The sequence below is a fragment of the Podarcis muralis genome, chromosome 12, assembly GCF_964188315.1.
Source record: "Podarcis muralis chromosome 12, rPodMur119.hap1.1, whole genome shotgun sequence".
NCBI lineage: Eukaryota > Metazoa > Chordata > Lepidosauria > Squamata > Lacertidae > Podarcis > Podarcis muralis.
Genome location: NC_135666.1, coordinates 46,562,545 through 46,685,499, shown reverse-complemented (window position 1 = coordinate 46,685,499; position 122,955 = coordinate 46,562,545). Strand labels below are relative to the sequence as shown.

General features: G+C 44.2%; 1 protein-coding gene across 3 annotated transcripts; it reads left to right on the top strand.

The window, feature by feature from the left end:
- The first annotated feature begins 57,822 nt into the window (after positions 1 to 57,822).
- Positions 57,823 to 115,910, top strand: ZNRF2 (zinc and ring finger 2). Of its 3 annotated transcripts, none has more exons than XM_028749973.2 (5): positions 57,840 to 58,770; positions 93,645 to 93,740; positions 110,657 to 110,762; positions 111,389 to 111,471; positions 114,509 to 115,910. In XM_028749973.2, exons 1-4 carry the CDS (start codon positions 58,314 to 58,316, stop codon positions 111,444 to 111,446), a joined length of 717 nt encoding a protein of 238 aa, XP_028605806.2. In that variant the 5' UTR covers positions 57,840 to 58,313; the 3' UTR covers positions 111,447 to 111,471; positions 114,509 to 115,910. The 3 variants fall into 3 exon arrangements, with proteins under 3 accessions (XP_077772490.1, XP_028605806.2, XP_028605805.2); XM_028749972.2 differs by having other exon boundaries at positions 57,841 to 58,770; positions 111,389 to 111,467; XM_077916364.1 differs by lacking the exons at positions 110,657 to 110,762; positions 111,389 to 111,471; positions 114,509 to 115,910 and adding an exon at positions 106,208 to 106,269 and having other exon boundaries at positions 57,823 to 58,770.
- The last annotated feature ends 7,045 nt before the right edge of the window (positions 115,911 to 122,955 follow it).

Sequence of the window (122,955 nt, the reverse complement as noted above, 5' to 3'; positions counted from 1 at the left end):
TGTGCTAACCATGGTTTGGCGTTAAACCAGGGTTACAGGCTGGCTTGCCAACCCTGGTTAAAATTTACCCTGGTTGCCATTCATCATGGCTAGTTCTTATCCAGGCAGATGGATGCACCATGGTTAAAACTACCACAGGAAGGGAGAAGAGAATTTGTGAATGACTACCACTCTTATCTTCTAGCCATAAATACAAGATTGGGAATGTTACATCTGCACTGGGCTTGAGACTCTTAAGTGCTTAGCCTCAGCTCAATCACATCTCTAAATTTGTGCTGTTTTAGCCGTGATAAATGCAGAAGAACCCCTAAAGTTTGAACAAAGGTAATTGGATTAGGTGGAAATTCCTTGCAAAACACATCAGTATTGATCTAATAGTAACAATTCAACAATAATAGGTTTCCTAAGTGCCTGAAGCGCTTTATTTACAGATGTTGGTCAGAATAGAGATTTATATTAAGGCTTTCAGATATTATGGTCATGAATTTTATTATCAGCAGATACTGAGCCAAATACTGCTTTAACAAAAAAATAATATAAATTAAAAATACATATTGGACATGTTGGCACAAATCCACATTTATCAGTACAATAAATCAGCAATGAGAGGAATTCCCTAATCATTTGCCTGCACAGGAAATGGTTAGTCAGATAACTAGTATCCCCTAAATTCTTAAAAAAAATACCTTCTCCTTCATAAATACCTAATTTCTCCTTCACTCTTTTTAATCAAATAAGCAACGATTAACAGCCAAAGTTAATTGGAAGTCACAGGAGATAGAAACAGCATCTGCACATTTCTACCGTTTCTTTCCATTATGTGCAAAATGATTGTGGCATGCTGTCTATTCAGAACAGTGGTTCATTACACTCAGTTAAGTTCACACTTGGAAGTTCTTCACTTGATAACTGCATTTATCACTTCGGTGGAAGTGTATAGCCATCAGTCTGTAAGATGATTGGCCACCGCAGATCATTGTATCTAATTGCCATAGGCAATTGATCACCAACGGGAGCCAGGCTGTGAGATAACAAACCCATCACTGAATGAGTTTTGCTTAGAACAGCTTATTTGTTTTTGGAGACACTCTTGTTTTCCAGGCAGTGGTCTGGGGACCATGCCGCACAACCTTATCCTTTCACATGTGACCAGGCTGCAAAATAGCGAGCAACAAAGGCTTCGCAATTAAGATGCACAAATGCTGTCTTGGGCTGCTTTCACACAGCAGTTTATTCCATCTCCCTGTTCATTTCCAAATTATATTTGAGCTTTCACACAATGCAAAAGCCACTTTCAGAAAACTTAACGGAATGCAGTCCATGCTTCACACACATTTCTGCGTTCCTTGATTCCAGAGAAAAATCCCTTGCAGCCCCCTTGACCTGAAAAGTGATGAAATTTGGGGCTGTTTGGAATCAGGGAAACTAATGCACTATTCCCCATGCCTGAATGCTCCTCCATAATATGGAACAGATGTCTGAGAGTTGTGTGGTCAGTTCGCCAGTTGGGCTGGAATTGCAGGGCCGGGGTTATCTTTCATTCGACGAAAGTGCTTTGACATCATCATCATCATCATCATTATTTATTAAATTTGTATACCACCCTATACACATAGATCTTGGGGTGGTTTACAACCTAACAAAACCTCCCAACTAAACCAAATCCTTTTACGCATTCCAGGTTCCAACCCCTTTCTGACAAGTGACAAGCTCTTAAAAGCAGCCTGAAGCTTCTTCTTCATTTCTTATTCAGTGGCCTCTCATTCACTCCCAACTTGTGCCCCACCTGGTATAAAAAGGGGGTTGGTTTTTCAGGGGACTTGTATCTCAAGAGACGATGCATCTGGAGGTCCCAGTTCAGGGTACTGTGGTGCAAGAGTTCCCCTCTGCATGGCAATCACGCAGTAACGTTGGGGAGGTATCCCAGAACAACTAATAAAACATAATTATGTGTGAGCAATCCAGTCTAAATCAACCACTAATGCCCTGTTATTACATCATGGCATGCCGCAGAATACACCCTTTAAAAAATGGCCTGGAGATGCCTTTCACCTAATTCCCTTCATGGTGTCACCCAAAGTGGGTCACTTCCTCCTGCTATATGGCAGAGCTGAGCTCATATACATAGAACAGGCATGGCCAAACTTGGCCCTCCAGCTGTTTTGGGACTACAACTCCCATCCTCCCTAGCTAACAGGACCAGTGGTCAGGGGTGATGGGAATTGTAGTCCCAAAACAGCTGGAGGTCCAGGTTTGGCCATGCCTGACATAGAAGAATAAAGTTGGGAAGTGGGGATGTATAGACTTCTACTTCAACTCCATATTTGGTGCAAAGATGACTGCCCATTATCTCCTCCAGCAAGGGAGAGCCTAGCCTTCTCTTGTCTTGGATTACTACACATTGGATGATTGAACTCCTGGATAGCTGCCCCCATTGGAAAGCATCCGTTTCATTTCAGCCGACGCTGTTCACACATGCAAGTCATATGGAGTCTGCAGGGACATGGGTGGCGCTGTGGTCTAAACCAGTGTTTCCCAACCTTTTTTGGGCAAAGGCACACTTGTTTCATGAAAAAAATCTCGAGGCACACCACCATTACAGCCCCGTGACGTCAGCGCGCAGCGTCACGCCGGGAGGGACGCACGAAAGTGTAAGTTTCAATTTTTTCCCCTCCCCCTTGCCTTCCTTCTGTGCCAACCGCCAAAAAGCCAAGAAAAAAGCCAAGACTTTAGGGCAGCAGGTCGACACGGAAGAAGCTCCTACCTAAGGACAGGTGCGACGGCCGTGTCCTCTTCTGCCACACTTGGCAGCCCTGCCTCACGGTCGTGACTCCCACCCTGATTTCTCCCCGCAGGTCGAGCGGCACAGGCAGCCCAATGTGTCCAGCCCAGACACAAGCTCCGCTTCCCCACTCTAGATCCTGAATGCGACCAAGTGCTCTGGACTCCCGAGCAGGGTGGGAAAGAGGACTCACATCTGGTAGCCTCCGGACTCCTCGCCTGCTCGAGGGATGGCATTGCAGGCAAGCTGCCGGCCGTCGCCATCGCCGCCCCCTCATGCAAGTGGACCTGCCCGGAGTGGTGGGCCGGGGGAGGCTCGCTCTCTGTGGGGATGTGGCCCGCACGCGCGGCCCCGCTTCCTCCTGCCCAGGGCTGAGCTCCTTACCCGCGATCTTGGTCTCGCGCACGCGGATCCCACTTATTCTGAAGCTCGCGCCACTAGCCGGGGCTCTCACACCGTGCCAGGGCGAGGCGGCGCGGCCCACTGACGTCATCGCGGCTCGCCGCCGCCCTCGACTTCCCTGTTCCCTCCCCTCCCTCGGGTCGCCGTGGTTACCGAGGACTGCAAGCTGCTCGGGCGAGCGTGGGGCATTAAGTGGGAGAAGGAAAATTAAAATTAAAACTCGCCTGAAGGCCGCCTCTCCGGATATCTTTCGAATTTTTTAATTTTTCCCGCGGTACACCAGGCAACGTCTCGCGGCACACTAGTGTGCCGCGGAACACCGGTTGGGAAACACTGGTCTAAACCACTGAGTCTCTTGGGCTTGCTGATCGGAAGGTTGGCGGTTCAAGTCCCCACGATGGAGTGTGCTCCCGTTGCTCTGTCAGTTGGTAAGCGCACCAGTGCAAGTAGATAAATAGGTACCGCTGTGATGGGAAGGTAAATGGCGTTTCCATGCGCTCTGGTTTCCGTCACGGTGTCCCATTTTGCCAGAAGCAGTTTAGTCATGCTGGCCACATGACCCAGAAAGCTGTCTGTGGACAAACACCAGCTCCCTTGGCCTGAAAACGAGATGAGTGCTGCAACCCCAGAGTCGCCTTTGACTGGACTTAACTGTCCAGGGGTCCTTTACCTTTACCTTTACCATATGGAGTCACCAAGTAACGGTTGAGGAGGTGAGAAAGGGCCCCGAATGAGGGGCTTTCTGTACCCAGATAGGACTACTTGTGTCTAGGAGCAAATAATTTTTTTGTTGTTTTTTGTTTTTTAAAAAATCTTTATTGTCATTGCCCCCTCTCGGGGACAACAAAATTACTTGACTGCTCCATAAAAACACTAATTAAAACAATACGGTATAGTACAGCAAGGAAGATTAGATGACTTTCAAAGTCCAGGCTTCCCATTCAGGGCCGAGATCGCTCTGGAGAAGAAGCTGTTCTTAAGACGGCTCGTTCTTGTCTTCATTGTCCTGTATCTCCGTCCCGACGGCAGAAGCTCGAAGAGACAGTGACCAGGATGCGATGGATCTTTTACTATGTCCAGTGCCTTCCTATGGCACCTTGTGGCAGAAATCTGCTCTAAGGTGGAGAGTGGGCAGCCAACAATGCTCTCTGCTGCCTTGACAACTCTGCACAATCCCATCCTGTCCTGGGTAGTACAGCTTCCGTACCACACACATAAGCCATTTTGCAAATTCGCCCTCAGAAACAGATGGTTCCTAATCACCCATGGCTTGCAGAGCAGAGCCCATCCTTAATAAAAACATTTTTTAAAAAAATAGCAAAACCAACTGCCCTGAAATTGATCAGATAGTTTTATTGATGCAAAACATATGTCACAGGTGCCTGCTGCTGCAGACTCCAGATGCTGTTCTTGGGAGTCAGTTGGGCTGCACTGACTCCATCAGCCATCCTATGGTCTGCAAAGATAGCATGCCTAATCTCATCTGCAAGGGTCCCCAAAGAGCATTCAGGTTGCCAGCAGCAGCCAGAAATTTAATTCTGGTGACTCGCACAGAAAGCTGCCGGCATACGCAGGAGTGACAAAAGTTTTTAAACCATTGGCGACACACAGAGGTGGAGCTGATCTCTTTCAAATGGTGTTAGGGGATGGGAAGAGGCTGCCATAAACACACCCCTACTCAGGGCCGGTCCTATCATTAGGCAACATGAGGTACCTGGGAACCATGCAGCCTGCCCAGCATCTCCTAAATGAGTTTGCTGCCTTCTGGATTGAATTAAGAGTTAATTGCCAGTTCACTCACCGTTAAAAGGGGGCTGGCACCTCTTGCCCTTTGCCTCAAGAAGTATTTTATTAGAAGAATTTCATTTATAAAAGAACGAGAAAAAAGAAAAATGTGAATGAGCAAGATTAAAAGAAAATAACTGTTACATGACCATATATTAATAAAGTACAGTGTTATACCTTGGTTTCCGAACGTAATCAATTCCGGAAGACAGTTCGACTTACGAAACGTTTGAAAACCGAAGAATTGACTTCCAGAAGCATTTACTTAAGGAAAAATCAATACGGAAGCTGCGTAGCACGTTCAACTTCCAAAAAGCGTTTGAAAACTGAAGCAGTTACTTCTGGGTTTTCGGCGTTTGAAAACTGAAACATTCGACTTCCAAGATGTTCGAAAAATGAGGTACCACTCTATACAGAAGTGTGTATTCTTTTTGTCAATAACCTAATATATTCTGGGTAACTCATAATAAAAATTAATAATTAATAATAATATACCCCGCCCATCTGGCTGGGTTTCCCCAGCCACTCTGGGTGGCCCCCAACAGAATATTAAAAATACGATAAAACATCAGACATTAAAAACTTCCCTAAAGAGGGCTGCCTTCAGAAGCAAAATGTCCTGCATCGGCCTGCCCCTACGCACTGCTTCAAGTAATAATAATAATAATAATAATAATAATAATAATAATAATAATAATTTATTATTTATACCCTGCCCATCTGGCTGGGCCTCCCCAACCACTGGGCGGCTTCCATAGAAACCAAAAATACACTAAAATATCTCACGTTAAAAACTTCCCTGAACAAGGCTGCCTTAAGATGTCTTCTGAATGTCAGGTAGTTGTTTATCGCTTTGCCATCTGAAGGGAGGGCATTCCACAGGGCGGGCACCAGTACCGAGAAGGCCCTCTGTCTGGTTCCCTGTAGCCTCACTTCTCGCAATGAGGGAACCGCCAGAAGGCCCTCGGCGCTGGATCTCAGTGTCCGGGCTGAACGATGGGGGTGGAGACGCTCCTTCAGGTATACAGGACCGAGGCCGTTTAGGGCTTTAAAGGTCAGCACCAACACTTTGAATCGTGCTCGGAAACGTACTGGGAGCCAATGCAGATCTCTCAGAACCGGTGTTATGTGGTCCCGGAGGCCACTCCCAGTCACCAGTCTAGCTGCCGCATTCTGGATTAATTGCAGTTTCTGGGTCACCTTCAAAGGTAGCCCCACGTAGAGCGTGTTGCAGTAGTCCAAGCGTGAGATAACCAGAGCATGCACCACTCTGGCGAGACAGTTCACGGGCAGGTAGGGTCTTAGCCTGCGTACCAGGTGGAGCTGGTAGACAGCTGCCCTGGACACAGAGTTAACCTGCACCTCCATGGACAGCTGTGAGTCCAAAATGACTCCCAGGCTGCGCACCTGGTCCTTCAGGGGCACAATTACCCCATTCAAGACCAGGGAATCCCCCACACCAACCCGCTCCCTGTCCCCCAAAAACAGTACTTCTGTCTTGTCAGGATTCAACCTCAATCTGTTAGCCGCCATCCATCCTCCAACCGCCTCCAGGCACTCACACAGGACCTTCACCGCCTTCACTGGTTCTGATTTAAAGGAGAGGTAGAGCTGGGTGTCATCTGCATACTGATGAACACCCAGTCCAACCCCCCTGATGATCTCTCCCAGCGGCTTCAGGTATACGGCTTCTGACGAGGCGGAGCCACAACCCTAGGCACCTGGAAGCGTCATCAATGATTTTCAGGAGGGACAAGGCCAGGGCTGCACAGGAAATCAGTCTGGCGCTGCTGGTACAATCGCACAGCCCCACCTCGTCTTTCACCCTCCTGGCAGGCTATTCCTGCAGCTCCACCCCACCGGGCAAACCATTCCTGGCCCATACAACTCCGCAAGTACAAAAAGGTATGTAATTACAGTGGTACCTCGGGTTACAGAGGCTTCAGGTTACAGACGCTTCAGGTTACAGGCTCCGCTAACCCAGAAATAGTACCTCGTGTTAAGAACTTTGCTTCAAGATGAGAACAGAAATTGTGTGGCGGCAGTGGGAGGCCCCATTAGCTAAAGTGGTGCTTCAGGTTAAGAACAGTTTCAGTTTAAGAACAGACCTCCAGAACGAATTAAGTTCTTAACCCAAGGTACCACTGTCCTTGGCATCTGCAGCATGGAAAGCTGGAAATGGTAGCTACTAGCAGAAACAGCCGGCCGGCCTTTGCCATCCTTTGCCAATGCCCAGCTTAAGCCTGGATAGCCTTCTCACCGGCCAAAGCCCAGGGGCTAAGCAGAACGAAACAGTCTGCTATATCCCCCAGACGGTGGTGCTTAAAAGCAGCCCCACCAGACGGTGCTAGCCCAATCGGTTGCCTGTAGTCTCTGGTGAAACAGAGACCAGTACCTTGCCAGTTTGAAACAACTGGGACGAGGGCCAAAGGAGAGACGGCGTACAGTAACTCCATCAATAAATGGCCAGGCCAAAGTGTTAGAAGCACCGTGTGGTGTGTTTTTCAGCAAGCCAGCGTGCATTTAAGTGGCCATCTGTTCTCAGCCAGTGGATCTTATGGAAGACATTTGTCCGTCCGTCTGTGTGTGAAAAATGGCTTGATGTGTGCATCGCACCAAACGGAAGGTGGCAGAAGTGCCATATAAAATTATCGGCTGGAGTTTCCCGAAATTCCCTTTGTGTGTTGTGACGGGACGATGATGTGAAGACACCACTGCCTGTCAAAGGTCTTTCACTCCACGGCTCTGCAATTAGGCCATAAAAGTCTCATTTTAAAAAAATCCAAAAGATTTCATATTTAACTTGGTTAATGCAGACATTGATCCAAGCACCATGGCATGCGAAAACGGCACCAGCACCTCTCTTGCTAGGAGAGAGAACCATTTGCCACGCTGAAAGTAGGGCATCTGTTGGTGCTTGTGTTTCCTTCTTCAAAGTCGCGTTTCTTTTGGGGACTATAAATCTGAAAGATTGCCTCCCCAGAATGGTAACTTGAATAAAAGATGTGCCCTTTTGATTGATGCATTCATACCCATTATTGCCTTCTCCCTGCTGCCTGGCCATCAAATCTAAAAAAGTAGCTCAATATCAAAAACTTGCCATCAAAGTGCTTGTCACATTCTCCATGCTACAGCAACCCTCTCCACCTCCGACAATTCAAAGCCATCTCTGTGCATTGCACTTTTTCCTATGCAGTGATAACCTCTGCATAGGAAACACTTTCGGCAGACATGCCAAAGCATGCTTCATTTTTATTTTTTTAGTGGCGCTAAATGGCCAAGGTTCAAGTTGGGAGGGATAAGCTCTTGAGACCAACATCAACAGTGTTTTTCCCCACGTACAAATTTATACAGTTTGAGAAACGTCCTACCTATAGTTACTGTTATACAGAGGCACTGAGTTCGGCATAGCATTCAGGCGGCTCATTGAATGTGTGTGACATCACACGTGTGATGTCACACATGTCAGAAGGAGGTCACAAGGCCCAACAAGGCTCTCTGCCACAGTGGGGAGGCCAGCAAGGCCCTCCGCTATTGTGGGGAAACCCAGCAGGCCCCACTGTCATAGCCACTACCACGGGGAGGCCCAGCAGGCCCCTCAACTAGTGTGGGGAGCCTCAGTGGGGCGTGCTGCTGTGGGGAGGCCTGGTAGGGCCGGTCCCTCAAGATTGGGGACTTCTAAAGAATCATGGCAAGAAAAATTGATGGACTGTTCTATGCAGAACTGGCAAAACTGACATATAAGCTACAGGACAAGGATAACTGTGACTTTAAGGATGAATGGGAACCCTTTACAAAGTATTTGAAGACGCAACAAAGCGAACTGGACTCCTTGGCAGGTTTTGAATAAACATTCACAAACTTTTGATTGATAATAACCAGTTAAATAGTTTGAGGATCTATACAACTTTGTAACATGCAGAAAACAGCAGTCTCAGAGAAACCAAAGAAGGGAACTGAGGGAAGTTGGGGGGCGGGGATGGGTGGGTTTTGTGTAAGAGGGTGGGGTGGGGGGAGAGGGAAAATGGGGGGGACACAAGGATGATATGTTTTTGGATAATACGTTTTGTTTTAATTATGAATAAAAAAAAAGATTGGGGACCTCAGCCCTATCCCCGCATGCTTTGTGGGGGCTGAGCTGTCCTCAGCCCCATACAGTTGCCGTGTAAATTTTCTTTTCTTTTCTTTTAATTTTTTTATTTTTGATGCATAATCATAACAAAAATTACAAACATTGAATCCAAAATAATACTATACAAACAAAAAAGAACGGAACATACCAAAAAAAAAAAAACCACACCAGAAAAAAGCAAAAAAAAAGCAGCAAAGGAAACAAAACAACACTAAACAAAAACGAAAAAGCACACATCTACAGAAAAAAACCATATCATTATGTACATATACACATATTGACTTCCTTCCTTTGTTCTAAGACCTCAGAAATTTTACTCTTACTATATTGTTGTGTCTGGTTAGATTACATCCATCGTTGTACTTTTTTTTTTAACACCATTCCCCCCCCCCCTTTAACCCTGTAAAGTTGCCGTGTAAATTTTCATGGACTGGGCAGAGGAGGAATGGTGGAGATCGTCTCCCAAGCTTGACCCTTCCTGGGAGGAGAAAGACAATTGCAACAGGGGGTTGAAGGAGGTCACAGCTCAGAGGCAGATGAGAAAGTTGAGAAAGAAGAGGAGGAGTGTCAGGTGTGCATGCAGGAGCCAGGCCCTGTGACCATTAGGACTTTGCAGGACTGGGGCCTTCCTAAGTTTGTTCTGAAGAGGCAAGGCGCGGCCACACAGGTGAGGCCGATTGGTAACTCATAGCACCTGGTGGCAAGAGCAGGGAAGGGATATAAGGTCAGCATTTCCCTTCAGCTCTTTGCCACAGCAACACGCTTCCTGTCCTGCTGTGTTTGACTCCTTGCTTCCTGACCCTCGGGCCCTTGGCTTCTTGACTCCCGGCTCTCTGACCCTCGGACTCTTGGCTTCCTGGCTTCTGGACCCCCGTTCCTGCTCCCACCCCGCCATCTTGCCCCTGGTCCTGACATCCCCTGCCAGGACTTCGATCGCCCATGAAATGGACCGTGACAACGAGGAAGCACTGGGGGAGGGTGCGACAGCTGATGGACACAGTGCCTTTAGAAAGCTTTCTGGACCCCACCTCTCCCAGAACCTGGTGAGCCTTGAAAGTAGGAGAGCAAAGAGCTCAAAGACAGAGGGCACTTAGCAGCACCCGTAGAAGTGACAAGGAAGTGGGAGAGACAGGGGTGGTGGAGATTCACCAGGGTAGACCAGCAGTGGGGAACCGCCAGCCCATGGCACAAATAGATCTGCCAGGCTTCCTCATTTGGCCAACGAGGCCATTTTCCCCAAGCTGCACCCATCATACAGCAAGCAGGGAGGGGCTGGCCCAAAAGGCGCTTCAGCAGCACTCGTAAAGTGATGTGCACAGATTGCCGGTGCTTGCAGAGATTGAAGCCTCGATGACCAGCTCATTGTCAAAGCTTCAAAAGACCCCGCAGGGAACCTCACCAAAATGCTGGAGAGGGTGCACCTCCACAGTCACATACCTCCACATGTGGTGGGAGTGCCCCAAAATCCAACTATTCTGGACAACAGTCATACGAGAAATATGTAAAATAACTAAGCAAGTATTAGACATCACCCCAGAATTGGCCCTACTAAACATCTTCCAAGACAACAATGCCCATTTACACCACAAAGAACTCATAATCCATCTACTTTCAGCAGCCAGAAACACCATAACCAGACACTGGAGAGACCTGTCAGGAGTAAGCATGGACCAATGGTACCAAATAGTATGGGAAACAGCCCTACTAGAAAAATTACTGTATTTTTTGCTCTATAAGACTCACTTTTTCCCTCCTAAAAACTAAGGGGAAATGTGTGTGCGTCTTATGAAGCGAATGCAGGCTGCGCAGCTATCCCAGAAGCCAGAACAGCAAGAGGGATTGCTGCTTTCACTGAGCAGCGATCTCTCTTGCTGTTCTGGCTTCTGAGATTCAGAATTTTTTTTTTCTTGTTTTCCTCCTCCAAAAACTAGGTGCGTCTTGTGGTCTGGTGCTTCTTATAGAGCGAAAAATACGGTAACCAATAAACTGAAACTGACACAGGGACAAACAGAAGAAGACGCCTTTACCCCGGTATGGCTCCCCTTTATCACATACACAGCCCAACAAGACAATGACAATAATCCACCAACAGCATACAAATCAATATGGCTAACCTGATCCAAAACACCCACCCACCCCACTCACACACAAAAACAAAGATCACCACAGCCAATCACAAACAAACAATCACACCCTAGGCCAACCCCAACCTCTCTCACCAAAGAAACACAACTGAACAGCAGAGAACCTGCACGAGCAACGCTGACACCAAACCCTACATACATTAAGCAAAATAGAAACATCGCCATCTGACACCCCCCCATCTTCCCGCCCTCCACCCCCCCCCAATGTCTCAACAAATGAAACTGATTTGTAAAAATGTTACATGGGAAAAATACGAGAAACATTACACATACTTCTGTAAAACAAGAAAATCTTTAATAAAACAACAGCAGCGACACCCCGCAGGGTTCCTTCTCAAACTGGGAGGGGGAAAGTAGGTCACCTGGTGGCATTGTGATGTCAGGTGACTGACAGGTGGGCGGCCCCCACTCATCTATCCAATTTGGCCAACAGGGATGCGGGGAGATAAGGATCCGGCCCGCTGGCAGGATCCCGTTCTCTAAGCATGGTGTAGACAAGGCTGGGCTTATAGGACCAATTAGTGTTCCCAAATTTGGGTCTCCAGCTGTTTTTGGACTACAGCTCCCATCAGCCCTGACCACTGGTCCTGCTAGCTAGGGATGATGTGGGAGTTGTAGTCCAAAAACAGCTGGAGACCCAAAGTTGGGAAACCTAGAACGCAATACGAATGAACCCTCTCCTGTTTCTGCACTGAATATATCATACATGGAGGTCTGTAATCAAGAGGCCACAGAGCCAGGAGATTCAACAGGGTGACGGATGCATTTCCAAACCTTATTTCATAATAAGGCAGCCGGTTTGTACGGTCACTGCTGTTTCTGCAGCAACTGAATAGAATAGAATAGAATAGAATAGAATAGAATAGAATAGAATCATAGAGTTGGAATAGACCACAAGGGCCATCGAGTCCAACCCCCTGCCAAGTAGGAAACACCATCAGAGCACTCCTGACATATGGTTGTCAAGCCTCTGCTTAAAGACCTCCAAAGAAGGAGACTCCACCACACTCCTTGGCAGCAAATTCCACTGTCGAACAGCTCTTACTGTCAGGAAGTTCTTCCTAATGTTTAGGTGGAATCTTCTTTCTTGTAGTTTGGATCCATTGCTCCGTGTCCGCTTCTCTGGAGCATCAGAAAACAACCTTTCTCCCTCCTCTATATGACATCCTTTTATATATTTGAACATGGCTATCATATCACCCCTTAACCTCCTCTTCTCCAGGCTAAACATGCCCAGCTCCCTTAGCCGTTCCTCATAAGGCATCATTTCCAGGCCTTTGACCATTTTGGTTGCCCTCCTCTGGACACGTTCCAGTTTCTCAGTGTCCTTCTGGAACTGTGGTGCCCAGAACTGGACTCAGTACTCCAGGTGAGGTCTGACCAGAGCAGAATACAGTGGCACTATTACTTCCCTTGATCTAGATGCTATACTCCTATTGATGCAGCCCAGAATTGCATTGGCTTTTTTAGCTGCCGCGTCACACTGTTGGCTCATGTCAAGTTTGTGGTCAACCAAGACTCCTAGATCCTTTTCACATGTACTGCTCTCAACTGAACAGAGACCTCCACCAGACTGGCATTTACGGAAATGTTGTGTGCCAACATTTCTTGCCGACCTCTAGAGGTCAGTATAAGCTATGTTTTCGGCGGCTTACTCCATGGAAGTGCATTGAATTTTCGCCCCAGCTATCTGACGCCACAATATTCTTTGTTAACCAGGGTCACTGTCTGTTGCAATTCACATCAAGCTTCCTAGGCCTCCCTGTGCTTGTTTTCCCTTGGCATGGGCCACATTCAACCCCAGGGGAATCAATGCCAGTCGCTTGGCGACTGATCGAGCACTGGATTTTACCTGGCCGAGGGGTAACAACTGCCCGACGCATTTTCGCCACTGGATTCAGGCACTATTGTTGCAGTATTGAAGAAAGCATGAAAGACAGAAGGTTTGCAGTGGAGGAACCAAATCACAGCAGTAGTTGGAAGGGACCCAAAGGTCATCTAGCCAAACCCCCTGCAACGCAGGAATCTTTTGCCCAATGTGGGGCTCGAACCCACAACCCCAAGATTAAGAGTCTCATGTGCTACCAACTAATCTGTGAGGGAGCCTAAGAGCACACCAAAGGAAGCCATCGTAAGCCATAATAATAATAATAATAATAATAATAATAATAATAATAATAATATCTTTATTGTCATTACCCCCTCTCGGGGACAACGAAATTACTTGACTGCTCCATAAAAACACTAATTAAAACAATACAGTATAGTACAGCAAGGAAGATTAGATGACTTTCAAAGTCCAGGCTTCCCATTCAGGGCCGAGATCGCTCTGGAGAAGAAGCTGTTCTTAAGACGGCTCGTTCTTGTCTTCATCGTCCTGTATCTCCGTCCCGACGGCAGGAGTTCGAAGAGATAGTGACCAGGATGCGATGGATCTTTTACTATGTCCAGTGCCTTCCTATGGCACCTTGTGGCATAAATCTGTTCTAAGGTGGAGAGTGGGCAGCCAACAATGCTTTCTGCTGCCTTGACAACTCTGCACAACCCCATCCTGTCCTGGGTAGTACAGCTTCCGTACCACACACATAAGGCATAAGTGAGCACGCTCTCAATGGCACAGTGATAGAAGGCAAGCAGCAGTTTCTGCGGAAGATGGTTTTTCCTTAGAATTCTCAAAAAGTACAGTCTCTGCTGCGCCTTCTTCACAAGCCCCCTTGTGTTGACACTCCAGGAATGAAGCAGTACAAATGAAATGTATTTTTTGCTCTATAAGACTCACTTTTTCCCTCCTAAAAAGTAAGGGAAAATGTGTGTGCGTCTTATGGAGCGAATGCAAGCTGCGCAGCTATCCCAGAAGCCAGAACAGCAAGAGGGGTTGCTGCTTTCGCTGCGCAGCGATCCCTCTTGCTGTTCTGGCTTCTGGGATTCAGAATATTTTTTTTCTTGTTTTCCTCCTCCAAAAACTAGGTGCGTCTTGTGGTCTGGTGCATCTTATAGAGCGAAAAATACGGTATATGTCAACAGCATTGAAAATAAGTTCAATAAATTTGGGCAGGGGACACACAAGAGCTTGTCAATCATTTATTTATTTGCCAGACCGAGTGCTAAAAGGTAGGAGCAGTGAGGCGCAGTGGTTAAAGTGCTGGACTAGAATCAAGGTCTCTGGTTAGACAAGGAAAATATTCTGATCATTCTGTCTCAGACAGCGGCAGCACCAGAATAATAATAAAAATTATGGGAGGGGAGGCACAGAAGGAGCAAAGTATATTTCTCTGTGGTTGAGAAAGAAAAATAACAGCATACGTTAATGACAGTTCAGAAAGTGGGGGGCAAGTGGGGCCAGCTGCTTATTTTGGGGGGATGCTTGCCTCTCCTTCCCACCCCTGTGATCTCATTTTTCTGGGGAGCAAAAGCGAAGATAAACCCAAAGAATTTCCAATTAGCGGTGCCTGAAGCTTCCAGCTCAGCCCAAATCAAGACGCTGGCTCTTCTTCGCGTTTCAGAAACAATACAGGACCTGACAGTCCAATGACAGGGTACTTGAGTTCCTGTTCCCCAGGGCTGGGTCTCTGACAAGGAGGGCAAACGCAGGGTCCCTGGGAGAGCCGATCAAAATGGATGATAGGAGGCAAGGGAAGAGGAGAAACGCATGGCAGGAGGGCGAAGGAAGTGGCACTTGCTAAGCCCTCTCCCTGCAATATCTGTCTCTTCCTACACAGGACATATCCACGGGTAAAGGTAAAGGTAAAGGGACCCCTGACCATTAGGTCCAGTCGTGGCCGACTCTGGGGTTGCGGCGCTCATCTCGCTTTATTGGCCGAGGGAGCTGGCGTACAGCTTCCGGGTCATGTGGCCAGCATGACTAAGCCACTTCTGGCAAACCAGAGCCTTAACGCCTGTCAATTATACCACTCAGGAGGGCTGCAGACTTTGTTTCCCAGCAGCCTGAGATGATAGCCTTCAGGACTGCTGTTCAGTAATATATAATCCTTCCCCCAGATGCACCTACTGCTGCTGCCCCACTTTCTTTGTATAGAGAGGGGGAAAACATTTTTTTTTAAAGATCACAGAATCATAGAATCATAGAATCGGAATAGACCACAAGGGCCATCGAGTCCAACCCCCTGCCAAGCAGGAATCATAGAATTGTAACCAACCAAGCTTGGGACCCCCTAATCTCTCTATCTCTATCTCTATCTCTATCTCTATCTCTATCTCTATCTCTATCTCTATCTCTATCTCTATCTCTATCTCTATCTCTATCTCTATCTCTCTCTCTCTCTCTCTCTCTCTCTCTCTCTCTCTCTCTATCTCTATCTCTATCTCTATCTCTCTATCTCTCTATCTCTCTATCTCTATCTCTCTACACACACACACACACACAGGACATATCCACGGGTAAAGGTAAAGGTAAAGGGACCCCTGACCATTAGGTCCAGTCGTGGCCGACTCTGGGGTTGCGGCGCTCATCTCGCTTTATTGGCCGAGGGAGCTGGCGTACAGCTTCCGGGTCATGTGGCCAGCATGACTAAGCCACTTCTGGCAAACCAGAGCAGCACATAGAAACGCCGTTTACCTTCCTGCTGGAGCGGTACCTATTTATCTACTTGCACTTTGACGTGCTTTCGAACTGCTAGGTTGGCAGAAGCAGGGACTGAGCGACGGGAGCTCACCCCGTTGTGGGGATTCAAACCGCCAACCTTCTGATCGGCAAGTCCTAGGCTCTGTGGTTTAACCTACAATAACACTAGGCAACAGAATGAAAGAACAATACCCTCATCTCTCTCCCCTCTCTCTTTCCCCCCAACTGCAAGTTGTCTATGACAAAACTGTTTCTCACTAAATGTAAATAAACTGCGAAAAAGAATTGAAAGTGGAGACGATAAATACCTTTCCCTGTTTATCTGTTTGTTTCATAACACAAAAGATCTTTAACAAAAACTAATTAAAAAAAAAGAATCATAGAACTGTAGCACTGGAAGGGGCCCAATGGAAGCTCCTGCAGCCAATCAGAAGCCCCGGAACCCACGTCGGATGTTCGGGTTCCAAAGAACGTTCACAAACCGAAACACTTCTGGGTTTGCAGCATTCGGGAGCCAAAACGTTTGAGTCGCAAGGCGTTCATCAACCAAGGTACAACTGTAAGGTCTACACTAAAGAAAAAGAAGGTACCTTTTATCATATGTGGTGGTCATGTAAGGTAATAAAGGCTTTCTGGGAAATGATATATAATGAAATGAAAAAAATGTTTAAAATAATTTTTGTACAAAAAACAAAACCAGAAGCCCTTTTATTAGCAATTATAGGTACCGATGTCCCAAAGGAACAGAAAAGACTTTTCATGTATGTGACAACAGCAGCAAGGATGCTACTTGACCAGAGATGAAAAGAAGAAAGAGTTCCTACCAGAGAGGAATGGCAAACCAAGCTGTTAGACTACGCCGAAATGGCAAAACTGACCAGAAAACTCAGGGACAAGAAGACAAGAAATCCAAGAAAGAATGAGGAAAGTTTATAATTTATTTAGGAGACCATTGTAAGCAGATTAAAACATTAGCAGGATTTTAATCTCACTTGTAATGTAACAAATACTATGGACAATATAGATAGATATAAAATATAGATTACTAAATAATATGCAGTTGAAAATGTCACGAAGAGTCGGACACGACTAAACGACTAAACAACAACAACAACATTTATAGATAAGTCACAGAATGGAAAAGTGGGGGAAATATTGTTGTGCGCACCCCAATCTCTGCACAGCACAATATTCCTGGGATTCCAGGTGCTTACCCAGGGTTCATGTTTCCTTTTGGGAACGAGGCACAGTGAAGACTGTAGTGTCCTTATGATATATGGTTTATTCATATACATATATACAACCTGAACCTATGATGGAGGGGTTCACAGCATTAACACCCCCAAAGGGTCTTAATTCTCCCACAGCCTTGAATTCAAACATTGTGCTCTGCCTCTCCAGCTTCCTAGCTTGCTGCTTTACTTCTGGGTCTCATACCTGCTCTAAAAACTCTGTCTTTCAAACTATCTAGGAGTTGAAGAAGGGGCTCCACACATTTCACATCTGGCACACAGACCCCTTTCCTTTGTTCTCTTAATGGCCCACTCCCCAGACCTCAACAGGAACCTTGCTGGCTTATATTTTAACACTTGCTGCATCCAGGGATTCAGAAAGCTAGCCTGACTTGATTACCTTTTATCACTTGCTGGATTTGGGGGTTAAAAGAGGTCCGGCACCCACAAACTCATAACAACATTTTCCATACTCTGTTTCCTTTTATGCAAAATCAGATGTTGTACAAAATAATAGTAAGAGCAACATAAGCCCTTTCAATAAATAAATTTGTAACGCCGATAAGTACGGTAACTTCATAAAGTACCAGAAGGGGAAAAAGCTATGTTGTATATGAAACCCAGCAGTAATTCCATCAAACCCTCATTATTCAAACCCCCCACTGCCAGCTTTTATCCTCCTTTAGGGACTTTTGAGAGCAATCTTGGCTTTCTGATATTTTTTTTTAATTGGCTCTTTTTTTTCAGATGTCCAAATTGCCCAAGGGTCTTCTGCTTGATATTAGCTACCGAATACATGCCAACCCCTCTTCCATTATTCTTAATTCCCAATTACGATCAGATCATATTAAAAGCATTTTGCTCATTGAGCCAGGCGGAGGTCAAGCATCAAAGCGGAATGGCTCTGGCGTTTGAAGTGTCTTCAATTACACTCGCAGGACGACTTAGCATAAGGAAGCAGCAGAGGCTGTGCCAAAGACGCCTCGCTTCAGCAAAAGCAACGCAGCAGTACATTTGTCCAAGGTGTGTGCCGCTGTGGTTTGAATGATGGTGTGTGTGGCAGTCCTTGGAGGATACTTTGTTGTTGTTGTTGTTTAGTTGTTTAGTCGTGTCCGACTCTTCGTGACCCCATGGACCAGAGCACGCCAGGCACTCCTGTCTTCCACTGCCTCCCGCAGTTTGGTCAAACTCATGCTGGTAGCTTCGAGAACACTGTCTAACCATCTCTGTCCTCCCCTTCTCCTTGTGCCCTCCATCTTTCCCAACATCAGTGTCTTTTCCAGGGAGTCTTCTCTTCTCATGAGGTGGCCAAAGTATTGGAGCCTCAGCTTCATAGTCGGTCCTATTAATCCTACATTCCAGATCTCAAGCTAGGAGCATAATTTCACTCATGAGATGGAAATACACAGTATGAAGATATTTAAGATTCATCAGTTAAAAGATTTCTAAAGGACAAACTGGTGTAGACCATTCATTGGGGTGCATGTAACAAAAGTCAAAGCTCCCCCCCCCCCGGAATATATTGCAGCAGTCCCTCTTAATATATCACTTGTAGTATATGCAGTTAATATGTTGTGAATATCTGACAGCTGATATGCAGCAGGAGTTAGTAACTGCTCCAACAAAATAGGCTGGATTGTAAGTATTTGTGGATATTGGTATATCCATTGCATTGTGCAGGGATGAAATCATGCAGGATTACTTTGTAATTTGCTCATAACGTGAACAGTGAGAAAGGAATAAAGGTAAAGGGACCCCTGACTATTAGGTCCAGTCGTGACCGACTCTGGGGTTGCGGCGCTCATCTCGCTTTATTGGCTGAGGGAGCCGGCGTACAGCTTCTGGGTCATGTGGCCAGCATGACTAAGCCGCTTCTGGTGAACCAGAGCAGGGGTTGTGGGGTGGCAGTGGCTTCCAGCAAGATCTCGACAGAAGCTGTTGCAGCTCAACCCCTGCTAAGCGAGGCAGGGGGTGGCAGTGGGGGAATGCAGCACCTTCCTGTCTTGCCTCAGGCAGCAAACTGGGATGGGCCAGCCCTGCATGCAGGGATTTTACATCCATGAGCCTACTCCTCCACTGCTCTGGTAAGCCGCTTCTGACAAACCAGAGCAGTGCATGGAAACGCCATTTACCTTCCTGCTGGAGCAGTACCTATTTATCTACTTGCACTTTGACATGCTTTCGAACTGCTAGGTTAGCAGGAGCTGGGACCGAGCAACAGGAGCTCACCCCGTCGCAGGGATTCAAACCACCGACCTTCTGATCAGCAAGTCCTAGGCTCTGTGGTTTAACCCACAGCGCCACCCGCATCCCCAAGAAAGGAATAGATCCCCACAATTAGTCACTGGATTCAACATGAAATTCGAAACCTTTTCAAAACTGCAGAAATGTGGTGTTGTTGCTGCTGCTATTTACATTTATTTTATAAATGTTAAATACTTTTAGATTGGGTCTTAAGAATAAGCTTGTGAATGTGGGGTATAGAAAAGAAAGCATAGCTCAGCCCCAAATGGCTGTCACAGCACACACCCTGCTAGTGAAACCCATATGTTGCAAGAGAATTAATTTCCTTCATTCCCCCCCCCTTGACAAACCCTTGTCAACACAGCGATGTGTTATGCTTGCTGATATTCATCTCCATGCCTCTTGGTTCCAATGCACCATCTTTAACTCAAGTGGAGATTGACTCAAGTTGACATCCACGCTTTCGTTGACTGAAAGCAAGAGAGACACATCGGGGGATGAAAGCAATCAGACAGGGAATGCGACCAAAAGTGCAGAATACAACGGCAGAAACCCATTTTAAAACCCACATTCCAAAACACGCAGTTCAGCAACACCTTCATGTCATAAGGACCAACCAAAATGTCCACAAAATGTTAAGGAGGCTATTTTTGATCATTTCCTTAAATGATCATTTTCTTAAAACTGCTGACTTGATTTCTCCTGCTCCGGAGGCTAGGACCTGAAGCAATGGATTCAAGTTAGAGGAAAGGAGATTCTGACTGTTACGTACTGAGTTGAATAGGATCCAAAATGCAGCAGTCTGATTGGTCCTAGAACAATAGGATCCAAGATGCGGCAGTCTGATTGGTCCTAGAACAATGCAGCAGTATGATTGGTCCACAGGAGCCACCCAATCCAGCTCCAGGTAGAAGTGAATCCACAACCTGATTGGCCTACAGGAGAATCCCCAAATTAGCCAATCACGTGGGGCCCATTGTGTAAATAATGTATATAAAGCAGATATTGTAGGGGAACTTCCATTCCTCCTCACCACTATGAGCTGAATAAAGAGCATAAAATCCACTCTTGACTCCGAGTATATTTCACTGACAAAACATCAAGGAAGAATTTTCTGACAGCAAGAGCTGATCAGCAGTGGAACAGACTCCCTCGGGAGGTGATGGACTTCCGTTCCTTGGAAGTTTTTAAGCAGAGGTTGGGTGGCCATCTGGTATGTATGATCTGGTTGAAGTTCCAGTACTGCAGGGAGTTGGACTAGATGGTGTCCCTTCCAATGCTACAATTCTACGATGTTCCATATGAAAAAGTGTCTCTCAATTTTGAGTTACTTACAAAGCAGAATAGTCCTCCTAGTGACAAAGCGGCCGGCTCTGAGCTCTCCTTTAAGATTAGCAGGCCTTCCAGTAACATAGCTAGATCTGCAACTGATGTTGCTATGTGAGTCGGTTGTCAGAACACATCTCGCCTGGGAGGGATGATGTAGATGTCACAAGTTGCGAGGGCAACAGACTGACCCATACGTGTGCAGATTAGAGCTGAAACTCATTTGCCAAAAGTATTCTCCTCAAACCACTACTCCACGTACGCTGATGAATGTTGATGGGAAATGTTCTCTGGGTACCCAAAGATGAACTGATAGTATTCATTGAAGATGCGATTCAGCATCCACATTTGACTTGCAAAGATCTGGAACTTTTGACAATATCTTAACAGCTGGCATGCCGTAGCAATTCACTACCTGGAAGAATCTGACAACAGCATCCTAGCTCAATAGCATATTTTGTCTTTGGGCAAATTTACCCATTGACCGAAAGACATTCTTTGCTCGTGTCAGCAGATTATCTAAAAGTGCGTGCAATTTTAGCTTTAATTTTGCAAAGGCTTCTTTCTATATACAGTGGTGCCCCGCAAGACGAATGCCTCGCAAGACGAAAAACTCGCTAGACGAAAGGGTTTTCCGTTTTTTGAGTCGTTCCGCAAGACGAATTTCCCTATGGGCTTGCTTCGCAAGACGAAACGTCTTGCGAGTTCTTGCGAGTTTGTTTCCTTTTCCTTAAAGCCGCTAAGCCGTTAATAGCCGCTAAGCCGCTAAGCCGCTAAGCCGCTAATAGCCGCTAGGCCGCTAATAGCTGCTAAGCCGCTAATAGCCGTGCTTCGCAAGACGAGAAAACCACAAGACAAAGAGACTCGCGGAACGGATTAATTTCGTCTTGCAAGGCACCACTGTAATACATTGTTGAGCAAGTATGCTCCTGCTAACGATTACGGGACAAAGTGCCAATGGTGGTGTATTTAACAAAAGTCATTGCCAACCTTGAAATATTTCACAGCAGACCCTTTTGATATCTCACATGTTGCATATAGAATCATAGGTGGTTGGAAGGGACCCTGAGGATCATCTAGTCCAACCCCTTGCAATGCAGGAATATGCAGCTGTCCCTTGCGCGGATCGAACCTGCAACCTTGACCTTATCAGCACCACTCTCTGGCAAACGGTGATATGTTGTGAGTATTTGATACCTGATATGCAGTAGGAGTCACTAACTGACATCTTAACATGCAGCAGCCAAGACATGACAGTATCTGAGCTCCAACATGTAATAAAATAACAGTATCTATTAGAGGTCTTCACATAAAACTTAGAACATTGTCTATTAAATTTATTTATGCATTTAACCAACCCCAACAGCTTAATTTCAAACTGGTACAGTCATTGCTGTTGTTGTTTAGTCGTTTAGTTGTGTCCAATTCTTCGTGACCCCATGGACCAGAGCACGCCAGACACTCCTGTCTTCCACTGCCTCCCGCAGTTTGGTCAAACTCATGCTGGTAGCTTCAAGAACACTGTCCAACCATCTCATCCTCTGTCGTCCCCTTCTCCTTGTGCCCTCCATCTTTCCCAACATCAGGGTCTTTTCCAGGGAGTCTTCTCTTCTCATAAGGTGGCCAAAGTATTGGAGTCTCAGCTTCAGGATCTGTCCTTCCAGTGAGCACTCAGGGCTGATTTCCTTCAGAATGGAGAGGTTTGATCTTCTTGCAGTCCATGGGTGCTGACCATAATTCAAAAGCATCAATTCTTTGGTGATCAGCCTTCTTTATGGTCCAGCTCTTACTTCCATACATCACTACTGGGAAAATCGTAGCTTTAACTATAGGGACCTTTGTTGGCAAGGTGAGGTCTCTGCTTTTTAAGATGCTGTCTAGGTTTGTCATTGCTTTTCTCCCAAGAAGCAGGCATCTTTGAATTTCGTGGCTGCTGTCACCATCTGCAGTGATCATGGAGCCCAAGAAAGTAAAATCTCTCACTGCCTCCATTTCTTCATACCTCGGGTTGAAGTAGCTTCAGGTTGAGCGTTTTCAGGTTACGGAATGCGTTACTTCCAGGTTTCGCCTCTTGCACATGTGCAGATGCTCAAAATGACGTCACACGCATGTGCGGAAGCGGCGAATCGCGATCCGCGCAGACGTGAGTTGCATTCACTTCAGGATGCGAATGGGGCTCCGGAACGGATCCCCTTCGCATCCAGAGGTACCACTGTATGTCAAATCCTTATTCTAAAATTTCAAAACCTGGATTAAAAGGCCAAACATTGACATCAAAATCTGAATTTAAAACTTTTAAAAGTTGTTCGATGTCGAGACTTATTCCGGCTCTCAGGTAGAGTTAAAATAACCAGTCACTCCACGGCAACGAGAGACAAATAGCAGCAAACTGCTACTGGAGCAAAGAAACAAAGCTGTCTGCTAGTATTGACTCTACAAATACTGCCAGTTTGAATAATATTAATATACAGAGCCCAGCGGCTGCTTCCAAATGCATCACTTTCTTGGTGATTTTACAACCGATTACTACTACCCTGTAGAAATGACTCTGCCAGCCATGTATAGTTTTCAGAGTATATTGTTGTCTCCCAATCTATTGGCATTTAACAGCAAAGGAAATACAGTAGGTGTGGTTAGTGACCTGTGAAAGTGAATGTCATCAGTCTGAGGAAAGCTGAGCTTTCAGACTGACAGTGATTTTTCCCAGAGATGGACAGGGAGGGTGGGGGCCAAATTGCCAGTGAAATAAACCAGAAATGTATACAAATAGGGAATCAGCATTCCGTCTCGGAGATTCCATCCCAATAAATTGAAAGGAACTCCCATCATTTCCAGCGAGAAGTTGTTCATCCAAATAGTGGCAGATTTCCTTCCCTCTCTGTACCTGGAAATTGATCTACTATAAGTTTCTGTAGTCCGATTCCGCACATTCTATTTTCCAGAATGCTTGACTGATAGGGAACAATAGCAATGGGGGAGGAGAGGGTGGGGGGAAGAAGCTATGAGAATGTTGGGAATAAAGATGTGATTGTTACTACACATGTTTGGGAGAGCCAGTGTGGTGTAGTGGTTAAGAACGGTGGACTCGTAATCTGGTGAACCGGGTTCGCTTCCCCACTCCTCCACATACAGCTGCTGGGTGATCTTGGGCCAGTCACACTTATTTGAAGTCTCTCAGCCCCACTCACCTCACAGAGTGTTTGTTGTGGGGGAGGAAGGGAAAGGAGAATGTTAGCCACTTTGAGACTCCTTCGGGTAGTGATAAAGCGGGATATCAAATCCAAACTCCTCCTCTTCCTCCTCCTCCTCCTCCTCCTCCTCTTCTTCTTCTTCATTCACACATTTGTGCCCAACACACCTTTGGTCCACCTTGGAGATGGCCAATGTGATTTGCTCATTGACTACCCTTGGGATGGAGTCTTTCGATGGTTACTCTCTGGCCGTATGCAGTTACCAGATTCAGAGCCAGTGTGCCTCCCCTGATGAGGGCCAAACCTCCCATGGCATGGAACAAAATGCTGAACTAGATGGATTATCAGGCTTTGGGGGATCAGCTTTCTCCTCCATGGCAGTAAACAAAGAATCAAACGAAACGAACGTCTTGCATTCGTTAGAATCTTTAATAATCACAGTGAGAGAACAAAAGACTCGTCTCCTAGAATGGCGATGTTCCCAATTAAGGACCCTCCCCCACCCCTCCATCCCTATTAATCTCCGTCACTCCTACGTCTTCTAATCTGAGCTTGTACCCTCTGCGCTTTCTGTTCTGAGACTTTCTGAACACTTCTCGACCTTGGGGAGAGCGGAGGAATTCTGTCCAATGACTGTGAATCTGTTAACTCTCTCTCTTCCAGTGTTTATTCTCCTAGTTGTTCCCCATCCGGTATTTCCCAGCTTCTGCCTTCTGAACTGTGCCCCTCTGCAAACCACTATTCCAAATCTATACTGTCCTCCTGATCCTGGGAAAATTCAGGAGTAGGAGCAGGCGGAGGGGGTGGCTCCCACCATTCCTCCTCAGTGCAGTCCTCCTCAGCCTGGTCCCTGACATGGACTGTTGGTTTGAGCCAACAGAATTTCAAGGTAGAGGTAAAGGTAAAGGGACCCCTGACCATTAGGTCCAGTCGTGACCGACTCAGGGGTTGCAGTGCTCATCTTGCTTTCCTGGCCAAGGGAGCCGGCGTAGAGCTTCCGGGTCATGTGGCCAGCATGACTAAGCCACTTCTGGCGAACCAGAGCAGTGCACGGAAACGCATTTACCTTCCCGCCAGAGCGGTACCTATTTATCTACTTGCACTTTGACGTGCTTTTGAACTGCTAGGTTGGCAGGAGCAGGGACCGAGCAACGGGAGCTCACCCCATCACGGGGATTCGAACCACTGACCTTCTGATCAGCAAGCCCTAGGCTCTGTGGTTTAACCCACAGCTCCACCCACGTCCCTCAACAGAATGTAACAACCCGTTAAAAACATTAGCATCCATCCGCAAATGAAAAAAGAGCTGAAGTGAAAGGGCCAAAATGTAAATGATCTGACCTCGTCACTGCTTCCCAGTCATAGCTTTGGGCTGGTGTCCAGTTAGTAAACAGCTTGGCTAAATGGGCAGGCAGACTCAAAGCGCTCAGAACGCTATGCACCATTGTGATCAATGTGGCCGATGTCATGAAGCCTGGAAATCCCTCCCCCCACCTGATCTCATTGGTTGCATTCTCCTTTTGCCTCATTACATTACTGCAGAGACAAATCTATTAATGTGATCGTTTGCTCCATCTCGCTACATTAGCATGCCATGTGTAGAATGGCTCCTGTAGCAGAACACATTCTCCTAATCAGGTTATTTCTCTTGGGGAAGGACAAATTCTATTTATAATTGCGCTCATCTTGATAGGTATGTCTGCTTTCTTCCAAACAGGTTGTGGGTTTTTTTTGGTACAAAGTTTGCGTTCAAATGATTTGGCTTTAGGAAGCACTGATCTATCATACATTGACCTTGTTTGTTGGGTTTTTTAATATACCACATTGGAATTAATTGTTCAGCATTGACCATGCAGCAGGGTGGAACAGGAGTACTAAATGATGACAGATCATAATCATCAATCAAGATGTTTATTATTGCCAAAAGAATTGGAGAAATCTGGCTTTGCTGCCAGGATTAGAATAATGCACTGGAGATTTCAACAGGATGAATGGACTATGGGCAATAATTTATTGAGCAAAGCTTAAATGGTTTGATCAGTAACAATCAATGCGCGGAAGTCAACAAACAGTCTATGGTACACAGACTGAAGCTTTCATTAATGTAATAGTCCCTGTTACGGAAGGAAATGAGAATTACCTGCGACACTCCTGCTGATTCTAATCAGGTTTTAGACAAAGCTTTCGGAAAGGCTTATGCATGCTGCCAAAGAACACCATGCTTCCTCCTTCACACAATGTACAAATGGAAAATTACATGAACACACCTATAGCCAACTAACATTGTAAGTGTTTACATGAGAACAAAGTTTCTTGAAAGCTTATTAAAGGTAAAGGGACCCCTGACCATTAGGTCCAGTCGTGACCGACTCTGGGGTTGCGGCGCTCATCTCGCTTTACTGGCCAAGGGAGCTGGCGTACAGCTTCCGGGTCATGTGGCCAGCATGACTAAGCTGCTTCTGGCGAACCAGAGCAGCACACGGAAACGCCGTTTACCTTCCCACCAGAGCGATACCTATTTATCTACTTGCACTTTGACGTGCTTTCAAACTGCTAGGTTGGCAGGAGCAGGGACCGAGCAATGGGAGCTCACCCCATCGCAGGGATTCGAACCGCTGGCCTTCTGATCGGCAAGTCCTAGGCTCTGTGGTTTAACCCACAGCGCCACCCACGTCCCTTTTGAAAGCTTATTAGGGCTTCTTTAATCAAAAGGACAGTAATGGAGGAGAAGCTTCCCTTTGTGTGTTTGATGGACACATTAATAGTCCATCCTTCAATAAAGGGCAACTTGCGTTAATAGATTATAAAAACAAGTTTAAAAATACAACATAGAATGAAAGCAGTAGCCACTATAGATTCACGAAAGCAGCATGAAATCAATTGGCAGAGATGAAAGCTGATGTAGGCTGAAACCCTATTGACCTCCTTGGGGTTTACTTGTGACAAGGGACGCTGGTGGCGCTGTGGTCTAAACCACTGAACCTCTTGGGCTTGCCAATCGGAAGGTCAGCAGTTCGAATCCGCATGATGGGGTGAGTTCCTGTTGCTCTGTCCCTGCTCCTGCCAACCTAGCAGTTTGAAAGCACGCCAGTGCAAGTAGATAAACAGGTACGACTGTGGCGGGAAAGTAAACAGCGTTTCTGTGTGCTCTGGCTTCCGTCATGGTGTCCCGTTGCGCCATAAACAGTTTAGTCATGCTGGCCACATGACCCGGAAAGCTGTTTGCAGACAAACGCTGGCTCCCTCGGCCTGAAAGCGAGATGAGCATCACACCCCAAAGTTGCCTTTGACTGGACTTAATCATCCAGGGGTCCTTTACCTTTTTACCTTTACTTGTGAGTAGATATGTCTAGGATTAGGTTGTTAGAAGCTAAATTAGAGAAAGGCCTGGGAAAATAAAAGTACAGTGGTACCTTAGGTTAAGTACTTAATTCATTCCGAAGGTCCGTTCTTAACCTGAAACTGTTCTTAACCTGAAGCACCACTTTAGCTAATGGGGCCTCCTGCTGGCGCTGCGCTGCCGCTGCACAATTTCTGTTCTCATCCTGAAACAAAGTTCTTAACCTGAGGTACTATATCTGGGTTAGCGGAGTCTGTAACCTGAAGCGTATGTAACCTGAAGCGTATGTAACCCGAGGTACCACTGTACACTTATAGCACAAGTCCTGCCTTAATGACAGTTAATCATCACTACTGATCTTTCCCTTCAACAGGCCGTGCTTAATTTCACTTGCTTTTTATACTAATTTGGTTTGTAAATCATGTTTAGCCAAACCATGGCTTAGTGCAAATAAGCAGATTCTGGGAGGAGATTTCAGCTGCTTTGCTCCTTTTGGTATTTTTTTCTGCTGCTCTGCAGTCAGTTCAGCTAAGGTTTGACTCTCGGCATGTCAACCTAACCTGGGCTCATAGTTTAGCTGTTTAGCTTTCTCCAGACTAACCATGAGCTGCAACCAAGGTTTGCCCTATGGTTTATAGCTCGTGCTTTCTTTAGGATAGGCAAAACAGATAACACACTACACCAAACCATGGCTTATCTTCCTGGTCATAGGAGAATGATGGGGAAAAAGCAAAACAGCTGTAGTTTCCTCTCCAGAAGTCCACATGCTCACACATTCATGCTAAGCCATGGTTTGCCTTAGCGTGATGTGCAAATCAGTCCACTGACCATGATCTAACTAACGTGCCATAGAAATGGTGTATGTGCCCTATAGCATGCCCTCAAGCCCAGGCATAGGCAAACTCGGCCCTCCAGATGTTTTGGGACTACAACTCCCATCATCACCCTAGCTAACAGGATCAGTGGTCAGGGATGATGGGAGTTGTAGTCCTAAAGCATCTGGAGGACTGCATCTGCCTATGCCTGCCCCAAGCCTTTGCAAGTGGGAGATGCACAGGACTTCCTTAGCATACAATATGGAAGGGGGTCTCAAAACCACTCTTAGGTAAAGGGACCTCTGACCATTAGGTCCAGTCGTGGCTGACTCTGGGGTTGTGGCGCTCATCTCGCTTTATTGGCCGAGGGAGCCGGCGTACAGCTTCCGGGTCATGTGGCCAGCATGACTAAGCAGCTTCTGGCGAACCAGAGCAGCGCACGGAAACGCCGTTTACCTTCCCGCCAGAGCGGTACCTATTTATCTACTTGCACTTTGAGGTGTTTTCGAACTGCTAGGTTGGCAGGAGCAGGGACCGAGCAACAGGAGCTCACCCCATCGCGGGGATTCGAACTGCCGACCTTCTGATCAGCAAGTCCTAGGCTCTGTGGTTTAACCCACATCGCCACCCACCTCCCTTAAAACCACTCTTAGTAGCATTCTATTTCCGTATCTCCGCGTGGCATGGTGATCATCCATTGAAAGACAAATAACTTTATCCATGGAATACCTTTGTGCTGGAAGCAGGAAGCCAGGTTTGCAGAGCACACAGCTTGCAAAAGTAAGAAATTGGTCCTTGCACTAATTTGTAGGGAACAATTCAAATGAATGAAGATACAGTAAAAGTAATGTTTCCTAGTCTTCTTATTTGTGATTATAATGTTCCATAACTTCAACCTGATACTGATAGATGATTTTCCTTATGGTTCCCCAGCTGTTCCACCATAGTTCTCTGACTGTTGCTGAAACAATATTCCAGGTTTTCTGTGTTTTAGGTCCAGCTGGGTAGCCTTTTATCTGCCATCAGCTCCAACATAGTGCTGTCCGGTGCTCTGATGCTGGACTGAAACTGTTGTGTTGCTCTCTTTGCTATTATCTGTCTGCCAAACTCAGCAACTCATCTTTGGTGAGGAGTGTGCTGTTCCACAGCCTCACTACTTCCCTGGGCACAGTGCCTTCTCTGCGCATCCAGGAATTATTAACAGGAGAAATGGAGCAGCTTGCAAGGGGAGGGGACTGAAACTGTTGTTTTTCTGCATGCCTGCATGCTCCCCCATGCTTAACTTGCACATTGGAGGGGTGAGGCCCCCAAAGAACAGCCACATGATGGAAGTAAGCAATCTGTTCAAATGTAATACTTGCACAGTGCCAGGTAACTAAATACCACAGATCTTCTTTTTTCCTAACCGTTTCTCATCCAGCCTGGAGCAAGTAATATGCGCAAGCATGCTTGGATATCAGAGGCCTCCTTTCCACGGAGAAATTATGCCCTGTTGTCATAGAAACGGCGATGGGAGGATCCAAGAATGTGCTATGAATGTTACACAAAGAAGGCATGAACGTTAATGTATTCCCGGGGAAAGTCGGTTCGCCTCTGTCCCGCTTAACAATTGCCTGGGGGAATCTCTCAAATGCTATCTGGCACCAAATAGTATGGGAAACAGCCTTATTAGAAAAACAACAACCAATAAACTGAAACGGACACAGGGACAAATAGAAGAAGATGCCTTCACCCCGGTGTGGTTCCCCTTTGTCACATACACAGCCCCATAAGACAACGACAAGAATCATCCAAACACACAAACACCGCACTCACACCCCAAAACAAATCTCACTATGGCCAACCAAAGGCAACCCCCAACCTCTCTCACCACCAAGGAAAGATAGCAAGCAAATAGTAAGAGAACCCACACAACGGACGCTGACACAAAACCCCACACATACCACTAAGAAGAAGAATAGAAGCATTGCGACCCTACCCCACTCACCATTCCCCTTTCCCCCTCTTTTCTTCCTAACCTAACTGAAATATACTCGGAGTCGAGTGTGGATTTCATGCTCTTTATTCAGCTCATAGTAGTGAGGTATGAAAGTTCCCCTAAAATATCTGCTTTATATACATTATTTACACAATGGGCCGCACGTGATTGGGTAATTCTGGGATTCTCCTGTAGGCCAATCAGGTTGCGGATTCGCTTCCACCTGGAGCTGGATTGGGTGGCTCCTGCGGACCAATCATACTGCAGCATTGTTCTAGGACAAATCAGACTGCTGCATTCTGGACCCTATTGTTCTAGGACCAATCAGACTGCTGCATTCTGGACCCTATTGTTCTAGGACCAATCAGACTGCTGCATTCTGAATCCTATTGTTCTAGGACCAATCAGACTGCTGCACTCTGAATCCTATTCAACTCAGTACATAACACTAACACTGTATGTAACACTAATGTCTCACAAGAAATGAAACCGATCTGTAGAAAATGCAACTTGAAAATTATGTGTGTGTGTGTGTGTGTGAGAGAGAGAGAGAGAGAGAGAGAGAGAGAGAGAGAGAGAGAGAGAGAGAAATCTGGCACCTTTAAGTGCTGAATTCAAAACAGAGGGCTCTAGGTTTTAAAACAGGGATCAGCAAACTTACTGCGCCTCGGGCTGGTGTCTCCAGCGCCATTTGTGTGGCAGGCCGGAGGCCGGGGGAGCACACGCCCATACGCATGCACACACGCTATTCCCGGTGCACTTCCGGGTCGGAGGAGCACCGGAATAGCTTGTGCGCATGTGCACGGGTCTCCTCCGACCCGGATGTGCACTGGAAATAATGCTTGCGCATGCGCACAAGCTATTTCCGGTGCTCCTCCAACCCAGAAGTGGGCAGCCGCACTGCGCCAGTAAGAGCGGGCGGCGGGCGTTGCTGCGGGCTGGATAAATGAGTCCCTTGGGCCTTATCCAGCCCGCGGCCATTAGTTTGGGGATGCCTGTTTTAAAACAAGTGTTGTTTTAACAGAGCTGGGTGCAGAGGCACACGATGGTGGACCACAGCCTCTGCAGCCAATGAGAAGAAGAGGAAGAGTTTGGATTTGATATCCCGCTTTATCACTACCCGAAGGAGTCCCAAAGCGGCTAACATTCTCCTTTCCCTTCCTTCCCCACAACAAACACTCTGTGAGGTGAGTGGGGCTGAGAGACTTCAAAGAAGTGTGACTGGCCCAAGGTCACCCAGCAGCTGCGGGTGGAGGAGCGGAGACGCGAACCCGGTTCCCCAGATTACGAGACTACCGCTCTTAACCACTACACCACACTGGCTCTCATGGGCAACACTGCCCCCCTCCACCGAACAATATTTATTAGGGAGATGGCCAGGGAGACCCTGGAATGCAGGACACGTTTAATTTCAAAATGGGCACATGCAAATTCAACAGATGGTTTTCCGACTGGTATGCCAGACAGTTCACAGGAGAGCTTTTCTGTCGCAAGAATTAGTAGTTGGCCTTCTTAGTCGGTCAGGATGATTGCTTTATGGCTGCAGTTCCAAAGAGCGCCAAGTGACAGCTAATGTTTAATGCCATCCTGAGAATTAAACGGGCAGAATAAAGGCAGGAATAAATATGCAAATAAATCGTGATGGCAGCTCTGCATGCATGAATACTTGGGTGGCGTATGAGTAACTCAACTTGCTGTCTCCGCGCTGTACTTCTTCACAATCCAGAATGTGGCCGTCATTCCTCACATGGGAGGAGAGCAGGGGCCGTGTTTCTAGCTGAGGAGAAAGATGAAATACTGCCCAGAACCAGCCACAGAGGAACTAGTTCCCTCCCTCAGCATGAAAAGGCATGTACAGGCAAGGGGACGGAATGTAATTTACAAAACAGAAACTTTTTGTCGCAGGAGAGAGCCCTTTTATTCAGCAAGCTAACCTATCCAGGGCTTCACTTGGAAAGAACTGAATAATCAACCCCAAAGTATATATACAAGGTGCACTGTGAATTTTTAAATGTCACCAAGACTTGAAAAAATACCCATCTGTGTTCCCCTTCTGCTGCCAGACTACCTTCCCTAGGCAAGGTAGCCATGCTTCCCAAAGCAGTGTTAGAAACTGAGATATGAAAGCTAGGAGATAAATGGTACCTTAAGCCTAGGTTAGGGACGCGGGTGGCGCTGTGGGTTAAACCACAGAGCCTAGGACTTGCCGATCAGAAGGTTGGCGGTTTGAATCCCCGCGACGGGGTGAGCTCCCGTTGCTCGGTCCCTGCTCCTGCCAACTTAGCAGTTCGAAAGCACGTCAAAGTGCAAGTAGATAAATAGGTACCGCTCTGGCAGGAAGGTAAACAGCGTTTCCGTGCGCTGCTCTGGTTCGCCAGAAATGGCTTAGTCATGCTGGCCAATAAAGCGAGATGAGCGCCGCAACCCCAGAGTCGGCCACGACTGGGCCTAATGGTCAGGGGTCCCTTTACCTTTACTTTCAAGCCTAGGTTATGGGTGCAACAACAGAATGTCTAGGCGTGCTTTTTTTAATAACAAGAATGCAAAGCTGCAGCTTCAAATAAATGAATGGAAAATCAGTTATTTCCTTGTAACTAACAGGCATTTCTGTTTTTTTCATTAGGGTATGATCCACAGGTCTGTTTGTTTGTGTAGCGATGTATTATAAGGGGGAAATGACGCACGGGTCAATTATTGTCATGTAGCTAAGTACCGCAGAGTAGGCGTGTACACCTGCCTGCCTATTTCTTTGCATGCGTGTTCCTTATCTGTTTGTACCTGTCTGGTGAATGCCCTCTGGCTCTGTATTGTTGCCACTTCCAGTTCTTACATCTCTTTACAGTGCATCATCTGTTTATGGGCTTCAAGGATTCACAAAGTGCTCTGGGGAATATGTGCTCTGTTCCCACATTCATCACTCTTTCCCTCTTCAGATTAACAACGGAGGATGAGCCTGAACAAAAAAGCACACGGCCCTGAGATGCCGCAAAACGGGGGAGATGACAGTCCCACGGTTGAGCTTTGCTGGCAGGAACTCTTCAGACATCGTGTTTCTCCATCGCTGTCTATTCATCAGTGATTTTGTTGTGGGGAAAGGTGGAGTAACACCCTCTGAAGGGGAGAAAATAATTTTAAATACAGTGGTACCTCGGGTTACATAAGCTTCACGTTACAGACTCCGCTAACCCAGAAATAGTACCTCGGGTAAAGAACTTTGCTTCAGGATGAGAACAGAAATCATGTGGCGGCGGCATGACAGCAGCAGGAGGCCCTATTAGCTAAAGTGGTGCTTCAGGTTAAGAACAGTTTCAGGTTAAGAACGGACCTCCAGACCGACGATGGAAGAATGGAGAATGAAATTAATGGACTATGCAGAACTTGATAAATTAACAGGAAAGATCCGAAATCTATGGGATCATAGGTTCACCGAGGACTGGAGTAAATTTGTGGGTTTGCAAGAAGCTCTGTGAAGGATAACATTAGAAATATTGTAAAAAAGGGAGTGGGGGGGGGAAAGGTTTTCTAAAAGGCAATATTAAATTAGGAAATGCGTAAGAAAATAATTAAAACGGAGGATTCGCAGAAGAGCTGAGGGAAGTCCAAAAGAATGTACTGGTATTTGTGAAAAATTTTGTTATGTGTTTTTATAATTTTGTATTGTTTTATATATATATATATATATATATATATATATATATATATATATATATAGGACCTCCAGAACGAATTAAGTACTTAACCCGAGGTACCACTGTAGTGAAGATGAAGTTTATGATGGCAGGAGATTTAAGATTGTTTTTGACAGATGGGAGAGAGACTTGTGTTAATACCTTGCAGTAATGTCGTACCCACCAAGTAAACTTGCCACTAATGCAGCCACCTTCCAAATGGCCATTTGTCCAAATTGGAAGCAGTGCTGGAATGATGCACTTTGAAAGGTTCAATAACTGGGATTGCATCCAATTTAATTCTCAATCTATTGCCTTTTCTTCAAGGAACTCAAGGGAATTGAGCCCCCCCCCTTTTTTTCTCACAACAACTATCAGAGGTAGGTTAGGCTGAGCATTCATGACTAGTCCCAACCCAGTAAGCTTCCTGGCTGAGTGAAGATTTGAACCTGGGTCTCCCCAGTCCAGGTCCAATTCAGTGGTACCTTGGGTTACAGACGTTTCAGGTTACAGATGTTTCAGGTTACAGACTCCGCTAACCCAGAAATAGTACCTCGGGTTAAGAACTTTGCTTCAGGATGAGAAAAGAAATTATGTGGCGGCGATGCAGCAGCAGCGGGAAACCCCATTAGCTAAAGTGGTGGTTGTTGTTGTTTAGTCGTTTAGTCGTGTCCCCATGGACCAGAGCACGCCAGGCACTCCTATCTTCCACTGCCTCCCGCAGTTTGGTCAGACTCATGCTGGTAGCTTCGAGAACACTATCCAACCATCTCATCCTCTGTCGTCCCCTTCTCCTTGTGCCCTCCATCTTTCCCAACATCAGGGTCTTTTCCAGGGAGTCTTCTCTTCTCATGAGGTGGCCAAAGTACTGGAGCCTCAGCTTCAGGATCTGTCCTTCCAGTGAGCACTCAGGGCTGATTTCCTTCAGAATGGATCGGTTTGATCTTCTTGCAGTCCATGGGACTCTCAAGAGTCTCCTCCAGCACCATAATTCAAAAGCATCAATTCTTCGGCGATCAGCCTTCTTTATGGTCCAGCTCTCACTTCCATACATCAGCTAAAGTGGTACCTCAGGTTAAGAACAGTTTCAGGTTAAGAACAGACTTCCAGATCAAATTAAGTTCTTAACCCGAGGTACCACTGTACTCTAACCACACCACCACACGGGGTCTCTCATTTCTACAGCTCCTGGCAGCAAACTAGGAAAGGATTCCTTCAGGCTTTCACAAGACTGTTGCAGAAATAGCTCTTTAGATGGGAAATTGATTCTCAGGGGGGAAATCAGCCTTTGGGGGTCTCCTTCACCACCGCACCATCTCTCAAACTCTCTGCAGTTCATTTCCACTGAGAATTTCAGCCACAGCTGCATTTATGTCTGGCCACATCTATTTGTTGACAACTAGTCAATACATAGGGTTCCTAATAATAGCATCGCTTTCCCCATCCATGTTAGCAATTAGATCTTCAAGAGGTTGGCAAGGCTCCCGGATCTCAAAAGACAAGTCAGGTGGGGAAAGAAGCTCCATGCAACTTTCTGAAAAGCTCTTCGGATTGACTTATCTTCTGGAGAACTGCCAAACGACACCTTCATGAGGAGACAAAACCCTTCTTGGGGATACAGTGGTGCCTCGCAAGACAAAATTAATTCGTTCCGCGAGTTTTGTCGTCTTGCGAAGCACGGTGTTGGAAAAGTTTTGGAAAAGCTTCAAAAATCACCAAAGTCTTCAAAAACCTCAAAAAAGGCTACCACACCACGTGCTATGAGTTGCTCCTCGAAGTCAAGTCACAACTGTATTAACGGTGTTAAGAAAAAGGAAACAAACTTGCAAGACGTTTCCGTCTTGCGAAGCAAGCCCATAGGGAAAATCGTCTTGCGAAGCAGCTCAAAAAACAAAAAACCCTTTCGTCTAGCGAGTTCTTTGTCTTGCGAGGCATTCGTCTTGCGAGGTACCACTGTATCTGTCTCACATAAACGAAGGGAGATATCATTTTAAACCATTACGTTGTAACACACTTTTTAAAAACAACAACCTGTAACTGTGAACAAGACAAAGCCCTCAGTGCCATTTTCCCTTTCGCCACCATTCAGGGTGCCAATTATAAGCAGGTTGGTTGTGCTCTATTGACTTTATTGTATTATGTTTTTGTACGCTGTGACCCACCCTGCAACCTTATGTAGAAAGGTGGGCAAGAAATACAACAAATAATAACAGCAATAACAGTAATGCATCTTGTTGTTAGGCCTGGTCCACTCCAGTGGCGTGTGGTCAGTGGATTAGGGCAGGGGTCAGCAAGCTTTCCCCAGCAGGGTGGCCATTTGGAAAATAATAATAATAATAATAATAATAATAATAATAATAATAATAATAATAATTTATTATTTGTACCCCGCCCATCTGGCTGGGTTTCCCCAGCCACTCTGGGCGGCTTCCATAGAAACCAAAAAACACTAAAATATCATACATTAAAAACTTCCCTGAACAGGGCTGCCTTAAGATGTCTTCTGAATGTCAGGTAGTTGTTTATCGTTTTGACATCTGATGGGAGGGCGTTCCACAGGGCGGGCGCCACTACTGAAAAGGCCCTCTGCCTGGTTCCCTGTAGCTTTGCTTCTCGCAATGAGGGAACCGCCAGAAGGCCCTTGGCGCTGGACCTCAGCGTCCGGGCAGAACGATGGGGGTGGAGATGCTCCTTCAGGTATACTGGGCCGAGGCCGTTTAGGGCTTTAAAGGTCAACACCAACACTTTGAATTGTGCTCGGAAACATACTGGGAGCCAATGTAGGTCTTTCAAGACCGGTGTTATGTGGTCTCGGCGGCCACCCCCAGTCACCAGTCTAGCTGCCGCATTCTGGATTAGCTGTAGTTTCCGAGTCACCTTCAAAGGTAGCCCCACGTAGAGCGCATTGCAGTAGTTCAAGCGGGAGATAACTAGAGCATGCACCACTCTGGCGAGACAATCCGCGGGCAGGTAGGGTCTCAGCCTGCATACCAGGTGGAGTTGGTAGACAGCTGCCCTGGATACAGAATTGACCTGTGCCTCCATGGACAGCTGTGAGTTCAAAATGACTCCCAGGCTACGCACCTGGTCCTTCAGGGGCACAGTTACCCTATTCAGGACCAGGGAGTCCTCCACACCAGCCCGCCCCCTGTCCCCCAAAAACAGTACTTCTGTCTTGTCAGGATTCAACTTCAATCCATTAGCCGCCATCCATCCTCCAACCGCCTCCAGGCACATGATCACACAGGACCTTCACCGCCTTCACTGGTTCTGATTTGAAAGAGAGGTAGAGCTGGGTATCATCTGCATATTGATGGACACCCAGTCCAAACCCCCTGATGATCTCCCCCAGCAGCTTCATATAGATGTTAAAAAGCATGGGGGAGAGGACGGAACCCCACAAGTGAGGGCCCAAGGGTCTGAACACTCATCCCCCACCACCACTTTCTGAACACGGCCCAGGAGGAAGGAGCGAAACCACTGTATAACAGTGCCCCCAGCTCCCAACCCCTCTAGATGGTCCAGAAGGGGGCAGGGCTCCTGTAGTAGTTGTGTAGAAAAGGGGTTTCTGTTGGTGTATCTGTAAATGAAGCAGATATGATACAGGCATTCTAAGTCCCTAGTGCTCTTTCATCCAAAGAAACTAAACTTTATACTGCTGTCCCGGAACTTCTCATTGCTCAGGGAAACTAGGAGCAAACACAGGGCATGTAAACTTTGCAGGAATTATTCGTTGTCTCACTGGGCCCTACCTCATGCGGAATGGACCCAGTAAGAAAGGACAGAGTTGCTTCTGGTTGGAAAGTGAAAGCGAATTCTAAGAAGTTGGATTGTCCCGCTATCAGCTCGCATCATTCTCAAACAACCTGCTGGAGTGGGAGAACATTAAGTGTTCAAGGATGGGGAAGCGGTCCTTCATCTAGGCCCAAGGAGGTAGACGACTTCAGTTTCAGATCAAGAATAACTCCTGGCTTGTCAGCTCTCTGATTTCCCTGTAATATGAGCTTCAAGTTGATTTGGTAAAAGATAGCAGCTAATGATTTATAGTGTGTTTTGATGGCGTTACTGATTTGCAGAAATACTGGAGCAACTAATCCCTGTTCTAATTAGGTTTGCCGGTTTACACCTGGGGGAGAGCTTTGTGGTTCAACACCACTGAAGCATGGAATGTGATTTTAACAATGACGGGACAAGATACTACATGTACCCACCCCAGCTGAAGCACTTTCACACTGTCAAGTCTTGAAAGCAGGCTTAAATTCTTGTGCTATTGTAGGGTATGGTTGAGATACAGCAAAAGCATAGACTGTAAAGTTACTTTTAAAGAATGCTACAATATACAATCTTGCTTTACTGCACAGGCGGGCAAGCAAGTTAGCAAATGTGACCTGACTGATCCGCACAGGTGCCAATTCCCTGTGGCCCTGGGTGCCCAGCACCCACAAAACTCCCCATGAAGGGGCCAGGCACCCACAAATTTTGGTGCCAGGGCCATGCACGCTGCATGGCACCCACAGCCCTGGGCGTCCATGGTCGTGGGGCCAAGCTGGTACTCCTGCTCATCCTTAATAGTTCTGGCTCCATTTACAGATCCAGGAAAACAGTAATCACATTACAGAGCCAGGCTACATTCATTTACAGACTTGCTGCTTCTAGGACTTAAAAAAAATAAAATACAAAGAGGAATTACAAGCTATCGTTATACTGTACCGTTTGAATCTGTGTAAAATAAGTGTGTATGGAGAAAGGGGATTGTTATGTACTAAGCTTGGATCCTAAGCTTGGATCCTAAGCTGTCAACCTTCCCTTTTTTTGCGGGAAATTCCCTTATTCCAGCGCCGTTTCCCGCTGCTTCCCACTGCTATCCCGGATTGTTAGATATCCCGTAGACTGTTCCCGGGACAGGTGAGGCTGCTGATCCCTTATTTTCGAGGCTGCTGATCCCTTATTTTCAAATCTGAAAGTTGACAGCTATGTCCTAGAATGCAACAACTGATTGGCCTGCAGGAAAAGACCAATCAGGCTCCAGGAGGGAAGCGGAATCAGCCAATCAGACGCGACTCAACTACAGGACTCTGAGTATATTTCAGGGATTGCGCCTGCTGGTCCTCTCTCCAGCTTCCATACACGTGTGTGTGCATCTGCATAGAGGAGAAAATCACAGGGACAGAGCCTTTGCATATATTTGCAATTCGTACTCATGGAGGCTTTAGCTTATGTAGAAGAACTAATCAATGTATGGAGGTCTGAGCCCACCGCAATCCCAGTTCTCCTTTCATGCATGAATTGCACGTGGATTTCAGTCATCTGAACGGGGCATTTGCAGGGCTGCAAACAAAGGAAATGCGACTTGGCTTTCATTCAGAGGCTTCCAAACTGCCTGCTCTCTTGGAGCCTGTCAAGTGGTGTCGTATTAAAATCCTAGAAGATCTCAGCTTGTGAAGCAAAGCCTATACATAGCACCAGGGCTTCTGTTCTGCAAACGCGTCATTTCACAGAGTTTGAAAAAGGGCAAGGGGGATAGTCTACTTTTAGAAACAGACACCCACCATTTTAACCTCTGGGGCTACAGTCAATTGCGTACTCTTAGATGGAATTTGTTAAGTTGTGGGTGAACATATCAGACGACACAGCGATTCTTCAAACAGCTCTTGGTTATTCACAGGCCAGAACAAAACTGAACTGAAGGGTTCAGCCAGCCTGCTTATATAGAGCTCCACTACATCGCAACAGTAACCACTTTCTGTAACTATCCAATCACTGAACGTCACTTTCAATCCCTTATTTGCATATGTGGACCTGAGTGAAAACTATCTACAGTATCCCCCTGCTGTCCCAGGGTGAAAACTTCAGTACATAACAGAATCAGCACTGGAATTAACGGAACTGAACCCATTCACACAACTGAGTGTGAGGTGACTAATTTTCCACTTGGACTCACAGCCCGTCTGAAAGCTAGTCTAGAGGAGCCTTAGGTTTATGTGCTTCCTCTCCTCTCTTTTCCTCTCGTGCAGCTCCAAGGAGATCGCTTTGCCTAGCATTGTCTGCAGCAGGACAATTGGTGGCTAATTTAAACTATGGTTTGTTTGAACAAGGGACGCGAGTGGCACTGTGGGTTAAACCACAGAGCCTGGGACTTGCCGATCAGAAGGTCAGCGGTTTGAATCCCCGTGACGGGGTGAGCTCCCGTTGCTTGGTCCCTGCTCCTGCCAACCTAGCAGTTCGAAAGCACGTCAAAGTGCAAGTAGATAAATAGGTACCGCTCCAGCGGGAAGGTAAACGGCGTTTCCACCCGCTGCTCTGGTTCGCCAGAAGCGGCTTAGGCATGCTGGCCACGTGACCCGGAAGCTGTACGCCGGCTTCCTTGGCCAATAAAGCGAGATGAGCAACGCAACCCCAGAGTCGGCCACGACTGGACCTAATGGTCAGGGGTCCCTTTACCTTGTTCAAACAAGCCAAGAACAAGCCACGGCTTAAAATCCTAGCTTGTTTGAACAAACCGTGCTTTAACATATAAACAAACCACTGTTTCCTGTGCAGAAAATGAAGAAGAAACTGGAGTTACAGTAGTTTAAAATGGAAGCAGGTGCTTCTGCTGTCCCCCTCACAACTGCACGAGGGAAGAGGGTATGGAGGAGTAGGCTCATGGATGTAAAATCCCTGCATGCAGGGCTGGCCCGTCCCAGTTTGCTGCCTGAGGTGAGACAGGAAGGTGCTGCATTCCCCCATCGCCACCCCCTGCCTCGCTTACCGGGGTTCTGTCGAGATCCAGTACATTTCGGAGCACAATTCAAAGTGTTGGTGCTGACCTTTAAAGCCCTAAACAGCCTCGATCCAGTATATCTGAAGGAGCGTCTCTACCCCCATCGTTCTGCCCGGACGCTGAGGTCCAGCACCGAGGGCCTTCTGGCGGTTCCCTCACTGTGAGAGGCCAAGTTACAGGGAACCAGGCAGAGGGCCTTCTCGGTAGTGGCGCCCGCCCTGTGGAACGCCCTCCCATCAGATGTCAAAGAGATAAACAACTACCTGACATTTTAATGTATTTTTAATCTTTGTTGGAAGCTGCCCAGAGAGGCTGGGGAGACCCAGCCAGATGGGCGAGGTACAAATAATAAATTATTATTATTATTATTATTATTATTATTATTATTATTATTATTATTATTATTATTATTATATCTTGCTGGAAGCCACTGCCACCCCGCAGCCCCAGTGTATAGAATGGGACAAATTAGTCACAATTAAGTTACATCTAGTTACGTTCAATGAGACAGCTAAAGCATGACTAACTTCCTCTAGATCCACATACCCTCCAACATTTCTCTGATGAAAATAGGGACATTGTTATTGTTATTATTTATTATATCCCACCCATCTGACTGGTTGCCCCAACCACTCTGGTCAGCTTCCAACATATCATAAAACATCATAAAACATTTAACATTCCCTATACAGGACCACCTTCAGATGGCTTGGTGGTCTTATAACTCCATACCGTCCAACATTTCTCCAATGAAAATAGGGACGTCCTAAGGAAAAGCAGGACACTCTGGGATCAAATCAGAAACCGGGATGGCTTCTGTAAATCCAGGACTGTCCCTGGAAAATAGAGGCACTTGGAGGGTCTGGATCTAGCCCAGTGTATTATCCTCCCCAAGCTACATTTTTATGCACTTTACCTGTGAGTGACCCTGTCTTAGTGAGCTTAACCTATGTTATATGAAACTGGGACTAAAATAGCAGGTTGGCTTTCTCTTTCTCGTATGGTTGAGCTTGAGCTCAAGCTCACAGAATTCTGGTTGTATTTCTGAACAGCATAAAGGTAAAGGTACCCCTGCCCAAAGGCCAGTCGTGACCGACTCTAGGGTTGCGTGCTCATCTCGCTCAAGAGGCCGGGAGCCGGCGCTGTCCAAAGACACTTCCAGGTCACGTGGCCAGCGTGACGAAGCTGTGTCTGGCGAGCCAGCACCAGCGCCGCACATGGAACGCCGTTACCTTCCCGCTATAAAGCGGTCCCTATTTATCTACTTGCACTTAGGGGTGCTTTCGAACTGCTAGGTTGGCAGGAGCCGGGACCGAACGACGGGAGCTCACCCCGCCACGGGGATTCGAACCGCCGACCTTACGATCGGCAAGTTTTACCCACAGCGCCACCCGCGTCCCTTCTGAACAGCATAGCATACAGTTAAACAGAAAGATGCTGCTGTAGCATTCCCTTCCTGTTTTGCTTCCACAAAATATATGTAGAATATATGGTTATTGTGGCCAGAAAAACATATTCAAAGAATCGGCTCATAAACAAGGTTCCTACCATAAAATAATGGGAAACAAACTATTGGATTAGGCTATTATGTCTAAATTGAAAAGCTATGCGAGACAGAAAGGAGGAACAAAGAGGAGGCAAATGTAGAAAACTGGTTACCTCTTAATTAATTGTTAGAGGACCAGAGGACTAATTTCAGTGGATGTTACACAGTAAGTCAATGTACTATGATTTATTTTGCAATTCTGCATACGGTCACAAATATTGTAATATTAAATCTTGTATATGCGAGTACAGTACTATATATAATAAAAATCCAATTTTAAAAAGAAGGGATACAGGAACAATAACTCAGTGGCTCTGCTTTCCCCACCTTCCCTCTATGTCGATGAGTAAATGAGAACACAGATGAATTAACCCAGCTATTGCCTTTCTCGCCAGTGGTGGCTGGGAAGGCAATTTACCAGCTATTCTTTCTCAAATCCGAATGTGTCAGTCGCCAAAACTATTATCACTAGGTGTCAGTGTGGAGTAATTTATTGCTCCCCTTTCTCAAGGGGAAAAAACAATTTTCTGTATTTGTTAGAGAACACTAGACTGGTCTAGGTGGTCTGCAGAAATATCTCTATCTCTCTCTCCCCCCCCCCCAATTATCCTCTATTTACTATACTAGTTACCCACATACCTAATCCATTCTAAACACTTTTCTCTCCTAGGACATCACAACCCACATTGGAGAGAATAATATGCATGTATTAATGAAAGTTTCCTCAAACACACATTACAGACTTTCACAATTGGAAATTGAAATATACTCGGAGTCGAGAGTGGATTTCATGCTCTTTATTCAGCTCATAGTGGTGAGGAGGAATGGAAGTTCCCCCAGAATGTCTGCTTTATATACATTATTTACACAATGGGCCCCACGTGATTGGCTAATTCCGGGGTTCTCCTGTATGCCAATCAGGCTGTGGATTCACTTCCACCTGGAGCTGGATTGGGTGGCTCCTGTGGACCAATCATACCGCTGCATTGTTCTAGGACCAATCAGACTGCTGCATTTGGATCCCATTCAACTTGGTACATAACACATTCCTTTCTCTCCTAGGACATCACAACCCACGTTAGAGGGAATAATACACATGTATTAATGAAAATTTCTTCAAACACACATTACAGACTTTCACAATTGGAAATAAAAATAATATAAATCCTAAATGGATCCCTTTTTCATATACCTTAAGGGGGGGGCTTAGATTTCTGCTGACCCCTCCCAATTCATCTGCAGCACTCTGCAATATACCTCACATTTCCCAAGGACCCCCAACCTCTAGGAAGAGATTGGGCAGGAAAGCCCCATTCTGTGAACCTCCATAGTCCCTAAAATGACTGGTGTCTGCATAAAGATGTTATGGGAAAGAAGAGTTTGAAGAAGAAGAAGAGTTTGGATTTGATATCCCGCTTTATCACTACCCTAAGGAATCTCAAAGTGGCTAACATTCTCCTTTCCCTTCCTCCCCCACAACAAACACTCTGTGAGGTGAGTGGGGCTGAGAGACTTCAGAGAAGTGTGACTAGCCCAAGGTCACCCAGCAGCTGCATGTGGAGGAGCGGAGACGCGAACCCGGTTCCCCAGATTACAAGTCCACCGCTCTTAACCACTACACCACACTGGCTCTTACATTGTTACATTGATTTAAAAGGAATTAATATTCAGACAAGTGTGCTTAGCCTTAGGATCATGACTTGCAGAGCAATCCTAACCCTGGTGGGGCACGATGAACTGGCATAGTCACTGCCGGATACACAGCTCTGGCCAGCACGGAAGGCAAGCAAACCCCAGTCTGTGCTGCACCAGTATTGAGCTGGGGCAGTGATCAGGCCTGATCCTGTCAAGTAACAGCACTGGGGCTGGCGCTGGTTCCAGCAGATATCAGGCAGGTTTTGCCCCTCCTTGCCCCATTTTGTAGCTTTCCATGGCAAAAGATTCCTGCACTGGAGAGGGTTGGATTAGACAGCCCTCGTGGTCCGTTTCATTTTTTTTTTTTTTATAAAATTTTTATTAGGGTTTTACATTACAAAATAGACAAAGAAAAAGAAAAAATACAAAATAAAAATAGTTAAAAGCAATCAATCTTTTCATCACATTTTTTTCATTAACTTGTTTCCCGGACCTCCTCATACCTCACTTTCTTGTATTCCAGTTCAGTTTATTAACTTAGCAGTTTCTTTCCCTCTTTATTCTACCCAGATCTTTAATCTTAAGTTATTATATCATTAAATTTTTACTTATTAAAAAAAAACATTTTTTCATGTTCTTTTATACCATTACAGCTAGAAACCACTTAATTTCAATCCAACATCATTCTAACATTCATTAATTTTACAATATCTCTGTAAATAGTCTTTAAATTTCTTCCAGTCTTCTTCCACCGACTCTTCTCCCTGATCTCGGATTCTGCCAGTCATTTCCGCCAATTCCATGTAATCCATCACCTTCGTCTGCCATTCTTCCAAAGTGGGTAAATCTTGTGTCTTCCAATACTTTGCAATAAGTATTCTTGCTGCTGTTGTAGCGTACATAAAGAAAGTTCTATCCTTCTTTAACACCGATTGGCCGACTATGCCCAGGAGAAAGGCCTCTGGTTTCTTCAAGAAGGTATACCTTTTTCAATTCATTATATATCGTCTCCCAGAAAGCCTTAATCCTCGTGGTCCATTTCAACTCTACGATTCTATGACTCTCACTGGCAATACTTCTGCTCCTGTGGGGCAGATCAGGGGTCTGCATTGAGCCTTAAAGGTTCTGCTATAACAAGTCAATATGCTCAGATTGTGAATGAACTATCCTGAGATGCTGCTTTGCAGAGAATTCCGTTTAACCACAAAGCTCATCTACTGGTTCAGTTTCTCTGTTGCTTGGGAGTTGATTTTAGTTTCATTTTTTGAAAAAAGTGACTAAGAATTGTAATGTTGTATAATACCTACATAAGTACAGTGGTACCTTGGGTTACATATGCTTCAGGTTACAGACTCCGCTAACCCAGAAATATTACCTCAGGTTAAGAACTTTGCTTCAGGATGAGAACAGAAATTGTGCGGCGGCAGCGGGAGGCCCCATTAGCTAAAGTGGTACCTCAGGTTAAGAACAGTTTCAGGTTAAGAACGGACCTCCAGAACGAATTAAGTACTTAACCAGAGGTACCACTGTAAATAGCAAAAAGCAGTGCAGTCAAATAGCTCCCTTCCCTTATTTTTTGTCTCTCAAGCAGTGTCTTAAGCATACCTGTCAACTTTTCTTGCGAGGAATCCTATTCGGAATAAGGGAATTTCCCTTTAAAAAATGGAAAAGTTGACAGCCATGGTCTTAAGAGTGATATTTGGCCTCATAGCTCGCCTGAAAGTTTTGGCTATGTCAGTGCTGACAACTAGAAAGCTCACCAGATGGCCTGGGGCAAATTATTAACATAACCCACCTCACCGGATTGCTGTAAAAACAAATAAGATAAGCTTGCATTGTAAACCCACCTTGATCCCTTGGGCATGGGAGCAGGGAAGGGAGGGTACATGTTTTGCTCACATTCCTTTCTTGCTTTTACTCTTTCATTCTCCGTATTTTGGAGGGGGGTTGTTGTTGCAGGAAGTAAATAGAAAAGGCACAACTGTTTTGTCCCTGGAAGCTGGAAATAGTGCTCAATGTTCCTTTTATCAAACAAGACATTTCTAAAACCTTACTCAGCAGTGGTGAAGGTTAGGCATTTTACACAACCAAACAGATTCTCAGGAAGGTACATTGCTGTGCCCTGTGCTGAATTAATCGTCATAGTCCCCCCCCCCCCTTTTATTTCTCTTTTCCTGGAACCTGCCCCGAAAAGGTCTGTCTGAGGTCACTGCACTTTTTATAGAAGGGGAACTAATCCAGAATGCGCCAGTTAGACTGGTGACTGGGAGCAGCCGCAGGGACCATATAACACCGGTCCTAAAGGATCTGCACTGGCTCTCAGTACGTTTCCGAGCACACTTCAAAGTGTTGGCGCCGACCTTTAAAGCCTTGAACGGCTTCGGCCCAGTAGACCTGAAGGAGCGTCTCCACGTCCATAAATCAGCCCAGACACTGAGGTCCAGCTTGGAAGGCCTTCTGGCGGTTCCCTCGCTGCGAGAAGCAAAGTTACAGGGAACCAAGCAGAGGGTCTTCTTGGTAGTGGCGCCCGCCCTGTGGAACGCCCTCCCATCAGGTGTCAAGGACTATACAACTTTTAGAAGACATCTGAAGGCAGTTTTTAATATTTGATGTTTTTATATGTTGGGCGGGGTATAAATAATAACATTACAGTGGTACCTCTGGTTACATATGCTTCAGGTTACATACGCTTCAGGTTACAGACTCCGCTAACCCAGAAATAGTACATCGGGTTAAGAAATTTGCTTCAGGATGAGAACAGAAATCGTGCTCCAGCGGCGCGGCAGCAGCAGGAGGCCCCATTAGCTAAAGTGGTGCTTCAGGTTAAGAACAGTTTCAGGTTAAGAACGGACCTCCGGAACGAATTAAGTACTTAACCCGAGGAGCACGATTTCTGTTCTCATCCTGAAGCAAAGTTCTTAACCCGATGTACTATTTCTGGGTTAGCAGAGTCTGTAACCTGAAGAGTATGTAACCTGAAGAGTATGTAACCCGAGGTACCACTGTATTATTATTACAGTGGTACCTCAGGTTAAGTACTTAAGTTGGGAGTGTGGCCTTGTCAGTTTTCAGGGCACAACACTTAATGCTGATTGTATTAAGAGCCCTTCTTGCAGTTTTGATCTATTATTTTACTTGTCAGACTGCTATTACCCAATAATTGCATTGCTGTTTTTTACACAAAAATGTAATATTCCACAAGCTGCTATGCTCAAAGAGCTACATGGACAGCATTCTACAGCTCTTAATGATATGGTTGCAGAAAAGCTTGTCAACGGCAGGGACATGAACAAATTGGCTAAACATATGTTCAAAACTCTTGGAACAAGGACCCTTCCTTTGGATTCTGATACGGGGTAGAATAACATTTGACAATAATGCTTTGTATTTTTCAATAAGCAACTAGTTATATTTATTAAATCTGAAGGAGCGTCTCCACCCCCAGCGTTCAGCCCGGACACTGAGGTCCAGCTCCGAGGGCCTTCTGGCGGTTCCTTCACTGCGAGAAGTGAGGTTACAGGGAACCAGGCAGAGGGCCTTCTCGGTAGTGGCGCCTTCCCTGTGGAACACCCTCCCACCAGATGTCAAAGAGAACAACTACCAGGCTTTTAGAAGACATCTGAAGGCAGCCCTGTTTAGGGAAGCTTTTAATGTTTGATTTATTACAGTATTTTAATATTTTTTTTGGAAGCTGCCCAGAGTGGCTGGGGAAACCCAGCCAGATGGGTGGGGTATAAATTATTATTATTATTATTATTATTACTACTACTACTACAGTGGTACCTCAGGTTAAGTACTTAATTCGTTCCGGAGGTCCGTTCTTAACCTGAAACTGCTCTTAACCTGAAGCACCACTTTAGCTAATGGGGCCTCCTGCTCCTGCTGCGCCGCCGGATCCCGATTTCTGTTCTTATCCTGAAGCAAAGTTCTTAACCTGAAGCACTAATTCTGGGTTAGCAGTGTCTGTAACCTGAAGCGTATGTAACCTGAAGCATATGTAACCCGAGGTACCACTGTATTATTATTATTATTATTATTATTATTATTATTATTATTATTATTATTATATAACAAATTATATATTTATGGTTCCTTTAAATTACTTCATTTAATTTTCGAACTTTTAAAACAGCCTTTGGTACTGGAATCTACAATGCACTCACACTGCAGTAGCAGTTAATGCATACCCTCCAAGTGTCCCTATTTTCCAGGGACAGTCCCAGGTTTAAAGAAGCCATCCCAGTTTCGGATTTGCTCCCGGAATGTCCCGCTTTTCCTTAGGACATCCCTATTTCCATTGGAGAAATGTTGGAGGGTATGGAGTTATGTGACCCCTCCCCCCAAACCATAATTTAAGATTTCTTAGTTTACAAAAATATGTGCGTTGTCTCCTTTTTCCAGTTGTGTTTTCTACAGATCAGTTTCATTCGTTGTGAGACATTAGTGTTACATACAGTGTTAGGTTAGGAAGGAAAGAGGGGGAAAGGGGAATGGCGAGTGGGGTGGCAATGCTTCAGTCCTTCTACTGAGTGTATGTGTGGGGTTTTGTGTCAGTGTCACTTGTGTGGGTTCTCTTACTATTCGCTTGTTATATTTCCTTGGTGGTGAGAGAGGTTGGGGGTGGCCTAGAGTAAAATTAGCAAAGATATATCATAACTGTGACAATCTATGTTGGAAATGTAAAGAAAAGGAAGGAACCTTTTATCATATGTGGTGGACCTGTCCCAAGGTGAAAGACTTCTGGGAAAAGATTTACAACAAGTTGAAAAAAAAAAGTTTAAATATACATTTATAAAGCTGCACTTTAATTTTTTGGTCGGAATTTGGCGGGGGGGAGTGAGGCTTATATTCTGGCCAAAACGGTACTTCGTTCTGTTGTGATGACATGGCTGGGGTGGTAACTGATGAGGGGTGGTAGTTATTTTTGAGTTTTTTTGCATCTCATTAAAGTGCATGGGAAGAACCTTTTCTAATGCCAGATCTGAGTCTGGTGTAAGGTAAAGGTAAAGGGACCCCTGACCATTAGGTCCAGTCGTTGCCAACTCTGGGATTGCGGTGCTCATGTCGTTTTATTGGCCTAGGGAGTCAGCGTACAGCTTCCGGGTCATGTGGCCAGCATGACTAAGCTGCTTCTGGCGAACCAGAGCAGCACACGGAAACACCGTTTACCTTCCCACCACAGTGGTACCTATTTATCTACTTGCACTTTGATGTGCTTTCGAACTGCTAGGTTGGCAGGAGCAGGGACCGAGCAACGAGAGCTCACCCCGTCGTGGGGATTTGAACCTCCGACCTTCTGATCAGCAAGTCCTAGGCTCTGTGGTTTAACCCACAGCGCCACCCGCGGTTGAAAGGGAATTGGATCTGTCATGTGTGTCTCTGCTCTTTGCCACCCATGTCCTGCCCATGACTCTGCCATGTCTCCCCCTCTCCATCACAGTATCTTCACCAGTTAAACCACTCTGCCAGCGGACTAATTCTGCAGTCACATCTGGGGTGTGGTGAGGCTTCCACTGATTCCCACGGCACCCCAGCTGGTGGATCCTTAGAATGGGATCGGGCCTTAATGATCAAGTAAACGTCTTCTTTTCTAGCATGTCATAAATTCAATTGGAGTTAAAGCAGCTTAGTCCTACCCATTTAGTCCTACCCATTTTATTGAGAATGAAGCGCTTTAAGAACACACAGGTGGATTTGTGGATTATTGTGATGATTCAAGATAAAGCGTCATGTTCTGTTGCCTTTCGTTGTGACAGAATATAATTGCCTCCTTCCCCAGGAAATTAGGAGAGTCAAAGAATAAAATTTTTTTTCCAAAGAACTGTTAATTTTACAAGTAAATCATGAATACACGCTCAAGGAAGAAGAAAGAAGTAGTGAGTGGAAAATGGCTTACACCTACATTTTAGAAGAATTTGTGACTTTAGCTTAATAAAAATAGTTCTAATTGTGACAAAGCAGTAACCTGGCTCATAGCTTGGGCCTTCTACCAGTGGCGTAGCGTGGGTTGTCAGCACCCGGGGCAAGGCAAGTAATTTGCGCCCCCTAACCCGTGGATTTGCGCCCCCTAACCTGTGGATTTGCGCCCCCTAACCCGTGGATTTGCCCTAACCCCAGATGTTGCGCCCGGTGCGGCCGGCCCCCCCTGCACCCCCCACGCTACGCCACTGCCTTCTACTTTGTACCAGAAGATACTAAAGGGCACGGCAAGTAATTTATTTATTTATTTATTTAAAATTTATTTGCAACATAATCCACAACGCTCATACACACAAAGAAACACCACCATTGAAAATAAAACCATCAAAATTAAAAACCTATCCCCTCACACAAAGAAAACACAACACAAAAATAAAAGACTTCCTTTATCCTGTAAATGGCCTCCTTATTTACTTCTTGTATACTGTTTCTTTTATATGTGATTATTACAATTTCCCCCAGTTATGACTTTAAAAACCCGCAAAGTTTCCTGTAGAAATTAACCGAAACAAGTCTGGGTATACCGTATTTTTCGCCCTATAGGATGCACTTTTCCCCCTCCAAAAATGAAGGGGAAATCTGGGTGCGTCCTATGGGGCGAATTCAGGCTTTCGCTGAAGCTTGGAGAGCGAGAGGGGTCGGTGTGCACCGACCCCTCTCGCTCTCCAGGCTTCAGGAAGACATCCGCAGCCTAGGCAGCCCTGCAGGAGGTCCCGCAGGGCTGTCTAGGCTGCAGATAGCAGCCTGCTTCCCGGAGAGTCAGGCGCCCTGAAAGCAGAGCGCCCGGCCCTTCGGGAACACATCTGCAACCTAGGCAGCCCTGCAGGAGTTCCCCACAGGGCTCCCCACGCTGCGGATAGCAGCCTGCCGCCCGGTGGGCGGGGTGCCCTGAAGCAGAGTGCCCCTCGCGCCGGGCAGACATCGGCCAGCCACACAAGCTGGGGGGACAGCAGGGAGGCTGTTCCTTGACCTGGTTCGGTTTCCCCGACCTGCTTTTGGGGGGGAAATAAAGGGAAAAAATTTTCCCTTTATTTCCCCCCAAAAAAACTAGGTGCGTCCTATGGGACGGAGCGTCCTATGGGACAAAAAATACGGTATATTTTGAGGCACTGTTTGGTAAAGTATTCTCTGCATTTCCCCCATTCTTTTTGAAATTATTGTCTGGGTTGTCCCCTAATTGCCTCTGTTAATCTGGCCAGTTCAGTATAATCGAATAATTTATCCTGCCATTCCCTTTTTGTTGGCACAAATTCTTTTTTCCAATTTCTGGCAATTAAGGTCCTTGGGGCGGGGCAAGTAATGGATTTAGTGTTGCAGATGGCAAACTCAAAGGAACATTGCAGGCAAGTTGGTACCTCTTTCATGAAATGGAAACCAAAATCAGAGACATTACTATAACCAAGGACCATATATGCAAAATGCAATGGCTGTTCTTTCTTTTGCGATGGGACATATTTTCCGAAATACAGTTTGTTCACATTGCCATAGGAATATAGATAATAACTTACTCAATTACTGTGTCTCAGAGGTCTCCGATAAAGTTTTTATATTCGTCTAAACGCTGCAGGATAAAGCATGAAAGATGCTCAATTTCTTTGAAAACCAGACTTGTGTAAAAAGGCAGCACTACCTCCTTCAACTTGCTGAAGTTTCCATTTCAGGGGATGTAATTTGGGTTTTGCTATACAGCTAGCTAATATGAAAGTGCAGCCTTTAATTTTTAATTAACTTATGCAATAACTTCCACCATGACTCAAACACCCATTATCAAGCTTTAAAACTGAAATGTCATTCTCCCACTAGGATAATTTTGCAGATCATTTCTTTGCTATGCTTTTCAGACGTCTCACTCAAAGACAAATTTTGTGCAGTGTCGTTCAGCATATATACAGTACTGTACAAAAATGTAAGCAAAAGAAGCTACAAAAGAGTTGCAACAGCTGAAGCCAGGATTTCCTAGCGAATGAACAAAATCTGAACCCACAAACAGTGCAATCCTATAGATATTAGCTTAGGTTCACTGGGTTTCCTGTTCCCAGGTAAGCACGCATAGGATGGGAGTCTTGCTAGCGCAAAACTTCTTGCTTATACCCCAGGGATAGATCCTAGATAGTTTTTGGGATTCAGTACACTGGAAAGTCTTTCAGTTTCTCTTAAACTAATTCTCTTAAATTAACACCGCCATCCCATTGCAAGTAAGGCCAGTTTGTGCTAATGGTGCACAATTTTGGCTGCATGCTGTATTCAGTGTGCTTGGTCTTTTACAGCCACCAGCAGACCTGGTGAGGCTGTTGGGAAGTGACAATGCCCAGTGAGTTTAGGGAGACACGGCCAAGTTGTTGTGGTTTCCTCCTCATCCTCTTCTCTTGCAAAGGCACTGTGGACACTTAAGCATGACAGTTGCACAGATACTTAAAGGACCCTGACCATTAGGTCCAGTCGTGACCGACTCTGGGGTTGCAGCTCTCATCTCGCTTTATTGGCCGAGGGAGCTGGCGTTTGTCCGCAGACAGCTTCCGGGTCGTGTGGCCAGCATGACTAAGCCGCTTCTAGCAAACCAGAGCAACGCACAGAAACGCCGTTTACCTTCCCGCCGGAGCAGTACCTATTTATCTACTTGCACTTTGAGGTGCTTTCGAACTGCTAGGCTTGCAGGAGCAGGGACCGAGCAACGGGAGCTCACCCCATCGCAGGGATTCGAACTGCCGACCTTCTGATCGGCAAGTCCTAGGCTCTGTGGTTTAAACCACAGCACCACCCGCGTCCCTTGCATAGATACAGTGGTGCCCCGCAAGACGAATGCCTCGCAAGACGGAAAACCCGCTAGACGAAAGGGTTTTCCGTTTTTGAGTTGCTTCGCAAGACGATTTTCCCTATGGGCTTGCTTCGCAAGACGAAACGTCTTGCTAGTCTTGCGATTTTTTTTCCGCTCCCCCCCCCCTTTTTCTAAGCCGCTAAGCCGCTAATAGCCTTTTAGCAGCTAAGCCGCTAAGCCTTTAATAGCCGCTAAACCGCTAATAGCGCTAAGCCGCTAATAGGGTTGCTTCGCAAGACGAAAAAACCACTAGACGAAGAGAATCGCGGAACGGATTCTTTTCGTCTTGCGAGGCACCACTGTACTTAGCACCCATCAAAACTGAGATGCATCTTAGTTCAGAATTGCTTACATGTTGGGGAAAAAGTTGTGTGGCCTTCAACCATTCAAAAGTTGTGTGGCTATCTCTCTAGCCTCCTCCTTTGCAAAGAAAGTGAAGACTTGAACAGTTTTATTAATACTTAATAACTAACCCGTTATTGGTGCATCTTAGTTTGGTTCAGACAGTGTCCCTGTTGTCACAATTTCCAGTGTAGTTTCATGCCACAACTGTACATTACTCAGAGGAAAGAACCACTGAATTCCCTGGGGATCACTCCCAGGTACAGTCGTACCTTGGTTGTCGAACGCCTTGGTAATCAGACGTTTTGGCTCCCGAATGCCGCAAACCTGGAAGTGAGTCTTCCAGTTTGCAAATGTTTTTTGGAAGCCAAATGTCCGACGCAGCTTCTGATTGAGTGCAGGAAGCTCCTGCAGCCAATCAGAAGCAGCGCCTTAGTTTTCGAACCGTTCCTGGAGTCGAATGGACTCCCAGAATGGATTAAGTTTGACAACCAAGGTTTGATTGTAAGTCATGATTAGGAATTAGGAGCGTCAGAAATAAATGGCATGAGCATGCACAGAGTGCACTTGTCTGACCAAATATGTTTGACGATTCCAGAACATCAATTGCTGGCCAAAAAGAAATGCGTTTCCCAGGATGCCTTTGAGGAAGCAGCTGGGAATCGTGCGTGGGGTACTGCTATTGTACTCATGCCCTGCTTGTGGAATTCCTCATAGGTACCTGGTTGTCCACTGTGAGATGAGACATAGACCTGATAGACATAGACCTGATGGACACAGTCTGATCCAAAAGGGCTCTTCTTATGTTTCTATGTTCAGAAACCTAATTAGGGCATAGCTCTCAAGTGCCCCTTATTTGGAGGGACAGTCCCTTATCCCAGCGCCATGTCCTTCTGCTGTCCCTTATTGATGGATGTCCCTTAAATTTCCCGGGTTTCAAAGGAAGCAGCTCCTCTCCCTCCCTTCCTGCTGGCAAGCGAGGAGGAAGGCTCCAACTGTGTTGCTTGGCTGCCCGGCCTGCCCCCCCTCCAGCCTCCTCTCACCAGCCTCGGGCCCCCGGGAGCCCCTCCCCGCCGGGACTGGCGGGAACCTCGGGCCCTTCTGCCACCATCCTCCTTGCGGCCACCGAACTGAGCGTCTCTGCCTGGGGCCTCCCCTCTGCCCGTCACCGCCGCTCCCACTCTTGCTAGGCCGTACTGCGGCTATGCTGCCAAAGGACCCAAATGAGATGGGCAGCCTGGCATGGTCTATGAATTGATGAGGAGGAGAGCGAGGGCAACCATAGAGAAAGCAGTTCAGAGGGAGGAGGAGGCGGAGGCGCGGGCAGGTGTTCCAAGGGCTAACCATAGAGGGGGAAAGCGGAGGAAGGACCGCAAGCGCTTCTCCCATAGATTTGTAGTGGTAGACTAGCATAGATGGTCTGATCTGTGGGTTTACTTCGGGCGCTATTCCCCGCCCCTTCCTCCCGCCCCGCCTGATGGAACTGAGAGCTGCAGATGGAGCACGAGAGAAAAGATACAGAACTGCAGCAGCATCTTCGTAGCTTGGACTTTGTTTTGCGCGAAAAGTGGTTGCTGCTTGTCGTTATTTACCGTATTTTTCGCACCATAGGACGCACTTTTTCCCTCCTAAAAAGCAAGGGAAAATGTGTGTGCGTCCTATGGAGCGAATGCAGGCTTTCGCTGAAGCCTGGAGAGTGAGAGGGGTCGGTGCGCACCGACCCCTCTCGCTCTCCAGGCTTCAGGAAGCTATCCGCTAGCAGTGGGAGACCCAGCTCTCCCACCGCTAGCGGAGCGCTGCATTAATCCCGAAGCTTGGGGCGTGCGGAGCTCAGCGCGCCCCAAGCTTCTGGGTGCCGGCAAGGTCTCCGCTAGCCCTGGGAGAGCCCCGCGACGTCGCGCGGCTCTCCCAGGGCTAGCGGACCACTGCGCTAATCCAGCAGCTTGGGGCGTGCGGAGTTCAGCGCGCCCCAAGCTTCTGGGTGCCGGCAAGGTCTCTGCTAGCCCTGGGAGAGCCCCGCGACGTCGCGCGGCTCTCCCAGGGCTAGCGGACCACTGCGCTAATCCAGCAGCTTGGGGCGTGCGGAGTTCAGCGCGCCCCAAGCTTCTGGGTGCCGGCAAGGTCTCCGCTAGCCCTGGGAGAGCCCCGCGACGTCGCGCGGCTCTCCCAGGGCTAGCGGACCACTGCGCTAATCCAGCAGCTTGGGGCGTGCGGAGTTCAGCGCGCCCCAAGCTTCTGGGTGCCGGCAAGGTCTCCGCTAGCCCTGGGAGAGCCCCGCGACGTCGCGCGGCTCTCCCAGGGCTAGCGGACCACTGCGCTAATCCCGAAGCTTGGGGCGTGCGGAGCTCAGCGCGCCCCAAGCTTCTGGGCGCCGGCAAGGTCTCCGCCGGCAAGGTCTCCTTGCAGCAGTTCCCCGCAAGGCTCCCCAAGCTGCGGATAGCAGCCTGCTTCCCGGAGCGTCAGGCGCCCTGAAAGCAGAGCACCCGGCGCTTCGGGAACACATCCGCTGCGTGGAGAGCCTTGCAGGAGTTCCCCGCAAGGCTCCCCACGCTGCGGATAGCAGCCTGCTTCCCGGAGCGTCGGGCGCCCTGAAAGCAGAGCTCCCAGTGCTTCGGGAACACATCCGCAGCGTGGGGACCCTTGCAGGAGTTCCCCGCAAGGCTCCCCACGCTGCAGATAGCAGCCTGCCGCCCGGCGGGTGGGGCGCCCTGAAGCAGAGCGCCCCTCGCGCCAGGCATACACCCGCAGCTTGGGGAGCCCTGCAGCAGTTCCCCGCAAGGCTCCCCAAGCTGCGGATAGCAGCCTGCTTCCCGGAGCGTCAGGCGCCCTGAAAGCAGAGCGCCCGGCGCTTCGGGAACACATCCGCTGCGTGGAGAGCCTTGCAGGAGTTCCCCGCAAGGCTCCCCACACTGCGGATAGCAGCCTGCCGCCCGGCGGGTGGGGCACCCTGAAGCAGAGCGCCTCTCACGCCAGGCATACATCCGCAGCGTGGGGAGCCCTGCAGCAGTTCCCCGCAAGGCTCCCCAAGCTGCGGATAGCAGCCTGCCGCCCGGCGGGTGGGGCGCCCTGAAGCAGAGCGCCCCGCGCGCTAGGCAGACATCAGCCAGCCCCACAAGCTCGGGGGACAGCAGGGAGGCGCAGCACCACTATCCCGCTGTTCCTCGACCTGGTTCGGTTTCCCTGACCTGCTTTTGGGGGGGAAATAAAGGGAAATTTTTTTTCCTTTATTTCCCCCCCCAAAAAACTAGGTGCGTCCTATGGTCCGGTGCGTCCAATCGTGCGAAAAATACGGTAATTGCAGTGTTTCATTGGCTGGTGTCTTGAGCAGCAACCTCTGGAAACGAAGGGCTAAAAACCGGCGCTGCTCTCCAAAATTATCTGGTCCCTTTTAACTGGTTGACTAAAATCCCTTATTTTCAAGGGTGCTGGTCCCTTATTTTCAAATCTGTAAGCTGACAGCTATGAATTAGTGTTTCCAGAGCGAGACTCCAAGGAGGCTTGAACTGCAGCCCTCTTCACTTTGAGAAATGCAGCAGCGGTGTGTACCTATCACACCCGGCAACGGTTTGTCACATGCTCAGCCCACCCTTCACCCAACAGCTCAAACCTGTTCAGTGGTTTTGGCGAAGATACAGCAAACCAGCCCAAGGTCACCCTGCGGGCCAACCCAAGCTCTGCAATGTAACCACAACCCCTCCCCTCCCTCATACCAGTAAATACTTAATTACCACTACGTAAACCTGCTGTTTAAGAGTTGTCGCCTTCTCCCCCACCCCACCCCACTTTCTCTACCTTTAACAGTTGCCTGAAAGACAGATACTTTGGCTGTGAGCCCTGAAAGATCTGCTCTCTGCCTTATGGGCTTTTTCCCCACCTGGCCTGGGAGGGCAGGGCCCTGACTGACTCCAGCCACAAAAAAGAAGGCTGCTGAACAGACTCTAGGCCTGTCGTTATGGTTGCTATTGATACTGATCTTTTGTAACTTTATTTCAGCTCTTATTATAAATGATGTGGAAATTGTTCAGTTTGGCTGTGCACTTTTTGATGTGTTTCAATTTGGTTGTGTGCTTTTTGATGTTTCCTTTATTGCTGCGAGATGAGCACTGCAACCCCAGAGTCGTCCGTGACTGGACCTACCGGTAATGGTCAGGGGTGTTATGTACTGAAGTTCTCACACTGGGCCAGCACCGGGATACTGTAGATAGTTTTCACTCAGGTCCACGTATGCAAATAAGGGATTGAAAGTGACGTTCAGTGATTGGATAGTTACAGAAGGTGGTTACTGTTGCATTGTAGTGGAGCTCTATATAAGCAGGCTGGCTGAATCCTTCAGTTCAGTTCTGTTCTGGCCTGTGAGTAAACAAGAGCTGTTTGTGTCGTCTGATATGTTCACCCACAACTTAACAAGGGGTCCCTTTACCTTTACTTTACTTTTGGTTATGTTTGTATTTACTTTTGGTTATGTTTCTATCTGGGTTAGCGGAGTGTGTAACCTGAAGCGTCTGTAACCTGAAGCGTATGTAACCTGAGGTACCACTGTATATTCCAGGGGTGCCAACTTGAACCAAATATTTGGGGGGGGGCAGGTAAGCCCCGCCCTGCATAATTGATCACATGACAGGGGACACACCCACAATTTGAATGACAATGTCCATCAACTTGTTGGGGCAGCCCCCTCAAATTGGGAGCGGGGAGCAAAGGGACCCTAGGAATTGGCTCCTAGGTAGATATGCTAAGCTTCTCTCTCGCGCCCCCCATTTTATTGGGAGTTACTGAGTGGTTTTTGTTTTTATTTCGATTGTGTGTTTTGTGTCTTTGTGTCGAGATTTCATCCTGTTAACCAGTGGGTGTAGGGCGGTATAATAATAATAATAATAATAATAATAATAATAATAATAATAATGATGATGATGATGATGATGAATTTGAGCACACGTCTGTGGCGGGAAAACCCACGTCGGGAAGAGGACGCCCTCCTCAGCTCCGACAGGCCAACCAGCGGGCCCAGCCGCCCTGGCGGCCCCTCAGAAGCGGGCGGCGCCTGTCACCTCCCGGCGCTGAACGGAGACAGGAGGCGGAGCGGGAGGCGGCGGCGGCCCTCGAGCCTCCCTCCCGCCCCCTTCCCATGATGGCGGCGCGGCGGCGGCGGCGGCCGGGCCAGCGAGCGAGGGAGGCGCGGCTGCGCAGAGGTGCCGCCCCCCTCGCCTCACACTTGAGCGAGCGCGCGAGCGGCCTCTGAGGCGGGCGACGGGCCGCCGCTGCTACTGCCGCCGCCTCTTTCCTCACACGACGACCACCGCGGCAGCAGCGACGATGGCCGGAGCGGCGGGGCCGAGGGCTTGGGCAGCGGCTGCGTTCCCCGGCAGAGCGGTACTGGCTTCCCCGTCGTCCTCTCCCTCGCCCGTCGTCGTTCTTCTGAGGGACTCTCCGCGGCGGAGGCAGCGCCGCCTCAGCGCCGGGCCCGCCCGCTGAAAGCCGCGGCGGCTCTTCTCCCTCAGCTGCCGGGTCCGGGGAAAGGAGCGAGGGCGGCGCGCTTTCGCCTACCCCGCCCCGCGCAGGGAAGCAGCCGAGCCTGAGAGGAACCGCAGCCAGACGGCGAGGAAAGGCGGGCCATGGGCGCCAAGCAGAGCGGCCCGGCCGCCGCCAATGGCCGGACCCGGGCTTACTCCGGGGGGGACTTGCCTTCCAGTAGCGGCGGCGGCGGCGGCGCGAACGGGCGGCCGGCAGGCGGCGCGGCGAGGTACACGCACCTGGCCCCGGGAGGGCAGCACCACGCGGGGCCCGGCGGCTCGGCCAGCGGAGCGTCGGCGGCGGCGCCCCGGAGCAGGTCTCTAGGCGGGCCGGGCGCGTCCGGGGCTCGCGCGGCTCATTCTGCCTTCAACATCCCCAACAGCAGCGGCCTCTACGGCTCGCAGGACTCGGTCAGCAGCACCCCCGAGGAAGGGGGCAGGGAACGGGCCGCGGCCGGAGGAGGTGGAGGCGGCGGTGCTGGAGGAGGACACGGCAGCGGCGGGCCCCGGCTCGTCATCGGCTCGCTGCCCGCCCACCTCTCGCCTCACCTGTTCGGAGGTAAAGAGAACGCGGAGGAACGGCGCACGTGTGGATGGGTGGATGCGTGAAAGAGAGGAGCGAAAAGGGGAGCCGCGGCGGCGGCGGCCGGGGGTCGGTAGAGCGCGAGGCTCTGAAGGAGATCAGGGTCGTGGGTTCGAGCACATAGATGTTTGCATTGCAAAGGGGGTTGGGCTGGATGACCCCCGAGGTCCCTTCCGACTCTTACAAAGTGAGAGTTCACAGGATCGTAGAGTTGGACTGGACCCTGAGGATCAACTAGTCCAGTGCAGGAATATGCAGCTGCCCCTTACCGGATCGAACCTGCAACCATGGATGTAGCCAGGATTTTTGTTGGGGAGGGCAGACCTTTGTTAGGAGTGCCAGATCTTCAGTTAGTTAAGGATTTTTTCTTTATTTGGGGGAGTAGCTGCAACCTTGGCTTCTCAGCACCAGCACTTGTGGTTCCCAACCTTTTTTTGGCCATGCCGCACCTAAGCACCTCTAAAATCCTGATGCCCCCCATATAATTCTTATTATTCAAAAAGTGAACTCCTATTCACGTGGAGGAAGCCTAAAAGGCCATTCACTATTAATAACTCATTCTCAAATTGCCCCCCTTAAAAATCAAATTGCCACCCTGTGGGACGTGTGCCCCATGTTGGGAACCAAGATTCTAGAGCTACATTTCTCACCCACCCATGCCCAAATGTGCTTGATTTTTGAGGGTGGGGGACTGCTAGTTTGGTGACTATTAGTTAGGGCTTCCTGTGACTTTGTGCTTGCTGTTTTGACTGTATATCTCTCTAAACGCCACTGGTGGTAGAGCCACCCTACCCACATGTGTGTTGTAGTGGATAAAGTGCTGAACCATGGACACCCAGGTTGAAATCCTTTTTCAGCCATGAAGCTCACTGGGTGACTCACCACCTGACCTACCACGCAGGGTTGTTGTGAGGAGGAAATGGAGAGGGGGAGAACCCCCTTGAGCTCTTGGGAGGAAAGGAGGGATATAAATGTAGCTGTCATAGGATTGTAGAGTTAGAAGGATCATCTAGTCCAACCACCTGCAATGCAGGAATCTCAACCGAAGCATCCATGGCAGATGGTCACCCAGCCTCTGCTTAGAAACTTCCAAGGAAAGAGAGTTCACCACCTCCTGAGGGAGTCTGTCCCACTGTTGAACAGCTCTTACTGTCAGAAAGGTCTTCCTCGTGTTTAGTCGTAATCTCCTTTCTTCTAAAGTGAATCCGTTGGTTGGAGTTCCCAGCCTCCTAAGCAGAATAAAACAAGCTTACTCCCATCTTCCATGTGACAGCCCTTTAGATACTGGAAGGTGGTCTCTGTCTCCTCCTTATCATGTAAATATATACAGAGGAGTTGCAAGTCCACTTCACAAGCAGTAGCAAGGTTTCTATTGTGGGGGATAAGGCTGCTGCTGGTTCCATATATGGTTTGGAATAAAACCCACAGAAGTCAGTAGGGCTTGCTTCCTGTTAAGTTTGGCCAGGTTTGCAGACTTAACAGCAGCACAGCTCTATGCATGTCTGCTTTGAAGTTTCACTGAGTTGAGAGAGACTCGCCCCCCCAAGTAGGTGTGCCTAGGATTGCAGTTTAAGACAGTAATCCTACGCATACATAGTAGGGAGCAAGGTCCATGGAATTTACTTCTCAGCAGATGTGTGGAGGGTTGTTTGTGTTCTCACCTAATGGCAAGGTGCTTTGCATGGATTTTGCTTGCTAACTTCATCTGAAGAATGCTGCAAAGTTTCACTGTTTCATCGACTGATGTTCTCCTTTTTGTGCTTCACATATAACACAACGTTACAAGGTGGGCAGGGGTGTATCTCACAGATTTTTGCTGCTTCCCGCTTCTTTGAAGTAACTACTGAGAAGTTTTCTCTTAAATTCAGCAGATTAGGAAAATTCTTTTGCTCTCTGATCAGTGTGTTCTTCTGCTTTGTTGGTTTGGATTTTAAAATGCCCTTGAAACAGGAACAGGAAAAACTAACTTTCAGCACTATACAATACCGCAAGTATTTATTTGGCCCACAACTTCAATAGCTGTTAGTAGTTCTATAAATTTTCCTGCCAACCATTTATATAATTAAGACTTAATTGGATAATGTATTTGCACATCCATGCAGTGTATTTAAATCTGACCAAAGTCTCTATTTAGATGCTGATGCAAGAATAGAAGCAGTTTGTTTCTAATTTTATGTTAATGAATTCGGAGGGTGTTTACAATTTTTTATTTTAAAAGGTTTTATTGGAGTTGCAGCAGATTTGAAACAAAGTTTCTGTTCATAGGCAAAAACATTCAGGTGGGGTAAGAGCAGTTCTAGTAACAAAAGTTGTACACATCTAATTCTGTAGTGTAATTATATAGAAGTGTAAACTATTGAAAAGAGGGTAAAACTGAAGATAGTGAAAGATAAAAACTAATTGTGCCATTTTACAACAAAATCTTATGTGCATATATACTTGGAATGAAATCCAATTGAGTTCAATAGGAATTCAGCTTAAAAAGAATATTGGTTTTCAAAATCTACAAGGTAGCTTGTTATAATTAATATGACATTAATAAGAATAGGGCAAATTTTGGTTCCGAATTCATGCAGAAATACTACATTTTCTTGCAGCCCTGTCTTTATAACAGTTCACCTCGCCTGGGGATGGGTAACATGTTGAACCATTGAATCTCTATTTGGTTGTGTCTCTCGCTTTTAATGGTGCTGACCTGTGTGAGGTCTCTAAAACCATAATTGTGTGTTGAGGAGTCTGTGAGAAGCCTGTATGATAGCAGTCTTGTGTAGGTTTGCATAGGAGAAGCAGCAAGGTGCTTGTTTCATCTTGTGAGCAAATAGGATGATGTAAAATTCATGAGACATCCTTTTCAAAACTGGGGGGTTCCTAGGATAACTGATGGTAGGTGCAACTGGCTGGGTCAGTGTTGCAGCTATGTTTTAGGAAATACCCCTGATCAACATCCTGATGTCCAGAATGCTTTCTCTTTTTTTAGAAAGAGAAAATATAGAACCAGAAAATTAATAATATAATATAATATAATACTTAACCCACCGAAATTGGGCAATCTGTATAGGTAGGCAGTCTTGCTCTGTGCAGTGAGCTGCTTTGTATTGTAATGCTTTGAGTTTCAAGGTTTCCCTTCTAATAAAACTTTGGAATGTAATTCTGTACATGTATATGCAGAAGTGCCATTTAATTCAATAGGACTTACTCTCAGGTAAGAGGTATAGGACTGCAGACCGTGGGTTGCTTATTTTAATGTAGTATATCCTGTGCTTTCCCTGTATGCATAAAATAAATGATCAAAATGTAAGAGTTTCAGTCAGCAGCTTTTATGCTTCTTAGCTATAATATAACTGTTTTCTTGTAGCTTTTGGGTGAATTGAACTGCTTTAATGATGTGTAAATAACTGCTTCTTAGGATATCTTGTTACTGGAGATATCCTTATTTTAAAGCTTTTGATAAGTGGAATAGGATTGTTGAAAAGTAGATCGGATGAAAAGGCTTTTCAACATCTGCTGACCACATACATGTGACATAGTTATTCAATACATAGATTCTAACGTTGGCTGCCTGGCTGTATGAAGACAAGCAGTTTAGAATTCCACTTGCGACTGTGGTGGTACATGAAGGCTCCAATCTGATACTTAGGAATAGAATTCAAAGTAGAAGTCTCATTGAACTCAATGGGGCTTCTGAAGCAACGTGTTTAGGATCTTACTGTAAGCCTATGTTTGAAGGAGCAGTTTTATACAAACCCTTCTACAATAAAGTGATAAGTGTGTAACTCGTATTAGAGTGTTTCTGTCAGATTATTATTTTCTGCATTGAGTAAAAGTTCTATAATTTTCCTCAATGTGTGTGGAGCAGCTTTGCCATGGAGGATTCCCCATTTTGAGGGATGAGTGTATGGATGTTTGTTTTTAAATTTGAGCTGGGAATGGAAGGGGCAGGGGGCACTACTTCTGACTACTTCGAATGAGCAGTATCTTGTATCGAGGGAAGTTGTAGTGCTTTCCTACATATTCACAGGAATTGTGATTACTGTATGAGTATAATTGTGCAAGTACCACAAGCAAATGCTCATGCTTTTTATGGAACTTCACATCTTGCAATTTAGATGTTACTGCACCCATGTGAGCAGTCTGAAAAGCACTTCCCTTTTGTGGAAACAGTAGCATTTTAATGAAACTGGTGCCCTAGTACTAACATTTGTACAATAGCATAGCAGTGCCTATCCCCTGCAAGGGAGTAAGAATGAAATAGGCCTTTAAGCCTTCCCTAAAGAGAGCAAATAATTGAAGTTATGCAGGACTTTTGGAAGAAATAGAATTGGAAAATTTTCTAACGCCCCAAGGAATGATCTAATTTAGCATGCTTATTTTACTTGTATTTTATCAACGAAAGCTACAAAGTTTGAAACTGCTAAGCTTTCCTAAAATTTATTTGCAGTTGGCATCTATTCATTGTTGCTATTGAATATAAGAATCAGAAAATTTTCCACAGAAAAGTAAAGGACTGGAAAAAGTTTTCACTCCACGTCACAGAAAAAATGTATTCAGACAAGATAAAACTGCAAGTTCCCCCCCCCAAAATTTTAATTGAGCTCTTCTCATTCTAAATAATAGTAGGATTTTAACTTTTTATTCTAATTAAACAGTACCTTTTGTACCCTTGTGTAAAGGAGATGTGAAAGAATCCTAATGGGAATAATGCATTTTACACTTGTTCTGAATGGGAGTATTAACCTATGTAATAATTTTCATCAATGTGTAAAATAAATCAGCACCTTATATCTCTTATTCTTTGGGACCAATATGATAAAAACAGTTTGTACTTTCAGTAAGTCAGAGGGCACAAGAGTGCTCTTTTAGTTAAGGTTCTGTCATCATAAGCCTCAAAATTCTATTGCTCATAAAAATGACATCTTGATGTAATAACTTGAAACTTGACATATAGGGAATACCTGGTGAAGTGTACAAATGTGCCAAGGTTAAAACAGATCCAATAAAAAATTCCAGAGGTACAGCAAGTTTAAAGGTGCTGCAAACTGACAACTTACTGTTTACTCCAATTTTCAAACAGGCATATCATTTCTTTCCAATTTTGGTGAAAACTGCTGACATTCAGGGCACCGAGGGAAGCACACTATTTCATTGGTTTGGTCAGGTTATTAAGCTTTTCCTGCTCCATTAAACCTATGGCAGCAACTGCTGGCAAAGTTACAGTGCATGCTGAGATTAATTCTGAAGTGATTCCCCCCACCAGACTTCAGTGTTTGCAAACGGAGTCGTCTAGTGGATGCTATGTGCAATGCCTATTCTTTTATTTGTGGAGTGTGGCAATGTGGTGCAGTGGTTAGACTGTAGTACACAAGGGAGAGACTTCCTGGCTTGCTGGAGCTGCTGGACATGCTCATGATTCTTTCTCGGTTTTTAGCATATACAGTGGTACCTCGGGTTAAGTACTTAATTCGTTCCAGAGGTCCGTTCTTAACTTGAAACTGTTCTTAACATGAAGCACCTCTTTAGCGAATGAGGCCTCCTGCTGCTGCCGCGCCGCCAGAGCACGATTTCTGTTCTCATCCTGAAGCAAATTTCTTAACCCGAGGTACTGTTTCTGGGATAGCGGAGTCTGTAACCTGAAGCGTATGTAACCTGAGGTACCATTGTAACTGCAGGGATGGTGACTATGGCACTGTATCTCTCTGAGATGCATGCCATGCCATTCATTCTGGGTTAAACCACAGAGCCTAGGGCTTGCCGATCGGAAGGTGGGCGGTTCAAATCCCCACAACGGGGTGAGCTCCTGTTGCTCGGTCCCTGCTCCTGCCCACCCAGCAGTTCGAAAGCACATCAAAGCGCAAGTAGATAAATAGGTACCGCTCCAGCGGGAAGGTAAATGGTGTTTCCGTGCGCTGCTCTGGTTTGCCAGAAGCGGCTTAGTCATGCTGGCCACATGACCTGGAAGCTGTACGCCAGCTCCCTTGGCCAGTAAAGCGAGATGAGCGCCGCAACCCTAGAGGCGTCTGCGACTGGACCTAATGGTCAGGGGTCTCTTTACCTTTAGAGCAGAATGAAGGCAGAAAGGGCAGCACAAAGTTTTAGGTCTCCAGGTTTGCTTTCCAGCTGGTGGGAAAAGGAAGTGGAGGGATCATTGCCTTACACTGCCTTTCTGCAATGTAAGGGCTCTCATTCCCACACCCTATGTTTATGTTGGGGTAGGACAAGAAAGTATAGATTGGGGGCCTCATGCTGCCTTTCTGAAGGCATAAATGCAGTAAGTGGGCCCTGTTCACTGTTTCCTTCCACTGTGGTGGGGAAAACATGTGAAGGTCTTACACTTGGGCCCTACCCTGTCAAGCTCTGATGCTCCATAAGGTGATACAGGACGAGGACAATGTGGAGCATCTTTGCTGGTCTCAGGTACTTGTACCTTCCCCCTTTGGATTTCGGCCAGAAAGACCAAGAAGTGGTTTGTGCATGGAGACTAAGTTGTAAGCAAGCAAGCACAGTTCTTGACATCGCCCATCATCATTGATGATGATGGAGCAAGTCGGTTAAAGCATTGGCCTTATCTTCCAATTTACCAGCTTTTTGGGGCTCGGCCAGTGTCAGATACACTTAACTCTGGGTTTAAACTGACATATTTTTGAATGACATTAGGGCTTGTATCCTATTCTGTTCAGAAGAGCTTCACCTTTCTCTCGACTTGTCTATACCACTCTGTGACCCCCCCCCCCCCAGATTTTTGTGAGGGTGAAGTCTTGCTGAGCAAGCAGATGTCACAACATTGTACGTTGGATTCTACCCTGCATCTTTTGCTTTAATAATTGCTTTGGGTTTGTGCTACAGGGTACCAAACAGTAATGTGCTATTCAGCAGGGGACTGCAGCTTTAGAAATTTCATTTCCTTTAAAATGGAAATGGCACTTGACAATTCAGACTTGAGTTTTTCTTATTTTTGTGTCATTCCCTACATTACCTTTGCACTACAATGTAAATATGCAGTGTTGTAATTTTACTCACAGGATTTTATTGTACTTCGTGTTTTTACCACTTGAGCTTGCAGTAGTTCATATGGTAATAAAATTTGTCTTGGTGGTGAGTGAGTTGGAGGGCTGCTTTTAACTCACCCAAGCTTGACTAGGTGGGGCTCCCAGCAGTTGCCTTGCACACTGTGAACATACTTCTGGTACATATTGTTTTTGCAAGCTGGAGTCTTAAATTAAGTGTTCTTATTTTTAAAAAAGGCGTTATGAGACTTGGACTTTGATTCGCATTGCAGCATTAAGTAAAAGGTTTGCTAATTAGACAGTTAACTTAAGTTGCTTATAGGGGTTGGTGCTGAATTAATTGTTCCTGCAGTTAATGTTGAGTTTGACTGCAGTTAATTTGTGGTTTACTTTCTGTAATTACTGTATAAGAAAAAGATTTAAAAACCAATATTTAAGCCTATATGTAATTGAAACTATGATTTGAGTAGCTACTTCTGTCATGAGAGTTAATCTACAATTATTTTCATGATATATAGGGTTTTTAAAAAATATAAACCATACAATTATTCTTGTAACTTTATTTTATTTCTGCCTTGTCATGTTCTAAGACTTTAGGAGGATAACTACAACACTATTTTAAAATGTGACTCTTTAAGTCTCCAAATGATTTGAGTTTTAAGTTTATGAGAAGATATGGATGGAAGACCTGGAGGAATCAAGCAAGATAGTATTCAAATTGTAGCAGTGATCCAAAGCATTGCGGGAAGTGTGTTGCATCCCCCCCCCTTTTAAATTAAATTTAAAAAGGCAAAATAGACATGCTTGCACTAAGGGAGGAATTATTCTTGTTGACTTGGGGGAGGGTGTGATGTCTTCTTCACCTCCTCCTTGTTCATATAAAGGGCAGCATGGCAACAGTGGCTAGATTCCCACTCAGCCCTAAAACTTGCTGAATGACCCTGGATAATGCTGAACTAGTCCACTATCTTTCAGCTTAATATACCTTTCAGAGCTGTTGGATAAAATAGGGGGCAATATATATGCTTCCCAGAGCTCCTTGGAGGAAAGGAAGGATATAAATTTAATAAGTTTTTTTAAAAAACAAAATGAGTTAATGTTTTTCTTGTATTAAAATAGAGTCTTGATTTCATACATTGAGAGTGCTACTGTAGAAAGAGCTCCAGATGGATTTTGTCATATTGACTATCCTGGCTCTTATTCTAAGTGGCTTTGGCAGACTATTATGTGTTAAAAGATATGTTAAGGTAACACTTTTCTCCTTTCACCAAATTTCCTGTTCTCTCTCTCTTTTTTTTTTTTTAAATATATTTTTATTAAGGTTTTTCAATACAAAAGCATATTTGATAAAACAACATTGGTTATTTAACATCTTTTCATTACTACTTTGGACTCCCTCACACCTCCCGCACCCACTTGCATCATTATAAAGTTATTTCCAAGCAAATTATCATTTTGTTCATAGTCTTAGATTCAGTCATTAAAGTATAGTTGAACTTAACTCTAGTTTAGTGATAGACGATTATTTCTGCTCTGGCATCCCTGTCAACATTCAGCCAAATTACAGTACTTTTGTAAATAAGTCTTAAATTTCTTCCAGTCTTCTTCAACCCTCTCTTCTCCCAGGTCTCGGATTCTGCCGGTCATCTCAGCTAGTTGCATATAGTCCATCAGCTGCATCTGCCATTCTTCCAGAGTAGGTAAATCTTGAGTTTTCCAATTCTTGGCGATCAGTATCCTTGCTGCCGTTGTTGCATACATGAAAAATGTTCTGTCCTTCTTTAACACATTCTGGCCGACAATGCCCAAGAGGAAGGCCTCTGGTTTCTTGGTAAAGGTATACTTAAACACCTTTTTCAGCTCATTGTATATCATCTCCCAGAAGGCCTTCACTCTAGGGCAAGTCCACCAGAGGTGAAAGAATGTTCCTTCATTTTCCTTACATTTCCAACATTTATTATCAGACGAATGGTATATTTTGGCCAATTTAACTGGGGTCATGTACCATCTATATATCATTTTCATTACATTTTCCTTCAGAGCATTACATGCAGTGAAGTTCAGCCCAGTGGTCCACAACCTTTCCCAGTCTTCAAACATAATATTATGCCCAATATCCTGTGCCCACTTTATCATAACCGATTTAACCATTTCGTCTTGTGTGTTCCATTTCAGCAGCAAATTATACATTTTTGAAAGTACTTTAGTCTTAGGTTCTAACAGTTCTGTTTCCAACTTCGATTTCTCCACCTGGAATCCTAACTTTTTGTCATTCTTAAACACTTCTTTAATCTGAGCGTAGTGTAACCAGTCTCGCACTTTATCTTTCATTTTCTCTAAACTCTGCAATTTCCAATTGTCTCCATCTCTTTCTAATATCTCCCAATACTTTGGCCAGTTGGCCTCCATATTGGCTCTTTTTCGGGCCTTAGCCTCCAAGGGTGACAGCCACCTCGGGGTTTTATTCTCCAATAAGTCTTTGTATCTTGTCCAGACATTAAATACTGCTTTCCTGACAATATGGTTCTTAAAGGCCTTATTAATCTTAACCTTATCATACCATAAGTATGCATGCCATCCAAATGCATTGTTAAAACCTTCCAGATCCAGTACATCAGTGTCCTCAAGAAGTAGCCAGTCTTTTAGCCAGCAGAAAGCTGCGGCTTCATAGTACAACTTTAAGTCTGGCAGGGCAAAGCCCCCTCTTTCTTTCGCATCCGTTAATATCTTAAACTTAATTCTGGGCTTTTTGCCCTGCCAGACAAATTTAGAAATGTCTTTCTGCCACTTCCGGAAGCACTCCGTTTTGTCTACAATCTGCAATGTCTGAAACAAAAATAACATTTTTGGCAATACATTCATCTTAATGGCAGCTATTCGGCCTAACAAATTTCCTGTTCTCTCTTCCCCCTTAAAAAAATATCCATGTCTGCTAAAACTGCTTATTTCAAAAACTAAAAATCCCAGGAGGTGGAGACAGAAGCACTCCTAAAATATTTTTTAATTTTATCTAATGGGATTTGAGTTACTTGGCAGTGCAGATATTTCGAGAAGTTGGAAGTGAACTACTTTCATCCCAATCAGATGAAATACAGGTGCCTATCTATGAGTGTGGGAAAAGTCATGGAGATGTTAGATTCTTCCCCAGTGGTTGCTATACAGGTGGTTGGGTTCATGTATGTGGAGATACTACCTTCTGTGTTGGCCTAGAGTCTAAATTAGAGAAGAGTTATAATAGAGTGGCAGCTTTGGGGAAATGCAAAAACCTCATAAGCTTGCCCTAGAGCATACAAAGCACGTTTTCAGTTGTGGTGGCCTCTCTGTGGAATCAACCGTGCTCCGCCCTTGTATTAAGGCAAGCAATAACACTGAAATCACTTCTGTCCTTGCCAAAAACTCACTTATTTTTTCAAGCCTTTGCTGGCCATTTAATACCAGTTTGTTAATGTCATGTCTGCCCTGGCCAATTGGCTGCTTTTTTGGTATTGTTTTTTTTTAACTGTTCACTGCCTTGTGGTTTCAAATGAAAGGTTGTATATAGAATACACGAACACAAACGGATGTTGACACTATGAGTTTGTTTGTTCCCTGTGAGCGATGAACGAAGGTCCTTATTGGAGAAAGGAGTGCCACTTCCTTTATACTCAAATTTTAGGCTTACTTTCTACTCCTTTGGGGGAAGTGGAGACCTTGTGATAAGCAGTTAGTTTATCTAAGAATTCCCTGCCTGCTTTTCACCTCACCCATCTTGCAAATTAAGTGTTTGAATGAAAGTCATCCTAGTGGGCTGTGGCTGGACTGGCTATCTTGTGTCTTCTCTCTGCCTGACCATTATCTCAAGGGCCCCCATTTGCAAAACAAGAAATATCCTTCAACAAATAAGAACTTTCCATGTGCATACACAGTCTTAAGTTTGGAAATAAGTTGTGTGAGGAAGAGGTTTTGTACGCCTCCTTGCGAGTTTTCACACCAGTGTACTTGCCTATGTAGGAGACACTAATTCTCAGTTAGACGTTCAGGAAAAATCCTGCAATCTTTTAAAGTTGAAATGTTCCAGGATATTGTTCTGAGAACTCAGGATAGACCAATGAAGAAAAGGAGTGGAGCTGAAATTAAATTATTTAAATAGATAAGCAGATGTGTTAGGAATTCAAATAGATAAGACTATGTGTGGTAGAAAGGAAAGAGACAGGACCTTAGTTTTTAACTATGTAAGAACGTTATTTTGGCAATTGACCTGACTGTTTAAAGGCACAATTACATAAATCCTAATGTGAATTTATATTTTGTGAATATGTTATGCTTTAAAAAACATTATTTATAGGGTGGAGTGGGACTGGAAACATGAAGGCCATGAAACCATTGTTCATTTTTGACATCTGGAATTCTTGATAAATTCTTTAAAAATATTAGGCTTTTTCCCTATTTAATGTTACTCCTTAAGACATGGTTGAAGACCCAAGCTAAATTCCTTTCAAATACATTTTTTTTAATCTCACTTGACATAAATTAGAATCATTCCCACAAAATTGTAGTTCATAGAAGAGCATTTATCCTAATTTATGTCCAAAATGCTTCATGTTTTGCCTGTCGCTGCTTTCAGCATATGCTCAATATGCTGTGCAGTTCTGAGTCACTATTTTTACAATACTGTATTTAAAGTTATTTTTTTTCCTTCTATGGAAGCTTCTGTTGGAGACAATTAATTGAGTTGCTTTGGGGAACTGTACTCCCAAATCATCAAATAGTAGATTATTGTCTTTGCACAAGAAAAATCTGTTTCTAGTAAAAAATGATGTAATGAAAATATTAATATGGGCATGCTTAGGTTTCTGTGGACTCCTAAAACCTGTAAGACCTCACACTGGTTTCTCAGAAGCTTTCCTTCAATTAGTAAACGTTTGTGCCATTTACTTAAGCACATTTTTGTATGTTTGAGAGAAGCTAAAGTAAACCTGATTTGTAACCTAAATTGAAACACTGTTGCTGAAACCAGTATTTCTGGAAAAGACAGGAAATGTACTGGAAAATACTCTGGGGTGTGGGAGCTTTGATCCTGGGTTCCTCTTGTGTCAGATAGAAACTATTGCACCATATTTGAGTGCTTCATCTCTCCTGTCATCTTAGAAATGGACTTGCTTGGGAGTGGTTCTCTTCTTTCTTCCATATGCAGCCCAGATACCTATTAAGTCTTGAATAGTTCAGTGTAAATAGGCTTTGGAGGGGTAGGAGCCGAACTTCCTTAAGGCCTTATGCGCATGTTGTTTTATAGGGTCCTCAAAACAGTAGTTATTATGATTATAACTGTCGTTAACATCAGCCTCTCTGAAGTTTCCATTAATTTCTCTAAGCTTTAAGATGCTTTTGCAGGGACCACTTTTATCCTTCACTGAGTTGTTAAACTCTTGTGTTTTAATATTGATCCTTCTGGGCTTTTGTTCTTACACCGGTAAAGAAGTATCAATTAAAAGAACTGTTCTCATACAACTTTCTGTCCTGGTGTGCACTCTTCTTAGACTAGTAAGAAAGAAGGATAGGTGTAGTTTAGGAGCCAAGAACTAATGTACCCATCTTTCTTTGTCAGCTGCTGTGGCTGATAGATTGCCAATGCCCATTTGTGTTTCTGCTTCTTTCATATCTACTTTCTCCATACATACTGATCCCCATGCTGGAAAAGGGCAATAAGGCAGACTATCTATCCTACTGGGTTGTAGCAAAACTCCATGGATGCTGGAGACAGGGTGAGAGAGTTGGCTTTGGTCTCTTACTATCAGCAGTGTTGCTTGCTGTCACTCTGTAGTAAGAAGAAGTTTCTAATTTCAGAACCCAACATTTTTGCTATGTCCTGGCCGAAGGGAATCCTGCACACAGATCCTTCTCTCCCATTCTGGTATCTGCCTTCATCGGGAACTGAAGTAAATATCATAAATAGTGTGTTATAGTGCTATATTTCAAACTGTTTGAATTCCTCCATGTGGATAAGGCAGAACATCATGTGCATACATGTTACAACCTCTTTAACTGGTTCTTCATAGTACAGTAGGTCCGCAACTTATGCTTCTTTTTTTTACGTAATCGCAGCTTTAGATGAATCACAAATAAATAAATAGAAAAGGGGAGAGAGACCTTAGCTTATCGGGCTCTGGAGGCTCTCGCAAGATATTGTGGGCCCATCTGAAGGGTTTTCATTCACGGAAACAGCTTTTTAAGCCATGCGCCTTGCCTATGGGGCTCTAAAGTGGTTGTACAAGGCCCTTGTGGGGTTGTCCAAGACGTTGTGAGAGCTCAAATGGCCGGTGCGGTTCCTAGGTTCATTCTGACTTTGCATGCTTTTGCCTTTGTGGACTCCCGGACATAACCCCAGTGCTCTCCAGGTGTTGTTAGATTGAAGCTCCTGTCAGCTCCATCCAGCATGGTCCAGTGGGTTAAGGATGGTGGGAGATACATAGTCCAACAACATCTGGGTCCCACCACAATGGGGTGGTTGGTCTGCAGATTCAACTTGCAAGTCTTCTAAGCACCCTTGCAGCTATATTACGAGGAAGTCACTGTGGGCACTTCCTGGCTGTATGTTTATGCATGGAATGTGGCAGAGGATAAGGATTGTGGAACACATTCTGCATCTTGGGTTACCAGAGACCTAATGGTAATGAAACAAACTGGATGACAAGTAGAGTGCAGGATGTAGAAGATGTGCTGCAAAACTGACTGAACATGAGTGAGAACACAGACCCGTGCCTACTGCATAACAGTGAAGATGGTGAAGAACACCCACTTTTCTGCCTCCTTTGCATCCTCAGTGGAATTTTGTTTTGTTTTTGTTTTTTGTATTCTTTGGGGTCTGCTTACTTCTGATCTAGTGGAATTCTAGATCCTGTGGGATCCTGCTGTTAGTTGTTTGCAAGACAATTTGAGGACTGCCCTTGAGGCTGACCCAGAAGCTGCAGTTATTGCAAAATGTGATGGCTCGACTGCTCACTGGAGTGGAATATCACCATCATATTACGCTACTGCTGAAAGAATTGCACTGGCTGTCATTTAGCTACCAGGCTATTCAAGGTGGCAACATTGGTGTACAAAGCCCTGTACAGCCTGGTACCAGAATATCTAAGAGATTATTTCATCCCCTACATAATCAACCTATCACTGTGTTCTGCAGGAGAGGGCATCCTTCAGATATCATCCTTATCAAGAGGTCCATTCTGCACAATGTCTAAATCAGGCTTTTGGTGTGGGCACACCTACCTTCCCATTGTATATCAGACAGGTGATATGTCTCTTTGGTGCCTGCTAAATACATTCCTCTTTCAGGAAAGCTTAAAAAACACCCCAGTTGGCATCTCTCTTGGATTTGAATTGATTTTATGTATATGCTATTTCTAGTTCAATCTGTTTTGAATATGTTACACTGCCCTGCAAATTGCTGCTGAATGCCTCATGGAAAATGAGTAAAAAAAATGAAATAATAAGGATTTGGCTCTATGACATTGTCAATGTGGTTTCTGTTAGTTCCCTTTATGCCTGGATAATGTGTAAAATGATCCATTATAAGACAACTTTTTTAAAAAAGCCAAACACAACAAAATAAGAATGTGACATGTGCAAGAGAGTAAAGGATTAAGATGTGTGCTCTGATACAAGGGTTTGTCAGCATTAAGAGAAGAACTGCTTATTAAAATCTGCTGAAGGGCAGTACCACAGAAGTACTGAAGTAATTGCTTCTGCTAATGACTAAAATGAAAAGGAGAATAAATTTCTTCCTTTAGGATGTTTCATTTTGGGGGAGTGTTAAATATTTTTCCTACTGTGAACAAGAGCAGACATAACTTCTTTGCAACCTTCAGCCCACCCTTATCTCCAGTTCCACAAAGCATTTCATTCCTCTACCATTTGCTTTGGTTGTGTCAGTCAAGGTCCTGAACACCCAAGATTTGTGTTAGGGCTTCTGTGCTATCTATTTCATGACAACCACAATACCAGCTAGATTATTAAAAGTTCTGATTACCGATATCATTAGCCTTTTCTTTTGAATTGTTCAACTGGTGCTGTGTTCTCATCACATCGAAACTAAGGGAGCTGTATAACAAAACTGCCTTATTTCAAGAAAATGCCGTGAAACATCTGAGCCCAGTTCCAGTCAACAGTAGAAGGGTGCATTGTAATTTTCCAGAATACTTAAGTCCATAGAGCCAAATCAAAAGAAAACTGAAAGTTTTAATTTGTGCAGCTAGGAAAGTAAGGGAGGAAGCTGAAGCATTGGAAGTTGGTGCATGCAAGCTATTGACATATATTTCTATCTGTCATGGCAGGAAGAATGAAAGCTGTCAAATAGAGTGGTATCACATACAGCAGTGGTGTCCAAAATTTTTTCAAAGAGGGCCAGATTTGATGAAGTGAAGGGCCGTGAGGGCCGACCAAGGGGCCAACCTTTTTTAAGGATTGAAGTTGTTGAGGGTTTTTAAAGGATTTTACCCCAGGAGAAAAATTGCAACAGGGGCCGGATTAAACCGACCGGCACACCAGATTATGCCTCCAAAACGGACTTTGGACATGCCTGACATACAGGGACTGTATCTCCAGATGGCATAGAATCCTAGCCATGAAACAATGGTGCTGGACTGCTGTTTACATCTTATGAAGCTAGGAGTGAATCGCTTATTCGGATTGCCCTAGAAAGCATCCCAAATGCATTTGAAAGCATGGCAATTGGCGCAGATGGTCAGATGCAATCTAAAAAAAGTCACCACTTTTTTTAGCATAAGACGGAATAGCAAAGCAGAATAGTTGACTACGGTACGTGGAAGTTCCTTGTCTTTACACCTACAGAGACTACAATAAAGCTGAAGCGTATATAATGCTAACCTCGGTTTGCTTCTGTTTATGGAGGAAGCTGTGTAACCTTGCTAAGTTTCTTATTCTACACTTTAAAAACCTGGAGATGATCTCCATTCATGTTCTGTTTTCCAAGCTTCATGAGTAAAATCCTCCCTAATTAAAATTACTGCTTTTGAAGGCTGACTTGGCATGATTCAGAATGGTGAGGTTTGTCCCTGTGCAATCCCTGCCTATTTAAAGCACTCTCAATCTTCTCTATACAAAACCTTACAGGGAAAAATGCAGACGTAATTTAAAAAATAAAATTATTATACTGCATTTATATTGCTGCCCCTTAACAGTTTTGCTCTTCATTAGTTTGTTCCTTTTTGTAGGTCTTGTACTGAATACATTTTCTTATTGTGTACTCTGGGGGGCGGGGGGGGGGATCATCTTGTTGTTAAAACACATATACCCGAATGGTATGGAGAAATTGCACGTATGCAACGTTCTGGCCTGTCATTTTTTTGATTGAGGGGCATTGTTTTTCAAAATCGTTTTTCTGCAGAAGCCCTATTCTAATCCTACAAGTGCCCTACCCTTTTCATTTCATGCCTCCGCATGTTGACAAGGGAGTAACAAATAGTTTATACCACTGAAATTACATTTGGCTAAGATTTCTTTTAGGCAAAAATTTTGCAGCACAAAATATTTCTCATGCAAAATGCAGCACTGGAAGAAAAAGTGAGCCCTGACACAACTCAAGGGACAAGTGCTGACTCACTCTTTCTCTTCTTTCTCTCTCACCACTGAAGTTCATGCGTTCAAAGTCCAGTGGGGTTTACTGATCCATAGAGCATAAACAGAAGGTGGAAAGCAGTCAATAAAGCACATCCTTAACTTTGTTTCGCAAGGAGTGCACCATTTTTTTACACTACTGGCCTCAGTACGTATTTGCATTGGTGCTTTTCCAATAATACAGGTTCCACCTATGTTTATAAATAGCTACTGTAGGGAATGACTAGATAAAGCAGGTGCTCTGTTCCTGCATTTCAGATACTTGTGGTTGATTGAAATATGCATGCTAGTTATTGGCCAGAAAGTCTTTAGCTGCAGGCACTGATGGAGACTGGCATGGGATGCGTGTTCCAGAAGCCGATTGTTTCATTGTATGTGATGAGAGGTGGTTTTGAGACTTCATGACCAAGTCGTACCTTGGAAGTCAAACGGAATCCATTCCGGAAGTCCGTTTGACTTCCAAAACATTCGGAAACCAAAGCTTCTGATTGGCTGCAAGATGCTTTTAGCTGCTTGGAAGCAGGTGATCTAGCATGTGTGTGTGTGTGTGTGTGTGTGTGTGTGTGTGTTGGCAGTGTTGTTGTTGTTGTTGTTGTTGTTGTTAGAATTAATATACCACCCTATACCTGGAGGTCTTAGGGCCGGTTCACAGAACAGAGATAATTTCCCATTGGAAAGACTCCAAAGGACTCTGGTTATTTCATGGTCGGATTGCTAGCTCCTGAAAGCACAAAACCTTGCTAATTCTAGGTTCCACTTGCTTGCATTCGTTAAACTGGTCACTTTACCAGGCAGACAGAACATTCAACAATATCAAGTGGAATATTTTAAGAGGTGGAGAGGTGCCCCACTTAAGGTCCATTCTCCCCCCCTAAAAAGTTGTGACATGGAGCTTTTCTGGTTGTATTACACTTTAATAGGAAAATACTGGAATATATATGCAGAATACACACACAGAGAGAGGGGGGGAGGGAATATATCAATATATATTTTGAGATGAATTTTTAAAATCTGCACTTTGAGTCTACATTGGCTTACAAGGTGATTTTTTTGTGTTTGTTCTGCTGCCCCACCCCCCTTATAGCCTACTTGGCACTGAAATCAAAGCCAAGAAAACGTATTGTCACTGCACCTAGAGCAATTGCTATACTATATGCTTCACCAACACAGATTTCTTCTTTTCAGTTTCAGTGAAATATGTTCGCTGCTTTTTGCAACCAGGTACCAGGGACAGCGCTGGCCCCCGGCCTCTTGAGTGAGATGGGCGCACAACCCTAGAGTCTGTCAAGACTGGCCCGTACGGGCAGGGGTACCTTTACCTTTACCTTTTTATCAGGGAACAAAATGCAAGCATATAGGGTCTATTATGAATGGGACAGTTATGTGATTTGTAGCTTTTTCTCTTCAAAACATTTGCAGGTAGGAGCTGGAATGTCTCAGTTGTCACTCTCTTTTGAACAGAATAGTTTCATGTATAGGATCTCTGACAGAGGTTTCCTCTGACTTCTATTTAAGATCTTTTAGTTGAGAATGTTAAGGACTGATTCTGAAACCCCTTGGATGCCAAGCATAAGATTTTATCACTGAGGATTACGTGTGCTTGTCCTTCATAACAAGCTGCAGTAAGTTTGTGTGTCAACAAGGTACAAAATGTATTGTTCAAAATGGGCCTTTGGTGAAAGCCAGACTCTGGGTGTTTTCCTCAGTGGTCTGCCCTTTCCTTCTCTGTAGTGAGCTTCCAAGCACTAGAAAGTATTCTGAAATGCATTTAATGGGTTCTGAACTAAGTTATTTCCTAGTATACTTTTCAGCTGATTGGGATAACTACTGATGTTACTTTTTCTCATGGCTAATTCTTCTGTGCTTGGGGAAAGCACATTATTAATGAGCTGTTGATAAAATAGTAAAGTAAAGGTAAAGGTACCCCTGCCTGTACGGGCCAGTCGTGACCGACTCTGGGGTTGCGCGCCCATCTCGCTTAAGAGGCCGGGGGCCAGCGCTGTCCGCAGACACTTCCGGGTCACGTGGCCAGCGTGACAAAGCTGCTCTGGCGAGCCAGCACCAGCGCAGCACACGGAACGCCGTTTACCTTCCCGCTATAAAGCGGTACCTATTTATCTACTTGCACTTAAGGGTGCTTTCGAACTGCTAGGTGGGCAGGAGCTGGGACCGAACAACGGGAGCTCACCCCTCCGCAGGGATTCGAACTGCCGGCCATACGATCGGCTAGTCCTAGGCGCTGAGGTTTTACCCACAGCGCCATCCGCGTCCCGTTGATAAGATAGACCTCTTGAAAACCCAGTCAGATGCATTTGATGCTAAAGTCAGTTTAATGTACACATACTTTTTAATGAAGAGTTAACTCCTTTCAATACTGGGATATACCTATACAAAGAAGTACAATAGAATCTGCAGTGACCACAGCATAAAAATAAAAATAAAAATCCTACCAAACCTCAGAGGCCATCCTATGGTCCATCTATATTCCAAAACTGCAAAAACTGTATAAGGACAGCTGTAATATTGCAAAAGCAGTTTTAAACTTTTATCTGTTAATTTTTTTCTCATGCTTCTTTGAGTTATGAAATCAGATTCATAAATTAGTTAAATAAGCAAATAAGAAACGATCACATTGTAAATTAAGTGGGAAAACACTCACAAATGGTTGAGGAATTGAGCAGGTTAAAATACCACAAAATAGGACTTCCGGTCGGTGCCAGCGCTTAATGGCGGTCCTACCTCCGAGCTCCGGAGAAGGACTGCTCCGCAAGTTCGGGTCTTACCCGCTACGGCGAGCGGGGGACCCCTAAAATCTCAGGCGCGGAAGCCTGAGAGCAAGGAGACTCGGTGGGCACCTTTGCGCCCCCCGGTACTGTGAAAGAGCCTTTTTAAAGGCTCCGGAGCGGCATCGGGAGTGAGCGCGGTGCTGAGAGTCGCTACCCAGCCTGCGGAGTGAAGCCGCGTCGCCATTAGCGGAGAGCGCCGATTCCTTCCTGAAAAGAAAATCTGGACTGGATTCCCGTGAGTAAGAAGGGAAAAAATTAGGAACTTTTAAAAAGTGAAAATTTGGCTGAAAACGGGAGGGCAAAAAATAAGGAAGTCTGCCCCCCCTGGACTGCAGGAATTTAAAGCAACGAAAGACCTCGCTGCAGTTATTAGAGACTTAGTTGCGAACTGTCAACCTGAGCTGTCAAAAGTATCTCTCCCCTCCAGATTGGCAGGAGAAGGGGGAAAAAAAGACAGTCTTGCGAAGATACTTTTAACTTAAAGGGAAACAAAGTTTTTCACTGCTCTGATCCCCGGGACGACCTGCCAGGACTTAACACCGGGAAAACTGTTCTTTAAAACAACTTTGAAGTGGATATAGACTACACCTTAAATGGTGGAAAAATTTTAAGACATTTAAGACTTAAATGGGACGTTGTTACTGATATTGGACTAACCAAATTTAAATTGGAGAAGAAGTTTTATAACTTTAATGGCGGACTTGAGATTTTCTACATCCGGCTTTCTGTCTCTTTGTTGTTTCTAACTTGGAAACTTTTAACTGCTCCCTCTTGAGGGCTAAGAGGGAAAAATTGTAAAGTAACTGACTAATACTGGGATTTTCCATTGCAAGTTTTTCCTGTGAGAACGGCCTTGGGATATGAGTGGCACGGCAGAGGAGATAAGAACCAGATCTAAAGTTAAACAAACACAAAAGAAAAGAGGCTCACTCTCTGGCAACACAGTGCCTGCACCAGACACTGGGACAGCAGCATCAATGGAACCTATGACACAGGCACTGCTTAAAATAAATCAATCCCTTGAGGCCTTAACAAAGCAATCAGCAGAAAATTCAAAGAAATTGACAGAACTTACAGCAAGATTGGATTTGAATACCACATCAGTGGCAACAAATACAGAATCTATAAATAGACTGATTCAGGAATCTTCAGAAACAAGGAAAATTGCAGAGAGTGCAAAATCTGTCGCAGGTGAGACACAGGAAAGACTTGTGCCGATTGAGAAAAAGGTGAATGAGCATGAAGCGGCCCTCTCCTTACTGGAATTACAACGGAAAGAACGAAATCTGAAATTTAGACAGGTTCCAGAGAAAGAAGAGGACAATCTGGCGGAATTTCTCACAGAGGCAATTCTGGAAAATTGGCAAGAAGATCTGGAGGAAGATGAAGTGGGGATAACAACTGCTTTCAGACTTGGTAGAAAGCAAAGCAAGAAGTCAAGGGATTGTCTGATCACCTTTAGAACCAAAGAGGAAAGAGACAAGATACTGAACCTTCATTATCAAAAAGCTTTGGTGATTGGAAACATTCAAGTTCAAATCTTTAAAGACATCCCTAAATACATCTTGGAAGTGAGGACCTTTTATAGAGATCTTGCCAATTTGCTGAGGAAGAACTTCATACCCTTCAGGTGGGAATTCCCACAGGGGTTGTCCTTTAACTACAAAGGGAAGAAAGTAAGAATAAGAACAGTACAGGAGAAAGAGTACTTTTTGGAGAGAAACCTAGAGGACCTACAGAAAGGTACGGTGGACCCGGCAAAAGAAGGGCAAGGATTAACACCAGAAGGAGGAGGGCTAACAGACATTGCAAATCTATCATTTGGACTACCACAACTGCCAACTGAAGAGGAAGAAAAACTTGGAGCAGTCGGAGGATCAAACATCTAACAAATAAAATGTCTCTGCAACTTCTAAGCTGGAATTGCAACGGTTTGAACCATCCCAGAAAAAAACGACAGGTTTTCCACATTCTGAAAAGGGAACAACTGGATCTGATATGTCTACAGGAAACTCACATAACTAGAGCACACAGGAAATTGTTGGTGAACAAAAGACTGGGACAAGAATTTATATCTTCTGATAAAGTAAAAAAGAGAGGAGTAGTGATTTATGCAAAGGAAAAATTGGACCCAAAGTTAAAATTTAAGGATGAAGAAGGAAGATACCTGGCAATTGAAGTACAGATCCAGGGGGAAAAATATTTGATAATTGGAGTATATGCACCAAATGATGGGAAGGCAGAATTTTTTAAGAAGTTGCATGAGACCTTACTAGATTATCTTGACTGCAAAATAATAATGATGGGGGACATGAATGGAGTGGTTTCTACAAACATGGACAAGGCACAAAGACAGACAATATCTAAAGAAGGAAGATTACCAAAGACTTTCTTCGAGATGACGGAAAATATGGACTTGATTGATATTTGGAGAACAAAGAATCCTCTCGAGAGAGAGGGAACTTTTTTCTCGGAATCTAAAATGACATGGACGAGAATCGACCAAATCTGGGTATCTAGTGTGATGGCTACAAAGATTAAAAAAGTAGAAATCTGCCCAAAAACCTGCTCCGACCATAATGCCGTAAAGATGGAAATGAAAATGACAACAACTGGATCCTTTAGATGGAGAATGAATGACTCCCTATTTAGAGATGAACAATTTTGTATAAAGGCCCTAAAGACATTGAAAGATTATTTCGAGATAAATTTGAGAACAGATGTGGAAAAAAGAACAATCTGGGACGCAAGTAAAGCCGTGATGAGAGGCTTCCTGATACAACAGAATTCAATCAAGAGGAAAAAGCAAAATGAAAGGAAAGAAAGAATATTAGAAAAAATGAAGGAAGGAGAAAAGAAACTGAGGTCAAAACCAAAGTCTCAAGAAATTTTGAGAGAAATAAAATATTATCAGACGCAATATATGGAACTGACAAATCAAGAGATAGAATGGAAAATTAAACAAATGGGACAAAGGACTTTGGAGTCTGCAGACAAGTGTGGGAAGCTCCTTGCATGGCAATTGAAAAAGAGACAAAAAATGAACACAGTTACTTGTTTGGAGATAGAGGGAAAGAATGTTCATAAGCCAAATGAGATAAGTAACTGTTTCCAAAGTTTTTTTAGGAAATTATACACACAAGGGCCAGTAAATGAACAAGAAATAGAAGAATTTCTTAAAAATTATGGACTACCGAAAATTCCAGAACAGGGCAAGTTGATTTTGAATGAGAAAATAACAGAACAGGAAATAGAGGAGGCCATACAAAAGGCACAACTGGGAAAGTCTCCAGGACCAGACGGACTGACGGCTAGATATTATAAAGCTTTGAGAGAAGGTCTAGTGCAACCACTAAAAGAAGTTTGCAATGAAATATTGGAGGGGAAAAAGGCACCTGAAACGTGGAAAGAGGCTTTTATCTCACTTATACCAAAGACCGAGACTGAAAAGAACCAGGTTAAGAACTACCGCCCGATATCATTATTAAATGTGGATTACAAAATTTTTGCAGACATTTTAGCAAAAAGACTGAAGAAAGTATTGACAGGTGAGATTCATAAGGATCAATCTGGCTTTCTCCCGGGTAGACACATGTCTGACAATGTGAGGAACATAATAGACATTGTGGAACTGTTGGAAATGAACATTAACAGAAAAGCGGTTCTGATTTTTGTGGACGCGGAGAAAGCCTTTGACAATATTTGTTGGAGTTTTATGAAAAAGAATCTCCAAGGGATGGGGGTAGGCCAAGGTTTTGAAAATGGTATAGGTGCAATTTACTCTGAGCAGAAGGCAAAGCTAATTGTGAACAATGTGGTAACGGAAGAGATAGCCATAGAGAAAGGAACACGACAGGGATGTCCTATTTCCCCCCTACTTTTCATACTAGTTCTGGAGGTTTTGTTAAATATGATTAGAAAGGACCAGTTGGTTAAAGGAATTCAGGTCGGAGTGAAAGAGTATAAATTACGGGCATTTGCAGATGACCTAGTTTTGACTTTGCAACAGCCAATCACTAGTACAAAAAGAGTTTTAGAACTGATCGAGATATTTGGTCAAGTTGCAGGATTTAAGCTGAACAAACAAAAAACTAAAGTATTGGAAAAAAACCTAACAAATGAAGAAAAAGAGACATTCCAGAATGAAACAGGTTTGGAGATAGCAAAAAAAGTGAAGTACCTGGGGGTGAATTTGACATCGAAAAATGTGAATCTTTTTAAAGACAATTATGATAAATGTTGGACAGAAGTTAAGAAAGATTTAGACATATGGTCAAGGCTGAAACTTTCCTTGTTAGGCAGAATTGCTGTTATCAAAATGAATGTATTGCCTAGAATGTTATTTCTGTTTCAGACATTACAAATAATAGACAAGATGGACTGTTTCAAGAGGTGGCAGAAAGACATATCGAAATTTGTTTGGCAGGGCAAAAAGCCAAGAATAAAATTTAAGACATTAACAGATGCGAAAGATAGAGGGGGTTTTGCCCTGCCGGACTTAAGACTCTACTATGAATCAGCAGCGTTTTGCTGGTTGAAAGATTGGCTGCTCCTCGAGAATACAGACATTTTGGACCTTGAAGGATTTGACAATAGATTTGGCTGGCATGCATATATATGGTATGACAAGGTAAAATTGCATAAGGGTTTTAAGAACCATATGGTGAGGAAAGCTCTGTATAATGTTTGGATTAAGTATAAAGACCTGTTTGAAAGTAAAACCCCCAGGTGGTTGTCACCAATGGAAGCAAAAGAGGTGAAAAAATTGAATATGGGTTCTAATTGGCCTAAATATTGTGAAATTATAGAACAGGAAGGTGAAAATGTAAAATTGCAGAGTTTTGAGAAACTGAAATTTAAGGTGAGAGATTGGTTACATTATCGACAGATAAATGAAGTATTTAAACAGGACAGAAAGAAAGGCTTCCAGGTGGAGAAGTCAAAATTAGAAACAGAACTGTTAGAACCCAATACTAAAAATTTGTCAAGAATGTACAACTTGCTGTTGAAATGGAATACTCAAGATGAAATGGTGAAATCTAATATGATTAAATGGGCACAGGACATTGGGCATGACATTGAATTTGCAGACTGGGAGCAGTTATGGACCACTGGTGTTAAATTTACGGCATGCAATGCCTTAAAAGAAAACATTATGAAAATGATCTACAGGTGGTACATGACTCCTGCTAAGTTAGCAAAGATCTATCATTTGCCCAATAACAAGTGTTGGAAGTGCAGTGAAACGGAGGGAACCTTCTATCACCTTTGGTGGACCTGCCCGAAGATTAAGGCTTTCTGGGAAATGATCTATAATGAAATAAAAAAAGTTCTGAAGAGAACGTTTGTAAAAAAACCAGAGGCCTTTCTCTTGGGTATGGTGGGCCAAATGGTGCCAAAGAAGGATAGGACATTTTTTATGTACGCCACCACAGCAGCAAGAATTCTTCTAGCAAAGTATTGGAAGACGCAGGATTTACCCACGTTGGAAGAATGGCAGACGAAGGTGATCGACTATATGGGACTGGCAGAGATGACTGGCAGAATTCGAGACCGGGGGAAAGAGGCGGTGGATGAAGACTGGAACAAATTCAAAGTTTATCTTAAAAACTGTTGTAATTTGGAAAATTAGGGGCTCAGAGTTATAAGAGATAAAGAACTACAGTGGTATTAATAATTAACTGAAGTTAAATACATGAAATATATTTAAGTTATGATCAGAGGGTTGCTGAAAAATCTTGAAACAAGAATGCAGAAAAGGGGTGGTATGGGGAAGTCATGTTTTTGTTTGTTTATGTCTATGTTTTTGTTTTGTTTATTTTTTATTTATGGAAAACTAATAAAAATTTATTATAAAAAAAAAAAAAAAAAAAAATACCACAAAATAATTTATGTTATCTATTTCTTCTTTTGACCTGAAATGGATTAAAATTCTGATTTCCCACAGGAGCCAGTTCTTCACCATTTTTAAAGTAGTTGTGTTGACACCCCTTAAGCACTTGTATGAGAAAATAAATTGATCTTTATATAGTACACGTTGTCTGCTTCCTCCCCCCCCCAATAAATTTGGTCTCAAACTATTGTTACTGAAGATTGCATTTGCATCGGGTAGCTAATGCTGTTTTCCTGCTTAGCATTTGCCTTTAGCTCAGCAACCACAAGATGAAGTAGGCCTTATTTGCATTTTGGCCCCGCTTCATTCAAAACTCCATTACTCTGTGTTGTGCTTTACATATTCTGCACCAACGCACGTAATGAAATAGTGAATGTAAAGAGGTCAAGGGCTGCGTTTTGTAGCTACTTCGTACCTTTGTTGATATAAAATGAAACGTGCTAGCCTAAGGGCCAGCCTTACCATTAGTCATAGTGAGGCAATTACCAGTGTGCACAGAAATACAGGGCTGATCACCTGAACTCCTTGGCTATTTGCTTCTGTTAAAGATCAGAACTATGTGTGCCATGAGCTTGTCGTGCACTCTAAGCTAGCCTGCTTCCCTTGGGTGCACTGAAGAATGCTGTCCCATTGCCAGTGTTGAATCAGGATTCAGCTGCCAGCCCAGTCAGCTTCTGTCCAGGGAATGGAAGGGGCAGCTTCTTGTTCTTTGCCTCGGGCAACCAAATGTTTTAGGCCAGCCCTGTGCAGCCAGACTGTTCTACTGCATGTAGTAATGAAGTGAAGTGGGATAACATTTCTTAAGAAATAAAGGTAAAATGCTAAATACATTTTCAAGTGACCTTGGCTCTCTTTTATTTCTGAATAACTTTCAACAGAGTTTTGTGGTACCTTAAAACTAACAAAAATTTTTCCTGGTGTAAGCATTCATGGACTAGGGTCAATTTCATCAGACAAATATTTTGTTTGCTGCAGCAGACAAATAGGGCAGCCCCTCTGGTAAATAAATACTTTACCAACTTTCACTAGCTTATGTTTTTTCTTTGTTGTGTTAGCTAAAACTTGCTGCGGGCTCTGACAGTTCCGTTTCCTCTTTCCCTTTAGCGATCAAACTTGGTACAAAAACAACTGCTATCAGTGGAGATGCTTGATTCCTAACTGTCATTTTTACTGTTGTTTGTTACAACTTACTTAAAAATAATCTGTGTAGTGCTTGGTTGTAAGGGAACCTTAAAGTGGTTTACACAAAATACAAAATGAAACATTAAAATTATCAATAGACATTCAAAAGATGATTAAAATCAATAGTAACTGAAAAGAAATAAAACACATGAAACTTATAAATGTCTTCGATTTAAGCAAGGGCCAAAAAAAGAAGAGAAGAATACTGCAAAGGGGCTGCTTTCTGGGTGGAATGGGAGGAAACTGGTGGAAAAGCACTGTTAGGCCGATTTGTTCATTTAGTTAGGGAGCTGTTTCTTAATAGGCTCGAGTAATGTGAGATCTGATTATCTGTAAGAGGAGCCATTTGGTGTGGGACCAGACAGTGGGGGAGAAGCTTCCATGCCATTCTGGTAATGCATGATACAGCTGTTCTGCCTTTACTCACCAGATAGAGAGTGCAAGTTGGCACTCTGTTGACTGTGCAGTGCAAATGGATGGGTGTGCATCTTCCCTTGTATAGGTGGCTTTTTCTCAGGTAACCCCATCTCCCCCCCCCCCCCCGTTTTGTTTCCCTTTTTCTTCCTCAAGTTTCTTTCTTTAGAGACATCAGCATTGCCCTGATCCTCTGTTTCTGCTCTTCTTGTTTCTAGGCAGCATGCTGATGGACCATCTGTTTTTTGTTTGAGAACTATTCTCTCCCCCTTGCATGACAGCTGTGGCTTTATGGTTAGACTGGCTTTTAGATACCTCACATTAAAGTAGATAACATATCTATTTTAGATACCAATATGGACCTTTGGGTAATTAAAGAATATTGGTTTGATTTACAAATACCGGTAATTGCCAAGAAGGAGCGGGAAAGAAATGCATTATCACCTGTCTCACCTATGTGATCAGCTATTAAATATTGTGTTTTGATTCGACTTTAAAAGTAAGGTTAATTAAAGTTCTTGTTTAACCTACCCTGTAGTTGTTGTCTCGAGAGACTATGGATCACACCTCCAGGGTGGGGTGGGAAGTCAAAACTCTGGAGAATCACAGCGGCTGCTGTGACTGCAGAGACTCATAACTTGTAACTGATGTGTCTCACATTATTTTTGCTGTATTAGCAGCACTTAAGTGACTCCTTTGGGCCGCAAGCCTTGACAGTGTGTATGGAGGTCTGGGGCTGCGCAGATGACAGGACGCCCCCCCCCCAGCCTTGCTAATGTCCAAAAGAAAGCAGAGCAATACATTTGGCACCAGCTTGGCAACTATTGAAAAGGCCAACCCTGGAACAAGTGGATTGTAACAACTATCACCCAGTTCCAAATACATCCTTCCTAAGGAAGGGGTTGAAAGAGTTGTGGCAGAACAACTGCAGACATACCTGCATGAGACTGTCTGTCTGGATCCATGCCAGTCTGGGTTCAGGCCTGGGTTTGGGATCAAATCTGCTTCGGTCACTCTGATGGGTGACCTTTATAGAGAGAAGGACAGTGGGAGTGCAGTCCTGCTCCTTCTGCTCAATCTCTCAACTGTCTTTGATACCATGGTTGAAAACGGAATCCTTTTGGACTGACTCTGTGGGATGGATATTGGTCTCACGGTGCTACGTTGGTTCCATTGCTAGCTGAAGGATCATGAAAAAAGTGTAGCATAAGGATACAGCTCTTCGGCCCCTTGATGTTTGCGCTCTGAGGTGTCGCAGGGCTCTATTTTGTCCCTAATGCTATTCAACATCTGTATGAAGTCATTGGGAGCAGTCATGAGGAGCTTTGGAGCCAGGTATCAGCAGTATGCTGATGATACCCAACTCTACTTATCCATTTCATCTGAGTCAGGAGAGGCTGGATTACTGTAACACACTTTTTGTGGGATTTCCCTTGTATCTGGTCCATAGACTGCAACTAGTGCAGAATGCATTAGCCAGGCTCCTCATGGGAACAAATTACAGACATGTTACTCTACTGCTGAGAGAACTGCACTGGTTGCCAATTTGCTATCGGACTAATTCCAAGGCTCCTTTGTGAATTCACAAAGCCCTGAACAACTTAGGCCTAAAGTACCACCTGATCTCTTGTACTCCACTTCAGTCACGGAGATCTTCTGGGGGTTTTCCATGACCTAGAAGTTTAGTTGGCCTTCATTAGGAACCAATCCTGTAGTGTGGCAGATCCTTTTTCGACAGGTTTTCACAATATGATTTTTTTTATTTTTAACCAACAGTGTCTGTTGCTTTTTCATTGATGTTTTTAATATGTTCATTGATTATTATTTTTTGTATTTTATGTTGTAAGCTGCCGTCATATATTTTATGAATAGTCATAGTCAAAATTCAGCATGTTCCCTTCTAAACCAGAATTTGCAAACCCACTAAACAGTAGTTTCACATTTTTGTTAAGAAGCGAGTCTGGATGTTGTTAACCATTTTTAGCATTGGTGCAGGTGTAAGATTAAACTATGGTTGAATTGGATGGGGGGGGGGGATTGCATGTTCCTGAGCATGATTTCTAACTCACAGACCCAAGTCTGCAGGAGCTAGCACTATTTCTGCACTAGGCCTGAAGCAAAAAGTTGCATCAGAACCTGACCTTCTCATTTATCTAACGGAAATTTCCATCACATATGTATGTATTACATTCTGACTTTTTTGTCATTGATAAGGTTTTCCTTTCTTTCTTTATTGCTGCTGTGTTCCTCCAGGAACCATTAGCTACTGGTAAGTATTTCAATTAAATCAGATTTTACAAAGATTTGCCTAGTGAGGACATTAGACCCTCGCTGACTTCAGTGAAAACTTTGCATCCAATGGACACGTCTGTTACCTTCACTGCTTTCTCAGGTAGTTGCTATTACCCAGTTGAAGAAATTGTTGGAAGTAAGAATAATCAGGACACTGAAGTCTGTGTTTGGACTTCATAGTAGACCATGGTTTATTGTGAAGGGAACAAGCGGCACTGAGCTTTGGGCTTGCATGCTCCCCCATCCCCTCTCCTCCTTCAGTTCCTCTTGGTGTCCATTAGGAGAAGAGATTGGAAGCTTTTGCTTCCATTTTTGATTAACTTCAGTTTAGTCTATATATATGGAAACAGTACAAACAGTATTGTGAGCAGCTTAAATTATGCAAACTGTAGCTGAAGCCGTGGCAGAAATGGAAGGCTGTGCTATTTGTGTCAAGCTTTTCATAGTGAAAGGGGATGTCCTGCTTGATTCTCAGTAACAGTTTTCAAAGTACTTTTTAAACTATTTGTAGGGTGTTGAGAGTTCCCAAGCAGTGTTCACAACCAGCGTGTTGTCCCTGTGGGATAGCAAAGCCAGTAACAGTGCATCCTAACTGATCTTTCTTTACCCCATATGCAGTGCAAAAGAGCCAGTCTAGGCTATTGATAGAAAATTCTTGGCAAGCAAAGAGAGATAAAAATAGTAATTAATCCCTGAAGTCTCAAGCATCTCCATGTGTATAGTGTGTTTGTATGCTTTTCTCCTTTAGCATCCGACTGAAGGAAGTGATTTATTGTGCATTTTTAATCCCTGTGGCACTTTGGTGAATACTGGTGGCATGTTATGTGGCGAAGGCTGCAGTTACTTGTGTTTGAAATTGCACAAATGGCTTTACTTTCTCAATTAAACTCAACATCTTGTATTTTATTCTGTGAACCACCCTGAGATCTTGTGATGAAGGGTGGTATATAAATTTAATAAATAAGATTGAAATAAGAATACTAACATAAACAGACTGAATGCCTGAACATATCCATTAAACTTATTACATTCTTTTTTGTATTGCCACTTAAAAAGCTTCTGGGTGAAGAGAGAAAATGGAGGTTATTAGGATGATCTGGAAACAAGATGTAGCCTATCTGTTGAGAAGGCCTGCACTTACCGTATTTTGCGCCCCATAGGATGCTCCGGCCCATAGGACGCACCTAGTTTTTTGGGGGGGAAATAAAGAGGAAAAAAATTATTCCCCCCCCCAGGTGCAGGGCTGGAAGAACCAGGTCGGGGAACAGTGGGAAGGCGCGCTCTGCCTCCCCGCTGTCCCCCAAGCTTGTGGGGCTGGCGATGGGGAGAAGTGCGCTGAGCCTGGGACTGCAGGCAGCTCTGCGCAGCCATCGGGAGCGGGGCGGGACTTCGCGCCCGGCTCCCGGTGGCCGCGCAGAGCTGCACTGAGCCGGGGACTGCAGGCAGCTCTGTGCAGCCATCGGGAGCGGGGCGGGACTTCGTGCCCGGCTCCCAGTGGCCGCACAGAGCTACGCTGAGCCCGGGACTGCAGGCAGTTCTGCGCAACCCTCAGAGCCAATCTCCCGAGGGTTGCGCAGAGCTTCCTGAAGCCTGGAGAGCGAGAGGGCTCGGTGCGCACCGACACCTCTTGCTCTCCAGGCTTCAGCGAAAGCCTGCATTCGCCCCATAGGACGCACACACATTTCCCCTTCATTTTTGGAGGGGAAAAAGTGCGTCCTATAGGGCGAAAAATACAGTATATAATACAAAGCCATGGTTTGTTCAAGCCATAGTTTAACAAACCACAAGTTAACCATGAGTCAAACAATGACTTTTCCCTCCATTTGCTTTATAGCTGCTCTTGTTAGATGCCGTTATCGCTTGGTGAACATTTGGGCTGGGGTAGGCAACTAACAATGGTTAAGGAAGAATGCTGTGTTAACTTGGCTTGTAAAACAGCAAACGGTGGCTCCAGAAAATGGTTTGTTGGCAATTAGCAAACTTTAGTTAAGCTGCTGTGCTCGGCTTGCATATAATGCTAAGCCACAGTATGGTTTAGTGGTTTAGTGTTTTTGTGAAAACCAGGCCATTCTTGCAAGTTTTTAGTTGTGTAAGTAGGAAGAACCACCTTTATAAACCACTTGGAGGTTTTATTTACAGTTAAGCAGTATACAGATTTTGTTGAATAAAAATAAAATCCTGCAATACATTCCTCAAAACTAGTTGTGACACTCTGCTCTCATCAGGTGTGTTCTGAACCAAATGAACCTTTGAAAACCAAGGGGTGAAATCTGAAGCTGAGTTTTTGAAGCAGCTAATGGGTCTGTTTGTGTGTGCGCGCGCATGCCTGATCTCACTTCAACCATCTTCTGGTTTTTGAGTGAGCAGGATACCCTGCTCTATATACTCCTCTTCTTCTTCTTTTCTCTGTAAGGGTTTAAACCTTCTCTTTTTAAATGAAAACTAAATTTTCTAAATCACCTGTGTAACTTTATCTAGAAGGCTTTTGTTTTGTTGAAGATACAGGATGGCCATATTCACGGGTAATGTTAAGCCGTACTACTGGCTCCAGGAGGAAGAATGTGCCCACTTTTCCTCCTCCCTGGCCCCTTTAGCTCAGTGTGGTGTGGCAGGTTTGGGTCAGTATGTTATCCAAACCCAGGGTTGTGCTTGAACTCTCTCCCTAACCACAGTCTGTGCCCAGGGTTTGTTTTTGGCTTCGCTGCCAAGATGCACTGCCTCTCCCCAAATGAACTGACTCAGACCCTGCAATCATCACTTGAGGCCCTTCTTCGTATGCCTCCTCTGAGAGAGGTCCGGATGGTGGCAGCATGAGCATGGGCCTTTTCGGTGGTGGCCCCCTGTTTTGGAATGCTGTCTCCAGGGAGGCTCGCCTGGCGCCTTCATTATATATCTTTAGGTGCCAGGCAAAAAATTCCTCTTCTCTCAGGCCTTTGACTATTTATGGCCTTTTAAACTGTGTGTGCGCAAGTTATTGTTTTTGTTTATTATTATGATGTGTATTTTTGTGGTTTTATATTGTAAGCTACCATGTGATCCTTGGATGATGGGTTGTATAGAAATTTAAATGATGATGATAGGACCAGGGAGTAGCAAAAGGCTTGCAGGTTCCTCTCTGGGCTTAGCACATTTTCAGTAAGCCTACAGTTGTCAGCATGTAATAAATACTACTTCCCACTTTGAGTTTTGTTTGTATATTGCTCTGTTCTCATTCTGGTTCTGTTCCTGTAACCAGTATAGAATAAGTATACTGGTCAAGTGATGTTCCTCTTTTGACAAGAAGGCTTTCTGGATTTGTTGGTTAGGCAAGGGGGCTGTTCGCTTAAAGGAAACGTTGCCTTATTCTACCAGTTTTCAGTTTAGGCATTCAGAAGACTTTGTCAATTTACACCTTCATGTTCCATGTATCTTATGTGCCTACTTGTTTTTTTCAAATGGAAAAGACACTTCCCTCTTTATTACATTGGACAAAATTGTGGGAGTTATTTTCATAAGCTAAACTAGAACAAAACTAGACGTCAATTCAAAACAGATTCCCTGGCTATCAAGGAGCTGGGTTCAGAAAATACTCAGGGGTCATTCTCTGCCATTTTTCACACATCATATTCCTCCCCCCCTCCAAATACAGAACTTATATCATTGTATCATCATCCCTGAACTAAGTAGATTAAAAAGCTATTGCAAGAACGTCCATGAATGTTCCCTTCAGCCAGGGATGGGGGAACATGTGGCCCTTCAGAGGTTGTCAAACTCCAATGAGCCCCAGCCAGGAGGACCAAAGGTCAGGGATGATGGGAGTTGTAGTCCGGCAACATCTAAAGGGCCCCAGGTTGCCCTGTCATCTTTCACTTTTTTGTGTAAAATAAAATGCTTGTTTCTTCTTTTTTCTTCACGGAAAGTGGATTTGTTTAGAGTTCAATATCATGTTGCCTGAAACAAAATTAATTCCGGAGTAGTATTTTACTGTCTCTCATCCCGGTTTGTACTTTGTAGTTTCCTTGACCTCATGCAGCGACTAAAAACGGAAGTTTTGCTTTGATGGCCTGATTTATCTCAAACTGTAGCTTACCATGACCATGCAAACATGCTGACTTCCAGCAGAAGCTTGTACTTATCTAAAATATTCCCTGGTCCTTTTAATGCTAACAAGATGTAAGTGTAAAATCACAATTGTTGGTTGGTTGGTTGGTTGGTTGGTTGGTTTTTTAAATACGGTTTATTCCATTATTTTGTTTGATAATGGGGTTTGCCATGGTATCTAGACTTACAGTAACATTGCCATATCAATAATGCAGGATCATAATATTTAACTTCTTTTCTGTTTCTATGGCAAACGTGTTTTCTGTGGATCTCCAAGTTAGTATTTCTGATTTAGCAGGAGAGGAGGAGCAATGGTGAATTTCATCTATTCCAGTATTGGGGTTGTCAGACTTGAGCTTTTGTGTAAGATTCAAAGCAGCCTAATCTGGTGGACAGAAAGTTTTAAGCATATAGAAATATTTACATCTTCATAAAAATAGTTAGCATTTATTGGACTTCTGACAAGTTTTAATTTGTGCATTTTTAATGTAAAAGTGGAGCTGTCTGTCTCATATTCATTTTATAAAGCCAGAAGAGCTTATTACTTGCTGATATTGTTCTTAAACAAAGCTAAGATTCTCAGAAGTGAAGTATACAACAGATGCTGTACTGGAAATCAGACGCCACAATTCACTGTGCAATTGTGGTCATGCAGATGTCTAGCCTCTCTGACCTAGTTTCATGCAAAACTGATTTAATCCTTCCTAGTCCTAATTATGGGGTTGCTAGTATGTGACAGGGATAGAGAGATTCCTACATATGTAGGGTAAGGTCACAACAAGGATTTTCAGAGACTACATTGTGATGAACTGGTTCCTTGGGCAGAGTCGTAGCTATGGGGCGTCTAGCTGTTTTTTTTACCCCTGGTGAAGCCGCCAGAGGAGGGCCATTGATGCTCCCAACCTGTGTGTGTGTGTGTGTGTGTGTGTGTGCATGCACGCTCAAATGTGCATGGGGGGGGTACCAAACTGGGTTTTTGACCCATGTAAAATAAAGCCTAGTTTTGTCCCTGCCTTGGGCAATGTGAATCTGCAGTTATATAGTCCAGCTTTACTTGAATCTTGACTCATCCTCTCTCACATTGGAAGTGAATACTGGCTAGGTTGCCATCTCTTGTCGTAGGCCACTACCAGATTTGACAAGGTGAATTTTTTATTTAATTCTCCCTATTGAGTTAAAAAATACCACTGTCGTATACAGTTCTCTTCTCTGGTCCATATTTATGGTATTTCCTCTGAACTGAGAATGCCCTTGTTGACTCTCAGTGTTTCTCACTGTTAGTGCAGTGCAATTTATTTTGAACTGACAGCCAACTTAGTCTAGCCCAGAACTGAATTGTTTCCACACACTCTCTTTTCCCAGTTTGTATCAAAATGAATTTGCAAAGAATAAAGTATGCCTGCATCATTAACTTGTGTTTAGCGCAAAGCACCTGTCCTCTAAAGCAGTGTTGTCCTTTAATACCTGTGTATAATGACACTTCCATAAACCAAAGAAATATTTTGATTTACATATCATGAAAAGATGGAGCTATACAAAAGTTGTCACACTTCTCAATATTTTTCTCTCCTTTTTTCTTTTTTGCTTTAGGATTCAAGTGCCCTGTTTGTTCCAAGTTTGTCTCTTCAGATGAAATGGATTTACATCTTGTGATGTGTTTGACAAAACCAAGGATAACCTACAATGGTAAGAAAGTAAGCTAATTACTGCTTGTAGTACGTAACTGAATTAAGATCAGCTGTGAACTAAGTTGATACAATTATTTAAACCAGCAAATACAAAGAACTATTTACTAAAGCTTACTTGACACTGATAAAAACCTCACATTTCTGCTGACCCATTCTGTTAATTATTTCATCCATTTCATTTCTAGTCTGCCTTTGATGCCTCTCTTAAATGTTTTTGTTTTCATTTCATTCTTCAAGAGCCATAATCATTCTAGTTGGGAAACTAGTTGGGATACAATTATTGTTTGGACATAAAATCTTGGTATTTCAATCGTGCAAGTGAGTCTTTTCTAGTTTCCTGACTTTTTGGTATTGTCTGAATGGGGCACTAAAATATCTCCTTCCTCTGTGGAGTAGAGTACTGAAAATGAAAATGGGTTATTTCAGAAATCCTGGCAATAATTGACCATCAAGGCTAAAACAAAAAGTTGAGTCAATATAGCAGGTCATTGAAGAGCAGATACATTTGCGGGTCACAAACAGCAGATTTAAGCTAGTAAACCAGGAGTTTGTGGTTCTGTCTGTTTTGTTCCCAGATTCTTTTATCCAGATGCACACTTACTTAATTTCTTGTAAGAGTACAGAAATAATATAATTAACAAATCATATTTTAGCACTGAGCAATCCTGAGCAAATCCTGAGCAAAACATTGGGTTCACATACACCCCTCTCCTACTGCCCTCTTTCTCCTGTGTGGCCAGAAGAACAATTTCTACTGAGTTTAAGTAAAGGTAAAGGTACCCCTGCCCATACGGGCCAGTCTTGACAGACTCTGGGGTTGTGCGCCCATCTCACTCTATAGGCCGGGGGCCAGCGCTGTCCGGAGACACTTCCGGGTCACGTGGCCAGCGTGACAAAGCTGCATCTGGTGAGCCAGCGCAGCACACGGAACGCCGTTTACCTTCCCGCTGGTAAGCGGTCCCTATTTATCTACTTGCACCCGGGGGTGCTTTCGAACTGCTAGGTTGGCAGGCGCTGGGACCGAGCAGCAGGAGCGCACCCCGCCGCGGGGATTCGAACCGCCGACCTTTTGATCAGCAAGCCCTAGGCGCTGAGGCTTTTACCCACAGCGCCACCCGCATCCCTCCTACTGAGTTTACTTTCAATTTAAAAGGATCTCTTCGTAATGTTACTTGGAAACCAGGAATCCTGGTTTAATACAAATAGTAGTTGTCAAACAATGTAACTTGCATCACCCACAGTTTGAATTTGGTTTGTTTAGGAATTAACCATTGCTTTAAACTAGGATTCCTTATTCACATAACTCCAAGTCGAGAATATTTGGAAATAAAAGTAAGCACTACAGAAGTCTTTCTTGTGGCTGCGTGGAAGGAGGAAGGGGGGCTGTGTGAACCCAGTGCTTGCTTGGGTTCAGTGTGTCTCACCCATATAATGTCAAACTATGGTTTAGCATTTTGTGTGATCCAGTGAGTCCTGTTGTATGTACTTTTTACTTTCTGTGGTCAGACATTGGGTCCCTATCTTTTCCTTAAAACTACAACGTGGAGAAGTGTGTAGGCTTGAGGGGTATAGTATAGATACAGAAATATTTCTGTTGCATAGAACATGGGTTAGCACATGTGACAAGTGGTTCCTTTTTATAACATCTGAAGTTCTCAGACCACACAAAATGTTGTGTTTTAGTTAAGTATTATATGTTTGTTTAATTTTGGGATACTTTCTGTTGTAATGTACATAAAGGTTTTTACTTATATTTGATAGTTTTCTAACATGCTGGTCAATTGGTGCAATTCATTCTCTCCCACAACTATTAAATTTCCATGTTTTCCACTATACTCAATGGTGTTTGCAGCCTTTTACAACTATGCTAAGATAATGTTCGGGTCTCTTGCTGTCTTGCCCAGCATGTAAATCATGCTATTTAACAGGGTTTTAAAATTATTATTCCATTGTTGAAGGCATTTAGTCTAGAGAGAGCCTTGTCCTATTTGACTCTTGGAGAACTGTTGTGATCTTTTTAGATGGTTAGATATTAAATAAGCCATTGTGTAACGTGGATTTTAAAACAGATTAGAAATGTAAAGCTATTACAGTAAGGAAGTTTGCAAAGCTACTGTACAACCACAATAGTGTTTAGTATGATATTCTTAGAAGACAGATCAAACCTGTTGGTGCTAGCAGTTCATGCAGAACACCAGCCATATCTATTTAGCCTCATTGTTGCCCCATGTGAAGTATAATGCCACACTGGAAAGAAGTCATCCACCTCTGCTGCTGTTGATTGCAAGGGAAGGTGGACAAAGCACTCTTTTCCAAGGAAGATTGCGACTTAGCTTTTTGTGCATATAGCCAGGCATCCACAAATACATGTGTGGATTCATAATACATCTTTCCAATGTCGAATGCTTCAAGCAGGGAAGCAGTGCTATCAAATCTCATTACCACTGAGGGTTGGAGAAGGTTAAAAAAATGGCACAAATCCATAATGCTCTTTTATTTCCTTTTTTTGTGCCACACTGCAAATGAGAGGAGTCCTGTCTCTTCCCCAAGCTCTCTGCGCATCCTGGAGGAGCTGGGATGGGGAAAGATTTGTGGGCAACCACACACCCAGGCTGGCTCATAAGCCAAGACTATCTTGGTCAATTGTTGCATGTAACCACCTCATAACACCTCATTATTGCACTAACATACCTGATATGAAATCTGAGAAAGTAGGAGGGTGCTTCATGTATCTTCACCACCCTGCAGGATGATTTGAACAACTGGGTTACTGAGTAGCTGCACATCATGGAAAGTTTCTACCTGGTCCTCCATATTCCCCCAATCTCAGAGCCTGAAACATGACACTTGCTACAAGGTATATTGTGCTGAAACTTTGGTTTCAGACTGCTTCTCTTCTTTCTTTTCCTTGCTCCTCACAAAAAAAATGACCCTGAAAATGACCCTTACTGAGCAATACGGAAAGACTGTCGCCCAGCTTCCACTCAACAGCAAAAACAATGGCTTCATGAGCCACTGTGTTCTATGAACAGGCAGCTGGTCGCTGCCCCTTAAAGTGGCGATTCAGATGTCAAGTAATGATACCAGTAACAAGGTTGCTTGCTTATTATACTGTGTGTAGCTATAATCTGTATAGCTTGTGCAGTTCTCAAGAGTTTTCTACTTGCATATTACCCTTCTGATATGCCTACCTTGTGCTATTTCTGGCTTCTGAGGTAATGGCCTTTTAACTACAGCCTGGTGCTGAGGAGTTAAAACTATTAGTGATGCATTCGGTACTGAAGAGCTGGAATAGAGGGCAGGAATAGCATTTCATTTCTACTCTGTTCGAGACACTGGTGTATAGTTGTGCTGATTTTCTTTAAATGACATGGTGGTTATATGTGCAATTTTTTTTTAAGTCAGTACTCAGAAATGCTGAGCTCCATGACCCTCATAAATAATAGAAATTGAGCAAGTGTGCATAGTTTTTCTTGATTTACATAATTGTTTCTACTGTTGCAAATCAAAGGAGGGGCTAACAACACTGCAGCCTAGCACACTGAGTCCTTCTCAGTCAGTTTTCTTCATTCTGAGATTTTAGCTGGCACACTTTGCAACATTTTCTAAAGTTCTAGAAACTTTTTATTTTTTTAAAAAAAGAAAAAACTGAGATTTGCAGGCAGCAGCTTTCTGCATTCTCTACCACATTGTAGAATTGCACCATATGGAGTCCTGAGGAAGGTGCGACACACATGTAGTAGTAATTCAGTTGGAGGCATTCCTTCCTTCTTCAGGCCTATATTTAATTTTATTTCCTGATAGTGGGGAGTGCCCAGTGCTGCCCAGGAATTTTTGGAAAGCAAAAAATATTGGGACCAGCATCCAAGTATCTTTAAAAGCTGCTGTACCCACCTTGGGAACCCTTGTACTTAGTTGGTGATGCCATCTAAAGATGTGTCCGAATTGACAAGAGAATGAACAGACAGACAAACCACTTTCCAAAATCCATAGTAGATGACATGCTAATGTTGTGCCGTGCCGTTGTGTAACCCCACAAAGGGTTAGAGCCCCCAGAAGACTACATAGGCTCCTGGGAAGGTTTGCATAATGCACATCATATTGTGCTAGTTTGGATGATGTTTTCCACATAGAACCTAGGTCCTACTAACTAATGAGTGCCCTAAAAAGTAGAGAATTGGCTGGATGATTTCCATTATCTAGGATTTTGAAATGGATTATTCAGAGGAGAAACTGCCTTCTGAACTCTGGAGTGGATAGTTACCTTTTTGTGCCTTATTGAAAGCTGTTTCAGTCTCTGTCTAAGCGATATCTCAAGCAGCTCTGTCGTGGTGGTCTCTTGCCTTAGTGTAGTAAATGTTCTTGAGCATGATATGCTATACAGCATGACAGAAAACAGCACAAAACTCAAAAGAGAAAGCTCTAGGGCAGCTTGCTGTCTTGTTCAATTTGGAATGTTAATTCACTCACAGGCAAGGATTCGAGGTTATAAAAACCTGAGCACTGTGCTTTGTACCCCTACAAGTGAAGGTCCAGCGTGCATACACCAAATGTTGGCAGTCCAGGAATCACAAAATGTTGTACTTTATCCTTTGACTCTTGGAATAATAAATTTATTATTATTATTATTATTATTATTATTATTATTATTATTATTTATACCCTGCCCATCTGGCTGGGTTTCCCCAGCCACTCTGGGCAGCTTCCAACAAAATATTAAAATACAGTGATCTGTTAAACATTAAAAGCTTCCCTAAACAGGGCTGCCTTAAGATGTCTTCTAAAAGTCTGGTAGTTGTTCTTCTCTTTGACAACACTGAGCTCTAACACGTGTCCGGTCAGCTTCAGAATGAGTTATCTGCCACCGGCACTCTAGCCACCTCAACAATTGTTTCATTGCCCTCAGATCCGTGGAAAACCACGAGGCTGTCAGGGCTCCATGCAATCGAAGAGGGCGCTTTGGAGCTAAACAGTCAGTAGCCCTGGTTAACTCCACATTCCAGCGGGCCACCAGGAAATCAGCTGAAAGGCCATCAACATATGGGATAAAGCATTCCCTACCACTCTTTGGAAACCATTTGGATCCATTAAGTGGTGGGGGCGGACCATCCAAATCGGTCCCACCTCCCTGCAGAGGGGAAGGGTTGTGGAGAAGTCTAGTTGCACCAGGAAATGATCAGACCATGGCACTTCTTTAGTTTCGCTTTTACTTAGTGTCAGATCACCAACATCCATAGAGGTGAACACCAGGTCTAAGGCATGTCCATGGCTATGAGTTGGGCCAGACTTATTCAGGGACAGCCGCATGGAGGCCATGCTTTCCACGAAATCTCAAGCGGCCCCTTGTAAGGTCGTGTCGGCATGGATGTTAAAATCCCCTAGGACAGGGGTCTGCAACCTTTAAGACAAAAAGAGCCACTTGGACCCGTTTTCGAAGGAAAAAAAAACTGGGAGCCGCAAAACCATTGCGACATTTAAAACAAATATATCTCCGGAGCCGCGATCTGACAGCGGGCGGGAAGGTGACGTCGGGACGGTGCATGACTAACGCACGCACCGCCCCCATGCGACGTCACAGCCAGTACAGCGCCTGCCACAGTGGGGAGTGTCGGGGCGCACAATGTGCCTCCTCCCCTCGCTAGTATCCGCCCCGGAGCCGTGGCAAAGGTGTAAAAGAGCCACATGCGGCTCCGGAGCCACGGGTTGCAGACCCCTGCCCTAGGACAACAAAACTAGGTGTCTCCAGGAGAACATCCACCATGACCTGAAGCAGCTCAGGCAGGGAATCCTTGGTGCAGCAGGGAGGTCAGTACACCAAAAGGAATCCTGTACTGCCCCAATTGCCCAGCTTCCAGAACATGCACTCAGAGAACTAGGTCTTCCCAACAGAACGCCTGGTGCAAACTAATGACTTCCTAAAAATCATTGCAACCCCCCCTCCCCCAAGGCCTGGGTTGCTGTGCGTAAGAGAAACCTGGTAGACAAGCAGCAGCAAGGACAGGTCCATCTGCTTCATCCAACCAAGTCTCTGTTACGCATGCCAGGTCAAGTCCTCCATCCATGATCAAGTCATGGATGGCAGTAGTCTTATGAATCATTGACCTGACATTGCACAGCAGCACCTTCAGGTCATGTGGGTATCCCTTGCTGATTCCAGTATCCGTCCGGACAAGACCAGACCCGGAGTAAGGGATAGTCCTCAAATAACGACTAAACCTGCCTCCTCGGTAATGACATGGTCTCGTCTTAGCGTAACTCCTCCTCCTACCCATGATCACTGAGATCGGTTGTCCCAGTTGGAACCTCGTTTGATGGGCATTGTGAACAGCAGGGCCTATTATAGGCAGCAGCTCATGCACACACAAATCAAGCAAAAGAACAGTTGCAATTCTGGATCATTGGTGCTGAAGAAATGTTTTAAATACTTAGGCAGCAACATCCATATATTGGAGCCAATATCATACATTTAGAGGCAAGCTCTCTGAAGACAGAACAAACGTTCTGAACTTACTGGCACTAGCACAACACTTCTAGGAATCTGAGCAACTAGGCGCCTAGGAGTTTTCCTCGGGTGCTGCATCTGCTGTCTTGCAATTAGTTGAGTTCTTGGAAAGGCATCATACATGCTATAAACAACCTGAATGAAACTCTGCATTTTGCATTTTATAAATTTATATTTTGTAAGATGGAGCATGGTTGGGTTCTGCTGCAGTTGGGAGCTTTGGGGTGCTTTGTTTTCATGCCAGATGCAAACCTTAGGTTAGGATGGTCTAAAATGTACACATGCAATCGTGCATTCCACATGCTCTTAAAATATGCTGAGAGAAAGAAGTGGATCCGAATACAAGATTGATTTAACAAGGTTTGAATGTCGCTACTTCTATCTCTTTTTTTAAGCTGTCACATGGGTAAATTCAACTGATTTAAGTTAGCTGCAGTCTGACCCATTATTTTCTGCTTTGACTGTTCTTGAGTTTCTTATCAGAGCCATTAGGCTTAGTTTGGTTTTCCTTTCTCCTCATTCTCCAGTTGATTGTCTTGTTGCAGTTCTTGCCCCTCACAAGATCCATTCTTTGAAATTTTCCTGTTTCTGTTTTCATATAACAGTATCTAATCTCTAGACTCTAAGACAGACTTCAGCCATCATGCAGACTAAAGTACAGTATTACAAATATGTAATTGGTTGATACTGCATATTCATTATTTGGGTGAGTCACCCTGACCTTGCTGCCCTGCTTTCCAATGACACTTGCTTCTTCCACTGTTTGCTAACCCTAGTTTCTTGTCTTGCAGTGTCTTCTATAATAACTCTTAGATTTGGTTTCACCATAATCATGCAACCAGTTTTTAAAATTGCACCTTTATAGGGTGATATTCAACTATGTTTTATTCGGAGATGTTTCTACATCTACACAATAAAAGCGAGAGTAGCTGGTCTGGTCTGTTAAGACTATTCCACGCAGGAATAGTAAAACAGTTGTTATTAGAATTAACTGAAAAACCACAAGCTTGCACAAGTACATTGTGGTTTTGGTTGGTACCAGTAAAGCTTTTGATTTACTAACCCTAGGTAGAATCCCACACATTAAGCAAATAATAAGCCCTTGAGCAAATGTTTTACTTTTGCCATTAACTGAAATGCTTCTGCCATTGGAATTGATAATCTCACAAATACGAATGAGTTGCTAGGAAAGGTATGCAAAAAGTCACTAAAACAGTTCAGAGAAAAAAGGGTGTGGAGCTTTTGCACGTGTAGATTTACAATACAGTATGCGTACATTTTCTTATGAGAAATGCACAAGGATTGTTTTCTGTACCTCGTGATTCTGCTGGATAAGAACTACCTGGAATGTCCTACACTTAATCAGTTTCTAACTTTAAAGGTCATTCCGAGGATGTCATAAATTGTGTCTGCAACTGCTGCAGTCTTATGACTGCTAGGAACTGTACCTGAGGGCAAACCCTGAGCCTTATCTTTCACTATGTTTATGGAGCAATTTTATTTGAGTGACCATATAAGCATCTCACAAGAGACCACAATTATTTTGTTGATGTAGCTCTTTGAATCAATAAAAGCAGTTTTCTTTTTCAGGGTTTCTCTGTCCTTATGACTGTATTTTGTAGGTTTGCAGTTGTTATACCCTACATGGCAGCCCTATGTATGTCTGCTCAGAAATCTGCTTAATGGGGTTTACTCCCAGTTAAGTGTGTATCAGATTGCAGCTTTAATCAACATTAGTCATAATTGGAGCAGACCTATTGAAAGCAATAGGTTTAAGTTTAAGTCTGTTGCTTTCAAAGGGTCTAAGCTGAATGTGAGTTTTTGGTATACTGTTAGCTAAAGTGTTTTGGTGTTTTTAAAAAAATAAATAAATCCTAAAGCTGTAATTGATCTCTCACAATGTGGATTTTGTTTGAAATGTGATGTGGTATGAGTCAGTAGCAAAGGAAATTCTTGACTTCAGCATTTTCTGCAACAGCTTAGACACCAGATAGGGTTGCACTTTATGCCTGCCTCAGTCTTTTTCAGGGTTGCGACTCTGTGACAGAGTTACGCATGCTGAAATGATCTTTTCTATTTCTGATGAAAATATAGTACTGTTAATTATACCTGGTTTTGTTTTTGTTTTTTTTAATCATTTTTTTAATTGCAGGAAGTGGTGTGTATGTGTTGCTGGTTTGATTATGTTAAAATCCAAGTAGGAGAATTGTGACATTGTTTAACATTGTAGCTTATTTCACACAGTGTTGACTATTTACATTTTGAACACTGGAAACACCCAGTGTTTCCATAATTTGTATAACAGTGTCATCTTACTTACAGGGGTTTAAGCTAATGTGTTAATCTTACCTTTGAAAATGCTTATCTAAGGGCCCTGGTTGCATCCTGTTGAGGAATTATGTACAAAATGTCAGGCTGAGAGATATGGTGGAATACAGAACCTAACATCCACAATAACAATGGAAGAGGTGCCTGAACAGAGGCACATGCAACTCAACTGGAGTGGTCTCCTAATGGATGTGGCTATGCAGGTTTTTACCACAGCAAGTCTACATACAAATACTTCAGAACTTGCAGGATTACATCTATTCCTATTGGTCCCCATTTTCAACAAAACAACTTCAAAGGGAGGCTCCATTGTGAAATTTTTAAACTACGGTGGTACCTCTAGTTACATACTAAATTCATTCTGGAGGTCCATTCTTAACCTGAAATGGTTCTTAACTAGAGGCATGCTTTCGCTAATGGGGCCTCTTGCTGCTGCGCCGCCAGCACACGATTTCTGTTCTCATCCCGGGGCAAAGTTCTGAACTCGAGGTAACTCTTCCAGGTTAGCGGAGTTTGTAACCTGAAGCGTTTGTAACCTGAGGTGTTTGTAACTCGAGGTACCACTGTATAATGCATTAACAACTTTTTTGTGGCACCTTATGTTTTACTTGGGTGACAAGTGGCCTTCATTTTCCTCTTCTAGGTCTGCCCTGTAGTAGATTTATTTCTGGCTACAACTCTGTGGAACTTTTATTTCACTGGATGGGTATTGTAGACTGAAATACCTGGTGTAAATCCTTTAGTTGTGAATCAGAACACAGGCAGTTCTACACAAAAACATGTAGATATATATAGTTGTCAGTAGGTTTCCAACAGAGGGTGCTTATGTCCATAATGTTTTTCCACCGTAGTGTCTAGAAAATTACTTGTTGATAAACTGGTCCAGGCTCACAATGATGGTGAATTGAATTCCTAGTAGAATTTCCCAAGTGTTTCCTTTCCATTAGTCAATCTGACCCTGGACCAGTTCATTCAATGGGACACTCTGGTGCTACTGCTTTCGTTTTATTTAATCACCTTCAGCACACATACCTTAAGGTGATATACAAAATACTGTACAATAAAAACAACACAAGCAAATCCTAAGCAGGCAGAGAGCTATCCATCCTGCTGCAAAGCTTCCTTGAACAAAAATATATTCAATAGCTTCCAGAAAGTACAGTGTGTGTTTGTCATATAACGTGACAGGAATACCGCTCTACAAAACTGGTGTAGCCTGCTCCAAGTTACTGTGGAATGGGCTTCTGATATCTTTGGAACTTGAAGGAGAAGCTCTTCTGAAGTCAGCAGTGACCCACTTAGTATATGGCATGAGGTTGTCTCTCAAGTAACCTGGTCCTGAGTTGTAAAGGATCTTACAGTGGCAATGCCTTGAATTTGATCCAGTAGCGGAGTGGCAGTCAGTGAAAATCCTACAAGGCAGGTTTTATGTCCTGGCAGCAGTTTGCCCCCACAAGCCACCATATTCTGCAACAGATGAAGCAGAGTCCAGACCAAGGGGAGCCCCCCATGTATCCCCATTTGTTGGAAACCTCCTGATTACTACACACACACACACACACACACACACACACACCACACTATCTTCCACTACTGCAATTACTCAGTATTCCCCCTTATATTGAGGAGCCCCACACCTGGCTGTGATGGACATGACTGTCATGGACATTGGGGGTGGGACTGGACTAGCTAGCATGGATCTCTTGTGCATGTTTTCAGTGCTTTTGGTTTCCTGTAAACACCCCAAAAGTCTTCTCTCTAGGAGGTTCAGATCACCCCGGTGTCAGTATCTTAGTGGTTAGGACTCTGAACGTGGGTGCTGCCTTAGCTTCTGCCTTTGTAGCTACTTCCCCTCGCAGATGTATATTGTCTCGGTTTCCGTGCAACACTAAATCAAACCATGACTTGGTGCAGGCTCCCAGAGAGGAGATTGTGGCTCGCAACTGCTTTGCTCTTCCTCTGGCCTCGCTGCTCTGAACCAAGCCACGGTTTGGTTTAGTGCATTGTCTGAACCCAGGCACATGATTTGTCTTGCTCCAGGCAAGCCACAAGTTGTAAACCAAGAACAAATCTTGGCTACAGCTCATGACAAACCACTAGCCTGGGCTCAGATGACATCCTAAGCCAAACCTTGGTGTAATTCTCACAGTGAAGACAGCTATGAAACCTGAGGATTTAACAGTGCCTACCAAATGACAGTGAAGAGGGGTTATTTCAAACTACAAAAACTTGTTCTGCAAGTACACTGGTTTGTCTATAAGGTGCTAGAACTGTTTTGCCCTGAATCAGCCCAATGATGTATGTAGCTCAGTACTGTCTAACCTGGCTGGCCCTCCAAGGTCTAAGGTAGAGACATTATTCAGACCTGCCTGGATCCTTAATTGGAGATGCTAAGGGTTGAATTTTAGTCTGCAAACCATTTTTCTTTTGTGAAGTGATTTAGTGCTTTATTTGTTGAGGTCTAAAACTTTCAGGGCAGTCATATGTCTTTTCTATTGGTATACCCATCTTCATCGTGCCTCTTGCTCTGTGTAAGCACTCAGAATGGGTAAACATCCTCAGAACAGTGATTACATGCAGCATTGGCCACCTCCTGGAGTCCACCCTACTCTGCTCTCCATGTGTTTGCTGTAAATGTCTACTTTGGGTGTGTGCTTATAGAGCCCCTCAAATGAAAACGTAAGATCCTAACTTAGGGTCATTTGATTGAAAGGCAAGAATAAATAACACCCTATTTTGGGAGGTACGGTTCTACAGGTACACATGCCAAGAAAGAGAGGTTGAGGCAAGCATGACCGTATTAACTCATCACAATCCCTTGACTTATCAGGAAGAAAATGCATTGTTAACAGCCATATTGAAGTCTTGCTAAATGTGTAAAAATAAAGCTGCAGACAGGTTTGAAGCTTGTCCTTCGTTAAGAGTAAAATCAAAACACCCAGAGCTTCTTGCCATAGCTTGGTTGGAGACAGAATGCTGCTGAATCCCAGTTGTTGGAAATTTCAGGAGGAGAGAGTGTTCTTTTGCTTGGGTCTTGCTTGTGGGCTTCCGATAGGTATCACTTTGACACTCTGAGCACAGGCTACCGGACTGGAAGTGCCATTTGCCTGTTGCAGCAGGCTCTTCTTAGATTCTTCCGTATGTTACAACTTTCATTAGGCTATGCCACTTGCATTGTTTTACATTTTACTAATGTATTAGATTTTAAGATTGGTTTGATCATTGTCAAATTATATTTGTATGAAATCAACTTGACATACAAGATGTTTGCTTAATTTGCCAGTATCAGTGGCTGCAGTACATAATTTTAAAAAAACAATAAGCTTTCTCACTAATTTTACACACACTTTATTAAGCGCCTCTCTTTTCTTTGCATGCAGTAGAGTTCTGCTTTGAGGACTTAAGCACTTGAGTCCATTGTTGCTTGCCCTGGCATGTAAAATAAGCACAAAGGAGATGAAGTTGGGCGGGGGTGTCAAAATGTCAGACACTTTTAAAAAATCTACATGTTATGGAAATTGGAAGTATCTCTGCAACTTAGGGCAACTGTCACTGGCCAAGGAATAGCATTTTATTCTCGGCGGCTTCTGTACTATTACTAAAATAAAATCTATTATCACTCTTGATTTTTCTAGGGGAGTGCACATTGTGTGCTGCTTTTGTGATGGTCTGCTATCATTGAGGGTTCAAGAACAAAAAAGTATTCAGGTAACATGCCTGATCTTTCATCAGTCAAGTTGTAGTGCTTGTCTGTCTCTCTCCTTCCCTCCCCCCCTTTCCGCCCCCATTTCCACTGAAACAGATGAATTATTTTGGATGCTTCATCTGAATGGCAAATATTTCTGTTATGAAGCAGAGCATGGAATCCTGTTGGATGCTTTCATTAAAACCAATATATATTGCAGATAACAGGCTTTTGTTTTGCTGTCTGCTTTACTCATGCTGCCTTGACCTACATTAGTATAGACGTTTACTAAGAAGAGCTTTTTATTTTGCATTTTGGGTGCATGAAAGCTACTGATTCCAGACTTGATATAAATGTCTACAGAAGCACCTAGTATATTGAGTTCACTGACGCACAAGCAGCATTTAATTGATTGGCCTTTAAGTAGCTATCTCCTTTTCTCCTGTGGTAAAATCTTTACACACCCAGCTACTAAATATCAAAGCACATAATAAGTTATGTCTAACTAGCCTCCACCGTAAGCAGCTGAACCTGAAGTTGGTTTGAGCAAGGCCAGGTCAGATGTAGGAGAGAACTATGGGGTTTCTATTTCTTTATCATAGATCTTGCCAAGCACAGTCTGGGTTGCCTTGTGGCAGCAGGTAGTGATATCATGGCAGTTATGGAAACCTCCACAGCAGTACAAATTGGTTTGCTCCAAGGTTCATGTACGACTTTGTTCTCTCTGTGTGTCATGTTCTCTTTGCATTTATCATGCCACACTGGTGATAAACCAGGGATGATTGGGTTGTGCTCAGAATCTGGCATTGATTCACTCCAAGCAGTTGCTTAGGGTATAGCTTCTCTGTGCGTCAATGTTACGGTGACAGCATTTGCTATGCAGAAGAGGAGACTGAGGAGAGCCTTGTGGTATGTGAGTTTTAGCTTATCTGGCCGCCGTGGAGACGGTAGAGTACACTTGTGGAAATGGCTCTTTGTGGGAAAGTCTGTAAATGCATTAGGCGCTTACATCAATTTGATCTGAAACGAGACTTGAATTTTAAAGTTGCTTCTAAAAATTATGCCTTCATAACAGTGGATTGTGCAAGCTCAAAGCCTGCCAGGATGAGGCTCAGAGGTGATTGGGGATTGGACAGAAAATTCAGCATCTTTTATCTTGTGAACAGCCCTGAGATCTTGTGATGTAGGGCGGCATATAAATCAGATAAATAAATATTTAGAGAAGATGCCTTTAAAGTGCCAAGTGAATCAATCGGTAAAATAGAGTGAGCTTCTTCATAGTGTAGGCATAAGACACTTAGGCCTCGCTGTCCAAGCCAATCAGGTTTCCCTTGGTTTTGAAGTATCCCAAAAATGCTTGGAGTTCATACCCTGCCAACTGGCTGGATTGTGATAATTTTAGATCATGGCTGAGTGCAAGGGGGTGGGGAACCTTTTTGACCTGGTGGACCAGATTTTTATCTGTCTCCATCACCACAGTCCAACTTTGCCAGGCCAATAGCCAAACAACTGGCTGTTGGGTGCTTGGGAAATGCTGTGCAAAGCACATTGCAAGCTCTGTGTTTCCCAAGAGTTGAGCAAAGGGCCAGAAAAGCTGCCTTCTGCAGGGATCAGCTGCACAATCAAGTTTCCCCATGGGAAGTTAGATTGCGCAGCCATTCCAGCCACATCTGTATGGGCGTGGTTTTAGGAAAACAGCTTAGTTGGCCAATTTGGGATGTAGGCCAAATTTGGCCTGCGGTCTGGAGGTTCCTCACCCCTGCTTTAGTGTTAGATGAGTTTGGCAAGCACAAGTGAACTGCCAGGGTTGTGTGTTCCTTCTCCTATAGGGCCAGGGTTACTTTGGCAGAGTTTAGTTATGCGTTAATTAACCCCAGCCTTACTGTGTATTCAAACAAAGAATCTAATTACCGTTGTACCTTGGAAGCCAAACGGAATCCGTTCCGGAAGTCCATTCAACTTCCAAAACGTTCGGAAACTAAAGCACAGCTTCTGATTGGCTGCAGGAAGCTCCTGCAGCCAATCAGAAGCCCCGTTGGACGTTTGGCTTCCGAAAATAGTTTGCAAACCGGGACAGTCACTTCAGTGTTTGTGATGTTTGGGAGCCAAAACGTTCGAGTACTAAGCTTTTCGAAAACCAAGATACTATATTCTAATAAGCTAACTTGGTTTCAAGTTGGCATAGTATGAAACTTACCAAAGTGTATGTTTAAACCAGGATCCTACCAACTAAAACAAAACATTGCCAAAATCATTATCTTAGCCATTTGGGAAGAGGAGTACAGAATGGAGCATGTAAGCCCAGTGCTTGGCTCGGGCCCATTCAGGCATGTTGACATAGTGCTAAATTGTGGTTTAGTGTTACATGTGAATGCAATCCATGTTTTAATTATTGACTAGAAACAGAAGGTTCATAAAACCATGCCAGTATAGGTAGAAATTGCTTCTTATAAACTGAGGACATTTTAATTTGACCAGCTTCTGCGAATTCTCCATACTGTGGAAATAGGAAGATCTGTTACCTTTCATGTAGCATACTGAAATTGCCTGAAAAGTATTTCATAAAGATTTCACAGGAACAAATAAGAATTTGTTTCAAGCCCTAGTTCTGTGGAGAGAATTAGCAATTCTGATTTTTCCTTACTGATTTGTATCTCAACACAGAGAGATCTGTTTATAGTAAATCTTGACATTAATTCAAAGGATTCATCACAGAATTGTTGTCGCATTGGTATTACAGCTTTGTCACCTACAAAAATATCCCCGTTTGGGGGATCATTGTATCCACTACTAGTAGTAAATTACTGAGAAAATGCTCAATTTGGGTGGGAGGAACCCCTTCTTGGCTGTTTTTGTCTGGTCAAATAGCGAGCATGCTTGAAAAGTTATTCAGTTGTATGAATAACTTACAAACTTTTTACTCTTTCATTAGTTAAGAAGTTGTAAACTTCCAGTTTCTGCTTCTTCAGTGGAAGAAAACCATTTAAGGCATCTATGCACCATCATTCATAACCTACTTTGAAATTAAATTATGGCGTGTTGTCACATGCCTTTGTTTTTACACCATCAGAACTCATTTTCACTCCACAAAAAGAGATGCCTCCAAATTCTGGAGCTGGTTTTGAAATTCTAATCAAGTGGAAATGGACATGGATTGCAAGGGGAAAGGGAGGGTCTCACTGGTTCTGGAATATCCTTGTTATTTAGATATGGCAGGCATAGATTTAGCCATCCCTAGCTTGCAAAGGTAGAAGGCAAGGCCAATCCACTTCTTGTAAGCAACAGTGCAGCATACCCAGATAGGCACTCAGCACAATTTAATCCAAAATTGGCAATGCTGTGCAGAATTTAAACCTCTTTCACATTCATCAGCTGCTTCGAAAGCCTGGCAGGTGGTGCCTGTGGATCACTGCTTTCCAGGTTCAGCGCAGGAACAGTGGTTGGCTCTGGCAAACCTCTGCCAGTTTGAGCGAAATCTGGTGAGGTAAAGCTACAGAAATCAAGCGCATGGGCTTATTTTGCAGAAGTTCTGCCTCAGGTTTTGTCCAACCCTATGTCATCTGGAAACCATATTGCACAACTTGCAATCTGGAAGCGAATGGGTGTATCTAGTGTTGATGTTTAATTACTTTTTATGATCACCACTTCAGCAGTAGGGATGTACAGAATCTAGTATGTCAGAGGTGTTTCTTTTCCATGTTCAGGCTTCAGGTGATGAAGGTCTCTGTTCCGTAAGGAGGTATATACTATAAATATTGATCTTTGAATTATGGGGAAGGCTGAGAGAGCGTTTATATTATTTTCTGTCTATATCTGAGCTGAAATATATTTTATACCATCATAAATAACTCATTTTCCAAGTGTGGATCCTTAGTAGCCAAGTGGGTACCATCAATTTAGAACACGAAGGTTGGTAGGCTTGGGGAGAAACCCCCAAACAACCCCCCCCACACACACACAAAAAGGCTTTGGAAGAAATCCCTAAGAGGTGGAAAACCCCAAAAGAGCCTGTGAGGACCAAGCATGCTTGGTGGTCACAGAATGCTGTCTAACTGTTCAAGGGTGGAAAACTGGGAGAGCGTGGGATGCACTGGAGTTTACTGAAAGAGGGCATGGCTGGCTGGGAAGCTTTGATGCAGGTCTTCCTTGTTGTTTTCTATCTGCACAAGCATGTGAGGTATTGTAATCTTTAGCCCTACATTCCAGTAGCTTGTTTCACAACAGTATTCCATTAGACTAAATCAAACCACAGTATGATTTGATTTTGTGACTGTTAACTTCATTGAATGTTAAACGTGATAGATCTCATCTTCCTTGCCATTTCTTTAAAGGATATTGTCGATACTGGGAATGAAATATATATTTTTTTGTCTCTGTTGTGTTTTGCCTGTGTCTGTAGAGGATGTGCTGAGTAAAGACGCTGGGGAGTGTGCAATATGCCTGGAAGAGCTGCAGCAAGGGGATACAATAGCACGATTGCCTTGTCTATGCATATATCATAAAGGGTAAGTACATGCGAAACAGAATTCAGCAGCTGGGACTTGGAATCATAGAATTGTGGAGTTGGCAGAGACCCAAAGGGTCATCTAGTTCAACCCCCTGCAAGGCAGGAAACTCAACTAAAGTATCCATGACAGGTGGCCATCCAACCTTTGCTTAGAAACCTCCAAGGAAGGAGAGTCCACAACCTCCCAGGGGAATATGTTCCACTTAACGATTCTAATAATTCACTGAAATAATTTTAATAGGTTTGCATTTAAAAACTGTCAAAAATGAGATTTGACAAGGCGGGATTTCTAGAGCTTATCCCCTCAGCATATTTACTTTTCCTGTTAATTGTTTTTCTTTTGAAATCTTACTTCATAGTATGCAAGGACCCTCAAAAAAGGCCTTTACTGAGGTTTTCCAACATATAGCTTTTTGATTGATTAATCAGTTACAAGTCTGTTAACTGTAATGGAAAAACAATTTCTGAATGATTGGCCTAGTTAACATGATACTTTCATTATAAAGAAAGCATTTTCTTGAAAATAATTTTTTTTTTCTGTTTTCGTGGAGCTGACTGATAAGCAAACTTCTCTTTGTGTTTCAGCTGCAGTAAAGAAATAATATCTCTCTCGCTCTCTCGTAGATGCATAGACGAATGGTTTGAAGTAAACAGATCTTGTCCTGAGCATCCCTCAGATTAACGTCAGAGTTTCCTGTTTTGTGTAGGTAACTACTGTCATATAGGTTGCTGTCCCCAAAGACCAATCTATAAAGCTGAGTAGCTTTCAATAATCTGGCTGTAGCACAACTTGAGTTCTAGTGCTCCAATAACCTTTTGCTCCAGCTACTTTTCTTAATGGTACATTGGCACAATAACATCTGGGATTGGACGCAGTTGTTAAATGTATTTGATTCTTGCACATGCTAAAGACTTCAGACCATCGATTCTGTCACTGATGATGGGGATGAATGCTGAATCCTTGCAGCCTGAACCATCTGCTCCCTACTCTTGCCATGGGGATTTTTGTGTCAAGAAATTCATGCCTTAACCCGATAAACCACCTTTGTTACTACTTTAGGCTTAGGGCCCTCGTATTTACGGGACCGCCTCTCCTGGTATGCCCCGCAGAGGACCCTAAGGTCCATGAATAACCATAGGTTAGAGGTCCCGGGCCCTAAGGAAGTCAGACTATCCTCTGCCAGGGCCAGGGCCTTTTCAGTGATGGCTCCAACCTGGTGGAATGCTCTGTCCCATGAGACTAGGGCCCTACAGGATTTAACCTCCTTTCGCTGGGCCTGTAAGACAGAGCTATTCCACCTGGCCTTTAATTTGAATTCAGCCTGATCTTTTCCTTCTCTTCCCTCCCCCTCCTCTTTTATGAAGATTACCCACTCTGGGACCCCACAGCTAATTCTCCCCTGGCCTCCTCGCTGGCCTAAGTAGGATTAATTCAGCCAGCTAGCCCTGGTGACTATCTAATGTTTATTGGATGGATTTCCCCCAAATTGATTTTTGAACTTTGAATTTTATTGTCATTCATGCTTTTATACTGTATTTTATGCTGTTTCCATGTCGTATTATAATTAAGTGTTTTCAATTTGTTGTTAGCCGCCCTGAGCCCGGTTTTCTGAACCAGGAATGGCGGGGTATAAATAAAAAATTACTATTATTATTATTTATCCAATTCTACTGGAGCCATCTTACCATTCTGGCCTGGCTCAAGACATTTTGCTGCCTGAAGTGGCATGTAAATAAATGGCGGTCCTGTTATGGCAAACACTTTATAAAGGCATTATCTGCGCCATTCAGACACCAGTTTTTACCCTGTGTGTTCCCAGATGTAGAAATTAGCATCTTAGTGCCTAATGCTTAGTAATGACAGTGGTAGGCTGTTTTCACTAGGCATTAAGCAATGTGGAACAAGACAGTCTGGCTTGCCCTTTGTAGACCAGCAATCAGTGCCATTTGAGATGCTCTTTAAAGAGTTGTCTCTTAGCATATTCAGTTCTGACTTGCTGGAACTAGACAAGTTACTATTCAGTAACATCTTTTTCATGACTTTATCCCCACAAGGAAAAAATATTGTGTGTCATATTTCAGGCATATTTTTTTTAAACTTGAAAACCACAACTGTGTTAGAGCAGGGTGGAGGAGGCAGCAATACTTTCTAAACTTCCTATTTTTAAATGCCTGCTGGCATTTGTGTCATTTGAGTTGGCGCACAATACAAATAACACCTTTAGGCTCGCAGGTACCAGGAAGACTTTCCTCTCTATGCGCACCCTGAACAGCAGCCCTCACATGCTGTATCAAAAATTGCTCTTGAAGCATGATTAATTTTTCAGAAATGGTTTTTTGTGTCCCACAATGAATGTCTGTTTAATGGAAATGTATAGTGAAAAGTTTCGCTGTGCCCATAGTGTTAGTCATGTGGTCTCTTGATTGTTAATCATCATAGCCTTGATCAAAGAAGGCCCTTTCTTTTTCCTTCCCCGCCCCCTTTTTACTATTTACCAGGTTTCATCTACTATTTCTGCATTCTTCAGTCATCTTAGAAACCACAATACAGATGTGGTGGGAGTGGGGAGGAGTTGTGGCACTGAATGATGGGTACCGCCATTTAAAAATACTCCCTGAGCCTCAAGCCATTTCTGTTGTTAACAAGTTAATACAGTATTGAAATACTAGCATTGTGACAAAAGGTGGCTCAATTCACACATAATTCACACACAAACTATGGCTTGGCATGAACAAGCAAGCATGCAGGTGCATGTTTAGAAAATCACAGCCTCTTTGCTCTTCAGCCAGTCCTGCTGCTGCTGTACTTCCAGAAGCCGAACCATGGTTTGGCTTAGCTATATGTGCAAGCCCAGGCTTGTAGTTGGTCTTGCTCCAAACAAACCATGAGCGGTAAGCCAAGAGTTAACTCTGATTACAGCTTGTGATTTGCTTGGACCAAGACAAACCACAAGCCTGGGCTCACATATAGCACTAACTTGGCAACTGCTGGACCAGCAGGAGGGACAAATTTTCTAAATTTGCACCAACTCAGTTGGGCATAGTTCGGCTTGGCATTACTTGCAGAGCAGGTTTCTCTCCTGCTTAGGTAGTCCAAGAATAAAAGAAGAAGTTTTCATGCCCAAATGAGTTATGGAGCTCACTACTTTTTGGCCAAGCCCAGAGACATAATATGGGCTCTGAGAAAATAATGGGCAATAGTGGGGAGAATTTGCATGGCTGCTTCCCTCTTATTTCTCCTTCCTCCTGCCATCATGTGAAACGCAGAAGGGTTTGGCTTCCTGCTGCTCTATATGTGGGACGGGGGTAAATTATGGGAAATGCCAAGTAGAAAAGTATTCCTTCTCAAAATCCCCAATACACCACTATTACAGGATAAATACAAGTGAATCGTTTTCTCAGTATCAGCTGGTTCTTATGGCTGTTTATACACACAAGGGCAATTTATTTTTAAGTGGTGTCCAGAGAGACTTACCGTATTTTTTGCACCATAACACTCACTTTTTTCCTCCTAAAAAGTAAGGGGGAATGTCTCTGCGTGTTATGGAGGGAATGCCTACGGGTGGCATGCCTACGGATTTTCCTCCTCTAAAAACTACGTGCATGTTATGGTCGGGTGCGTGTTATAGAGCGAAAAATACGGTATACTTTCTCTCCTCCCCCCAAAAAACCCAAAACTGCTGTTTATAGAACACACTCCATTTCCAAGAAAGTTAACTTCCTTCTCTGTGAATTTCTTTCTAGTCTTTCACACTGATCATCACGTGTAAAGGATTTGGCGTTCCATCTTCAGGTGCCGACGTGAGACTGGACTTCTGTTCACTTTGTACTGGAAAGTTAAGAGGGAGATGGAACATGACACGGGACAAGTGATGCGAAGCTGGAAGCTCGGTGTACCGACACTCAGCTTAAAGGAGACACAGGGATTCTTGAAAATGCTGCACATCCTGGAAAAGTCCTCTTCCCACAGACTTTACGGACAACATTTTGTATCTACAGGCCAAAGTTACTAACTTTCATTTTAATTTTTTTTTTTAAAAAAAGAAAACTGGCTACAGAAGCAGTTTGTTCTCACGTTCTTTCTTGAATGGAAGCTGTGTGCTCCGGATCAAGATTCTGGGACATTGTACAAGGAAAATGCCATTTTGGAGTTTGAATCTGCCCTACTCCCACTGTGTACCATGAGCTTGGGACTGGGGGTAAAGGCAATCTATGAAGTACATACAGTTAAGCGGTGTGAACTTCCTCATGAAATTTTGCACCCTTTATGCTGTTCACATTTTTTCTGTGAAAGAATGCAACATTCCTTGACTTAGGATTTTTTATTTTTTAAGTAAAGCTTTGCCAGAGTGCAGCCCAAAGAGCAAAATGTAATCAAGGCAGATCATTAATTGACGTCGTTGATCAGGCTATAGAGTTAATTGAAATCCGCATACTGTGTTCATTTACTGAAATTCACCTTTACTGCTTGTGGATATCAATGCAGCAGCAAAACTGAAAAAAAAGAAAAGAGAGAGAGAGCATAATTTAGCAGCTATGCAATATTTTTTAAAATAAATTATAGGGAAATAAGAATTACCATCTCAAGTGCTGCCAGTTTAAGGTAATTTAACGGGTATTTTTTAAACATGTTTCAGGTAGTTATTTTCTTGTACTACTTTAATCTCCAGGCTGTTTCTCTCTAGCTGAGTAGTCACAAATGTGGGCAAATGATAACATTTCATGGGGATGGGACCTGGATTGACTTTTGTGTGGTTTTTTTAATTATTATTATTCAAGGTTGTCTCAGTGGCAGATCATAGTACTTCATGTTAGCCAGGCTTTTGACAGTAGCTATAATTCTGTACCCAATTGCTCATCCTTCATCCCATTGATATAAATGGGTTTAAACATACATAACTGTGAGCATACGTTTGAAGGAACCACCTATGTTTCTTGAACCAACAAAACTTTACACTACCGTGGCTTATCATAAATTGAAAAATGAGGGGTATGGGATAGGCTAGGGAAGAAGCTCACTAAGTAAAATTGTGAGCTGTTAAGAATTTATCTGTTTCCACACAAAAAAGGGACCCGTTTTGGAAACTGTTAAAAGTACCTTGTAAAGTTTGTAACAAAAGCGTTGAATAAAGGTGATTGAAACTTTTCACATGTTTATATAGCGAAAAATAAGATGTATTTCACATTATTTTGTTCTTAAGAATTAAATTATGCTTCTGTTAAGACCCCCCTCCTCTCAAAAAAAGTGGCAAATGGAGAAGGGTTAAGTAGCCCACTTCTATGTCTGCCCTGCAAATGTCTCCCTCACCTCGCCTTGCAAGGCAACCTGTCTTTGCCACCCAATACCTACTTCTGTCAAATGAAAGGAAGCAATATGGTGGTTTCTTGTAGCTTTAGGATATTGGATAGAGAGAAAAGAGTTTTATTAGCCTGTAGGCAGCCTTCTTACTCCTTCCTGGTATCTCAAGTTCTTTTTACCTTCTGACAGTAAAGACTTGCATTTGTTGGCTTTAAATTATGTATCCATCTCATGTAACAGCACTGTGTCGTACTGTTCAGGGACTTTTCCCTCCCTTGAACTTAAATCAGATCTTCTGCTGCAGCTGCTGGGATTCAATGATTTTTTTCCCCCAGGGATCATTACTGCTGGTACCAGACACTGAGGTTGGGACAATATAAGCAAGGCAGTAATTTAAATGTAAATGTACTTGCGATTTTCTGCACTAACTTATCATTCTCCACCTTTCCCAGTGTCCTGTTGGTACTTTACATTTTTAGATGTACATGTAACACTGGTATACAGGAGCTCTTAGGAGGAAGAGTTAATCAATATACCTGTTCATATATCAGGGAGCCAGGATTGGCTGTGACTCTTGAGCAACCTGGAGTTTGATTCCATGTAATTTGTAAATCGCCCTGGAATGTGAATATTTCAGACTGGGCACTTTTCAGTCGGGTTTCTTCATTTATTAATTGAAGTACCTTTTTCCTTTGAGGCCTCAAAAGCTTTTATTCTATTCAGTCTCCTTACACACAAAAAAGCAGGTGAGTCCAGAAATATATGTTTATATTGCTTGCTTTACTCCAGTACACTTAAAAAAGAAAAGAAAAGAAAGAAACCTGTCATTTATTCCCTTGGCTGGTTTTGAGCCAGAGTGGGATTTTCCAGATGATTTTGCTTTGTCAAGCAGACATGCTGGTATGGAAAGTCCCCACTCTGCATTGCCAATGAGCTAATCTCAGTGCTGATCTTCTTGATAGCATAACTTGCTATTTATACTTCCTTGTCTTAGACTTTAAGCTTCAAATCTCTTTCCTCCTTACTTCCTCCTTCTAAGTCATTGCACACTGCAGTCTTGAGCCTTATTCTGCCCTGCCTCTTTTATTTGAGCAAACTCTTTTGTTGACCTCAATTAGCACTCCATTATACAGATCTCGCCAGAGGAGGAGCTTTTTCCATCATTTTGGCCCAACCACTTCCTTGTGTCCAGTAGGAGTAGCTTTCTTTAGATGGCTCTGGCTTCTGATCCGGCCCTGTGCAATGAAACTGAAAGGCTCCAAAGTGCAGCAAGCCAGGTTTGGTTCCTAAGTACGGTGTCTGCTTTGTGTTCTGCTGGATATATTGAAAAGACAGAAGTGCATTGTTCTAAATTAACTCAGTCAGGAGGCCAAATTTGTGGTTGCAGTTCAGAAGCAGAACAATGTAAGTTGCTGCTGTTGGAAAATTCTCAGGCTGCTGGAAGGCATTCTCTAGTCTAGAGTACATTGGTATGTTTTGTGCCACAGTGGTGGAAACTGCAAAAGTAATGCAAAGCAGTGCTGAAGACTCAAAGCTGCCCGTGTGTCCAGCATTTATTTGGAAAATTGACTTGCTTTTGGTACTACTTTTTTGTGTCTCTGAGTTGCCAATAGGCAAGAATCCCTATCTGTTTGAAAGAAATGGCATCAGTGATGTGCAGACTTTGCTTGCTGTCCGATCTAGTTCTTTATATATGTGGCATCTGTTTAAATGTTTCAGAAGTTGCTTCAGCAAAGATTTTGCTTTGCATTCCAGCCTGCAAACATGAATTGCCAGATTAGTTGGCTACAATATTAGTTGACTGATTGATGGAGGTAAATGTTAGATCTACTGGAACAAACGTTAAGCAGAGATGCAGAGGGTTAAGGGTACTGTTGCTCATTTTTGAGGCTACTTTTGGTTCTGGAGTGTGATAGGGGGAAAAGGGAAATATTTTAAAGATGGCCTTCTAATAAGTCAAGGGTTTTTAAATAAAGTAGTTGGTTACTTTTCACTTCGCTTAAACATCTCAAAAGATACCCAATACTGAATTTTTCATGTATCCAGATTCTGTGGATTTATCATTCAGAAGGCATCAAACAACTAGCAAACTGCTTGCCCTTGTTTCCTACACACGGCGACATACAGAGTGAATCCTCATTGAATCCCTAAACCCCTTTTTGTTAGGCAAAACATTTGCACTTTTTTCTCTTTTAAGTGTTGTCAGTGGCAAACTGTTGTTCATGCAAGCTGCAAAAAGTGGCTCCTTCACAAATTGTATGGTCTGCGGTTTCAAACTAAAAACCTTCAGGGAAAACTTTTTCTGTTGTCTTTTCCCCCCTTCCTTTTCTTTGCCACCAAGGAGCCACTGTGCCTTGGAAAGAATTCTGAAAGAGTGTACTAAGACAGTTCACATGAGGTACTGGCCAGGCTCGTCGGGCCTCACCACACCTTCTGACGAAGTGAGGGAATGTCCTCTAACACACCCAGAACTTCATGGTAGGGCAGGATTTATAGTGGGTGGTAACAGTGTCTGAACCGAAAACTTCTCTGCCCATATCTTCTCATTGTAGACCATCTAACAGACTTCCCAGTATTTTCTGAAGCATAGCATGCAAACCACCAGGATAAGTGATGCACTCATTAAACAGGGACTGAAATATTTTATTTTCATGTATGAAGCAAGATTGCACCTCCCACCATCTCCCCAGCTTTGAGAAGATGGAAGAATAATTTGAAGAATGGCGAGGGGGGGAACTAAGCAGTTAGAAGGCGCATTTGAGCATAGTTAATTTGGAAGGCTATCTTTTTACGATTCAGGACAGTATGTGCTCTTCAAACCATTAGATTCATGCTATGAATCAGCTGTTTGGGCAAACTCATTTCCACAACACGTTAGATGGAACTGTGAGCAGGACGCAGCTTAACGTTTGGTAGTGGCAGTGGGCAAGAAGTCTTCCTTCCTTACCCTGCTAATAAACCAGAATGCAATTAGCGACGTCTAATGTAACACGTTTGTAACTTTTTTAATTGAGCTTGTATGGTTGGGGAAATGAGGATTTTTTAAAAGGTTCAACATGTACTTGGTCTGCTGGTAAATGATCATTGATTCCACCCCCCCCCTTTTTTTTTTAACTGATCTAGGTTGTATGTTTTAACATTCCATTTGTGTAAAATAATGTACAACAAGAAGTTAATAAAAAAAAAATTGAAGCACACTTTCCATTATGACTGGGTTGTCTTCTGGGCTTTTTAAAACAGGAAACTGAACTCTCTGATTTTCTGTTGTGTTTCTGGATTTTCGCTGTTAGAAAAACATGTAATGGAGGAAAAGTGGGGTGTATCTTCAGCTGCGTCCTAATTCATTCTGGTCCCTATTCACCAGCTGCTATGGGGCAATGGCTTAGTTGTAATTACTATTATTATTTATTAAATTTGTATACCTCCCTATACCGACAGGTCTCAGGGCAGCTCACAACATAAAAGCACAATATAGAAACACAAAATGCATAATAAAAATAATCTCTCCCCTCCCCAAAGCATTTTTAAAGGGCATTGGATGTCAGTCAGCCAAAGCCAAGATTAAAGAGGAACGTTTTTGCCTGGCACCTAGAGATGTATAATGAAGGTGGCAGACAAAGCTCCTGGGGGAGAGCATTTCACAAACGGGGAGACACTGTAGAAAAGGCCCATTCTCATGTTGCCACCCTCGGGATCTCTTGTGGAGGAGGAACATGCAGAAGGACCACAGAAGATGATCTCAGGGTCCCGGTAGGTTCACATGGAGAGATTTGGTCCCTGTAATTATCCTCCATTTCTGCCGTCGGTTCCAGGTGTTCAAATCCTGCCTTCACCCCATGCCAAGAGCCCACACTGTCTAGTACAGGGGTCGGCAAGGCTTATCAGGCATGGGCCGGATCTCTCCCGCAGCGATCCTCCGTGGGCCGGGCCAGTGCAGCACAAAGCCAGAAATCGTGTCTGCGCATGCCCAGACGCCGGAAATTGCACCTGCGCAGAAGCGATTTCTGGCGATGCGGACATGTGCAGACGCGATTTCCGATGTCTGGGCTTGCGCAGAAGCGATTTCCGGAGCTGCGGAAGAGAGTCGCCACACTGCGCCAGTTTAGTGCAGTGCATGGGGACTTGCTGAGTGGGTGGCTCGGTTTGGGGGCAGCTCGTGTGCCAGTTAAGCAGTCTCTGTGCGCTGCTTCTGGCCCATGGGCCTTAGGTTGCCGACCCCTGGTCTAGTACCTTTGGGGGACAGCCCTGTTTAGGGTAGTTTTTAATGTCTGATGTTTTATTGTGTTTTTAATATCCTGTTGGGAGCCGCTCAGAGTGGCTGGGGAAACCCAGCCAGATAGGCAGGGTATAAATAATAATAAATTATTATTATTATTATTATTATTATTATTATCATCATCATCATCATCATAGCTCAGTAGTAGAGCACAGAGAGATTTTACTTTCTTGGGCTCCATGATCACTGCAGATGGTGACAGCAGTCACGAAATTAAAAGATGCCTGCTTCTTGGGAGGAAAGCAATGACAAACCTAGACAGCATCTTAAAAAGCAGACATCACCTTGCCAACAAAGGTCCATATAGTAAAAGCTATGGTTTTCTCAGTAGTGATGTATGGAAGTGAGAGCTGGACCATACAGGTAAAGAAGGCTGATCGCCGAAGAATTTATGCTTTTGAATTATGGTGCTGGAGGAGACTCTTGAGAGTCCCATGGACTGCAAGAAGATCAAACCTATATCCATTCTGAAGGAAATCAGCCCTGAGTGCTCACTGGAAGGACAGATCCTGAACCTGAGGCTCCAATACTTTGGCAACCTCATGAGAAGAGAAGTCTCCCTGGAAAAGACCCTGATGTTGGGAAAGATGGAGGGCACAAGGAGAAGGGGACGACAGAGGACGAGATGGTTGGACAGTGTCCTCGAAGCTACCAGCATGAGTTGGACCAAACTATGGGAGGCAGTGGAAGACAGGAGTTCCTGGGGTGCTCTGGTCCATGGGGTCACAAAGAGTCGTACACGACTAAACAACAACAACAAAGAGCACATGTTTTAGCAGTGTAATCCTATGCATGTTTATTAAATCAGTAAGCATTGTGTTTTTAGGATCACAGCCTAATCCTGGATTAAGGCCCCAGATTCACTTCCTAGCGTCTGATTTAAATATATGAGAGAGAGAGAGAGAGAGAGAGAGAGAGAGAGAGTGTTCTGGGAAAGAACATGAAGAGGAGTTAGAACAGGTGCTTAGCAACCTGGTCCAACTTGGTAGAAGGCAGTTTGGAACAGAAGACCTACGAGGTCCCTTCCAACTCTCTATTCTATAATTTTGAATCTGTTCTAATAAATTAAAAGCTTTGCAAACCTTGCTCAGCAGTTTTGCTAGACACCTTCCAAGTTTGCTGACCATAACTTGCTGCACTAGGCTCTGTTGTCAAGGAGGCAATGTGATCACACAAGAACCGAATCCGATTGGAGCTGGATGGGTGGAGCTAGGAGCTGGCTGGGGATTAGTGAGGAATGTTACACAATCTCCAGTTCATCTGTGCCTCTGATCTCCCCCTTGTTGTCTGTCCAAACAGAGTCCTAGCAGAAAATAATTTGTTGAAGAGCGTTCTGTGTGAACGGGGCCAACTTGTTAAGATTCACTCCTTGTCCGTTTGTTAAATGCAAGGCTGCAAATGTTCAGTCTCTGCACCGCTTGAAGAAAGGTAATATGAAAACTGTCGCAAGGCAACTTAGCATAATTAGAAATTAATTTTTTTTATTGCATTTGGATAAAACAAACCCTTTCGTTTGCTCGACGGGCTGACTTCTGATCTTTAAATTCCCCTCCTTGCTGAAAATACCACAACCCCACCACAGTTCTTCAGACAATGCAGAGGCAGGGGAGGAACCTATTGCAACAACATAGAATCATAAAATTACAAGTTGGAAGGGATGCATTTGTCTCGCACAAGGATGGAACATGCACCACAGTCTTAACTTCCACAGTTCTAATGCTGCATGCATTGAATTCACCCTTACATCCTCAAAAGAAAAGTTACCTCTTAGCCTATGGCTACTGTGAAACCTTTTGAAGCTACTAGCTTCTGCTGGCAGTCAACATTATTATTTATTTATCGAATTTGTCTAGGGCATAAGTGGGTGTCTTCTATTGCCACTGGCTATGGTTCCCCGTGAAAATCAACTGTGGGCACCCTCGGTAGTCGGGAGTAGCCACGTTCCGACTTTGCAAAAGGAAATTATTCCGGTCTAGTAGGTGCAGAAGTTCATGTGTGGAATTTAAATGAGCACCTGTGGCCTCCACACCATCTCTCTCTCCTCTATGTATTGGCTCTGCCTTCAAATTACGAGGGTTGTGCTTCATTGGTCTAATGTAGTGTACGTGCCTGTAGACTTGCTTAGATATTACATTCCTTATCCCAGGGTTGGAACGGGGCCTGTTGGCTGGACTTAATCGGCATATAACGGGAAACCAGGGACAGATGAATAATATCGCTTGGGGTGCAGTCTGCCGGAGAGTTTCCTGCCTTCTCTATCAAGAGGAGATGATCAACAAGCTATCCTTCTAGGCCTGATGGGATACGGGAGAATTTTGTGTCAACATCATACCTTTTTTCAGTGCAACTTGCCCACCCCTCCTGCCTGCCCTCAAGCAAACTGTGGCATGCAAAACCAAAGAGCTTGCAAATTGATGTTCAGCAAAAGCGCTCCTGAACAAGCACAGATGTGTCAAAGCCACAAAGGTTTTCTACCCTTTGCTGTCTGTGCGTGGCACTTTGGAGCGGCAACCAATCCGGGTTGCACCCTCTGAATTGCGCTGCCCACTTTTTGTGAATTGGGTGGGACCTGGAAAGGTGGTCAGGTGCTTTACACATCACCTGGGAAGACAGGCA

Coding starts and splice junctions, on each gene's coding strand:
- ZNRF2 (XM_028749973.2), top strand. CDS start 58,314: ATGGGCGCCAAGCAGAGCGGCCCGGCCGCCGCCAATGGCCGGACCCGG. Junction 58,771..93,644: donor CTCGCCTCACCTGTTCGGAG/GTAAAGAGAACG, acceptor TTTTTGCTTTAG/GATTCAAGTGCCCTGTTTGT. Junction 93,741..110,656: donor ACCAAGGATAACCTACAATG/GTAAGAAAGTAA, acceptor CTGTGTCTGTAG/AGGATGTGCTGAGTAAAGAC.